The sequence below is a fragment of the Carcharodon carcharias genome, chromosome 5, assembly GCF_017639515.1.
Source record: "Carcharodon carcharias isolate sCarCar2 chromosome 5, sCarCar2.pri, whole genome shotgun sequence".
Classification (NCBI taxonomy): Eukaryota; Metazoa; Chordata; class Chondrichthyes; order Lamniformes; family Lamnidae; genus Carcharodon; species Carcharodon carcharias.
Genome location: NC_054471.1, coordinates 110,365,675 through 110,509,853, shown reverse-complemented (window position 1 = coordinate 110,509,853; position 144,179 = coordinate 110,365,675). Strand labels below are relative to the sequence as shown.

The window sequence follows — 144,179 nt, the reverse complement described above, 5'->3', positions numbered from 1 at the left end:
ATTGGTGTATTTGGATTACTTTTTTAAGCACCTTCAGTTCCCTTATTATTTGTTGAGTGAGAGTTGTAAATATGCTTTCTCTGAAGTCTCTTCAACAGCATTATAGGCCTTGAAGATGGAATACATTGGGTTGAATTTTATGGGCCACCTATGGGCAAGAGATCAGGCAGGGTGGGAATTCAGGCCATTCAAGAGCCTTGCTGCCACAAATTTAATCAGGTTGGAGATGGCAGGCCACAGGGAGGGGATTAAATTCCACCCTTTGTCTTCACTCTCCTGTTTCCTTTGTCACAATTCATTCCACCTACTTCCTCTTTCTCTTGTGCAAATAGAAGGTCCCATCTCTTTCTAACTGTAAAATTATGCAGTATGCCCCTGGAAGTCTTGGAACACTTGCTGAACTGTACTGGAGTGCCACCCTGACCTACCCAGGTAATGGAAGCAAATTTTCAGGACACCCAGGGCCTATTCAATAATGATGCATGTAGCACAAAAGGTTTCATTAAACATGTTGTCAGTTTCAGTCGTTGAATGATTGATTGCTGTCTTCAGTCATAGTTGAAATGAACAATTCTTGTCTCCTAATGGCTATCATGGACCACTTTTTTCTGGCTGACCTAATGCAGGAATGTTGTCAGAGTACAAAAGAATCGCGGCAGTTTCCAAAATAACATTCATTCACATGCTGAATGAAATGGCTGGTATCACTCACATGGTGCACTTCTATAGAATATCTTATAGGTGTAATTCAGAGAGCTCACATGGCACCCTGGACTTCGGAGAATAGCATCTTAAATAAAATTTGAATGCTCACAGTCTCTGCTCTAATAGGCCACAGGGGAAGTATATAATATCTAATGGTCATCTAAACAGGGCATTCATCACCATTTTAATGCACTGAAAGACTGCTGATTGACTTATGTCATCTGATACTGTCCAGAACATCCAGTGACATTAAAATTTGTGACCTTTACATAAGTAAACATAGGGCTGAATCTTCCGGTCGGCTTGTGGGGATGGGCCCGGCACGCTGACACATAACATGATGTGCGATGACGTTGGGTGTGTGCCCCGATGTCATCGCATGTCATCTCTATATTTAATTCAGCGGGCGCGCGCTGAAATTTCAAAGGCCTATCAAGGCCATTAAGAAAGTAATTAATCCAGTTGCGAACGCTGCCCGTCCAACCTTAAAATAAAATAATAACTAATTTTTCCAAACTTCACAAACATGTCCCAACTCATGTGACACTGTCACATGAGGGACATGTTTAAATAAATTTTTACATCATTTATTAAAATGTTTTCTCCTCTATTCCATCTCCCTGAGGCAGGCCTGTGCCTCAGGGCTATTGCTGCACTCTTCTGCATGCTTGCGCGAAGGAGCACAGGCCCCGACTCTCCCTTCCCCCCCACCCGCACAGGACTGGCCACTTAATTGGCCTGGCCACGTAAAATGGCAACATACCTATTCCCGTCCAGCCTGCCCACCATAGGAAACAAATCTCCCCTAAATATCCATAAATAGGCCTGTATCCCGGTAGTAAAAGACTTTGGCTAGGATTTTCCGTGTCTGCCAGCGTCGGGCGTGTTCGGTGGCATGAGCGGACAGTACGGCACGATTGGTTTCACGGTGACGTGAAACCGGTTTGCGATCACCTGCTCAACCCGCCGATGGCGGGCCACCTCAGCGGGAAAACACGCCGACGTGTTTCACAACAGCATATATAAGGCATGCACTTGGCGGGCTGCACTTCGCTCGGGACTTCAAGGCTTGTTTGCCGACCTTGCTTCGGTCAGCTCCCTGAGGCAGTACTTGCCATCAGGGAGATGAGTGCGCTCTATCGCGTGCATGTGAGAAACAGCACACTCTCAGCTGAGTGAATCCCTCTCGTCTGTGCAGGGAGCGCATGGCCTTAATTGGCCCGCCCACATAAAATGGCTGCATGCCCCCAATTGGGGGCACCGATCGGAGGTGCGCCTGCCCACACCAGCTCCTGCACTTCGCCACCTGACAGGGGGAAATCTTTTCCCCAAGTGTCTCTGTTATCATGTGCCCAGGCACCAACTGATCTGTCCATACCTGTGCAATCATCCACAGGTCAAGGATATCAAAAATTGACATTTCCCAAAGGGTATAAGAAGATTTCAGTTTCCTCCAGCTGGAGTAAATGAGATACAACTGCTGACACCAGACTTAAAGGGTGGAATCGTTATTTTACCCTCTGGCCATGATGGCAGGTTTTCATGCTGTATCATCTCAAATCTGGCGTGTTGCTTATGCATTCCCAGGAAACATGCTGTTCCCATGGTGGGTGGGCTCTCATTTGCCCGCCACACCATCACCTCACTGCTTCATCACACCTGGCACCATATTTAAAGTCCAGCTGCGTGCACACCGCTCAGTCTTCCAGCCCACAACTGCTGCAGGGAAGATGTCTATGAAAGGCAAAAAGACTGCAGCCCTCAGCTGTATTGACAAGTCATTGGAACGTCATTTGGATGCTATAGAAGCTTACCGTGATGCTCTGTACCCCCACTCTAGCCCCAGGATGGGCAGCGGCATCACCTATCCAGCATGGCAGGCAGTGGCTGCAGTTGTCGGTGCCAATGCTGCACAAAAGTGGTTGGCCATCCAATGCAGGTCGAGGATGAATGATTTAATCTGTACAGCCAGGGTAAGGTAACCATCTCATCACTCTAAACCCACACACTCAAGTCCATCAAACATTCATTACCATCTCACTCCCTGTCAGTTCAAGGGACATCACCACCCATTTTTTCACACATACTCTCAAATGTCCATCTAGCCCCATCTCCTCTGGAGACTTCCTCCTCAGCCTTCACCATCTTGAGGCCACTTTCACAGATCAACATGTGCCCCCACTCACACCCTGGGATACCCTCCTTCCCCAGTCCAGCCCCCGTCCTGCAGCCTCTTTCCTTGCCTGAGACCACTTCTCCTCCTTCCTCAAGCATTCCCTTGCCCTGCAGCTATTGAAAATGCACCGACATAGAGTCCTACCCATGAGCTCCCCTGAAAGTGATGTGGTGCTGTCTGTGAAGCTTGGTGCTGATGACTGCCTGCCAAACTTAAGGTTGGATGGGCAGGTCCATTGATGACGTCAATGATTTTTTCAATGGCCTCATTAGGCCATCGACAGGTCAGCTGGTGTGCAGCTCATTCGGCTGCCCCCCCGCCAACTTGAAAATTGAAATCACGGATGACGTCGGGAATTCCACCCGACATCATCCCGTATCGTTTTACGCTTCAGCGAGTGGGCCCCGCCCCCGCTTGCCGACCAGAAGACCCTGCCCTTGGTTTCACTGTCCTCCTCCTCCCTGCCCTCATTATTACTTTTCTCAAAGCAGAGGAACAATGACATTCCGAGAGGAGAAATGAATTCCCTGAAATAAGCTTAAGTTTGTAGAAACTGCAAAGTGCAGCAACTACTTTTAATGCATTTCTTTTTAAAATGCTCATAATCCTGCTGCCAGGATTTAATATCTTCTGGGATCTCTTATTAATTCACCAATGTCCTGAACTTTGGGACACTGTACTGGTCCCAACACTATCTCCTCCATTCTGGCAATATTTCCTTATAATAGGAACTGGGGTGTGAATTTAGTACAATCTCAGAGAGATAAGGACCATACCCCCACATTCATTCATATGAGGCACATACTGAGAAAGAACACTTATAATCAGGGCAGACAGAAATTGTGCAATTTTTTTGGGGGTAGGCTTTCAGCAGCGAGTTTCCCCACCCTATTTCCTTTGCCTTACCACCTCTGTACAATTTGCATTTTGTTTGTAAAATTCAGACCCCTTGGAACTGCTTGATTTCCTTAGGCTTTCTTATTTTCTGAAGATCATTTATTTCACATCGGTGAACACCAACAAGGAATCCTCTGCAGAAAATCTATTTCAAATTGATAAAGATTTAGTAATGATGGCATTTAGTGTGTATCTAAAGAGGCAGGAGAACCAGGAGGAAATAATTTTGTTCCTTTCGGTCAGTGAATAAATTAAAATTTCTCTTGTTCTCCTGACAAATAATTTAGGTTGACAATTGGAAGTTATAGTGCGTGTAAATATTTTGAATGAATTATGCACATTTTTAAAATTACTGCTCTTCATTGTCATATATATAGTGTAACTGTGATTAGCAAGTTACAGTAAATGTGTTACATCCATAATGTTAACATAGGGCAGAATCTTTGGCTTGGCGAGCGGGGCCGGGGCGCACTCCCTGAGGCGTAAAATAATGCAGGGTGAGGTCGGGCGGGTGTCCCGACATCATCCCGTGTCATTTATATTTTCAGTTCGGTGGGCATGCAGCTGACTCGGTTCCGCGCCCGCCGAAGTGTCAAAGGCCTATTAAGGCCATTTAAAAAGCCACTTAAGCAATTACCTGAGCTGCCCATCCAACCTTAAGATTGGTGGGCAGGTGAAGAGACAACCTTCACATTTTTCTTGGAACCTCATCCATGGGTGGGATGAGGTTTCATGAATGATTTTAAATTTTCACAAAAATTTTTATTAAAATTAATGCACATGTTCCAGCTCATGTGACAATTTCACATGAATGGACATGTCATAAATATTTTTTCACCACTTTATTAAACTATTTAACCTTAAAACTTATCTCCCTGAGGCCCCTCTGTGCCTCAGGGAGATTTCTGCACTCTTGTGCGAAAGAGTGCACTCCCAACTCAGGCAACACATACTCCCCTCGTGCCCGTACAGGGAGTGCACAGCGCTTCCAGGCATGCGTCACGCTGGGCGTGCCTTAATTGGCCTGCACCCACCCGTGCCCAATCCCGCACCGCCCGCCCGCCCGCCCGGCAGAAAATTCTGCCCATATAAATAATTTAATGTGACCTCTCTTTAAGTTTGAGATGATTTGAAAGTTTAGTCTAGGATAGCAGATTGACCTAACCCTTGCTTTACTGCACCATACCTATCTTAAATTACGAGTATCACGCATGAGGGAGGCAAGGGAGGAGATCGCAGGGGTTCTGACCCAAATTTTGAATTCCTCTCTGGCCACGGGAGAGGTGCCAGAGGACTGGAGAACAGCTAATGTAGTTCCGCTATTTAAGGAAGGTCGTAAAGATACAGGCCAGTGAGTCTCACGTCAGTGATAGGGAAACTATTGGAGAAAATTCTGAAGGACAGAATCTATCTCCAATGGAGAGGCAAGGTTTAATCAGGGATAGTCAGCATGGCTTTGTCAGAGGGAGATCATGCCAAACAAATTTGACTGAATTTTTTGGGGTGGTGACCAGGTGTGTAGATGTGGGTAGTGCAGTCGATGTAATTTATATGGATTTCAGCAAAGCCTTTGACAAGGTCCCACATGGGAGACTTATAAAGAAGGCAAATGCACATGGGATACAGGGTAATTTGACAAGGTGGCTTCAAAGTTGGCTTAGTTGTAGGAGACAGAGGGTGATGACAGAAGGATGCTTTAGTGACTGGAAGGCAGTGTCCAGTGGGGTACCACAGGGATCTGTGCTCGGTCCCCTATTATTTGTCATTTATATAAACAATATAGATGACTATGTGAGGGGTAGAATTAGTAAGTTTGTGGATGACACTAAGATTGGCCGGGTGGTTAACAGTGAGGTTGAGTGCCTTGGGCTTCAGGAAGATATAGACAGGATAGTCAAATGGGCAGATAAGTGGCAGATGGAATTTAACCCTGAAAAGTGTGAGGTGATGCACTTTGGAGGGGGTAATTTGACAAGGAAGTATTCAATGAATGGCATGACACTAGGAAGTTCTGAAGAACAAAGGGACCTTGGTGTGTGTGCCCATAGATCTCTGAAGGCGGAGAGACATGTTAGTGGGGCGGTGAAAAAGGCATATGGGACACTTGCCTTTACCAATCGAGACATAGATTACAAAAGTAGGGAGGTCATGTTGGAGTTGTATAGAACGTTGGTGAGGCCACAGCTGGAGTACTGTGCGCAATTCTGGTTGCCACATTATAGGAAGGATGTGATTGCATTGGAGGGGGTGCAGAGGAGATTCATCAGGATGTTGCCTGGGATGAAACATTTAGTTATGAAGCAAGGTTGGATAGACTTGGGTTGTTTTCATTGGAGCAGAGAAGACTGACGGGCGATCTAATCGAGGTGTTCAAGATTATGAGGGCCTGGGCAGGGTGGATAGGGAGCAGCTATTCCCCTTAGTTGAAGGGTCAGTCATGAGGGGACACAAGTTCAAGGTGAGGGGCAGGAGGTTTAGGGGGAATGTGAGGAAAAATGTTTTTACCCAGAGGGTGGTGACCGTCTGGAATGCGCTGCCTGGGAGGGTAGTGGAGGTGGGTTGCCTCACATTCTTTAAAAAGTACCTGGATGAGCATTTGGCATATCATAACATTCAAGGCTGTGGGCCAAGTGCTGGTAAATGGGATTATGTAGGTAGGTCAGGTATTTCTCACATGTCGGTGCAGACTCGATGGGCCGAAGGGCCTCTTCTGCACTGTGATTCTGTGATTCTTTGAAGAGGGCAGATTTGTGGAGATGGAGAAAAATTCTGGAGTTTTACTGGACTACATTTGGCAATGAGGGAATATTTACAGTGAACTTTCAGTGGATAGGGTCATGTCCATGAGAGGGCTGGTTGCATGGGATCTATGGAAACAATGGATTTGATGGGCTGTCCTGAAGATATAATAATTTTTATAAAGTCATTAGGATTTATTGTAAAGTAGGAATAATGGGGTCTGGATAGTGTCTGTGTGTATGTGTGCGTGTGTGTATGTGGGACTTAAATGGATTAAAGACAGCTGGTCTGACGGCTTTGATGTATCAGAAGAGAAGCTAGGTTTGAAATATTAAATAAGTAAACATGGCTAAAGTTTTAGATTGTGAGGTGTCAAAGGAAAATTTGCATTTTTAGATAAATCAGAGTGATTGTGTGTTTCAAAGAGAGGGTGAAATGTTACACTTAGCCAGAAGAAACCAAACAGTAGGTTTACTTTTCCCAAAGCTTACTGATAAATTTGGTACCACATAAGATTTTTATTATTAGAAAGGTAAAGTCCAAAGACATATTGAAACAATGGGATTTACATTAAAAAAGGAGAAACATGTATAAAGGAGATGAGGTTGTATGTAAGGAGAGCAGGAATTCTAAGATCTAACTAGTGTGAAAAACCTCCAGCCTCTGTGTACCAAGCTACTGCTTGTAGGAACTGAAGCTGAGAGAATTCACTGTGAATATCCCCATCCAGGGTATTGTGTGCTTTGCCTGGGTCTGTTAAAGTTGATTTTGTTTTTACTGTTGCCTTAATGGAGGGGTAACAGGGAGTTAGATTAATTTGGGGGGCTAAGAGTTATCATAGTAGTAATTTGTAGACCTGCACATGTGCTTAAAATTATTTCTTTCATTAATAAATGTTTAAGTTAGTTTTATAAAAACCTCTAAATCTCAGTAGACTCATCGGGCAGAATTTTCTGAGCCCGCTGGTGGCGGACGTGATAGGTCGTGTACGTGGAAAATATGGTGCGACCTGCTTCATGACAGTGTGAAGGCAGGTTGCGATTGTCCACTCAGCATGTCAACAGCGGGCCACGTTTCCCGCCATCGGTTGGCAGGGAGCTAATTGTAATACATCAGCATATAATTAAAAGGCCATCCCGCCAGGCTCTTGGAACCCCGCCATATTGTCCATCCATGTCCGCGTGCTTTCCCGCCAACGTGTTTCACAGCAGCACGCAGGCAATGTGCACTTGGCGGCCTTCACTTTTGGGGAACTGAGGTGAGTGAGCAGCAGCGTTCTCCATAGCTCGCCCATTGTTTACAGTCCTCAGGGGCATCGGAGGATGGGGCAACTAATGCCCAGCCCCACAGGCGACTGCTGAGGGGTGGGGGTGTCTGGAGGCAATTGCTGGCCAGCCTTGGAGGCAACTGCTGAGGTAGGGGGTCAAGTGTTGCCCTGACGCTGCATCCCACATACAGGCAATCGAGGTGGGGGGCAGGGTATGTGAGGGAAGTGGCCACGCATTAGGGACACCTATATAAACTGACCATCCCTCAGCAACTAAGACAGTTCAGGCACAGCAACAGTGGTACGATTGGGGTCAGGCTCCTAGCCTGCCTGCCCCTGCAAGCAACACAGAGGCACCAACGGGCCACCAAGTGCTCCATACCTTAACCCCCCGGCACAGACTTCGAGTCTGCCATCACTTTATTGGATCACGGAGCAGTTGGACTTTGTACAATCTCCACTCCAATGCTGGCCATGTAGCAATCACTGCTGGTGACACTCACAGCCCTTTGCAATCTCAGCAGCTTGGTTTGGACCAGTGATCCCCATGTCGCAGGCTGACAGGGCAGCCATGCAGCGCACTCATCTCTGGCCATCTGAGGGGTGACCAGCACTCTCCGGGAAGCATTAAGGGACAGTCACACAGGGTCAGGAAAGGTGCTAAGTACAGCCATGATAACCACATCTCTCCCTCTTTCATGCTGCAGGAGGACCACGCCAGGATCACCGATCCTGGTGACCTAGATGTATGCCTGATGGCCTACAGAGACCGTAGAAGATGGAGGAAAGAGCAACTGAGGCACCTGGTCACGCAAAAGCATGAGCAGCAAACTCATGAACAAGAGGCAGCAGGGGCTCCTGCACACGCTGCCCAGGAGCGACAGTGAGCCATGGTTAGTGGGCACCTAGCGACACCCAGGGTCTATAGACGCTGCCTGCCATTCCTGCTGTTGACTGAGAAACCAGTGTCGCTGACAACTGCACATGTCTGGGGACCTGGTCGCTCACATCTGCCACTTACTGCAGGATTTGGTGCCAAGGGGACATGGATGGCATCTACTGCCAGTAGCTGTGAAAGTAATCGCGGCACTCAATTTCTATGATAGTGGCACTTCTCAAGGCTCCACAGGTGGCCTCTGTGGGAAGTTCACAATCTGCCATCCACAGATGTATCCATGAGGTCACAGTTGCCATCCTCAAGGGCACACAACTTTGAGCATTTTGCCTGGGACCAGGACAGCCTGGATGCAAGGGCCATTGGGTTCACCCAGATCTCAGGATTCCCACAGGTGCAGGGTGCAACTGACTGCACTCATGTGATGCTCAGGTCTCCATTGCTACACTCAATGGACTACATCAACCACAAGGACTCCCATTCACTGAACATGCAGCAGGTATGAGACCACCAGAAATGCATCCTGCAGGTATGCACACAGTTTCCAGGGAGTGTGCACAACACCTATATCCTCAGTCGCTCGCAGATCCCTGGCATCTTCCAGGGCCCACAGAGTCTGCAGGGCTGGCTGGTTGGGGACAAGGGCTACCCACACAATCCATAGCTGATGACACCTGTGCAGCAGCCTCAGACTGCAACATAACGAGGCTCATACTGCAACTCACAAGTTGGTGGAGCAAACCATTGGGATGCTGAAGTTGCGGTTCATGTGCCTGGACCAGCATGGTGGAGCCTGCGACACAGTCAACAGAGGGTTTCACGCATCGTCATTGTCTGCTGTGCCCTTTACCAACTGGCACTGCAACGGGGAGTGGAGCTGGCTGAGGAGGAGATGGAGGCCTCCTCTGATGAGGAGGATGCTGATGGTGATAAGGGTGAGGGGGCCCTGAGTGGCGACGACGATGAGGATGAGGTTCTTGCATTGGCTAGATGAGGCAGGTGTATTCAGGAGGCCCTCATAGCTGCCAGCTTTGTGGAGGATGATGACGACATGCAGTGAGATGTCCCCATAGATCCTCACATCACAGCTGTGAATGTTTGACTCCAGACTGGATTATGGCAGAGCCAATACCCTCTGTGAGAATACCTCTGTCATGGAGATGCAGTGGAGGCCCTAATAGTCGCTCGATTGCAGTAGGATGATGACAACATGTAGTTTTGACACTCCATGGATCGTCACATAACCTCTGAGAATGTCTGACTCCTGTCTGGCCAAGGGCAGCTCTCTTGTGCTCCATGATCAGGGCCATCTCAGAGACTGAGCCATGAAACCTCAGATGCATCTGATGCTGTGACCACCTTCAGCACCTCAGAGCTTCAGGAGCTGGTGCACAGCATCACTGGCCGCAGATGCTGGTGTGATGGGGGCCCCACCTTAAAGGTGCTGAGAGCACACGGAGAGTATGAGGGAACCCTGTGGCGCCTTCCCACCTCATTCTGGCAGCAATAACCAGCACCACTGAGGTGCAGGCATCAGCAATGTTTCCAGGGAGTGTGGGACCAGACTATCACTGTAGTCTGAAGGCTGCACAAAGCACAGGAAAGAGGCCCTGGACTGGGACACCTGCCTTTACCTTGTGCAGAAAGGTTTCACAACTGAGTGACAAGAACATTGCTCACCAGAACAAGGAGCCATAGGCAGGGTGACCTGCTTAGGAGTTTATTGACAATAGTGAACACTACGTACAAGTGATTAACAGCCAGGGCCAAGCTGTGCGACTACTTTTACCTAGCTTTCCTAGCCCTGCCACTACGTCTTGGTGCTCCCTGGACATCTACAGCTGTGGTGGTGGCAGCCTACTGACTAACGCCTTGTCTGTGATGACTTTGGCTTGTGTCCTCTGGAGGGCCGAGACTTGGAGGGCCACCGCCTGCTTTCATTGTCCTGCTGTGTGGCAGTGGCACCTTGCTCGGCCTGTGAAGCTGGATCTGCAGAGGTCACAGGAAGATAGGGTTCAGATGGGCTAGTCACTCCCCCAGAGTCACCTGGGTGGATGGCCCCGGAGGGTGCACTTGCTGATCCTCCTCCCTATGGGTGCCTGACGGCCACTGGCTGACTCCATAAGTGGAAGAGGTAGCTGGAATGATATTGAGCTGCCCAGCAACCCTCTTCCGTACACACTGTTTGAGGCCAACTATGGCATCAGCAATGGAGTTAAGCCTGTGCAGCAGCGCAGGAGTGACGTCCTGTACCAAGGTCTCCAAGGCAGCCACCACCCTGCCAGTGTTGCCTTCAGTGTGTTGCAATGCTGGCGCTATCACCTCAGCCTGAAGACGGACTGACTCCTCCATCATGCTTTGCAACCTGAGGAGGGCAGCGATCATCCCTTCCTGATGTTCCCGAGCTTGCCTTTGCAGCTCCAGCAACTGTGACATGAGCAAGTCCAGAGACTCCTCATCTGACTCGGACTCAGCAATATTCTGGCCTCCAGCAATCCCTCCAAGTGTCGGGGACCTGGGAAGTCCCTGCATCCACCTTCTGTGGGTCAGACAGTGCGATGTGCTCACCAGATTGTGATCTGGGGCTACACTAAAGCTAGGTCCCTCTGAGGTGTGTGTCTCTGCACTGGTGGAGGGTGTGAGCGAGAGCTGTGATGGGACTCCAGGGAGGATGCCTTCAGATTCCTCTTCAGAGGTTTTTTCAGATCTTGAATGGAGGCCCTGGCTCATGGACTGTCGGCTGTTTGGCAAATGTGCCTATGAAAGCAAGGGGAGATAATCAGTACATGGCAGTGGCCTGTGAAAGAGGACACATCACTCACAGCATGGTTGTCTGATGGATGTTGCACTGCTGGATCTTCACTTGGTAGAGCACCACCGACCTCACTGTCAGCACAGGACTGGTCCCGGTCATTGCCCTTAAGCTGGATGGCTCTGTTTTCAAATTCGGTCAGGACTTTGATTTCCAGCATCCCTCCATCTGTCTGCAACCTTTCCCTCCTGTTGTGAGCCAGTTTGTCCTGCTGGATAGAGATGAGGAGATTGTATCAGGACGCCTGCTGGGCCAGATGCTAAATATACCTGGCTTGTGTGGGTGGTGAGTGGTTCCATGGACAGGATGAGGACAGTGATGGTGTGTGTGAATGAGTGAATGGTGATGTCCCTTGCACTGGCAGTGAGTGAGGGCCCTGTGGGTGTGTGATAGGTTTGTGAGTGTGTGAGTTGGGAGTGATGAAAAGAGTGACTTACCCTGGCGGAATGGAGGAGATCATTCATCCTTTTGCAGCTCTGGATGGCTGTCCTCCTCTGCAGGGTGTTTTTTTTTTCAAAAATATACTTTATTCTTAAATCTTCAAAAACATTTCGAACCATTTCAAAATCACCATTACAAAAATACAATCAGGTTCAACTTTTACAACATGAATCACAAGGTGTAGCAGTACAAACAATGAATATTACAATCATTGGCAGACATTCATTTTAAGCTGTACAACCTGAGGGGCTCTTTACAGTTCCCAGCCCCTCGGTGCACTGTGGCAGAAAGATCTTAGGCAGCGACCCTTCCCCATTGGGCCTTTGTGGCAGCTGCCCCAAGCTTAACTGTGTCCCTCAGCACGTAGTCCTGGACCTTGGAATGTTCCAGTCTGCAACACTCGGTCGGGGACAATTCTTTGCGCTGGAAAACCAACAAGTTTCGGGCAGACCAAAGAGCGTCTTTCACCGAGTTGACGATCTTCCAGCTGCAGTTGATGTTTGTCTCGGTGTGTGTCCCTGGGAACAGCCCGTAGAGCACAGAGTCCTGTGTCACAGCACTGCTCGGGATGAACCTCGACAGAAACCACTGCATCTCTCTCCAGACCTTCTTCGCAAAGACACAATCTACAAGGATTGTCCTCCTCTATAGGGTGTTCATGCTGACCTCCACTATCACTACCTCCCAAGCTGGGTTGGTGACTTTGTTGCCCATCCTGCAGCCAGAGTAGGGGTAGACACATCCTGGTGAGCCTCCACGGCATCCAGCAGTCACTCGAGGGACCCATCATTGAAGCGGGGGACTGCAGTCTTTTTGCCTTTGCTGGCCATGTCTCCCGGGCAGCGATGGTGAGCTGGTGGTGATGAGCGATTTGCTGGCAGCTGCCAGCATTTGAATAATTAAATAACAAACCTCCCCTTTGGAAAGGAGGGAATGGCAATGTAAGTGTGTTGCTGAGGTGTGTATCATTTCTATGAGCTTGGTGTTTTCCTAGATATGGTGAAAACCTTTTACCATCCCCATGTCTGGGTAAAATGAGCCTGCACTCTACTATTCGTTTTGTCCCTTGTTGCATTAAGTGGAATGAAATACGATGCTTTCTTTCCAAAAAATTCTGATATTAAACCGTAATTTTTTTTAAATGACTATCAATTATGTACTATTAAAAACATTTAACAACATTTTTTGTTTGCAATAAATATGGTGGCCGGCACGATGCAACAAGGTGGTGATGGCGATCAGGTGAATGAGAGCCTGCCCGCCATGGAAACGTCGTGTTTTGCGGGAGTGAATATATAATGAGGCGGGCTCAGGATGATATGGCGTGAAAACCCATCAGTTTCATCAGCCGTTAGGACTCCATTTTACCAGCCCACTACCGCACTTTGTGCAATTCTGGGAAAATTCCGCCCCTTACTATTGAATTCAAGGCATGCATTTCGAAATCAAAATACAAATTGCCAGACAGTTGCAGCGTTGTTTCAAGTTTCCCTCTGAGATTTGAGCAGCTCTGCACTTACCATCCATTGTGCCATAACAGGGCTGAATGTTACTTTTTTGCTCCACAAATTCTTAAGTTTTATTTTGAACAATTAAATAACAGACCTCCCCTTTGGAAAGGAGGGAATGGCAAAGTAAGTGTGTTGCTGAAGTGTGTATCATTTCTACGAGCTTGGTATTTCCTCAGATATGGTGAAAACCTTTTACCATCGCTATATCTGGGTAAAATGAGCCTGCACTCTACTATTCATTTTGTCCCCTGTTCCATTAAATGGAATGAAATACGATGATTTCTTTCTGAAAAATTCTGATATTAAATAGTACAATTTTTGAAAATGACTACCAATTATGTGCTATTAAAAACATTTTCAAATTTTTATTTGCAATTTGAGTACAGGCTAGATAATTTTAATTTAATCTCATTCTTCCATCATTAAACTCACCCTCAGTATGAAGGCAGAACACAACTGTCCCCTGTTGCTTAATTAGACATGAAGTCTTATTGTATGGCACAGAACAGCATCATTAGTGCTATTTAAGCTAAGATCGCTCTAGGCTAAGATTGCCTACAAGGTGATGAGCCCATTGTGCTTATCAGGCACTGCATAATGCTTTTTGTCCAACCCTCTTCATTTCCATTTTCTTCCTAATTGAATCCATCAGTTGCATGTTACAGTTTATTATTAAAAGAATGGAAATCATAAATAATTGAAATAATTATTATTTTTGGAACTGCTTTCAGCTTTTCCCAGCTGTGATTCAGAAAACTCAAATAACAGAAACATTATACTGAAGCATAAAAAGAGCCATTTTAAAAGTATGAAGTATGTAAATTATAATTTTATTTTTGAAATGTGCTATTTTGGGTTATGTTTTCAAAAAGGGATTGCTTTAAACTATTGAAGTTTATAATGTAGAAGGAGGCCATTCAGCCCTGAAATCAGGCCTAAATTTATTTTCCACCAGTTTAAACCCTAGAACTGAATATGACATGGGGGTGATGCCTCCACCCCTAGTGTAAAAGTCAGGGGCAAGCCTGCCTGCATTTGGCTGGCTCACCTTGCAACCGTTTAATGGCTGTCGGGCTTTTCATTGGCTCAGGATCAGCCTTCCACCCCCACCTGAATCAATCAAATGGCCAGCAGCTCTTTTGTCCCAACAGTGGCACCAGGAGTGGTAGTCACTGCTGAGACTTCACTAGGCCCCGATGAAGACCAAGGTAAGACTGGGGTCTTGCCTGGACCAGGCTGACATGCCCAGTGAAGTGTGTGGAGGGCCAGGATCAACTGGGCAGGGGAGGAAGGGGAATACCTTGGTGGGGTCTCAGATGAGCACAGGGTGCCTGACCAAGTGGCATAATCCCCAGCCTGGCCAGGGTGCCACCAGGTCTTACCTGGTGGCCTGGACACTTGGTGCTGGCCTCCCCGACTGTTGATAAAATCCCAGCAGCAGTGGGAGGAGGCCCTTATGTGGCCTTAATATGCCCACATTTGAGCAGCCCCAATGCATCCCCTGCTTTGGGTAACATACCAGTGGGGCAGGCAGGTGATGGGCATGGCATGCTGCCATGGCACCCAATTTTACATGCTCCCCCTCCTGCCAACCTCCCCCCTGGGGGAGTGTAAAATTCTGGCCTAAGTCTATTTATTCACCTCTAACAAATTAATTTAAAGAAATATTCTTCAGCTACATTTTCCATTCCTTTAACTATCATATATCCCTCTATAAAATCATTTCTCTCATGTTTCTCTTTAAGACTGAAAAAGTAATTTTAAACAAGAGCAAAATACTTCATGGGAAAAATGTTCCCCCTGTCTGGGGGGGATGTGCGGGAGCGCCTCCGACTGGCGCCCCCATTTTACAGACCAATTAAGACCCGCCCAGCGTGACATCCACCAGGAAGCGCTATGTGCTCCCTGTGCGGGCAGGAGTGGTTCCCTCAGCCGGGAGAGTGCTCCTTCACGCATGCGCACGAAAGAGCGCACAGGTCTCCCTGAGGCTAAGTACTGCCTCAGGGGGATCGGCTCCAATTCAAAACTTTTAATAAACATGTTAAAAAACTTTCCCTGCCATGTCTCCTCATGTGACACTGTCACATGAGTTGGGACATGTCCATAAGTTTTATTGAAAACTTTCTTAAAAATTTAAATACCCTCATGAAACCTCATCCCGGCAGTGGATGAGGTTTCATGCTTTTTCCAAATCCCGCCAGGGTTCCCAGCCTGCCCGCCATCCTTAATTAATGACCTTAATTAGTTTTTCAATGGCCTCAATTGGCCGTTGACAGGTCGGCAGGCGCACAGCTGACTTGGCTGCGTCCCCCCAACCTGAAAATGGAAATGACGCCGGGTGACGTCGGGAGTTCCACCCAACGTAATTCTGCGTCATTTTATGCGTCAGCAGGCAGGCCCCGCCCCAGCTCGCCGACTGGAAGATCCTGCCCCAGATACTGGAAGCATGAATTAAAAGCAGAAAATGCTGGAAGAACTCAGCAAGTCAGGCAGTATCTGTGGAAAATTTCTCTTGAGTATTTTCAGCATTTTTGTTTTTATTAGGGTGATTTTGAAGTAGCTTCGATATTGGCGGCATGGGTGCTCTGCCAGCCCATTCATGCTGATGTGAAGTCTAGCGTGCAAGATGAAATGGACATCTCATTATTGCTCATTCATTCTGCTAGCTAAGTCAGGAAATCAGCCAGCTCCCAGAGAGCAGGAGGGGGGAATTGGGAGGCGATGATCTGGTGGGGTTGAGGGGGCAGAGGTGGGCAATGCCTCAATTGTGTGAACAGTAGGCGGAGTTTTATAAGGAGGTTGAGAGGAACGTTCCTGTCTATTTTCCTTCAGATAAATTTGTGCAGTCAAATCCCAGCCTGACAGGTGCCATCTAAGCAGCCAAGAGTTCCTAGCTCATATTACTGCAGTAACTACATAACCCCTTCTCCTCCTAGCTTCAATATGACCACAGGCAAAAATCTATACCTGTGACAGCTTATACACTGAAGTGAATGAAGTTGAAGCTGAAAGACATTTCTGTAGAAAATCTTCAGCAAGTATATTCCTTCAGTTCGTAATTAGTCAACAGGTTTCCAACAACATATCTTGTATGGCTATTTTTGCTATTTATACCTCACTATCCTAGCCACAGGAGGAAATGGCAGCAAGGCAATAAGAATGCATTGCACATTCCTTTTACAAAGACTATAAGATGTCATTTGCAATTTGAGCACTGCACCTTTTTCATCAAGGGGTTTAAGTAATAATTTCTAGTGAAGAAATAGTTGAATATTTCCAAAAGAAAATGTTAAAATTTCATAAGAGAACAGTTGAATAGTACGTAAATGTATGTCTCTTCAGATAGCTGACAGACACAATGGGTTGTGCTGCATAGTTCTATAAATGAACAGAGCTTTTTCATTTAAGAACATCTTAAAATATGCTTTATATTTGTTCAATTGGCTTTGATATCAGTGAAGTGATTTCAAATTCACCTGCTCCTTGGAGGCTCAGTGGGCTTGTGCCTGGCTTTGTATGATACTTGAGCAACAAAAGTCTCAGCATTGCTCCCAATGGTGAACCTAATTGGTTTGTTTCAGCCACAGAAGGGAAAGGAAAAACATTTGTTTGCATTCATTTGATTCTCCATTTTTACTTTTAGGACATATTTTCTTATTTTTTGATTAAAAATTTTTTGATTGAAATTTAGGGCAGAAATTCAACATTTAAAGGGATGGAAGTTTCTTTGCACCTATCTTTGGGCCTGAAATGGTGCGGGGGGGGACTACTGTGGCATCAGGGGAGAAGTATTATTGTTCCTTCTGGCTCCATAGCAATTATTTTGCAAAGTTTTTTGAAGAACCTATCTGCTGCTGAAGAATCCTGCACAGAGTAAGCCCCAGCAACTGCTCCATTGCTCTTATCCAGTTTCAGCATGAGGGCCTAAACCAGGCATTAGGTTCCTTTCTTACAAATAGAAGGAGGCATAATGACAGTTGCAGGAGGTAGCCAGGTGACCTTGAAAAGTGGCTTGACCCAATATTGGATCAGACATGCCCGTACTTTGGATTGTTCTCTGATATTGGGTTTATTTTGTACAAAAAAAAGTGGCCCAATTTCTGCACCAACAGGCTCATTCTAAAAAAAATATCAAATGAGGAAGCATTTTTTTGTTTTATTAATGGTTTCCACACTCTCTTACATTCCACTTCCCAGGCCCTTGATGCAGAGAAGAAGTTCTTTCTTGCCCAACATGCACTGGAATTCTATTGTCAGATGAGTGCTCTTCATGCACAAGCAGTAAATTTTCCTTTTTCAACAACTGGCTGTTTATTGGCTTCTCTGATGGAAGCTCTAATACTTCTCTGTTTGTCACTGGATCCTAGGAATTTACTTTACTTCACCCACATGCATCATACACTATTCCCTTACTAAAGCAGGCACTGATGTGGTGGTGGTTGGTGGTGGGTGTGGTACAGGGGACAGAGGCAGTGATCTTGCTCACAAGCCTTTGCCAATTAGGTAGTCTCAGAGCAGTGACCAGGAAATAGACAGGGATGACTTCACCACAAACATTCTCTCTTTTTCCTCAACTTTTTCTTGACATCTCTGCCTGGTGGGAGGTTGAATTTGAGAATCATACATGCACTCTAATGACCTCACACTTTGCAGCACAGTACATTGGAAATATAATGCATTCTGGCACCACAGCAGTATTATTTAAAATACTTCCTGTGCCCAGATGACATTTACTTTTGTTTTCAATAATTATTTACGCAGGTTTCAGTATAAGCAAGATAACTATTAACTTTAGAAAGCTCCATTTGTGTAACACAGAGCTTCATAACACTATAATTGTATCCCTTTGAAATGAAAAAAATCATAAACACCAATTATCTGGAAGAATTTATGTTATAAAAATATTCAAAAGCCTTTGTGTTAGTCTTTGTTCCTACTCTGATTAATTTCCAGCCTAACATTGCAACACACAGTGATGGACCATGAGCCAGTCAGGCATGGCCTCCTCAAGATATTTGAAAAGTAAGGTCATATGCAACAGACTCACCAGGTGTAATTGACAGAATGATTGAATGCTATGGGACTATGGTACTGCAAGTTATTGTACTTTAGCGCAGAATTGCAGTCTACCGTTTAACCTAAAAGACTTAGGGCACTGCCCGACAGATTGTTGCACCGAGTGATGGAAGGTATTATTTTTTCTTTTTTACCACCTAACCTGCCAGACGTTTCTCAGAACAAACCTCTATGAAGTTATAGTAACCTCAATAGTCAGAAAGGTATCTTCATTATCTTCACATCATTTTTCTCCAGCTTTGTCTCTTTTATTTTCTCTGCTGAAGGTACTGCCTCATGTTAAGTTATAATTCCAGCATGTCAGACCCCGCTTGATACCCCACCTTACCCACGGCTGGGCCACATTCTTTGATCAGGGTCGAGGCGGTTTGAGCAAAATCTAGGCTGACACTCCAGTGCAGGGCTGAGAGAGTGCTGCACAATTTCGTGCTATCTTTCCATTGAGATGTTAAACCAAGGTCCTCTCAGATGGGTGTAAAGCATCCAATGGCACTCACTTTAAAGAAGAGTAGGGGAGTTATCCCCAGGATTATTCCTCGATTTCCATCAGGAAAACGGATTATGCCTTCATTATCATTTTGCTGTTTACTGGATCTTGCTGTGCACAATTGTTTGCTGCACCTCCTCCAGTACTGCAGTGACTACACTTCAAAAGTACTTCACTGGCTGTTAAACATTTTGGGGTGGCCTAAGGTCATGAAAGGTGCAATGTAAATTAAAGTCAGTCTTTTTCTTTCACTGTTTCTCCTTTTCTTTTGCACTTGTTTCCAGCAGACTATGCCAGCCCATATGAACAAAACCCTCAGGTCTGATCAGATGCTGAACTGCTGCCAACAACCTTTTCTTTAAACGATAGTAAATGACAGGATTCTTTTCCCCCAAACATATCAACACTGACGTAGGTTTTTGTACTCGGAGAAAAATAGAAAGACAGGTGGAACTCAAGTGATCCCAAAGGTTAATGAAGGATTCTGTCATCTGGCCTGGTGAAAGGCAATCACTTTTACTGCAGCAAATGTCTAGCTATTACCTGGACTGACAAGCCATGATTGATGAAGGTCATTGTCCAGGGGATTGTTGGGAGATGTTGGCTTTTACAGAGATAGATAATCAGAGGCCAGTATAGTAGGATTAGCATAAACTGATGGACGGTGACGAGGAAGATGTGACAGAGATGAAAGAATCAGGAGTAGAACTCTAAGGATAAATCAAATCCATTGGTCACTTCCTCCCTATCATGGATCCCAAAATATTCCCAATTTAAAGGAGCTCCAATAGGTAATGTAACAAATTAAAATTATGAATGAAAAATCCTGGGAATTCCTAATGTCTGCTTCGAATGGACAAAGTTCCAGACTGACAGCGTAATTCACTAAATTTGTTTTCAGCTAATACTACGTCAGCTAATACTACATCACAAACTCATTTTTTTTCCACTTCTTTCCAAGTGTGGTGGCATCCTGAACTGTGATCCTTGGCCTTGTCTGAGGCTTCAAAAAAATACTATCTGAAGCCATTTCAAATCTCACATTTTTAGGCACATATAGGTCTAAAGCCTACATCTCATGGAATAAGTGCTCAAAATATATGCAAAGCTCATTAAGAACTCAGAAAATATTTGAATTTGTGGTCTTCCTCATAATGCAGCCTGCCAAATGCTAAGCTCTTGTTTGGACTGGATGCTTCAGGGTGGGAGGTGCTGGTAGTGGTGTTTTGAAGTGGGGAAAGTAATTGCTTTAGGATGGCCCTTTCCTCTTGTATATGGCCACCCTTCCCTTCACTATTGTTTCTCTCACCTCCCTGGCCTATTCTGCAATGAAGACCTTGCATCCCACCAGTTAAGAAGAAATAGCCACTTACAGGCAGTCAGCAACTCTTCACTGGATGTTGGTGCTCTCAGTTTTCAATCCCTAACCCCTGGGACCTTCTCAGTGCACCCTGCACTATGTGCTGTGGCTGCCACTAAAATATTTAAAAAGCTGGACTTGCCTTCTTGTGTCATTTCATTTCCTCACTGGCGTCTGGGGAGCAGTAATCCCAGCAGCATGGTACCGGGACTTCACAACCAATTACAGCGATTGCTCTGCTTGTGGGAGGTGGGGAGGATGGGTATATATTTTTGCCTGGAGACAAATGAGCCCAACTTAATTCATTGGTAATCAAATCATTCATCAGATTTCAATCAGGATAAAGGAAAATTTAGATAGAATTTTCTCTCAGGAGATTAGATGTATGAGGTGATTTGATAGGACAAATTGGACTGTGAAAGAAAGGGATTGAGGAACCAAGTTTTCTTGTGATGTTATGTTGCTTCCTTTAATGACAGAATTTTCAGCATAACTCTGAAGAGGATTTTGACTTTTCTACTTGGTTAAAATGGAATGGTTCCATTTCCTGCTTTGTTTCCACCAATATCCAATTTTAATTTTGTTGGTTTTGGCTGCTGAACACCTCATGCATCAATAATAATGGCAGTCCCATGATGTTCCAGTTCCATTTCAACTGGCACCAAAGCAAGGAGGGTTTTATGACTGAAGCTGGTCCATAGTTGGTGAGAAGGATGAAAAGGCTCTTCAGGTAATTGAAAACACTCTCTTTATGGGGCCAGAATGAGGAGGAATGTTTCTCCCGGCCCCACAAGAAAGTTGCTATCTCCCTCTGTTCCAGATTTCTTCTGCCAGATCGTCTCAAAGCTGGTGAGTGGCAAAGGGCTACCAGAACTTTGTATTCTGTCTTCCCATTCTGCCTTCATCTGTCAGAGTGCTTTACACTCTCTTCCTATTTCTTCACCTGCCAGCAGAGTGCTGTATGTTCTCTTCCCACCCAATCTTCCATTTAAAAGTGGCCTAGGAGTTAAAATACACTGGGCTTGAAAATTAGGCCAGTGAGTGGATTTTACACTCTCTCTACCCCCAATCCCACCCTAAAACTGCTCCAAGTTAAATTCAGCACTCTCTGAATCTTTGATTGTGAAGGTGTAACAGAATAATTCTCAAAGCATAGCCAGGCTGGAAATGTTTGTGATTGAGATAAATAAAGCAAGGACTGCTTGAGAATTATTTACTATGCACATTCATGATATCTATATGTTTGACCACTGTAAAATTCCTATGCCAAACTTTTGAAACCTTATTCAAACTGAATGTGCATGAAAACCATTCACTGATTCTCCTAGGAAAGACGTATGGCCAGAGAGAAGAATATAGGCTTGCTTGGGGAAAAGAACAGCTTACCTTAGAATCATAGACCACAAAATCTGATTCCATAGCACCTGTCGTTTTGATGTTTCATGTGCCATTTTGTTACCAAATGGGGTTTGTGTGCATGCCAGACATTTTTGTGTGGTCATTAGCTTAGGTGCTAGTAGCATGCACCGGAAGTGTGCAGAGTAGGCAGGTTTTGACATCAGTCTGCATGTATCACTGAAATGACGCCATTTTCAACCATGGCACTCCTTAAACACAGACAGTTGAATATGTATAAAGGAAGGACCCCCATATCTGTAGCATCTCCTGGTTCGTCATCCGTCCCTGCATAAGGGAGGTAACTGGCACTCATTTTGCCGGGAAAGGAGAGTATATTGTGTTCTACCTAGCCAGAGACAAAGAGGCAGAGCATGCACGTGGCTTTACCAGGATATCAGGCTTCTGCATTGTCGTGCTCTCTTACAGTCTGCTGCTACCATATGCCATTATGTTGAGGGTCTCAATGTAGACCTCAGGGGATCTGTCTCTATGCTATCTACACTAAGCAAGGTATTGAGACTGATGAGGGTTCTGGTCAAACACAATTACATGAAATTCATTACCAGCAACAACTATATACCACTCTGCACAGGCCTTGATCTAGTCTGGGTCCTAACAGCTACATAGGCTGATTACTTGACTAGCTGCCTTACTCATAAGGTATACATAAAGACTTACTGATACAGAGGGCAGAATCATCCGTGCTCACTGGCATAGGGCATATTTGGTGGCATGAGCAGACAATATGGCGAGACAGCCAAAAATCTGTTTCACGACGTCATGAAACCAGTTTGTGATCATCTGCTCAACCTGTCTATGGCAGGCTGTGTTTCCCTCCTTCGGACGTCAGGAACCTCATTGTAATAGACCTGCATATCATTATAAGGCCAGACCGCTGGACTCATCTCCCTGCCCCGGCTGGATCGTCCACCCACGTCAGTGGGAAAACATGCCTGTGCAGAAGATGCCTTGACGAGTGTGACATGCAGAAATCAGGACCTCCCGCCAGGGCCTTGCTCACATCGCAGACATCCGAGGAGCAGAAGATGCTGGAGCGTGACATCAACAGCACACTGGAGGAATGTCCATGGCACTGCTGGATGGACTCTCATGGTCATGGCTCCGCTGTGAAGCAGCCCACGGGAGTTGGAAAGTCACCATTGATGCTCACAATGGATAATGGTCAAGGAGTTGGGAGAGGAAGGTTTGGGATCTACAGGGAGAGGAAGAGGTGTCGAGGGTGTGAGGTTAGGAGGGGGCAATGGAGGTGCCGGGGGGTGAAGTTGTGAGGGGGGAATGAAGGTGTTAGGGGGTGAGGTTGGTGGGGGAAAGAAGGTATCGGCGGGTGTTATTGGGGGGGATGTGTACAGGGGAGTAGGGGGTAATGGGGGAGAAGATGGCAACTGGGGAGGTAGGTGTAAGGGGTGGAGGAAGGTGTAATGGGAGGTGTTCAGAAGGGAGGAAAGTGCAGAGAGGGGAGGAAGTCCAGGGGGAGGAAGGACTGCAGAGAGGGGACGGAGTAAAGGTGGCTGAAGAAGTAAGAGTATCTGAGGGAGTCAGGAAGGGGGATGGACTAAGTGGGGGGTGGGGGGAGGACTATGTGGGTGGGGGAAGGGGTTCCAGTGAGGAAAGGGGTCCAGGGAGGAAGGGGTTCCAGGAGTGGAAGAGGTCTGGAGGGGGGAAGGGGTCCAGAAGGGGGGGATGTCCAGGTGAATATACAATGGAGGTATCTGATGGGTCCATGACTGTCTCCTGGGGAGTGAACTGAGAGTGAGCATGGTAGGAGGGAATGGTGAGAATCACTGAGGGCAGAGTGGGGCAGGAGGGTGGGAGGGTGAGCGTTCGACAGTAGTGGTAGTAGGGATGGCAAGGGTAGTTGGTGGGGACTCAGAGGCAGACACGGACCCTGGGGTTGGGAAGGAGGAGTTTGGGGAGATGAATGTGGATGGTGATGGGTTTTTTGGGAAGGAAGGGAACATACACGTTCACCTCAACATCCCCAAAGGAAAAGGGTAGTGGCTGGTAGGTCATGGAGGGGAGGTGGAAGGTGATGCCAGAGGGGTCAAATGTGATGGGGAAAAAGAAATGGGTGACTGGGGGAGGGTAAAGGGTGGAGGAGCAAAAGTAAAACTGAATCAACACCATGCGGTCCAAATTGAAAGTGAAATGAGAGTGGTGGTGGGTGAGATCAGGTGCTGCATGGGAGTGTAATCAGTGGGTGGGCAGAGATGCAGGTCAGCTCAGATGGACAACTGAAAGCAAACCCCAGCAGGCAGCATTGAAAATGCTCAGGACATTGAGGAGAGTGTGATATGTGAAGGATCCGCATGCGAGGGATATTTCCTGTGCGAGGCTCCAAAAGACTCTGGCACACACTCAGACATACTTCTCCCTCCAGAATCACTTGTGGGCTGGCTGCTCCTTCTAGCAGAGGGCGAGGTTGAGGAGCTCACAGGCAAAGGGGACTCGGAGGGAGAGAATAGCCTCTGAGATTCCTGAGTGGATGACCCAGAGTTGTCCAGCTGCTGCTCCTCCTTCCTTTACAACCACCATCTGACTCCCTGAGAGGAATGAGCATGTGGAGGGATGTCGAGGTGCCCCTTTTCCCTATCGCATTGCCACTGCAGGAACTTACCCATGGCTCCCGTGATGGAATGCAGGTCTGCACACATCTCCACATTCTGCTAGACCAGGGTCTCCTTGGCACCCACCATATTTCCCATGGAGACCTCCATACGTGTACATGTGGGCACCACTTCGTCAGAGAGCAGGCGGACACACTCCTCCAACTTGCGTGCCGCTCTGCTGATGGCTTCCAATAGTTCTGAATGATGTTCCCGCTCCTTCTGCTGACTCTCCAGGATGAGTTGGAAGGCCAAATCCAGAGGCTCGTCACCTGACTCAGACCTGACAGATGCCTCTTCCCCAGCAGTCCTCTGAGTGTGGGGGAGCTCACAGGAACTTGCCTTCTCCTGCTGCCGTTATGTGTCTGTGCGGTGACCACCAGATTATGAACCTGAGTGTGCTCCAAATCTAGGTCCAACTGCGTTGTGTGTCTCTGCGCTGGTGCAGGGTATGCGTATGCGCTGTGTTGGATCTCCCAAGCTACTTATTTTGAACTATTCAATGGAGGAATTGTCCTCTTGGCTGGAGGTGAAGATGTGGATGGAGTTGACGGATTGGCTGGCTGAGGGTGTCGGTTGCTTGGCAGAGCTCCCTGTGAACCAAAATAGAAATAATGAGTGCATGGCAGCAGAGTCAGAAGCAGGAGGGAGAGCACTCACATTTGCATTGAGAGAGTGATGATGTGGTGCGGGATCCTCACGAGGATGTTCGCCGCCAAACTCACCACTACTGCAGACATGGCCCATTACCTCCTCATCAGTCAGCGCGATGGCACACTCCTCAAAGTGGGTGAGGGGCCTAATGCCGGCCACTCCACCCACCAACCCCCCCCTCCTCCGGTCTGAGGCTTCTCCCTGCTGTTGTGAGCCAACTTCTCCTGCGTGGCAACAGATGGAGAAAGTGTGAGCGGGTCACATGGCCCTGCGTGGAATGTTTGTGTGGTGAGCGGAGCCATGGACAGGATGAAGTTGTGAACTCGAGAGGACAAGAGCCTGATGGAGATGTGAGGGTGGGTGTCAGACTTAGTGGTGTTTTACCTAGAGGTGTAAGATCCCTGTGGATGTGTGATGGGTTTGTGAGTGTGTGAGTTGAGAGTGATGAGAAAAGTGAGTTACCCTGATGGAACAGATGAGATCATTCAACCTGTAGCAGCACTGGGTGGCTGTGCTCTTTTGCAGGGCATTGGAGCCGACCACCGCTGCCACCGCCTCCCGAGCCAGATTGGTGATGCTGCTGCCCCTCCTGCGGTCAGAGCAGGGGTAGAGGACATCACTGTGCCTCCAGAGCATCCAAAAGGCTCTCAAGGGACACGTCACTAAACCTGAGGACTGCAGTCTTTTTGCCTTTTGGGGCCATCCTGTCTTCCATGCAGCAGTCGTGGGCTGGAAGCACTGAGAGGTATGCGCACAGCTGGACTTTAATTATGGCGCCCGGTGTGAGGAAGTAGCGAGGTGATGGTGGGCAGGCGAATGAGAGCCCACGCACCATGGAAATGGCGTGTTTCCTGGGAATGCATAATTAATGCGGCGGGTTTGGGACAATACAGCATGAAAAGCTACCATTGCAGTCAGCTGGTAAAACCACCACTGTGGTTAGTGCAAATCTGGGACAATTATGCGCGGAGTCACTGATAGTAGCAAACACCTCCAGTAGAAATCACAAGCAATAGTGAACAACTAACATGGAGGCTGTACCTATTATCCTCCAGCCTTACACTCTGTGATGTCATAGTGATGTCATTATGCAGCTTCTTAAAGACACATGTCATTGTCTGCATTGGCATGCATACAATATCACAACACGCATGGTGCAGGGTTATATTGACCACAAACATGTGGCTTTGTGGTCACCACATCTAAATCCTGAGATGTACCTCAACTACAAAGGGTTCCACTCCCTGAATGTGCAGTAGATGTGCAACCATGCTCAACACATCATGCAAGTCAATGCTCGCTATCCTGGCAGTACTCATGATGCCTTTATTCTGCACCAATTCACTATTCCTTCAGTATTTGCTACTGAGCAACAAGAACTATCCACGACCACCTGGCTCATGTCTCTGGTGCAAAACCTAACACAAATGGCCATCATAAAATCCATGCTGGCTGTCACTTATTAACCCATATTTTTCAAAATGCAAATGGATCTTGTCTCAATTATTGTTTTTAAAAGTTTCCCCACCACTGGCATTAAGCTGACTGCTCTGTAGTTACCAGGTTTATCCATCCCTCTTCCCCCTTTTGAACAGGAGCTTAACATTTGCAATCCTCCAGTCCTCCGGCACCACTCCTTTATTTAAAGATGATTGGAAGATTCTGGCCAGGGCTTCCAGAATTTCCATCCCTAGTCCCCTCGGTAACTGAGTATGCATTCCATCTGGGCTGGGTTATCTTTCTGCTTTTAATGCTGCTAATCTTTTTAAGTACCTTCTTTTTATCTATTTTCATCCCACCGCCTCTTCCTTTACTGTGACATTGGCAGCCTCTTCTTTCATGAAGACGGATGCAATGTATCTCAGTAATGCCCTTTGCCTCTACTGAAAGACCTAAATGGGCCCACTCTTCCTTTGACTACCTTCTTACTATTTATGTGTTTATAGATGACTATCATTGTATTATAACTACTCTGCACCCTATCCAGGACTTTGATGTCCCAGGATTGAACACAATATTCTAGCAATTTGTATCAGTGTTCCTGTGCCCTCTTTAAAATTGTACCATTTATTTTATGTTGCCTCACCTCATTCTTGCTCCTATAATGCATCAATTCACACCTCTCCACATTGAATTTAATATCTTCATACTAACAGTTGCATTATATATTTTTTTTACTCCTGTCATAGTAATTGTTATTGTAAACTAAGAAATAAAATGTTATAAATGCAATTAGCACTATAAACATGGCAAAACTTGTCAATTATCAAGCAGTCATGTCACTATATCAACGGACTCTAGTTGGAAAATTCAAAGTGACCAACACCTTAGTACTTTTTATAATGAATTTATGAATTGGTAAAGATTGAAAGAACAGGCCTAATCTAATCTTATCCATCTCTCTTAATTATTCATTAACAGGTCACTAATTTAACATTTTCCTGCTAATTACTTTTAATATTGAGATAGACAAGAGATCATGTGCATAAATTAAGCTAGGTTACACCAAGTGTGGCTTTTATAAACAATTGTAAACAGCACATTGAAACTGGCAGTTAAAAGGCTTAAATATTTGATTTCTCTTTCATTAAATCACCACCTCAGCTGGGTAGATTTAAAGCAAATCAATTAAAACTAGAATCAAGATTTTCTTTGCATAGTGTATCAAATATGACTATATTTCCATCTTCACTAATTTTAGTAGAAATGTAGACATGAGAACAAAGCTTTAAATGTCATGATGAACTGCTTACAAATCATTTGAACATGTATTACTGCAATAGGATGAAAATTATTAGATTTTGCCTTTTAATTAAGGTCATGAATTATTAACTCATGCAACATTCCACAGCTGCACAGTGAAATTGAAAACTTAGTATTTTATTCTCAGGCAGAATTTGGAATTATCATGTGCACTACTCCTTAACCTTCAATACTGTAGCTACAAGAGCAGGTCAGAGGCTGGAAATTCTGAGACGAGTAACTCACCTCCTGACTCCCCAAACTCTGTCCACCATCTACAAGGCACAAGTCAGGAGTGTGATGGATTATTCTGCAATTTCCTGGATGAGTGCAGCTCCCACAATGCTAAAGAAGCTCGACAGCATCCAGAAGAAAGCAGCCCATTTGATTGGCACCCCATCCACTAAACTAAATATCCACTCACTCCATCATCGATGCACAGGGACAGCAGTATGTACCATCTACACGATAACCTCCAACAACTCACCCAGCCTCCTTCGACAGCACCTATCAAACATGCAATCTCAACCACTTAGAAGGGCCAGGGCAGATGCATTGGAATACCGTCACCTGCAAGTTCCTCTTCAAGCCACACACCATCCTGACTTGGAACTATATTGCCGTTCCTTCATTGTCACTGGGTCAAAACCCTGGAACTCCCCCCTACACCACTGTGGCTGTACATGTGGACTGCAACAGTTAAATAAGGCAGCTCACCACTTCCTTCTCAAGACACACTAGGGATCAGGAATAAATGCTGGCCTTGCCTGCGACATCCACATCCCAAGAAAGAATAAAATAAAATCATGATGAAGCCACTTAAGAAAAGTGGGCACCCTTATAATTTTAAAAGACCCCCATTTAAAAAGGCATGCGGGTTGGGGTGGTTGTGGAGTGGGGTGAATCAAAGGAGCACCAATTTATTCTCTGAAGAAGTCATACAGACTTGAAATGTAAACTCTGTTTCTCCCTCCACAGATGCTGTTAGACCTGCTGAGTTTTCCCAGCATTTTCTGTTTTTGTTTCAGATTTCCAGTATCCTCAGTATTTTGCTGTTAACCAATTTATTCTTTCTAAGATGGCCCAGCCCTTCCAATCCAGGCCAGCCACTTATGCCGAACTTTCCTGATGCCTGATACAGTGCAATAAACTTCTTACGAAATATACAAAAGCTTTTACTTTACAAGAATAATTTGCATAAAAGACAGTAACATCTCTAAATTAAAGGCCTACAAGTCCCAAGCTCACACATTGACCCGCTGTCCAGGCCTGCTCACTGATCTGCTGACCAGACCTCCCACTGACCCAATGTCCAGGTCCTCTCACTGGCCCGCTCTCCAGGCCTGACCACTGCCCAGGCCTCGATGGCCCACCATTCAGCCTTACTCATTGACCAACTTTCCAGCCTCCCTCTGACCAGCCATCCAGTCCTATTCACTGGTCCACTGTCCAGGCTCACTCATTGATCCACTATCCAGGGCTCGCACTGACCCACTCTCCAGGATCACTCATTGATCTGCTGTCCAGGGCTCCCACTGTTCAGGCCCAATCACTGACCTGCTGTCCAGGTCCACTCACTTACCCACTGTTCAGGTCTTTAACTAACTCACTGCCTAGGCCTCTCAGTGGCACACTGTCCTGGCCCACATAATGACCGACTGTCCAAGCCTCTTATTGCACCCACAAGTCTCTCACTGACCCAATGTTCTGGTCCAGTCATTGACCCACTGGCCAAGCCTCTCACTGACCTGCTGTCTATTCTCCTTACTGACCCACTGTCCAGGCCCAGTCACTGACCCACTGTCCAGGCATCTCACTGACCCACTGTCCACTGTCGAGGCCCACTCACTGACCCACTGTTGAGGCCCACTCACTGACCCACAGTCCAGGGCTCCCACTGACACAGTGTTCAGCCCTCGCACTGAACCAATGTTCTAGCCTCTCACTGACCCACTGCCCAGGCCCAGTCACGATCCATTGCCTGGGCTTCTCACTGACCCACTGCTTGGCCAGGCAACTCACTGACCCATTGTCCAGTCCCATTCACTGACCCACTGTTCAGGCCACTGACCAAGATCCAGGCCTCTGATTGACTCATTGTCACACGAACACAAGAAATAGGAGCAGGGGGAGACCACATGGCTCATTGAGTCTGCTCCACCATTCGCTACAATCATAGCTGATCTTGGGCTTCAACTCCATCTTCCTGCCCACTCCCCATATCCCTTAATTCCTCGAGAGACTAAAAATCTGTCTAGCCCAGCCTTAAATGTATTTAACGACGGAGCATCCCCAACCCTCTGGGGTAGGGAATTCCAAAGATTCACAACCTTTTGAGTGAAGTAAACTCTCCTCATCTCAGTCCTAAATGATTGTCCCTTATATTGAAACTATGCCCCCATGTTTTAGACTCCCCAACCGGTGGAAACAATGGGCGGAATTTTCCATTCTTGAAGCTAAGTACAGTGGCGGGGGGTTCTGCAGCGTCTTTCCTGCTGGCCAGAATGTGGGGAAATCACGTCTGATTCCACGCTCTGAAGTTCATTAATTATGCACAGGAAAGTATCTCCCCAAATCACCTGATTTGGAGAGAGCTGATTTGTCCACCCCGGCATTACCCAAAGCTGCCACCCAAGCACACAGCTTTCACTCTTTCCAGACCATCTGTCTCCAGGAGACCTTTGGAGATGTCTGCGCAGCAGAAGAAGAAGACTGCACCTTGCTTCTGCCACAATGCCTTCCAGGCCTTGATCAAAGGAGTGGTGCAGCATAAGGATGTCCTATACCGCAGGGATGGCACCAAGAAGCACACCAACCTCACCTCTCTCAGGTCACCAGAGGACATCCGCCAAGGTCATCTCAGGCATCAGAGTGTAGCAGTCAGCAAGCTGCCTCCACATCTGCTGCAGATGTCAGGGCTGCACCCAGGCAAAGTTGCGGGGTTAGGAAAGTTAAAAAATATTGAATTCGCCTTTGGGTCATGAGTGGTGCAGTCACTATTTTGCACTTATTGCACTTTGTTAATACATTGATTTTGATGTGAAATGCTTGGTCAACTAAAGGCATTGTGATAACTTACATACTTATTGTGAGGTTTAGCCATCCTCCCACTCAGTGATAGTTTCCCTTTGTGAAATTCACATTCATGTGATGTCAACCTCACTGAAGATAGTTTCTGCACCCTTGTGTGATGTCAGGGAGGTGTGTTAAAATCTTTACTGGAAGTGTGCATTATAAGTGTTTGTAACTCCTTGTGCTCATGATACGCCATTGTATGAGGGCAGCTCACCAGTCTTGAAGCATTAGTGGCAGTTTTGTCTCCTCAGTGGTAGTGCCAAAGGACAAGAGCTGGACAGAAGGATGATATCCCCAACCATGTCCTCATCTCACTGGCTGCTGTAGTTTCCCATTAATGTAGCGACAACTGCATCAAGTTAGTGGACACAGCGTTCTTGCTGTGGTGTCGACTTTCACTTCCCAGAGCGAACACATACAGGATGCACCACTGTCCTTCTTAGAGATCATGGCCTGGTGAATCATGAGGCTAGAAGGTGTAAGGAAATCAAATTGTCAGCCGCTCTTGAGGTTGAGTTTTACTAATCTACTTATTGATCAATTCTCAGTAAATAGAGTTATGGACATCAAACTACTCTTTGAGCTGTGTGGGAAGACATCTATTCTCTATGAAGCTCCACGCTGCCATAAATAATTCATAGTAGACTGAATGAGAGTTGATGTAGCAGAGTAAAAAACACTTGTCGTTAGTCTATTGAATTGTTTGCAGAGAGTATTTATTTTCAGTTTAATCTGTAGAGCAGTGGCTGGCAGGAGTGGGAACTTTGAGGTTCCATGTGAAAGTTAGGAACCTAACTATGAAGGCAGATTACTGGAGGGATGAGAAGATGTAGGCAGAATTGCCAGACAGGCGGAATGGCAACATAGAAAGAGTCTTGGGCCAGAACATTTTGCTCATTGGGTGGGCATGTGCCCGACCCAAACAAACGTAAAATGACACGCGATGTTGTGGGGTGAGTGTCCCAATGTCAGCGCACACTCGCGCAAAATTTCGGTCGGTGGGCACATTCGGCAGCACGCCTGCCAACAATTAACAGGCCAATCAAGGCCATTAAAGTCCCAATTTAATTAAATTTTACACTGCCCTTCCAACCATATGGCCAGCGGGCAGGTGAAAAGGCCAAGCAGCCTTTGGATTTTTTAGGAAACCTCATCCACAAGCGGGATGAGGTTTCCAACAGCTATTAAAAATTAAATAAAACTTTAACATTTCAATAACATGTCCCTGCAGACTCAAATGAGGGGACATGTTTTTCAACAATTTAAAATTCTTTATTTTTAATTCTTAAAATCTTCATCTCCCGGAGCAGCTCTGTGCCTCAGGGAGCTTTCCTGCGCGCACCGCATGCATGCACAAGGTTCTCTGCTCACTCTCCTCCCCCCAGCCCCCCACACAGGCAGTGCTAAGCACTGCAGCATGCGTTTCACGCTGGGCAGACCTTAATTAGCCCACCAGCGTGAAATCACGGTCGGGCCCCTATCGCGGGCGGTGGTCAGCTTCCTGGCCACTCCTGCTCGCTCCCACCTGGTCTGCTTGGTGAGAGCAAACCCTGGCCTTGGAGTCAGCAGTGGCAAGGTGGAGTTGAATGCCATCAGCATACATATGGAAGCTGACTCTGCCTTCAATGACGTGACAGCTTATGGATGAGTAAGAGGAGGGTGCCAAGGATTCTCAAGGGACTTCAGTGATGAATGAAGACTAAAGAGATTCAATTGTGGACTTTTGGGTAGGACATGGAGATGGGAGGCAATAACAGTCCGGATTTGAACAGCAAAGACATACACTCACTGTTAACCTTGAAGAAAGCTGCCCACAATAACAATCTCTGTCGCGTGGATATCCCCTTTCTTGATGACAGTTTAGATCTGGCACCAAGCCAAAAGGATGTCTTAGCAGCAGTGAGGTCAACAAGCAGGAATATCAAAGTATTCACGGACTGAAAACCAGAAAGTTAAAAGCATTTAAAATCTTCCACTTTTAATTTTAAATTTCAGATTGTGAAAAGAATATGTGATTGGATTAGGATAGAATGTAAAATAGATGAACTTCAAAAAAAGAAAAAATGTTTTTGAAGAAAAAGTATGTAGAATTTTTAATCAATGTGGAGAAATTTGACATTCCATAAATATAAAATTAGCTTTCTCAGGGCCAAATTGTGTTTAGCAGTAAGTATGAAATTAGTACACCATTAAAAACCCAGTTAGATTTCATTCAAGAAGGTGTAACTGTTTCAAGGGTTTTCACAGTGAGACTAACAGTGTAAGAGTGGAAGTTCTCATCAGTATTTCGATTACTCATTGACTGCAGTCTGGGGCTGCCTCAAAAGTGCATCCTCTGGAGGAGCATAGCATCACTGAAAACAACTTTTGGATTTCCGCTAAATCTGTCGCATGTGCGGTGCCTGCTGTCAATCTTGATGGAGTAATGACAGCAAATGCTGCGCTTTCACTGTCACTACCATAGCAATATCCAGGTCATTATGTTTGCAGAAACACTGAAGGTAACAATTTTGCTGGTAAAAGAGTATATGCGGTGTTCAGTTTTTGTGGCTGTGATGACAGAGGGTTCATTGTTTCCTGATGTGATGCCTGCATCACATGGTCCAGGGTGATGAAGTGCCCCAAACAAACACTAAGATCACTGTCATTCAACTGCTCACCTGCTAGATATTGCCCAACACTGCTGAAGCCCATTTTCACATGATACACATTGTTCTATCCACTGAAGAGTGAGTTTCTATAAAGTCTTTGAATCCCTCGTTAATGCTTGTCTGTGTGAATTGTCCAAGTGGATCAAAGCAGCTTTGACTGTTTCTAGAATTTGAGAAGTAAAGTATCCATAGCAACAGTGTCAGCATTCATGAGAAGTACCTCTTTGCTGCGACTATGGTCTGACGTATTGCAGTTGTCACTGTTGTTGCTACTAATGCTGCTCAATGATCAAGGTCAGACTGCAGTGCAGCTAACAGAAAGTCAACACAGCCTCTCGTCTGCAGGTATGTTTGAGTCAGTGCCATAGGTGAGTTCAGTCCTGCAATTGTCAGTTTCAGGAAATGAGGGAGATGGTATCTCATATTCTTCATTCCATCCTTTATTGAAGATATTAATGTTGGAAGCCATTGTCAGAAACATATGGAGCTGAATGTTCGTCTGGGTGCAGAGCTGAATTTTGGTGCATGAGTGGCCACATTTGGGGCAGAATTTTGCCCTTGTCAGGCGGGCTCAGCAGGGGCGAGCAGGAGCAGTCAGGGAGCTGGTGGGCCACATGAAACGCACGCTGCAACGCTCATCGCTGCCTGTGTGGTGGGGAGAGGAGGGTGAGCACGCAGGTTCACGCATGTGTGCAGGTATGCACAGGGACAGCTCCCTGGCAGAGAGCTGCCTCAGGGAGCTGAAGATTTTAAAAATTAAAAATAAAGCATTTTGAAATGTTAAAAATATGCCCCCTCATATGCCCACTGTCACATGAGCAGGGACATGTTATGAATGAAATTTAAACATTTTTATTTAATTTTTATTTACTGTTGGAAACCTCATCTCACCCGTGGATGAGGTTTCCTAAAAAATCCAAAGGCCGCTTGGCCTTTTCATCTACCCACCGACCGTGAGGTTGGACGGGCAGCGAAAAATTAAATTTAATTATTACTTTAATGGCCTTAATCGGACTTTTAATTGTCAGCGGACATGCTGCTGACTCCCGCCCGCACCCACCGACCAAAATATCATGCAAGTGCGTGATGATGTCGGGATGCTCACTCAATGTCATCGTGTGCCATTTTATGCTCACTTAGGTCGGGTGTGCGCCTGCCCGACAAGCGAAAAATCCTGGCCTTAGATTCTTTTGGAGGGAATCGGATTTTCCTCTGCATTCTTGAACCCACGCCATTTTCTTCTGGCTTTTTGTGTCTCAGTAATCCCTAGTATGTAAAACGCAGACTTGCCCCAATGAGGTTGGGTTCCTTATTTAAAATGGGGTCAAAATTTGGATTTTCCCCCACACACCATTTTCATCTCAAGGTGCAGGGTTTTGGAAGCCCATTTGGAAACACCAGGTTTGAGAGTTTGTGAAGGAAGTGGAAAGCCTGCTGAGAAGTCTGGAACATTCTCGAAGGTAAGTGTGAAGTGTTTTCACACCTTCACCTTGCTGAGCCAGCCAAACCGGGGATTGACTCCTCAGTGGCAAAGGCTCATGATTTCCCCCCTCCCTCCGCCACCCACCACACGTATCTAGCACTGCTACAATGAGAGTCAAGCAGCAACAAGGAATGTCGTGGAATAGACTAACGGCATTCTAAAACAATGGGCCAGATTTTCAAAGCGGGGTCGGGAACCAGACAACTGGATAAATTCCTGGTCCCAGCCCCTTGCCTCAACTGTGTTACTAGTCCAACGCCTGTCCCCCACCAATATCTGCTCTCATTTACCATCTTGTCCTGCAAGGGAGAGGGAAGAGCGTCACTGAGTATTTTGCAATGTGTCTGCGTGATGTACCTGAAATGACAGATCGACTGAAAGTATGTGAAAGCTGAGAGACGTAGATGTGAGACTTGAAGCAGTGATGAGTATGTGAGGGCAAGGTAGAGCATATGGGGCAGAATTCTGAGTTCGGCGGGCCGGCGCAGTTGCCAGGCCCAGGAGCGGCCGGGAAATGGACCGCCACCCGCAATCGGTCCCCAACCACGGTTTCACACTGGTGAGCCAATTAAGGCTTGCCCAGCATCAAACATGGCTCCTCACTGGTCAGGAAGGGCCAAGCAGGCATGGGGGCCTGACGGCCTCCGAGTCCAATGGTGACCCAGCGGCTGGTTTAAACAGGGCCCATGCAGCCCCTGGAAGGCTGCCAGCGAAGAAGACATCTTCGGTGTTTGTCAACTGGAAATCATGCATCCAGTGCGGTTGCAGGCACCAGGTGGGAGGCCAGGTCGGGTGGGCACTTGCCACCTCTGGTTTTCTGATGAGTGCCTCGCGGTCCTCCAGGAGGAGGTGACTGCCAGGAGGGACACCCTTGTCTCCAGGGATGGGAGGAGGAGGCCACCGCACTCTACAAAAACAGCTTGGGAGAAGGTGGCATTGCTGGTCAACAGCCATAATGTTGTGCAGTGCACCTGGATCCAGTGCCGCAAGAGATTTAATGACCTACTGTGCTCAGAAATGGTGAGTACCTTGTTGGCATGAATCAGTGTGTTGAAGTGTTAAGGTGTGGCTGCCCACCCCCATCGTGGTCAGGGGTCTTAGAGTCTGAGTGCCAACTGTCAATAACACTGGAGCTGGCCAAGTGGTGAGCCCTGGCTGCTTGGATTGGGTGCCCTGCAGCTTGAGGGCCACGACTCGTGTGTGCCCTGCAAGGTGCTCCTCAGCTGGGGTTGGCCAGGCTGAAGTGGCGCTGCAGGTAGAGAGTGGACTAATTAACGCTTCTCTGTCCTTTCAAGAGAAGACATCCCAGAACAACATTGAAAGGTCGCAGACCACCAGAGGCTGCCAAATCTCCTAATCCTCACAAGGTACAAGCAGGATGCCTTGGAGATGGAGAGCCGGCATGCACCTCAGTCACCTGGCCATGGAGAGGCTGGGATGTCAGACGAAGGTAAGAATGCAGTGCACAGAGGTGAGATTTTCGGATGGTGCAAACATTCTTGTGTAGTTTCATTATTGATGGGAGCCTCAAAACTGGATTCTCTGTGGACAGTTGAAACACAGTGACAGTGTGATGATTTAAACTAATGACATGTCGCTGTTCTCCCTTAAGGTTTGCCACCACACATCCAACCGCAGGACCCCCAATCACAGGACCCTGGAGAGCCACTCCTGATGCCAGAGGACCACCAGGGTCCAGGTGCACCTGCGTCATCTCTGAACCAGGCACCAGATCAGATACCAACATCTTGGTGGGTGTCAAATTGTCAGCTAGAATGTAGGTGCTTAGCAGTGAGGGCACTTCACAATTGCTTGAGGTACAGACGGAGGCAGAGAGTGCCCAGGTCGCTGGCAGTTGGAGGACTGCTGGCGACCAGTACAATGTTGAGTCGAAGGCAGATGATGAGCCTCTGGAGTCGTCCATTAGGCAGCAGAAGCTGGATGTCCAGAGAGATTTGCGGGAGGATCTGGCAGAGATCCATGAGATTGTGCGCGCCATGGTCTCCATTATGGAGGAGTCCATGCAGAGCATCAGTGCTGCGTTGACCCTCATGGCCAAACGCACTGCCTCCTCCAGTTGAGAGAGAGGCAACCGTCATGGAGAAGCAGCAGAATCAGGGGTTCATGGGGCTGCACTTGGACCTGCAAGCCCTCACACAGGCACTGACTGCAGCTGCTCAGTGTCATTTTGGGAAAAGGATGAGGCACCCAGTATCCCAGCTAGGTGCCCATCCATCAATGGCAAGCAAGGAGATTCAGAGTGACCTCATGTTGGCATACGAGCTGCCTGTTGGTCTCTACTGGCTCCTCTCAGGGCACTCTGGATGACAGCAGCAGCTCTCCTGCTCCTCTGCCAGTGACTGTGGAATCTGATGAGGCTGTGGCGACTGAGGGGATGCCAGCCTTGGCACTGGCCACTCCCTCCCAGACAGGGCAAATACACGCTCCACTGGCCAGAGGACGACCGCCAAGACTATCAAGGCCAACAGGACAGTAGAGTCAGCAGGCTGTCTCCAATGCCAGTGCCAGTGAGGGTGGGGTGGGGGGCACCAAGATGTAGTGCTCGGAAAAGTAATTTTAAGGCACCAGGAGCACAAGAAGGACTGGTTACTGATCGTCTGTTGTGCAATGTTTTATTTTTGCTTACTGGTCTGGGATTGAAGGCCAGAATCAGGTTCTGTTAATTTATTTGGATTGTCAAAATGAGATGAACTTTCGTTTCTGCGGTAGATGCAGGAAGGATGTTCCCGATGGTGGGGGTGTCCAGAACCAGGCGTCACAGTCTGAGGATAGGGGTAGACCATTTAGGACTGAGATGAAGAGAAATTTCTTCACCCAGAGAGTGGTGAGCCTGTGGAATTTGTTACTACAGAAAGTAGTTGAGGCCAAAACATTGTATGTTTTCAAGAAGGAGTTAGATATAGCCCTTGGGGCGAAAGGGATTAAAGGATATGGGGAAAAAGCGGAAGCAGGCTATTGAGTTGGATGATCAGCCATGATCATAATGAATGGCGGAGCAAGCTTGAAGGGCTGCTCCAGCTCCTATTTTCTATGTTTCTATATTTTGTCCTAAAGGCCTGAGTATGATTCACCTTTTTTATTTAATGTGATATGGGGTATGTCAGTATGTAATGCTACACATCGGTGGCTATGAACTTTAGTGCACAGGCACTAAGTGGACTTTGAGATCAAAGGAAAGGGTCGTTTCAGACATACAGGATGGAGGCGGCAGCCCTGGCATGAGTTGGTGACACTTATTTGGCAGAGTAACTGAAGGAGCATTGGATCAAGGCATCCCTGGCGTCCCTGCCTCCCTGGAGATTACAGAGATCTGGATCCAGGCCTTCAGCGTTCTCTTCACAATGCTCCTCTTCAGACTCACTATTGGATTCATCATCTGTGTCCTGTGGCACTGCAAAAATATCCCCTTCCTTCACTGGGATCCCCTTGCCAGCTCCAGATTGTGGAGAGTGCAGCATGCAACCACTATCACTGACACCCACTCTGGGGAGTATTGTAGTACTCCCCCTGAACAGTCCAGGCATTGGAAGCGAATCTTCAGAAGACCGATGGTTCTCTCTATCACCGCCCTTGTGGAGGCATGACTTGTACTGTAACGCTGCTCTGCCTCTGTTCTTTGGTGTCAGAGAGACGTCATAAGCCACCTTTTCAGTGGATAACCCTTGTCACCCAGCAGCCATCCACCCAGCTGGGCTGGAGCCTCAGCACCTGGGAGTGTCTCAGGATATACGCGTCATGGGAGGAACCTGGGTACCTTTCACAGACTTGCACAATATGAATCCTATGGTTAAACACTATCTGCACATTCACAGAGTGGAATCCCTTCCAGTTAAGGAAGGCACCCGGCTGACCCGCTGCCATCTTGATGGCCACATGGGTACTAATGATGGCACCCTGGATGCGGGGAAACCTAGCAAATGCTGCAAACCCTCTGGCTCACTCAGCCTGGCTGACCTTGTCCATACAGAAATGAATGAATGTCCAACCCGCCTGAACAGGGCTTCTGTCACCAGCTTGATGCAACTGTGGACAGCTGATTGGGAGACTCCACATAGATCCCCCACTGACCGCTGGAAAGAGCTGGAGGCATAGTAGTTGAGGGCCACTGTGACCTTCAGAGCCACTGACATGGGGAGTCCACCTACACAGTCAGAAAAGATCTCAGGCCCAACCATCTGACAAATTGAGGTCACTGTCTCCCTTGAGAGTCGGAGCCTTTGTCGGCATTGTACCTCAGGCATATTGAGGTAGCTACTTCACTGCGTGTAAATCCTGGCAGCAGGATAGTGCTGTCTTCTCTGACTGCTAACACCTTAGACTACATGTTGGTCCTGTGCTCTTTGTGCCTGCGCCTCTCCTTCCACAGGTTGCTCCCCTGGTAGCTGCATTGGGACACCTGGCCTCCTCTCCCTTCTGTCCGTCTCTTCCTCCTCAGAGGAGGTGCCTCCAATAGAGAGCACAATCCCCATTACCAGGGTAAGGGAATGCTGTATTATACCTGGAAGGATCCACATGGTCTGAATCCTCTGGGGGCCTGGCAGACAGCAATGAGTCCTGAAATGAAGCCTGGAAATGCTAAGAATGAAGCCCCGAACAGAGATGAAGCTGCCGAGTACCAATAAACAACCAGCAGCAAACTATGTACCTCACTGCTGACACTGGCAATGCTGCTGAACCTTTTTATCCAGCCCTTGGATGAGGTTTTGCAAATTGTCGGCTAGCTGCCTGCCTGTTTTGCCCATGCACTGAGCGCAAAATTGCACAAACAACATAAAATTGGTGTTAATTGCCTTTTTAATGGCCTTGACTGGCCTCTCAATTAATGGCGGGCACGGCTCCAACTCCCACTCGCACCCGCCAACCAAAATTTCACGCGCGTGCATGATGAGATCGGGACGCTCACCTGGTGTCTTCACACGCTATTTTACCCTGGAGCAGGTCGGGCGTGCACCCACCTGCTCAGCGAAAAATTCTGCCCATAGATTTTAGACTTGAGTGCTGATGGGTGACTGATAGGAATGAGGTACATTGAGCAATGTGTGAGGTTTGTGATGCGATTGGTAGGAGCTGGCATTTGAAGATGCATTCACTGACCTTGACCACTTGTGGATATTGTTGAATTTGTCCGGCATTAAACCCAGGCTCTCAGGTCCAGTGTCCTGACGTTGATCTGCCTACCTGCTCCCACTGCCTTCACTGAGTATGTCTGGTGGGCCCCCTGGCTCCCTGCAGAAAGATGATCTCTCTCCTCATTTCCACCCTTTGGACTAAGGCCAGCATTGCTTCTGAGAAGCAGTTCTCTCTCTGATCTGCTGATCCATTGTTCTGATTTCTTCCTGCTCACAAAGACTCTCCCATTCACTTTCAGCACCTGCTACAGCTTCTCCTTCAAGAGGTGCAGGCTAGCTTTTAAAATTGTAGACTAGCTTTAATTGGTGCTAGGCTCACGTCAACCTGAACCCCATACTGGGTGCGAGGCCACACAGCAACAGGCTGCCCTGCACATCACAAATACAGAGATGAGAACGGAGCTTGATGTTTACGTGCTGCTTGCATCATTTCTATGGGGCACAGGGTAATTGTTTAATATGATCCCCATGCCCAGTATACTGGACAGGCCTAATTCAGTTTTTAGCACAATGTGTCCTCAATCAGCACAGTTATGTTTTCAGCATTTTCCAGTTGTTATTAATTAAGTTGATACATGGGACTGGATATTCAATTGTAGATAGAGATTTCAACCCAGTAATGATACTGTCAATACTTCTGGATCCATCTTAATTTGTGAATATGAGATATTCCATCCTGACATTGGGAGCCTGCTACTGGGGTATGGGTGGAAATTGAAGCTGCATTTGATTGATTTCCCTTCTGTTTCCCACAACTTTACTGCTGGAGACACCAAATATCTATCATTGGGCCCCTTCTATTTCTGATCTGCATGCTGCGTAGTGATATCATCCATCAGGTTCCATATATGTGCTGGTAACACCCAATTCTCCCTCAGCATCACCTCTCTCGACCAATCTACTGCCTCTGGTTTGTCAAGCTGCTTGTCTGATATCCAGTATTGGAAGAGAAAAAAATCCTCCAATTATAATTGGGAAGATCGAAGCCATGATCTTTGGTTCCTGGCTCATAAGACAAAAGACCAATCACTTCCATCTCGATAACAGCGCCCATCTTCACCACCTACTTCAGCTCATCCATGAGACTCAACTATTCCAGTGGTCCCTGACCATTCTTTTACCTTGTAAACTTGAACTATTCTAAAACTTTGCTGTCTGTATCCTAACTCACACCAAGTCCCATTCAATTGTCATCCTGTGTTCGCTGATCAACATTGGCTACAGGTCTGTCAAATACTTGACAAATGATTTGACAAAAGAAAAGCATCTGTTTGTGCATGAGAAGAGATTTTAATATACAAATTAAATAGTTGGAAATTTTGGAAGGATCTGTTACAGATATGTAATCCTGCACATACCATTTCCTTCTATGCATTCTCCCCAAATAATGTTTTACACACACATGCCAAAAGGGAAAATCCAGTCACTAATTTCAATTTGGACTTTTCTATTTGGGTGGATCATCCCTCTGACAACCATTGATTCTTCAAGAAACCGCAGGGTGTGTCATGATGCACGCCTGACTTATTTGCACTCCTGAACTATAAACCACTGGAACTCAGGTAAAGAATTATAAGAACGTACAACATAATGCAGAATCGGCAAGTCTAAAGTAAGGTTAACATTAGGAAATACTTCTATCTCCCCAGAGATGGACGTTCAAGCACTAAAACATCATAACCTTGAGTGATTTGGGAGGAAGACTGTTTTTCTGGGTGGAAACAGGCACTGCATTCACAGTGCCCGACTAATGTGTTCATCCAGAGGCCCAAACCAGTCTTAGGTTTAAGCCTCGTTAACATTCTTCCAACAAGTTGCTTCATTGTAGCTCGCTGTTGTCCTGCATTAAGTGGGGCAGCTGTAGTTTGTAACTGATCAGCAGGAAGTCTTTTTGGGGTGAACAGGTGTTATGGGTTGGATGGTGGGGAAAGACTAGGGTGGGCTGGCTTTTATCTTAGTGTTTAATTGACTGCCACCTCTCTTCAAAGAATGTCTACCTTGAAGAAGTACTGCTCTTCTCTTCCACAGGATTTCTGCTGGTCTCTTTTGCCTTGTTCACCTTCATTGCTTCCCATTTCCCTCCTGGTGTTTGACAGGGTGTTTACTAAAACTCGCTTTCACAGCCATATTTCTTTCCTCAGTGACTGTCTTCATCTCCGACTTACCCCATGTGGATTCCAACTGAAGTTCCACCCCTCATGTTTCGAATCCACCCAGGATTACAGGTAGTCCCAGGACATACAATGCTCCTCGAACTGCTGTTCTCATCGCATCTAGAGATCCACTCTCAGTGCCATGCGCCACCATATGAACACACTCGACCTCTCCCTCCAGCAGCACCGATGCACTCGATTTCTAAGCTGTCCTTGCCCCCAGTTTCATTTTATTCTTCGTCTCATCCGACGCCTCAAAAAGAAACTTTGTCTCTTTCTTTCAGGTGCAAAGGAATGCAAGCTCCAACAACCCATTGACACCAACACCCATCCAGGACCCTGCACCCCTGCCCGTCCCTCTGTCCCCATCCCATCTTCCAATCTCAGCCCCTGCCGTGTATTCACCATACCTTCTGACCTTCCCCTATCTGTTGCTGAACATTCAGTGCTCAGCAAAGGACTCAGTTTCATACCCTTACGCCCTCACCTCAGTGAATTCCGGGCTCGGCACAATGCTGAACTCTTCTTCCGCAGCCATCGTCTCCGTGCTCACTTCTTTGGGCAGGAGTCCTCTCCCCCTTCAATGGATCCTTTGATCCGTCTCCAATATTCTCCCTCCACCTGGACCCCTCCCTCTGGATTTTACCTGCTCTTGATCTTTTCACTGAGAACTATCAGCATGACATCAGTCGTCTTGATTTCTCTGCTCCTCTCACCCACTCTAACCTGTCTCTTTCTGAACTTGCTGCACTCCGTTCTCTCAGGTCCATCCCTGACATTGTCATCAAACCCGCAGGTGCTGTTGTTGTCTGGCGCACTGACCTCTACCTCGCAGAGGCTGAGCATCAACTCGCAGAAACTTCCTCCTACCTCCCCCTGGACCATGACCCCACCACTGAACATCAAGCCATTGTTTCCAAGACTGTCACTGACCTCATCTCCTCTGGAGATCTTCCCTCCATAGCTTCTAACATCATAGTCCCCCAACCTCATTAGCCCTCTTCTACCTCCTACCCAAAATCCACAAACAGGACTGTGCCGGCAGACCGATCGTGTCAGCCTGCTCCTGCCCCACGGAACTCATTTCTTGCTATCTTGACTCCATTCTCTCTCCCCTTGTCCAGTCCCTTCCCACCTACATCCATGATTCCGCTCACGCCTTACATCATAACAACAATTTCCAGTTCTCTGGCCCCAACCGCCTCCTCTTCACCATGGACGTCTAATCTCTCTACACCTCCATCCCCCACTGGGATGGTCTGAGGGCTCTCTGCTTCTTCCTCGAACAGAGGCCTGCACAATCCCTGTCCACCACTACTCTCCTTTGTCTGGCTGAACTTGTTCTCTCACTAAACAATTTCTCCTTAAACTCGTCTCACTTCCTCCAAATAAAAGGTGTGGCTATGGGTACCCACATGGGCCCCAGCTATACCTGTGTCTTTATGGGGTATGCGGAATATTCCTTGTTCCAGTCTTACTCCAGGCCCCCACCCACAACTCTTTCTCAGGTACATCGATGACTGCTTCGGTGCCGCTTCATGCTCGCTTCTGGATCTGGTAAAATTTATTAATTTTGCTTCCAATTTCCACCCCTTCATCATTTTCATGTGGTCCATCACTGACACTTCCCTTCCCTTCCATTCCTTGACCTCTCAGCCTCAATTTCTGGTGATAGTTTGTCCACCAATATTCATTACAAGTCTACCGACTCCCACAGCTACCTCGACTACAGCTCCTCATACCCTGCTTCCTGTAAGGACTCCATCCCATTCTCTCAGTTCCTTCGCCTCCATCGCATCTGTTCTGATGATGCCACTTTCAAAAACAGTTCCTCTGACATGTCTTCCTGCTTCCTTAACCGAGGTTTTCCACCCACGGTGGTTGACAGGGTCCTCAACCGTGTCCGGCCCATCTCCCACGCATCCGCCCTCACGCCTTCCTCTCCCTCCCAGAACCATGATAGGGTCCCCCTTGTCCTCACTTATCACCCCACCATCTTCCGCATTCAAATGATCATCCTCTCCCATTTCCGCCAACTCCAGCATCTTGCCACCACCAAACACATCATCCTTTCATCCCCGCACCCCCCCAACACCACCCCCCCACCCCAGAATTCCGCAGGAATCGTTCCCTCCCCTTTACTTGCACCGTCCTAACTGTCCAAGGGTCCAAAAACTCCTTTCAGGTGAAGCAGCACTGCACTTGCACTTCCCTCAATTCAGTCTACTGCATTCGCTGCTCCCATTGCGGTCTCCTCTACATTGGAGAGACCAAACGCAGACTGGGTGACCACTTTGCAGAACACCTTTGGTCTGTCCGCAAGCATGACCCAAACCTCCCTGTCGCTTGCCATTTCAACACACCACCATGCTCTTATGCCCACATGTCCGTCCTTGGCCTGCTGCAATGTTCCAGTGAAGCTCAACGCAAACTGGAGGAACAGCATCTCATCTTCTGACTAGGCACTTTACAGTTCTTCCAGACTTAATATTGAGTTCAACAATTTCAGATCATGAACTCTCTCCTCCATCCCCACCCCCTTTCTGATCCCCCTTTGTCCAATAATTTATATGTTTTTTACAAATATATTTTTCTTTTCCCACCTATTTTTAAATTTATTTCGTTCTATTGTTTCATCTCCAACTTTTAGCCCATTTTTATCCCTTCCCACCACCCCACCCCCATTAGGGCCATCTGCCACTAGCTTGTCCTGCTTGCTACCCTTAATGTCCCCATTAGCACATCCTTTAGGTAATATCACCACCGTCAACACCCCCTTGTCCTTGTGTCTATGACATCTTTGGCAGTCTCTTCTTGGCCTCCACCTATCACTGGCCCCCTATCGAGCTCTACCTGTCCCACCCCCCTCTACCAGCTTATATTTCATCTCATTTCTATATTTTTTTGTTCTGATGAAGGGTAATACGGACTCAAAACGTAAGTGATATATTGTTTGTTGCCTCACCTGGCACGCTCAGTTTAGTTTACGTTTTGTTGAGCCATCAAGCTTAGCAAAGTGGAACAGCGTTTAGCCCACTCAATCCCAGCTGAAAACTGGAATAGTTTCACAACTAGCGGCAACTTAAGTCAAAAATATCATCAAATTTTTTTGGAATTTTTCCAGTAGCTTTTGGACTTTTATTTGGCAAAATCAACACCATTCGGCAAGCATTTTCTGGGCAGTTTCACAGTTTCCCACCTCTTTCAGAGGAAAATATAAATTTGGAAAAAATACAAAAGATAAAATTTATGATTCGGTGAATTATTCAAAGAGTCATAGTGGACTCGAAACGTTAACTCTTTTTTTGCACACATCTGTCACACCTGCTGAGTTTTTCCAGCACTTTCTGTTTTCACTGAATTGCCCCAAACCCAACTGCAGTCCCAGTATTCCACGACACATTGAGTTGTTGTATAATTTTTTTGATTAATTATTAAGCCGGAGTTTGACCCCATTTGGAAAATAAATCACAATGCGATAGTTGGATAATTAAGTTTGGAATAAACATAGCCCAAGCCAGTCTTCAACCAGATATATATATATTGGTCATTCTTGGCAGATCTGTTTGATCTCTCGTAAAATGATGAAAAGCACCAAAAGATCCAAATATGATATCGAAACTCCACACCCAAGAAAATGGGAGGTAAGCCATTCCATTACTAATAGCACCTCCTCTGACTTCTGGTCACATTTACATTAACAGAGTTAATAACTAGAATCTAATGATAGGGGAAAAATCTTCACTTACTTAAAAAGTGTAATTCATGACATGACTTTGTATAATCTAATTTTGCCTGATGTATTTCAAGTGATTCCATTTATTAAAGAACTCTATTTTCAAGGCCCAGATCTTGCAAAGAAGGACAGTGCACAACCTGAGCACATCAGTGATTTCCTTTAAACCAATGTTCATGATGACCACAAAGTGAAAATATTTTTCACAGCTTATCATAAACTGGTTACTAATAAAAAGGGGGTCAGTTAGCTCAGCTGGCTGGTTTGTGATGCAGAGTGATATCAACAGCATGGGTTCAATTCCTGTGCTAGCTGAGGTCATCCATGAAGGCCCTGCTTTCTCAACCTCACCCCTCAACTGAGGCATGGTGACCCTCAGGTTAAACTCAACACCATTCATCTCTCTTTAATGAGGAAGCTGCCAAAGGTCCTCTGGGACTACAGCAACTAGTAAAAAGGAGCAAAATTATTTGGGGTGTGGCAGTAGAATTACCCACCTCCTTAAACTGGAGGTCAGCTATTGACCTAAAATCATGCAGTAGAGTTTTAATAATGAAACTGGTTAACACAGTAGGCAGAGAGGTTCCATGCTAACATTAGTAGTGTGTTCACTACTAATATCATACAGCATAACTTAACCCCTTATACATGTTGGGGGAAGGGAATTTTATCATGTTGTGATAAGCGTCCAACTTAGCTGCTACAATATCCGTTTAAGCATGTATCTGAGTTTTAAGTTTAAAATTAATAACCCTAAATAAATCTCTCTATTCAAAAGTTCAAACACCCAAATTTTAATTAAGATATGGCAGTAGCATTATGATACCAAAGTTGGAGAGCCACCTTTTTCATATGTACTGCTATAAAGGATGATGTGATACACTGAATATAATGTGGAGTTGAAAATGCCTTGATCACACGTATCATGTTAGATCATTTTATTTGTATAACTTACTGGAATTCAAGGAATATCTGTCATGACATGTCCAGTGTGCCAGAGTCACATTATTGGTAACAGACATTTAGCTGCCTACTTCAGCACTTTATTGGTATCAGGGGAAAAGGACCAGCCACTTGTGAGGAGGTACAAAGCAATGGATCACTGGTACCAGAGCATCATGGATGCCAAGGAGATAAAGGACAGAGAAAGACTTTTTTAAAGTTGGTTATCCTCCTCTAAATTATTGATACACTGCTTGGAAGCTGCAGTTGCATTACAGAGCAGGCACCTGATTTAAACAAATTTCATGAGTATAATGAGTCTACTTCACAACTTGCTCTCAGTCCCCTTCATGCTGGTTAACTACATTGGAGTGCACTGAATCCCTCTAGTGCAGAGGGCACCACTGGTCTCAACATTCACTTTTCTGTGCAGAGGGACTCAATGCATTTTAGCATACTGGGTGCCACTGTCATAATATTGACCTTGATGTAAATACAATGGCTGTAATTAAATATATATCATCAGTGAGACTGTATGGGAAGGGTAAGGTGAACATAAAACTAATTACATGACTTTAACATTAAAGCAGTAGGTTGGTAATAAAGGGGCCCACTACTTGGTAAACTTTTGTTACAGTGGTATGATTGGTTTGAATTTATTTTAAAATAACATTTTCTTTTAACCTAATAATAATTAGATTAATAATAATTTCTTCTGGAACCTTTTTAATTAGAACTCAGTCCCAACTGGAAGGTAGCTTCATTGGTCACTGAAGTCTCTAACTCTCATTGTGATTGAAGATTACAGTAGTCCTTGGTTGCAGGTGAGCCACAAACCCTACAATTGTCAAACAAAACTTATTACCACATAGGCTAATTTAAGTAACATTTCTATTGAAAGTACATGCTCAAGAATTATTAAAAAAAATACGATGGCTGGGTGCCATTGTGGGTGATTTCCAAAAAAGGTTGTTATCCTCTGATATTCTAACATCCAACATTCTTTCAAAATGTGCTTATAGTTAAAAATGTAGCTGCTTGAAGCCAAAAGAAAGACAAATCAAGTGGGCTGTGAAAGGGCCCATCAGTTGCTTACCAGGCAGTTTAGGTTAGAAGTTTCGGAATAGCTATCACAGAGAAAAGCAAAGAATTTCTAAAAACCCAGCAAGACCCATTTAGTCCAACAAGCCTGTCTTTTTGTAATTTCAAAAGGAAAGAAAATCACAGAATCACAGAGTACCGAAGAGGTCCTTCGGCCCATCAAGTCTGCACAGACATGTGAGAAACACCTGACCTACCTACCTAATCCCATTTACCAGCACTTGGCCCGTAGCCTTCAATGTTATGATGTGCCAAAGGATGTGAGGCAACCCACCTCCACCACCCTTCCAGGCAGCATATTCCAGACCGTCACCACCCTCTGGGTAAAAAAGTTTTTCCTCACATCCCCCCTTAACCTCCTGCCCCTCACCTTGAACTTATGCCCCCTTGTGATTGACCCTTCAACTAAGGGGAACAGCTGCTCCCTATCCACCCTGTCCATGCCCCTCAAATCTTGTACACCTCGATCAGGTCGCCCCTTCAGTCTTCTCTGCTGTAACGAAAACAAACAAAGTCTATCCAGCCTCTCTTCATAACTTAAATGTTTCATCCCATGCAACATCCTGGTGAATCTCCCTGCACCCCCTCCAGTGCAAACACATCCTTCGTATAATGTAGCGATCAGAACTGCACACAGTATTCCAGCTGTGGCCTCACCAAGGTTCTATACAACTCCAACATGACCTCCCTACTTTTGTAACCTATGCCTCGATTGATAAAGGCAAATGTCCCATATGCCTTTTACACCCCCCCACTAACACGCCCCTCTGTCTTAATCATCCATCTTAACCATTAGAACAGTCAGCTAGGAGCTCTGCTTAATGTTTTATCCAATGGAAGGCACCTTGAATGGTGCAGCACTCCCTCAGTAGTCAGTACTATAGTGGGTGTGTCAGTCAAGTTTATGAGTCAAACCTTCTGACTCAGAAACAAGAGTGGTCGAATTGAATCAACTGTTTGCAAGTTGCAGTGCACTCCCATCCTCAACTTCATACATTAAATCTACGAGATTCCAGTATGCTGTGTGTTCTTCATCTCATAATGATAACCAGGCAACAGGATTTGAGGGTCGTAATGAGAATAGAGTAATTTAAAATCTCATGGCCACTTTGGGTGGATCCAATTGCCGGTAGCATTTTCTAGCTTTCACTGGGAGAATGAGAGTAGGAACCAGGCAGCCTTATTAAGAACAAAAGGAAACCCATCCAGAAGCATCTTGTGTTGTGAATGTTGTGTTTTTGATTGTTGGAGAAAATGATATTGAAAACTTCCTGGTTTTAAACTTGATCAACTCGAAGCCTGTTTGCTGCTTTTGCATTGATCATAACTTATTATATATTTTCTTTCTCATGAAGAAATTGTTATATTATGCGATTTGCTCAATGCCTTTTTATTGCAGATTGCAGGATATGAGGCCACACTCCCCATCACAGAGAAATCCAACCCCGTAACACACGATATAGACAAATCAGATTCTGTTCAGATTGTACAACTTGTAAAAGAATGCGATGCAGAAATATTTCGGAAGGAGGATAACTTGGTTACCAGTTATAAGGTACAGTAAGCTTCCATACCAGTAAATTGTTTTAATTACATTTAAATACACTAGGTAAGTCAATTGGAAATTCAAGATGGATATGTAATTAGCTGCTTAACATACAGACTGGGCTAAATGTACTTGTGACCTAAGCTGAAAACAAATGACATTCAGACTGTGCAGGCTTTCCTGCTCAACATGTGAGATTTGGCTGAGCCAATGTTCCTAAGGAGAGAGGTCACTTAGATCAAAAATAAAAACAGGGTTGTCATGGGTGGTGGGCTCTTTCTGTGATTCCACAATAGTCCTAACAGCCAAAGCCAGACCTTCCGCTGTCTCTCAACTTCCCACTCAACATGCTGCAAATCGGCCTGCCTTTAATTTTTAAATCTGAATTGCCAATTCATTTTGATATTTGAGCTACAAGATTCCACCCACCCCCAACCCTCCCCCCAACACCCAACCCGCTGACCAGGCAAATGGTTCAGGTCTTTAACGAGCTCCATCTCTTGGGCCTGCTCCACCCGTTAGTTCCCAATGGCTGACCCTACGTTAAGATCATCTCCATTGTGTTCAAAAACCTGCTCCTAATAGCACTGTGGGTACAACAGTTGGACTGCAGCAGTTCAAGAAGCCAGCTTCCCACCACGTGCACAATAGGAGACGGGCAAAAAAATACTAACCTTGCCAGCATTCCATGAACGAAAAATATATATTTATATATATATATGATAGGAACATTTTGGAATTGTTTTGTATTGTGATGTTTATATTAGCAACGCACATTAATAGAAACTGTTGAAGGTAACTTCATTTTCTACAAAAGTCTAATTTAAACATGGGGCTGAATTTTACAAAGAGGCAAAAACAAAAATACCTGGAAAAATTCAGCAGGTCTGACAGCATCTGCAGTTAATGTTTCAAGTCCGTATGACTCTTCACCAGAACAAGGAAGCATATTGTTTGTCTGCCTACACATTAGAAAAATTGGCCACAAACCGATGGATATTAGGTTGCAAGTGGCCTTAACAAGCAGAGAGTGGGACTTCTGCCCTCAGTAGAAGGAAGTCTGGCCCTCAAGGGCTGCTGGCTAATCTGATCAGCCAGCAGCTCTTGCAGTCCCAGCAACGCCAGAATTCATTGGTGGGCACTGCTGGGCCTGCTAGCAGTCAATCCCAGAAGACAGATAGGTTCAGGCCTTATTGGGTGGGGTGGGGTGGTTGCTATGCACCCAAGGGAGAGGTGATGAAGTTGGGGCCAGATTGTGGAGGCCAGGTGGGGAGGCACAAGTGGGGGGGTTGCCCCTAATGCACACAGGTCACCCCCCAAAGTATAAACCTCCCCCTATCTTCCCAACTTTGGTGAAAAAACAACTTTCCCACTCTCGCCTGCCTCCTGCTGCCCAGAGTATTATGGTAGTGAAGGAGGATTGAGTTCCTTAAGTGGCCTCAATAGGCCTAAGGGTGGGTGAGCTAGTGGGCGTCTTACTCACCCGTTCTATTATGGGGACTGGGTCAGGGGCGAGCGGGAAAGTGGTGGGCTAACCACCCATCATATTTTATGTGCCCCCACCCCTATTGAAAACATTCCCAGCAGGAGGAAGTGTAAAATCCAGCCCATGAGCTGAATCTTCAAATATTATGGATCAGTACCTGACAATAAAGGGCAGCATCTTACCTATGTCGGGCAGACTGGGCGGGAGCGGGCACGGAGCTGCCTCAGGGAGATTAAGTTCATAATAAAACATTTGAATAAATGAACAGAAGACTTATTTAAACATGTCCCCTCATGTGACAGTGTCAGTTGAACTAGCACATGTTTCTACATTAAACAAAATGTATTTAATTATTTTATTAAACCTTTAGGAAACCTCATCCCGCCCGTGGTTGAGGTTTCCTGAAAAATGTGAAGGCCGCTTGGGCTCTTCGCCTGCTTGCCAACCTTAAACTTGGATGGGCAGCATTGCAAACAACTTTAATTGTTTTTTTAATGGCCTTAATAGGCCATTGACAGTTCGGTAGGTGCGCACCTGCCTCTGGCACGTGCCCGCCAAACAAAATATCTAAATGACGCACGATGACATTGGGACACACGCCGGACATCATCACACATCATTTTGCGCGTTGGTGTGTCAGGCCTGCCCCTACATGCCGACGGCAATATCCTGGGCAAAGTTGCTGTCAGTAACAAAAATGGAGCAAATCCAATGATTTTAGTGCACATTAGTTTTCCTTAAATTAATTTTTATAACACGCAGCAACTGATCAATATGTCTTTTGTTTTATTGCCAGACACTATACAGTGAATCTATTTTAAGAGCAATGGTTGACACTGCCAAACAAGTTCAAGAACTGTTGAAGGTATGGGTCCTTTAGCAGGCAAGTTACAATTTTGACAATGCTAAAAGGTATTCCTGATATTGGTGAAAATATCATAAATGTTGCTTAAGTAACTGAACACTTTGAGGTAAATTTTACAATTTAACACGCCTAATGCTGAGCTTCGCACAAAGGGAGCACATTGTGGGAATCCATTTCAGATATTATTTCACCCAACTCACAGCCTGCATGTTTTTCTGTCCAATAATTTTTAATGGATGATCAATAATGTGGACTGCCTCTGTATTCAAATTCCCAACATGTGCTTCTGTTATGCTCTAAATCATGAAATAGACCCAGTTTCTACCCTTTATAAAATGCAGCTATATGGTTAAGTCCCTATGTCAGTTATTTCCCTAGGGGAGGTAACAAGTGCAAACTAGCTGCTTCCTGACAAAGAGGGAAGAAAAAATATATCAATTGAACAGCCATTTGCATTCTTGCAGACAGCAATCAGGTGGTCATTCATGTTGCCAGCAAACTGTGCATGATCAGTGTAGAAGCATAATAAAAAAATATAAACACTTCAGCAAAATGTTAAATAAATAAATGTGCAAACACAAAACTTAACCGGCAGGATTTTACTGTTGGCGAGCAGGGGTGCGGCCTGCTCCCTGACACGTAAAATGATGCGGGATGACATCAGGTGGAACACCCAACGTCACCCCGCTCCATTTAAATTTTCAGGAAGGCGGGGGCACAGCAAAATCAGCTGCTTGCTCACTGACCTGTGAATGGCCAATTGAGGCCATTGACAGATCAATTAAAGTAATTAGTGGACCTACCGTCCAACCTTAAGGCTGGCGGGAAGGCCAGGAGCCCCAGCAGGAAGTAGAAAAAACATGAAACCTCATCCACATCCACACCTTGATTTTAGGCACTTTAAGCCTCAATGCAGATGGTGAATGCTACAATTATTAATACTTATTCTAATTTTACTCAAGTGGTCTGGGTTGAAGATCTAAACAGTTTTATGATTTGAGACAAAAACAGAATTACCTGGAAAAACTCAGCAGGTCTGGCAGCATCGGCGGAGAAGAAAAGAGTTGACGTTTCGAGTCCTCATGACCCTTCGAGACGTTTGCCAACACTAAAGGTGTGATTGAGTTATTTTTAGTACAGATGGTATGGCTATTTCCAGGATCCTGAGGGAAACCTCATTGTGCTAAGCGGATGTGGGACTTCAGGAAGATTAGCATTTCTGCTTTCAGTACATACGTTTTATCTTTTTTAACCACTCCAGTTAACTTTGTTCCTAGTCATTTATATAAATCCAGTTTGCCCTCTAGTGGATTAGCTATCAACTAATACATTGCATGAGACAGTTTCAACTGATAAGTTAAATTTTAGCAGAATTGATCCAATGTATCTACAGGAACATAAGAATGAGTAGAACATAAAAAATGACCTATACAGCATACTGGTCATTCATTTTTAGTGTAATTTTATTTTAATAATTTAGATGCTGCAACTGAAAGGTTTTTGTTCCATTGTAAGTTTAATTAACACTCTGTTATCCACTCTGTGGTCCATCCTTGTTTTCCCATTTAGCTTCTTTTAGATGTGTGATGAGCTGGAATGGCAATTTCTCAGCTAGCAGAGCAAATTACTGACAAACCCTGATGTTGTCATTAATATTGATTTATTAATAAAGTGAAAAATAACAAAGAAGGAAAATATAGAAGAAGAATGCAGCAGGTGAAGTGGTAGTGAATTGCAACATGGGGCCAATACAACAGAAAACAATTCGGCCTACTGCTTTTATTCCTATTATACAGAGTCTGACTGAGCTGATACTCTAATAAGAATATGGGCTTGGATTTGTCATTGTAACTATGGGTAGAGCAGCTTAGCAACTAAATTAGGTTAAAGTAAATTGTGGTATTCAGTCTTTACTGTTGGCTGAGATGTTTTGACCAGTCAGAAATATCATTCTTTAATACCCAAAACCTGTAACTATGGAAACGTGAAGCTGTTATGAATATACTCAGTTTTCAAGGTTGAAGTCCTCCTTCAGTATCTGGCTATATCCCTTATATTTTCCTTCTACTGTTTCATTTTGTCACCTCATTTTTCCAGTTCTATTATATTTGAGCAGGCCATTGTGATGAGTTTTGATCCAGAAGCAATAAAGTAAGGAAAAGTTGTAATTTCTTTAAAGTGTCTGTGGAGTTCGTAATGGTTTTCAATTATGTTAGAAAATGATTTTTAAAAGTTTGCATCAATTGTAAAAGGATCAGTTGTAATTTTCTTGATTAATAAGAATTACTGGTCCATGTGACCTGGTGACACTTGACCTGGAAGCAGTACCAACAGGAAGGATGTTAAGATACAGAAGTCATGTGCTTAGATACAAAGATGAGTTTCAAGACAAAGGAGACTTGTAGCCAGAAGGCAATCAGCATACAGATGTAAACACAAAGGGACAGAGACAAAAAGAGGAACACAGAGTTAATGTAAGAAGAAGCCAACAAAACTCTGTGAAAAGGTTAGTTTTCTGTTTGACAGTAAGCAGAAAAATAGAATTTCAGAAGCTTTTAGGGAAACAATGTATGAATGAACTAAAAGGGGTTAAATCTTTAAAAATAGTGCAAATAGGTCAGGCATGCAAAAGAGCTGAGAGTTTATATCAGAGGACCTGGTTGGTTGGTCAGTTGAAAAAGAACTCTGGAAAGCTACGCCAGCAAGACTGATGTGATCCAAGTGATTGAGGGTTAATAGAAGTGTGTCTTGTCAGTGTTAACCATATCTGGGGACTTCTGATTGAATACGCAGCCAGTGAATGTGACCCGATGGCCAAATCAATTGAATTGGAAAGATTGTGAAATTGCATGTGGTGCCACATTTGAGCAGGGAATGATGTGAGTGCTTGTGGTGCTGTAGGATAGGTCTTTGTTGTTTTGACAGTTAAAGTGAAATTTACCTGTTTTTTTGAAGTATCGTCTGCCTGTTAATTTATGTTGGTCCTGACTCGTGTTAAAGTTATGAAAAGTAAAATCCTCTTGGTAATTTCTTCATTTTGGGTCATTCAATAAATGTCATTGTTTTGGTTTATAGTTCCCCCCTCAAGGAACGTAGCACCAGGCGCAAACTTCCAGTCCCGCCAGCTGCAGGAGGCTTGGCAGGTGGAGGAACTTAATTTAGCATGAGGCTAAAAATAAGTTTTCCGATGACGGGATGAACTTTAGGAATTAAGTTCTTGGTACCAGAACAATGTTGGGAACAGCTTTTAAGTACATTAGCATGTATGCTCATTAAAAGGCCACCTCACCAGAATTAAGATTCCCCCTCCAAATTAAGTTCCCCTCCAGCGAGAAATCAGAACATTCACTTTTATGAACCCCGGATAAGTGGCATCCACCTGGCAAGGTAGACTCCTTCCACAATTAAGGGTGAGTTGCTGCTGCATTGTCCTCTTTGAGGAGCACCTGGAAATGTCAGCCTATGCTTAAGACTGGGTGATGGCAGTGCAAGTTGCATGGAGGATGACAAAGGAAGGGCGGAAGGGCAGAGCAGTGGCCGGCAAAGGTAGAAGGAATAGTGCAGGCTGTCTGGGTTCTCTTTAAATAAGCCACCTTCGATCCCATGAGGTAATGGCAGGGACGTTGAGCTCCTGGCTGCCCCCACTCCGATAATCAGCGAGCTTCTCGCAGATACATATTTAATGAACTGAACATCACAAGATCGTGTATGGTCAGCCGTCCCACCCCTCTAACAGAAATCACTCCCACTTCCTCGCCCACCACTGAATGTAGGCTCCAGAATGGAAGATTCTAGCCACCACCTTTGTAACTCCCCTTCCTTTTCCCTGTGTCTTATTTCCTTGTTTTTTAAAAAAATTCACGCTCTTCTTCATTCCCTTTTATTTACAGTATTTTATTAATTTCCACTTGCTTTGTTAATTTTTTATCTTCTTTATTCTTTGATTTTCCTTTTATATTTCTACAAATTTTCTTCCCCTTTTGAGCTCCATGCATGTTTCGAGCTAGAAGACCTCTATCCCCAACCAATGGCCCCTATAATTCATGATAAGATGATTGATGAGCATCCACAGAAACACAAACACTAAGATTTAAACTTTCACCACCAGGTGAAAAATTGGAAGTAGCAGATCAGCTGTCCATTATATTAATGCCAAAAGGAAGTAAAATTGGCCAGGGTATATAAAGGAAGCCAAGTACATCACCACAAGCTTTCTACCAAGCAGTGAAAGTCCAAATTTTCCCGAAAGCTTCAGACTATTACAATGTCAGGGGAATAAGTCATAATAAAGCATGGAAAGAAAGGCCAATTCCTTCTACTAAAGATGTACATCCTGATACGTAACACAAGCATGATGTTAGCAGCTTCTGACTGAGTGCAGATCGAAACAGAATGTGAGCTTGGGAAGTTAATAAAGGAGAGAGTTTGGTGAAGTGAGGGAGGCAGAGCTGTTCAGACCTTCTACAAAAATGGGGGTGGTCCAAGAGAGGGTACCAGAGACCAGAGGCAGAAATGAGGGCTGAAGCCCAGAAGCGTTAATTAGGTGAGCAGATAGATGAGTGGTTGGTGAGTTTTAAGCTTTTTTTCTCGATATAAGCAAGGGTAGTAGTTTAAACTGTTACTGGGGAGATATAAGTATTGCATTCAATTTATGGCTTAACAAGTTATACCACTTGATATAACTACAAATAACCATTCAGTGATATTTCTAAACTTTAAGTAAAACATGGTAAATATGGCAGGGCTGATGATGTGTAGCAGCTGTAGCATGTGGGAGCTGGTGGACAACTGTGTGTTCCACGGTAACCACATCCACAGTAAGTGCTTATAGATTAAGGAACTTCAGCTCAGAGTTGATGAGCTGGAGTCTGAGCTTCAGACACTGTGATACCTTGGGATGGATTGGGTGGATGTTATCTGGACACATTAGCTGAGATTTTCCAGTCCTGCCCGCAGCAGGAAGCAGTGCAGGAGTGACCAGAAAATTTGGAGAGCAGCCAAAAGTCCATTGACATTGGGCAGGAAGAAGCATCAGCCCTTGCAATTGTCCAACAGGTTTAAGGTTCCTGCAACTTGTTTGGACAACAGCAGGGATTGCAGGAAAGATGAGCAAACTGACCACGGCACCATGGTGAAGCAGGCTTAGGGGACAGAATAGTTAGGGGAATAGATACAGTTCTATGCAGGCGAAAGCATGAGTCCCAAAGGCTGTATTGCTTGTCCTGTGCCAGGGTAAGGACATCTCCTCTGGGTGGAAGAGGAACTTGGAGTGGGAGGGGAAGGATCAAGTTGTTGTGGTCCACGTGGGTACAAACAACATAGATATGACTAAGAAAGAGATTCTGTTAAGGGAGTATGAGCAGTTAGGGTCTAAATTAAAAAGCAGAACCTCAAACATAATAATCTTTGGATGACTACCTGAGTCACAAGCAAGTTGGCATTTGGTAAATAAGATCAGAGGGTTGAAATGTGGCTCAAGGATTGATGTTGGAGAAAGTGGATTCAATTGGTGGGGCACTGGCACCAATACTAGAGAAAGAGGGAGCTACATCATTGGGATGGCCACCTTCTGAACCACGCCAGGACCAGAATGCTGGCAAATCTTATAACTAGGGCTGTAGAGAGGGCTTTAAACTAAATAGTTGGGGAGAGGGTTCATGTAAGGTGAGATTTGGAACAGTAAAGAGAACAGATAAGACAATAGTGCAGGGTAATGAAAGGGGTAATGATAACTGGAGTGTGACAAGAAGGGACAGAGGTTACAAACATAAAAAGTGTACCAGCAAATAAGGTCAGAGTAGGTAAAAATGGTTAAATGACAGAATTAGAGGCTCTTTACCTGAATTCTCACATTTGTATTAAGATGAATGAATTCATAGCATAAATAGAAATAAATGAATATGATATAATAGCCCTTACAGAGATGTGGTTGCGAGGTGACCAGGCTTGGTACTTGAGTATGAAAGTGCCTTTTACATTTTGGAAGGAGGGGAGAAAAGGAAAATGAGATGTTAATAAAGAATGAGATCAGTATAGCAGCGAGAAATTACCTTGGATCAGAAGATCAATTTGTAGAATCAGTTTGGGTGGAGATAAGAAATAGCGAAGGAAAGAAATTATTGGTGGGAGTAGTTTATAGACCCACTAACAGTAGCTACACAGAAGCACAGAGTATAAATCAAGAAATAATGGATGCTTGTAAAAAAGGTACCTCAATAATCATAGGTGTCATTAATCTTCACATTGAATGGATAAATCAAATTGGCAAAGGTAGCCTGGAAGATAAGTTCATGGAGAGCATTTCAGACAGTTTCTTAGAACAGTACATTCTGGAACCTACCAGGGACCAAGCTACTTTGAAATTGGCAACATGTAATGAGACAGGATTAATTAAAGACCCCATTGTAAAGTGTTATCTAGGTAAGAGTGATTATAACAAGATAGAATTTCATATTGAGTTTGAGAATGGGAAATATGGGTCCATAACTAGTGTCTTAAGCTTAAATAAAGGCAATTACAAGAGTATGAAGATAAACTTGGCTAAAATGGACTCAGAAAATTGGTTATAAGTTAAGACACTAGAGAAGTAGTTTCAAACATTTAAGAATATATTTCAAACTCTCAACAAAGATATATTACATTGAGAAAGAAAGACTCTACTGGAAGGATGCACCATCTGTGGCTAACTAAGGGAGTTAAGAATGTTGTTAAATTGAAAGAAAAGGAATACAATGTTGCAAAGATTTGTGGTAGTCCAGAGACTGGGGACCTCCGATTTAAGATGTAGAAGAAGAGGAATTTCTTCTTTCAGAGGGTCATAAGTGCTTGGAATTCTCTTCCCCAGCAAGCAGTGGAGGCTGGGTCATTGAATATATTCAAGTCAGAGTTAGACAGATTTTTGATTGACAAGGGGCAGGCAGGAAAGTTGAGTTAAGGCCACAAGCAGATCAGCCATCATCTTATTGAATGGTGGAGCAGGCTTGAGGGGCCAAATGACCTTCTTATTTCTTATGCTGTTATATTCTTATGCTCTTACCTAAACAAGTTAATACCCTAAGGAAAGGCTTTTTTTTTTCTCTTCCAAAAGAAATTCAAGCCTCCAAAAACTCTATTTAACGTTAGATCCCGATTTACACAACGAGTTTCTAACCATGTTATAATATCGCCAGTGTGGATTTTACATGGAATGATTTTCCACCCCACCCAACCTAAAAGTTGGTTAGCACCTCGCCAACCAGAAATCCAGCTGCCTCACATTGACTATATGCTGATGGCAGCCTTAATTAGTTGTGTTGGGACGTCAGCCCCATCAGGGAGGACGTCCTGCCCTAGAGAGCTGGCTAGCCGGTAGCTCCGCCGTCCTAGCTGCACCAGAAGATATTAATGTCCACTTCTGGGACTACAGCCTGTCCACCCAAAGAAGGGAAGATGGATACCGGACTTCAGGTAAACCCAGGGATTTTGAGTAGCCACTGTAAGATCCCAGTGAGGAGGGAAGGACAGTGGCAGAAGTTGTGTTAGAAAGGCCCGAGGGGAAGGCATAAATGGGGGGTATCCTGATGGGCACAGGAGACCCCCAAATGAGATACATGCCCTCCGTGCCCGATAGCAGCCTGTGCAGTCATAGGCTTCCCTGTAGGCTGAAAAATTGCCGCAGATGTGGTATGAGGTCCTTAAGAGGCAATTAATTGTCTACTTAAGGGCCTCAATAGGCTTAAGGGCAGGACCTTACACACTACCCATAATATGAGGGGACAGGACAGGACAGGGGTGGGTGGGAAGGTAGTGGGCTGGCTACCCGCTTTGTTGCACATCTTCAAATACTCCCCAGGGAGGGGGAGAGGGCTGTAAAATCCATCCCCATGTTTTACATAGCATTTGGTGATCTCAGTTTCTGTTTATTCTTATGACCCTTTGTCCACTTCCTAAATAAACATTCACTCAATCTAATACAACAACAAATCTTTAATTATTTCAGCTGGGTGTCCATTCCACGCACCCATGACTCTGAGGAAAATCTCAAGTCTTGCCTGAGATTTGTTGATTTTATATTCATGCCTATTAATACTGTGTATGCAATCAAAATTAAATCATCTTCTTGTCTCTACATTATTAATTCCTGTAAGTACTTTAAAAGCCTGGATTATAGTTCCTTTCATACAAGGATACAAAATGGATGGATAAAGACCAGCAAGTTTATTGAGCCCAGCCCATGCTGATCTGGTGAAATTTCTGCACATCCCCATCCTACTTCCACCACCACCACTACCTCAATATAACTATGCAATCTCCTGAATGAAGTAAAAACAGAAAAAAATACCATAGGTTAATTTAGGAGCAAAAACTCTGGGGAATTGCTCTCCAAACCCTGAAGGTGATCTAAAAATTTCTAGGATTCAATGATAACTCAGCTATAGAACCCTGACCTCCTATATGTTAGCCATCTCAGGCGCTTGTAAAATCTTTCTTTTGAAAGTTTGTAATGACTCTCCGCTGAACCCATTTATTGTCAACTTATTCCACAGATCATTCATGCACAAAAATAAGTACCTCATACACACAGTTTTTTGCTTTCATAATTCATATGTACATCCCCTTGTCTTCCCGAACCTAATTAGCTTGAATAGCTTATCCACTTGAAATCTGTCTAATCCTTTCATTATTTTAATTACCTCAATCAACTCTTCTCAAAAGTTGTGATTTTTCTCAAGTAAAAAGCCTCAGCTCTCTTAGCCTATCCTGAAAACTGGTACCTAGTTCAAAGACCTTCAATGTAATGACTTTCCTCCGAACCTCTATACCGTTTCTATATTTCCCACTCTATGACCAATTTGTCAAACTTCTTTCCTCTCACAGACTCTCGAAGAATTGAAATTATTTTCATAAAGTCCTAGACCCTGAAACTATCTGTATCAGCCGCCTTTCAACAAATCAATACCCTTTTGACAAACTAAAGAATATTAAAAGAGGCTTGCTTAAGGATACAGACAGTTCCCCTTCAAATGCAGCCTAAAATATAATTGGTCTTTCTAATAACCACCACACGTCGGCAGGTTGTATTTCTGTTAATAGTTAACAATTTTTCGCAAATGCATTTCTTTGTCCACCTTTGTGAGGCACATATCTTCATCATTTTCATATTTTCAGCGTATGAGACTTGCATTTTTATCTGTTAAAATTATCCTGCTATTCTTTATACACGATTATTATGCTTAGGACGATGATGGACTAGTCATGGATATCTATGATATGTTAAGTTTGTTATGTACCTTGCACACTCCTTATTTGAGTATCACCATTCTATGACACATAGGGCAGAATCTTTTGTTTGTTGGGCGGGCCGGTCGGAGGTGGGTGCGGAGCCGATCGCCGCCCGCGATTAGCTGTGCACCGCCAATTTACATGGGTGGGCCAGTTAAACCCAGTGCTACCTGTGCGGGCAGGGGGAAGGAAGGAGAGTTGTGGCCTGTGCTCTTTCACTCATGCATGCAAAGAGTGCAGAAATGTCTCTGAGGTACGGAGCTGCCTCACGGAGATTAAGTTGAATTTGAAACTTCAAAATAAAAAAAGTTAAAAATCATTTACACATGTCCCGTCATGTAACAGCATCACATGAGGTGGGACATGTTTATGAAATGTTTTAAAAATATTTATTAATTTAATTAACCTTCATGAACCCTCATCCCACCAGTGAATGAGGTTTCATGAAAAATGTAAAGACCGCCTGGGCTCTTCACCTGCCCATCAATCTTAAGGTTGTATGGGCAGCCCTGTCAATTTTGTTCATTTGTTTATTAATGGCCTTAACAGGCCTTTGACAGTTCAATGGGCGCGCAGCCAACTCCGGTGTGCACCTGCTGAACAAAAGATCGGAATGACGCACAGTAACGTCGAGACGCACGCCCGCAACACCACACATCATTTTATGTGTCGGCATGTGGGGGCAAGAGTAAATTCTGCCCATAAATACACCAGTGACTGTACATTTCTGCCATTAGTTTCTTAAGCTCATAGTCTCATAAATTGATGAACACTATTCTAATACCTACAGCATAATTAGTGTGGTGTACTTCAGGGGAAATTTGCTTAGCTCTGACTTTCTTTTGACAAAACCAATGGAGATACACTTGTGGGAATAAATGTGTTGCCATGTTTTGTTGGCTTGGGTAGGTGACTGACTCACTGTGGAGAAATGGGGAAAGTGACTGCCAGCCATCTGTTTCTCATATGCTCTTCTGAAAGACAGGCAACTAGCAGTTGAAGGTTAGGTGGACCAACTTGGCACATGCAATGGATGTCTAAGGCCTTTCTAATGCAATCTTCAGGTGGGCTTGTCTTTCTGAAACAGGTGGAAGACTGTTTAAGTATGCAAATAAGAGTCCTGCATTGACTTCCATGTGGAAGCCCATAACAAAAAAGTGTAAGACAAATAATTTGGGGAAGCTCATTGATCAGATCTTATATTGCCTTGACCCAACCAGGCTATGATGATTGGAAGATTCTTTAGCTCATTGGTTTAAATGGTCCAGTTCCCTTTGAGTTCTACCAATAATCTCTCTTATACCTATTATCTGCATAACACCTCAAAACAGTCATTTCATTATTTGGCCTATATATTATTTTCAGCATTTATTCTGAAAGCCAATTAAAGTTGAGTGTTCAATATCAATGCCAATCTTCTACCACTTAACTGGCCAATAGTTTAATGGCAGAGAACTAAAAGCTGGTTGGTGCCCCTTTGCCCTTTCTGGCTTAGGATATGTGGCTCAGTGAAAGAAAAACAGGAAAATTAAAGGGTAACACACATTTGAAAAACACTAATAATTTAGCTGCTATATCATGCTTAAAGTATTGGTTAGGAACACTGTGTTGCTGGCCAAATTAAAGTGATTAACCTGTCTTTATTGGTTTCAGTCATCCTTCAACAATTTGTTCAAAACAACAAGCTATGGTTACATTATTGCCGGGGGAGACAAGTAAGTGTGAACTATGAAATATGGGATTTGTATTTATAAAAAGTATTTCCTCAAAAATAACTTATTTTGTTTTGTGTTCTGCAGAGCATTAATAACCTCTCAGGAGCTACCTGAGGATAATCCAGAGGCAGGAATTAAAATGTTAAATAAAGTAAGTTTAATTACTGTTTGACTGTAATAATGTATTTTTTCACCTAGCTATGTTATAATTGCATCATTTAATGATCATATGAGTTTATTGCTCTACAATTTAATTCAGATCTAAGGTGAAATTCCAGAGTAAATTATGTCATGTGCTGCAGTTAAGGAATCCATTCATAGTTCCTTTGTCTGGGTTTTCATAACATTTTGAGAATTATCTTTGACCATTTACCAAAGACTGGGCAGAATTTTTCAAATAAACTAAGATAACAAATAAAAAAACTACCTCCATTGTTTATATTTTCACATAGAAAAGTACTGTCACCTCTTCTTCTTTTGAGGCAGCAAGGTAGATCTTTACTTTGTGGGATAGTGTAAAACTCTTGCGAGACTGATAGCAAATCAGTAGCTCATCTTATTTCTTTCCATTTTTATTTCCATGAATTCTCAAAAGAAGCTGCTTTTTTCACAGCAAGAGTGCAACAAAATAGATATGTTTTGAAAATTAGTTCCTAAGTGTTATATTGTTAGCAGCTTATTTTTTAAACTAACAGCAAGAAGGCACAATACAGTTAACAATGAGAAACTTATTACTTACTTTCATTAAATGTAATGTTTATTTGTAGATTTCAGAAAGGAAAGAGAAAGTAATGTTCATTGGAATTTCATGTGGATTGTCAGTAAGTGTAATCAAATTCATACATCATTTCAAACTGAATGTTTACTGTTACTGTTCTTTTACTATGGCATATGTTCTGTACCAGTTCCAAGCTTACTATAAATACTTTTAAAAATGCAATAAGGTAAATTTTCATCATAGAAATCAATTGGATTACCATAGAGCATGATCTATAATGAATGGGTTATCAACTTCATGAGGTTGTTGCCTAGGCAGTGAAGATCAAACCTGTTCTCCAGATCTCTATGTTCACATTTCAACTTTCATTTGTAATTTTTCTCACATAGGGGAGCCCACCCACACTCTTCTGATTTGTGAAAGTGATTAATCACCCTCACAAATAACTTATTATCCGATGCTTCAATCTATGACTAAGTTGCTGAGAGACATGGATGATGTTGTGGTTGAGGCAAAATATTAAAATGCTTATTTCATTCTGTCACCCCAGTAGTTATAGCATCATTAGGTCTTTTGACAGTAAATTCTGTCCCCCTTCCCATTGCCAAATGATTTGAGTTGCAGTGTAAATTAATTAGCACTTATGGCAATCAATTACTTGTATGGTATAATGAAAAACATGAATGTTATTATGATTGAACTTGATAAAGCATGGAAATATATAGTTATCTTCAAACTAATATTAAATAAAGTTTATAATTGCACTATTAATTAACATGTTTACACATTCATGCAAAATTCCATTACTTTCTATTTTAAGGCAGTAACCCATTTACAAAAGATAACAAATCTATGCCTTCATTAAGGCAGTAAGCAAGGAACCTTAATATAAAAAGCTAACTTGTTCACACCACAATTCCAGTCCATAAAAAATTATGAGGTCATGAGGAATCCTCCAGTGTTTCTCCAACTTTGGAACACACTTTGAGCCCACTGGTATTTTCTAATGAGCCTTAAGTCTCCTTCAGAAAGGCATTCCCATGATCATATAAAAGGTCAAAGGAGAAGTCCCAGGAAGCATGGATTGTAGATAGAGCTACAATGTGGTCAACACAATTCCGGCTTACGCTTACTCTGAGCAGATTCATGGAATCACTTCCAGACTTAAGGTATTAGAAGAAGAAAGTGTGTTTGCCATCACATTGTGAAACACATCATAGTTCTTATTGCTGAACTGAGGCATGAGGCTGAAAAAGTCTTATGCTTAAAATAATACAGTAAAGTAATAGGAATCAGGAGTTTAAGTATCTGGTATCTCAGGTTTACCACGGTGTTGAACTACTTTTACTTTAAGGTCACATGAAATACTTCTGCTCACAGGCTCCAATTGTTACTGGTCAGCTGGATGTCTGCATGAACAACCTTGACAAGTTTATCCCTGTTCTAGTGGGGTTCAATCCAATTAATATGGCATGGTAAGAAATATCTATAAGGTAATATAAGTTATTTCTAAGCTATTGTAATATACTCAGGACCTGATTCATCTGTATCTTCAGTGAAAACTGCATGCTCTCATGTAAGATCATAAATCCTTCTATCATGTCAGACAGCAGTTGTGCAGCTGTACCTAAAAGTATCTCTTTCAATTTATGTATTTCTGTCATTACAAGCTGTCTTCTATGCTCCTAACAACTTACATCCATTAAGCTTGCTTAAATTAAGGCTATCTGCCAAGGCACTTCAATGTGTTATAGGAGGGGAATAGACACCAGGCAGGAGATTGAGGGAGTGATGGGGTTGGGACAGGCACAGAGTTAGGAGAGATGTCAAAGTATTAGTTGAATCCAGGATTTTCAAAAATGGGGCGAAATGCAGCTGCTGGTTTGGGAAGAGAATTCAAGAGTGCAAGGGTATGATTGTTGAAGATATCTGGCATCAAAGATGTAGTGAAGTGGGAATGCAGTAAGCCAAAGCTGGAAGAGTGGAAAGCAACCCATTCTAATGCAATAGTGTCCATCTTACACAATAGCAGCAATGAAATAATAATGCATGTTCACTCAGTTATGTACGGGAAGGATTAGACCTCTGCTGGGTTCACCATTGATCTCAGTCTCTGAGAAGGAAGGGTGGGCTTTTACAGAGCCAGGAAGAGCAGGAAATGTGGTAGGCAGGGTGACTTAATTAGGCAGGAGCTGATATTTCACTTTCCCTATGGCAGGTTCAAATTTTGAGATTAACTCAGGGGCGTGATTGTGGCAGGTTGGGCCTCACATCATCTCATGACAGGTTCCTATTTGCATGCCATGAATATTCATTATATTAAAACATTTTGTAATGACATCCTACCTTCATGATAAAGTCAGTGGCGCATGAGACTCTTGTTCACATCCCTTCAAAGGTGACGTGCAACAGCTGACTTTGTGCAGTTGTTTCTGAGGTCAGCAGCTTTCCTTGTTAAATTCTGCAGTGCAAAAGAGGAAGGCAGGAGAACGGCAGCTTGCATGGAAGGCGAGTCAGTGGTGTGGGGGAATCAGGTGGTTGGTGGCAGGGAGGAGTGGAAGAAGGATCCAAGGGTGGACAGAGGATGGGGTCTGGGGCATGGAGAAGTGAAGCGGGAAGGTCTCTGACTAGCTCTGTGACTAAACTAGTCTCAACAAATAGCAATGATGCACACATGAATAAAGTGAAAGCAATGTAATCTGAAATGCTTACAAGTGAAATTTAAATTTGAAAAACATCAATGCCACCATGTTAATGGCAATGGGGTTGGGTGTGAAAGTTGTGGTCATGGTGAAGAGCTTCCATTTGTCCAGGGTGCTCTGTATATCCTGCCCATAGCGACAGTATTGTCAGCTGACTGAAGGTTTCACCGCTGCAAATCTTACCATCCGCATGATCACACTTGTCTCCAATGCTCTCTGCTGATGCTTAATTGGAATTGTCTGAACCAGCAAAAAGCATGAGAGAGGAGGTGGAGCCTGCTTCCTGTTCTGCCATTGAGAACAGTGCACCACAGGTAAAATTCTGCCCTATTGTTTTATCATCCTTGAACCAGTTCCCAAATTTATTCCTGATTATCATTTTCTACCAAATAGAAACTCTAAAATAACATGTTCAATGATTAAGTTCATTCTTAATAACTGTGATCATTCAAATTTTACTATTAGTATAATTAACAGGAGTGAATTAACCTAATTCTGGTCACCATAAATATTGAACTCTGAGATAAGATCAGTTTTGTAAGATAATAACTAGACAAGGGTGTGATCCCAAAAAAAGAAAAAAAATCATTGAAAGCGTGAACTAATTAAATAAGAACAAATTCCACAATATTGTGCCACATCAGAGTTTTCCAGCTTCTTTCACACTGAGAATTATGCTAGGACAAGGGTCATCAAATATCAGAACAACCCTCCTCGACCGTCTCTCCACCATTGTCCTGCTGGATGGAACTGCCCTCTCCAGTCACAGGAAGTGAACCACCTGCAATGACTTCTCCTCCCACTCCCTCGCTGTTAGCTCTGGTGTCCCTCAAGGATTGGCCTTCTCCTGTTTCTCAAATACATCCTGCCTCTTGACAACAACATCTGAAAAGAGGAGATCAATTCCACAAGTACACTGATGCTACCCAGCTCTACTTCACCACCAGCCCTTTTGACCCCTCCACTTTCTCTAATGTGTCATGCTGTTTGTCTGACATCCAGTGCTGAATAATCTCCTCCAACTAAATACTGGGCTGACCAAAGCCACTGTGTTTGATCCTCACCACAAATTCTGTGCCCTAAAAACCGACTCCCCTTTTCTTGGCTGCTGCCTGAGGCTGAACCAACCTTATTGCTGTATTTGACCCTGAGATGAGCTTCCAACTATATATCAGCACTATCACGAGGGGTGGAATCTTCCATTCTTGGCACTGATTGAAAAAGCAGTGAGACACCCACACTGACCCTAAGGAGGAAACCCCGCCATATCTTCTGCCTATCAGGCAGTTAAGTGGACAGAGGCAATCCTTCCACCCAACTGAGGATCCTTTGAAACAAGGTACCGCCCTCTAAGAGCTACCAGCCAATCAGAAACTGGCAGTTCTTGCGCTTGACAGCGTCATGAAGGAGGCCATGGCTGCTGCCAGAACACCCATCCCCGGAGTCTCAGGATCACAGAGCGCTCCAGGATAAGGGTAAGTGATGTTAGGTGAGGATGGGGCTGGAGGGAGGGTGTTTATTGTGGAGGTGGGTGGGGGGGGCGTGGAATGCAGTTGCAGGAAGGGTAAGGGAATGGGTGTCAGTGGCCATCCACCTGCCCCATCTCCACGCCCTCGATCATGCACAGATTAGTGCAGATTGAGGGAACCCCTCCCTTCAGCTGACATGCAACTCACACAGTTTTACCAGTCATGCAGGCTGCATGTCGGCAGGCCTGCCTGGAGTTTGAAAGATTGCAGCAAAGGCAGGAAGATGCCATTATGTGGTCATTAATTGGCCACTTAAGAGATCCAAGTGGAGACGGGACTGGAAGGTCAACCATGGGCCTTTCTGTCTAGAACTTGCTTCCTGTGAAGGCAGGATGGCACTGGATATCAATCCTGATGCCAACCCACCAAATCTTTAGGCCCCACGCTTCCCTCCTTGTCTCCTACTGGGGTAGGGGGGCAGAAGATTCTGGAGTAAGGTTGCTTACCGCCTTAACATCGTACAATTGCATATCATTCCATCACAAGACTGCCTGCTTCCACCTCAAGAACATTATCTGCTTACCCCTGCCCTCAGGTCATCTGCTGCTGAAACTCTCAATCATACCTTTGTTACTTCCAAACTGAGTTATTCCATTGCTCTCCTGGCCAGTCTCCCATCTTCCACCTTCAATAAACTTGACTTCATCCAAAACCGTGCGGTCCATGTCTTAAGTCCCATATTGTATAATTGACTCATCGCCTCAGTGTTCGTTGAGCTACATTGGCTCCTAGTCCAGCAATGCCTCAAATTTAAAGTTTTCATCCTTGTTTCAAATCCTCCATAGCCTTTCCCTTCCTAAATCTGTAACTTCCTCCAATCCTACAACCTTCTGAGATCTCTGTGTTCTTCTAATTGTGACCTCCTCCATACCCTCAATTTTAATCACTCCACCACTGGTGGCCGATCCTTCAGCTGCTATAGCCTAAGTTATTAAATTTCATCCTTAATTCTCAGCCTCACTACCTCTCCCTCCTCCTTTAAGACTCTCCTTAAAACCAGCGCTTTGACCAAATATCCCCTTAAGTGGCGCAATGTTAAATTTTTAAGATAGCATGTTATACTACATTAAAAACACTACGTAAATGCAAGATGTTGTTGTTGATTTGCCCTACCTCATACTTTACTTTTCAATGTTATAGTTTAGTCCATTCCAAGCAACGCATGGGCATCAATTTTCCTGATCATGAAGCATGATTATTTAAATATTGTTTATCAGATTTGTTTCAAATTTGAGTGATGTCAAAAGAATAATGGTGAATGGGTCACATGAAATATTTGCTAGACTTTCAATGAATGTATTTATTAAGAAAGCTGTTTAAATGTTACCTTTTGAAGACCTGACCAGATAGAGGGATGGCACTCAACATTTCTTCGAGTGGCAGAAAGAATTCAGAAGTTGCAAAAGTTACGCCAGGTATATGTCATTAACCCTGCTGTTGGGGTAAGTATGGTCTTCCAACTATTTTTCTCTTGACAGATACATAGAAGCTATTCTTCAGAGAAATTTAGTTTCTGGCATTTCAAAAACAAAGAAGCAATAAAAGCTACCTTCAATCCATTAGAGACTGGAACTAGGCAGTTCAAATAACATAAACTCTTAAGAGCAAAGTTAGTTAATCTGTTCTTCTAAAACTAAAGGCATTGTGGGAATAGTTGTTATTTATAATTTGGTATTATAATGCCAAATTAGTTTTCTTATTATTGTGTCGCTTCTCATGTTGTGAAGAAAATGTGTAGAACTAGAGTTTACTGTCTGTTCACTGGTTTGTATGTTACTAATGGATTGGATGGTGAAAAAACCTCTGTTACAGATCAGTGAAACCAAATGTTATGACGATTAGTAACAAAGTCAAATCAAATTCTCCTAATATTTAAATATAGAAATGTAACTATCAATGATGAGATAATGTTGCAAATGCAATCTAATTTTCATATGAATAGAACTTGAAAAATTAGATGATTTTCTTTTTTCTAAGTACTAATATAGAGGTACAGTTCTTTAGAATTATGAGATTAAATTTTCCTCCTGAGGCATGTTTGTCATGGGAACTACGATGGGACATAACCTCTGCCCTCTCACCCCCATCCGACTGTGTTAGCATCAGCAGTCAAGGTATCTGGGTTAATTGGAATAATATTGTCAGCATCTTTTGATTGGGAGCATGCCTATTTAGGGATAGAAAATGTGATTCTGCTTTAGGATTTAAATACCTAGAGCAATTTAAAGGCAAGGTTTTGACTGAAAGCAAGAGTGAACACTTTGGTTAATAACACTCGAAGCTGCCAGTGGAAGTGCTGCTGACCTAATTAAAGCAGAGGAGAGAGGCTTCGCTTGGGATCGAGCAGCAAAGTTCCTCTAAAGGAAGTGCTCATGCCCAATGGAAGGAGATGGTCAAGTCAGCTGCTGTCAGCTCATATATGGCAGCAAAGTGCCCCTGTTTGGTCAAGCATAGTAAGGGGAGACAGTACATTGTCCAAGATTGCACTGTTCCAAGTCCAGCTGCTACTTACTATCACCTTCCGCCCACTATATTGGAACAGTTAGCTAGTAATGCCCAAGGCCTCTTTTCACTCCCAGCCTTCACAGAATCACAGAGTGCAGAAGAGGGCCTTTGTCCCATCGAGTCTGCACCGACACGTGAGAAACACCTGACCTACCTACCTAATCCCATTTACCAGCACTTGGCCCATAGCCTTGAATGTTATGACGTACCAAGTGCTCATCCAGGTACTTTTTAAATGGTGTGAGGCAACCCGCCTCCACCACCCTCCCAGCGCTTTCCAGACTGTCACCACCCTCTGGGTAAAAAAGTTTTTCCTCACATCCCCCTGAAATCTCCTGCCCCTCACCTTGAATTTTTACCCCTCGTGACTGACCCTTTAAATAAGGGGAACAGCTGCTCCCTATCCACCCTGTCCATGCCCCTCATAATCTTGTACACCTCGATCAGGTAGCCCCTCAGTTTTCTCTGCTCCAACGAAAACAACCCAAGTCTATTCAGCCTCCCTTCATAACTTAAATGTTTCATCCCATGCAACATCCTGGTGAATCTCCTCTGCACCCCCTCCAGTGCAATCACATCCTTCCTATAATGTGGCGACCAGAACTGCACACAGTACTCCAGCTGTGACCTCAGCAAGGTTCTGTACAACTTCAACATGTCCTCCCTAATTTTGTAATCTATGCCTCGATTGATAAAGTAAATGTCCCATATGCCTTTTTCACCATCCCACTAACATGCCCTTTCACCCGCAAGAGTTTCTTTGCTCATTGCATAGATCCAGTCTACAGGAAACCTCACATGGTACGTAAGTACTGAGTGGCCCCCAATACGGTCTGCACACTTACATTTGGATTTGATCAGAGGGTACTCTCACTTTTTGTACTCTTAAAGAAAGCTACCAATAATGTAGGAGATTTTGCAATCAGTGAGTACATACTTCCCCAAAACTCTCTAAACCCATACATGGAGGAAAAGTTAGAGCTCCGAGAGAAACAATCAAAGAAGGAAGTCAGAGTCAGAGAAGTTCAGAACGTTGGTACCAGCAGGCAGTTCTTCCGCTTTTCCTTCTCAAGCTATTATACCTGAACTACTTGTCAGCAAACTGCAGCATGAAATTTTAATGTCACTCATTCTGAAAATCACATTCTACACATGCTCTCTGTTCAATAACCCATTGTATGGAATTACCTGGAAAAACTCAGCAGGTCTGGCAGCATCGGTGGAGAAGAAAAGAGTTGACGTTTCGAGTCCTCATGACCCTTCGACAGAACTGGGTGAATCCGAGGAGAGGGGTGAAATATAAGCTGGTTTAAGGTGGTTGGGTGGGGGGAGAGAAGTGGAGGGGGGTGGTGTGGTGTAGGGACAAGCAAGCAGTGATAGGAGCTGATAATCAAAAGATGTCACAGAAAAAAGAACACATAGGTGTTGATGTTGGTGATATTATCTAAACGAATGTGCTAATTAAGAATGGATGGTAGGGCACTCAAGGTATAGCTCTAGTGGGGGTGGGGGGGGCATAAAAGATTTAAAAATAATGGAAATAGGTGGGAAAAGAAAAATCTATATAAATTATTGGAAAAAACAAAAGGAAGGGGGAAGAAACAGAAAGGGGGTGGGGATGGAGGAGGGAGTTCAAGATCTAAAGTTGTTGAATTCTCTCTCCCCACCCCCCCAGCTCCCCCCGCCCACCCCCCCCCCCCCCCCCCGCCCCCACCCCCCCCACCCCCACCCCCACCACCTTAAACCAGCTTATATTTCACCCCTCTCCTCAGATTCACCCAGTTCTGCTAAAGGGTCATGAGGACTTGAAACGTCAACTCTTTTCTTCTCTGCCAATGCTGCCAGACCTGCTGAGTTTTTCCAGGTAATTCTGTTTTTGTTTTGGATTTCCAGCATCCGCAGTTTTTTGTTTTTAACCCATTGTATGGTCTCTTCTTCTCTCCGCTGAATATAACACAAGGCAAAGGTACGCAATTTACTAACATACGAACATACAAATTAGGAGCAGGAGTAGACCATGCAACCCCTCATGCCTACTCTGCCATTCAATAAGATCACAGCTGATCTGATTGTGGCCACAATCCCACATTCCACCTACCCCCGATAACCTTTGAGTCGCTTGTTTGTCAAGAGATGCGATATAGTATGATGATATATTATGCCCCCTCTGCTTGCAGCTCTGCGAGCTTTTGTTGTAGGCATAATCAATTATCATGTTCCTGCCAACTACCAGCTTTCAATAATCCACCTGATCACTAGAAAAAGAAAAGATAGACTCACATTCATGTAAAATCTTTCACATCCTCAGGATATCCCAAAGTACTTTGTAGCTGATGAAATACTTTGGAAGTGCAGTTGCTGTTATAATGTAGGAAGCACAGTAGCTAATTTTCTCACAAAAAGCAATATGATAATAACTAGATAAACTGGGTTGCCAGTGATGTTCATTGATGGATAAATATTGGCCAAGATATTTCCTTCAGCTTTTCTTTGAAATAATACCATCATTTAGATCAACCTGCAAGAGTACACAGCTAGCTTCCATTTAATGCTGCATTTGATAGACAGCAACACCGACAGAGCAGTACCCACTCAGTACTGCACTAGAGAATCACCTTGGACTTTATGCCTAATAATCTGAAGTTGGACTTGAACACGCAACCTTTGGATTCAGAGGCAAGGGCTTTATCAACTGAACCATGGCTGATGCTAGAGATTGAGCCAGAGAGAAGTGCACAGGTCGAGGCACATAGCACAAGTTGGCACGAAGCAGAACACATTCCTCTTGAGAAGATCAGGAAATGTCGCTTCTTGTTTCAAAAGCTTTGGGATCCACATGTCATGGGTCTTGCTTTTAAAAGCAAAATACTTGAACAGCATGAAAAGTATGTACAGACATTGGGGATAATCCCCAACACTGCAGCAGTTGGTGGGCCTGTTTGGGGAGTTTACTGTTTATGTCTGTAGCCTCTGCAAGATAATTTCACAGCAGTGCAGTCCCTCTTGGATCAGGTGACAAATCCAGGTGACTTGCAGCCATCTGAACAACAGTATGTGGGTGGAATCACCCCAGATTTGCAATAAGTGCAGTAGCAAATGGGAAAAAGGATGTTTTACCTGTCAGCTGCAATGGCGGCTTTTCGTGCTATATCATTCCTTTCTCGGCCCATCCCACCTCATTAATTATACATTCATGACGAACATGCCAGCTCGCTGGCGGACAGAGTCAGATTTTCCTGCCACGCTTTCTTGCTCTGGGCGCTATATTTAACGTGCACCAGAATGCAGCCTACTTAACGTCTCCAGGCCAGGGCTGATCCAGGCAGCAGATGGCCCTAAAAATAAAGAAGGCGACAGCCGCCAAATTTGGTGATGCCCCTCTGGGGCGCCTGCTGGATGCAGTGGAAGGCCACCATGATGTCCCTTATCCCCGCTCTTCATATGAGGTCCACCAGAGTCACCAATCCAGCCTGGGAGGTGGTGGCAGTGGCAGTCAGCGCCACCAGAGCACAGAGGGGGTCAGCCATCCAGTGCAGGAAGAGGATGAATGCTCTCATCCGTTCCACCAGGGTAAGTCAACCACCTCATCACTCTCAACTCACACACTCACAAACACATCACACATCCACAAGGATCTCACAACTCAAGGGACAACACCACTAACTCTCACATCTCCATCAGGCTCATATCTTCTGGAGCTCGCATCCTCATCCTGTCCATGACTCCGCTCACCACACAAACATTCCACGCAGTCCCATGCCTCCTGCTCACAATCTCTCCATCTATATTTTGCAGGAGAAGCTGGCTCACAGCAGCAGGGAAAGGTCCCAGCCGGGGGTGGAGTGGCCCATGTTAGACCCCTCACTCACTTTGAGAAGCATGCCATGCCACTGACTGTTGAGGACGTGAGCTGTGCCTGCAAGGATGGTGAGGTCGGCGGAGAACGCCCTTGTGATCCTACACTATATCATCCCTCTCTCAACACAAGCATGAGAGCTCTCTCTCCGGCTTTTGACTCTGCAGCCATGTGCTAATTATCTCTAATTTGGTTCACTGGGAACCCTGCCAAGTGACACCCTAAGCCAGCCAATCCCTCAGCTCCATCCATGTCCTCACCTCCAGCCAAGAGGACACCTCCTCCATTGAAGATCTGGTATTAAGCAGCTGGAAAATCTGTCACAACACTCACCCACACTCTCCTACTAGTGCAGAGACACACAGCCCGGTGGGACCTAGATCTAGAGCAGGTTTGGGTTCACAATCTGGTGATCACCACATGGACATGTGTCTGCAGCAGGGGGAGGCCGGTTTCAGCAAAGCTCCCTGACACTTGAGCTACTGGGGAAGAGGCATCTGTCAGGCCTGAGTCAGATGTCGGGCCTCTGGATTTGACCTTCACACTCATCTTGGAGAGTCAACAGAAGGTGGAGGAGCATCACACAGAGCTGTTCAACAGAGTGGATACAAGTCAGAGGAGTCGTCCGCCTGCTCTCTGATGAAGTGGTGCCTACATGTGCACGTATGGTAGCCTGCATTGGAAGGAAAGCGGACGTCATGGAGACCCTGGTCCAGCAGACCATGGCGATGCGTGCAGACCTGCACTCCATTACAGGAGCCATTGATGAGTTCCTGCAGTGGCAACGCGAGAGGGAAATGGGGCACCTCGACATCCCTCTAGATGCTTCTTCCCCTCAAGGACTCAGGCTGGTGTTTTCGAACACCTGAAGGGAGGATAAAGCGCAGTTGGACACCCCAGGGTCATTCACTTGGGAATCTCCAAGTTCCATTTACCTATGACCTCCTCAACATCATCCTCTATCACTGCAGGGGTAGCAGCTGCCCACAGGAGGACAGCCAAAGCAAGCCAGGGCCCTCAAGGCCTTGGCTCTCCAGAGGACCCACACCAAAGTTATCAGAGGAAACAGGACCAAACATTACACAGGTTGTCTCCACCCTTGCTGCTGATGTCAGAAAAAGTGGTAGGCCAAGAAAAATTAAGAATTCCTGATCACAAGTGGTCGCATGGGTGAACACATTTTGCCATTTTATAATCTGAAAATACATTCATTTTCACTGAATAATGTGTAATGGTGTCATTCAGCTTCATTTGCAGGCTTTGCAAGTCTTCCCCCTGCATTCCCCACCACCTCCCAGCTCCCCAATCCCGCCAACTAGCAGTTCAGCTGCACACAGCTGACCCGCGAGTGATTCTGGAGGAAGTGTGTGTGTGGCAAGGCCTTTCGGAGCCTCGTGCGATCACTCTCCCACACACACGGATCCATCCTCCATCACACTCATCTCAATATCCTGAGCATTTTCACTGCTGCCTGCTGGGGTTCGCTTTCAGTTGTCCATCTGAACTGACCTGCATCTCCGCCCACCCACTGATCACACTCCCATGCAGCATCTGTGCCCATCTAACACGAGGCTCCGCTCACTTTCGATTTGAGAAAAATGGTAGCCATCACGTTTCTGCTCAGCTCCCACATCCTTTCCCCTCCCCCAGTCACCCATGCCCTCTCCCCCATCATTGCGTATCCCTCCAGCATCACTTTCCACCTCCCCACCATCAACTGCCAACCCGAATCCTTGTCAGTCTAACACATTCCCTATCCTCCTCAGAATTCCACCCCCATCCACTTTTACCTCCCCGAACTCCTCCCAGGGTCTGTGTCTGCCTCTTAGTCCTGACCAACTATCTTCACCCTCCCTTCTACCACTTCCATCACACCCTCAGACTTCCACCTGGCTCACTCTGCCCACTCTCATACTCACCATTCCCTCCTACCATGCCTACCCTCAGTTCGCTCCCCAGGAGGTAGTCATTGACTCCACGATCACCCCCCCCCCACCTTGCACATTCACATGGACATCCCCCCCCCGCCTTACTCCCTCCTCCACCCTTGCTCTTTCCTCACCCTGGACTCCTCCCACCTCCTAGACTCCTCCCCCCCTCCAAACTTCTTCGCCCCTCCGAACTCCTTTCCTTAGACCTTCCTCTCCCTTTACACCTATCTCCCCAGATGCCTCATTCTCCCCCATTTCACGCTGCTCCTCCCGCACTTCCCTCAACCAATCTCACCCCCTCGACACCTTTGATCCCCTCCTGCCAACATCATCCCACCGTCCGAACCTCACCCCACCTCTCTCCCTCCACGATACACTTTCCTCTCCAAGTCAAACCTAGGCTTTCCTCTCCACTCCCTCCAATCACCGGTAGCGGCCCTTGGCCAATATACGGATACCCCAAAGCAGACCTGAGACATCAACAGAGACCTCACACCTTCTGTGAGCTGCTTTGCAGCAGAGCCATGTCCATCAGAATCCACCCAGCCTGCGATGCATGTATTCCCCCAGGGTCCGGTAGCTGTAGGGCTCCAGCATCTTCTGCTCCTTGGATGTCCACGATCTGAGCAAAGCCTGATGGTAAAACCCGACTTCTGTACGTCACACTTGTCCACGTGTTTTGGGCTGGTGTGTTTTCCCACTGACCTGGGCAGTAAATATGGTGTGGGGGACAATTCCAGCAAGCAGGCAAGTTGATCAGATGCAAATGCATTGATATTTGGTTCCCGACGTTGGATGGTGGGAAAGGTGGCCTACCATTGTCATGCGGAGCAAGCGATCACAAACTGGTTTCACGATGGCGTAAAACCAATTTTTGGCCTTCTCACCATATTGTCTGCTCACACCCACCGTAATGCCCGACGCCAGCGTGGGCAGAAAATTCTGACCTGTGTTTCTATTTTTCATGTTTAAGCTGCTACCAAAGAGGGTTTGGATGCCAGACAATAGAAGGCCATCTCTTATGGCCTCCATGATATTGGGATGAGTGGGGGTAAAAAAGATACGAAAGGGAGAAGTGTTTGTAAATGGTAAGACGTTGTGGGACAATATTAGGCTGATTAATGTAAGGTTTACTCCTGTAAATGGGATGGCAATGGCACAAAAATTGAAAGGAGAAGGAAAACACCTTACCATATTCCTAGGCAAACCTTGATTTAGATGACCAGCTTGCCCACCAGCAACAGACTGGGCTCAATGAATGTATTTAAATAGGCATCAGGTTACGCAGTTGAGACCTTAAAGTGATTTAATATCAATGAGCACTGCCACTGTTCTTTCAAAACTCACCCACCATTCATGAACTGTACAGGTCAGAAGGCAGTCATTTCCAATGCTACTTAAAGGGACCTGCTGTAACATAAAACATGGCAAAGGCTCTGGAGATGTTTTACTGCTTGTTTAGAGTGACAAGTTACTATATTTGAAATGATTGTATTCAAAGGTTGAATTACCTTCTGAAATCTTAAGGGGTACTGGGGTAATGCACTTTTTACCAAAATGGGCATCCTTCCAACAATACAATTTTGGCTAAAGGAGAAAGATGAGCAGCAACTGAAGGTAAGGGCACCGAGAACTACAGCAGCAGGAATACCAGCTAGCAGGAATCCTTACTGTCCAAACTGAACCTTCAACCCAGGTTAATATACTGTACCTTTGTCTTATTGAGGACTGGTGCATTAGGACACTAGGCTTCTCTAGGGAGGCTGTCACAGAGTTGTGTTACTCTCTGCAGCAGGACCTGCAACCCACTTGCATAGTTGACACTGCATTGCCTAATGCTTTCCTGGGTGAGTGCAGGCGCTCTTAAGATGAAAGCATCATGCAAGCCATCAGGAAAGCAAGCATGAACTTGAGTGATGTAATGCATCTGGTCACTAGTAAACTTGAGATTCAGAAAGTGCAACCCTTTCAAGTTGACGTAGGTGATTAAATTTAAGAAAACATGTATAGTCATGCAGGCAATAAGTGACTCCTTACTTTGAGGTGCCTTGCAATTCCATAAATTTATAGGCCCCAGCCATGCTGCTTCTGGGGAAGTCATGAACTAGTTGTGCAACTGCGATTTGCTTCATGCATCTGCACAAAACTGATTGGCTAACATTACTGATATCTAAAGTGGCGGCAAGAATGGCATGAAAGTGGAGGACAGTTGTGGCCGCTGACAATGATGTCTTGTGGAGGTGGGCTGTCGAGTGCATTGCAGAATGTGGCATAATTAAGTGGCTTCCATTGGTGAAGTGCAGCATCTGGAATTATTGCTCCTGGGTCAGCGAGAAGAAGGAGCATTCTGGGCCTGTACATTCAGGAGTTATGCACATCAGCAGGTGCCATGAGTCTCCTGTGCTTCTGGGCCAACCATTCCTAACTCCATTGTATCTTCCTTTCTTCCCTTAAAAAAACAACACAGGGTATTCTCGATGAGAAACACATTCTGGCATCTATTGTGCGGTAGGATGGAAAGGGGCAACTGGAAGGAGACCCAACCTAGTAGGCAGAAAGATACATAGTGAAGCAGTTGTCAGCAATGAATATGTGCCTCAGTGCTGGGATCTGGGGAAGAAGTCTGCATCCTCCCCAAAAAGCATTTTTTTCTTATTTTAAATTTGATTGTCCCCTTTAAATGGGTCTGAGGGGTACCTTGTTGGGGTCACTGTTTTCTCAGTGTCAGACAGGCTTCGAACCCCTGACTGCATGGGCAGGATATTTCCCCCGTCGGGGGTGAAGTTGAAATGCGGGCGCGTACAGGCGTGCCTCCAATTGGCACCCCCAATTGGAGGTGCGGCGCCATTTTATGTGACATCCGCATGGAAGCGCTATGCGCTCCCTGTGTGGGCGGGGAGGAATCCCTAAATCTGAGAGTGCGCTGTTTTGCGCATGCGCATGAAAGGGCGCAGTCATCTCCCTGATGTTAAGTGCTACCTCAGGGAGATCGTCTCTACAGTAAAAAATATTAAAAATAGAAAATAAAATTCCCTGACATGTCCCCTCATGTGACACTGTCACATGAGTTGGGACATGTCCATAACTTTGCAAAAAACTTTAATTAAATTTTTAAAAACCTACATGAAACCTCATCCCGTCTGTGGATGAGGTTTCATGCTTATTCTAATGCCTGCCAGAGCTCCTGGCCTGCCCGCCAACCTTAAGTTTGGACGGCAGGTCCACTAATTTGTTTAATTACTCTGTCATTGGCCTCACTTGGCCATTGACAGGTTGGCGGGCACTCAGCTGATTTTGCTGAGTCCCCGCCTACCTGAAAATTTAAATGGGGTGGGATGACGTTAGAAGTTCCGCTTGACATCACTGCGCGTCATTTAACGTGTCAGCGAACGGGACCCGCCCGCCCGCCCGCTTGCCGACAGGAAAATCCTGCCCAATGAGACGAGTAGATGCTGAGGATGTGCCCAGTGTGCCTGTGCCTGTCTGCCCCATGCTAAATACGTCCCAGCCCTTGCACAGAACACACTGATCATGGTAAAGTCAGCATCAGAGGGCAGTCGTGTGCATAATCCAGGTGTAATCCTGCCAGGTTCTAAGAAGAAAATTGCAGCCCACAGTTTTAAACAATTGCTCTGCCAGATTTTTAGCATGTTAAAAAGTGGAGTAATTTTGAGTTTCTGGAGTGTTTTTTTAAACCAATTAAACCAAAAATCACATATTTACCTTCAAAGCTATGTAGAAAAATCATTGGGATATTCAGACTGCAATGAATTTAATTGCATTATAGAACACGAACAAAAGTATTCTAAGTGGAACTATGCAAACAATCTTGTTGGGCTGGAAATATTTTGAAAGTAAATTCATGTATGCACAGAATTGTAAAACTACATTATTGTTGTAAAACTACATGGAATTAAAATCTTTCAGCCTGAAGGAATTGCCAGATCATCCCGTATGAAAGGTGGAAGTGTCACCAAAATCCTCCTGGAAACCATTTTCCTGGCTGCACACAAGGCTATGGCAAACAACAGTGACATCACAGATGGGTATGTCCTATAAATTCATGAATCATTTCCTATTTGAAACTAATTCATCCAATTGTTTCCCCTCTACTTGTAAAATGCCAGCAATTGAAAATGAAGCAGAAAATGCACAGCAGGCTGATCAATTTGAAAGAGAATAGAATAAAATGTTGCATGTCTGCTTTTATAAGCTTTCAGTGCATTTTCAGCATTTTTTTGTATATATGTACGTGGAAGATTCCCCACCAGGCAGTTCCTATATGGTGAGTTCATAATTCAGCTGGCAATCAGAGAGACTGAGCGGATGAACTTTTTCAAGTTGGCATGCAGTGAATAATGAAATGCTGCAAGGTTCAGAGCTGGGGCCTCATCTATTTACAATCTATACTCATGACTTAGATGAAGAGACAGAGATTAATGCATCAAAGTTGGCTGATGATACCAAGCTACGTGGAAGGGTAAACTATGGAGAGGATGCAGAAAGGCTACAAAATGTTATAGACAGGTTAATGAGTGGACAACAAGATGGCAGATGAAGTATAATGTGCTGAACCGTGGAGTTGTTCACTTTGGTTGTAGGGACAGAAAAGCAGAATATTTTTTAAAAGATGTGAAACTTGTAAGTGTTGATGTTCAGAGACTGATGTGCTCATACAAGGAATGCAAAGAGTTAGCGTGCAGGTGCTGCAAGCAATTAGGAAGGCAAATGGCATGCTGGCCTTTATTGTAGGGGAATTGGGGTACAAGAATAACAAAGTCTTATTGCAGTTGTACAGGGTTTTGGTGAGGCAACATCTGGAATACTGTGTGCAATTTTGGTTTCCACATTTAAGAAATTATATTGGAGCTGGCACATGAAGGATCATTAAATTGGTTCCTGGGATGAGAGGGGTTGCCCTCGGATGAGAGGGGTTGCCCTCTGATGAGAGGCTAAATAAATTGCACTTACATCCTCTGGAGTTTAGAAGAATGAGAGCCAATCTTATTGAAACCTACAAAATTCTGAGGGGGCTAGATAGGGTTGATGTTGAGAGAGTGTAACCACTGGTTGGGTTGTCTAAAACACAGGGACGCAGTCTCCAGATAAGGAGCCAATCATTAAGGACTGAGATGAGGAGAATTTACTTCATTCAAAGGGTAATGAATCTTTGGGATTTTCTACCCCAGAGGATTGGGGATGCTCCATAGTTAAATACATTTAAGGCTGGGCTAGACAGATTTTTAATCTCTCAGGGAATTAAGGGATATGGGGAGCACTCAGGAAAACTGAGTTGAAGCTCAGGATTAGACATGATCGTATTTAAAGGCAGTGTAGGCTCAATGAGCCATGTGGTCTACTCCTGCTCCTATTTCTTGTGTTCTCGTAAGAGAGCCCATTTCCTTTCAAAAAAATCAGAACAAGGATCTACTTCTGCACCCTCCTAGCAGCCAGTATCAGAGTGCTGTTGACAGAAGTCTGACAACTGTTTGGTGCAATGCCACACAGGTTGGAAAATGGTGGTGCAGACTGAGAAAAGATGGTGGGATTAAATAACTTGAATGGAGGTGGGTGAAGCACTGGGAGCAGGGAGCAAGATAAGCAAGGCGTAAGGTTAAAGTTTTGTAAGAAAGCTTTTACTTTCTTTCATTGGTTGGAAATAAAACATCAAGTCAACAAAAGCACCAACTGCATCAGTACATACTGTAAGGTAGCTGCAGTATACAAAATGCAGAAATGTTTGATAAAATAGTATATTTTGGATGAGTATTTGTTGCCCAATTGGTTGCCTTAAATTGCTCAAGTTCAACATGGTTCATTCTGACCCACATCTCTGTGATTATCTAATAAACAACTATATTCTAGAATGATTATAGGACACAATTATTGATTAAGCACTGAATGGTGTTTTGAAAATAGTACCCTAAAAACGCTGTATGGTATTTATTTTAGTTTTTAATATATATAAATTATATGAGAGCAACAGATGTTTGATATTTGATATTTTATTAATATTTAAAAAGATTTTTTAAACCAAATTTAATTAAAGCAGAATGCAAATTAATTTATAATAGGAATTTGAAGAAAGGGGCATTCTGTTCCTAACCAGCCTTTTAATATCTCTAAAACAAAAGCAAAATAGTAAAGATGTTGGAAATATGAAATGAGAACAGAAAATGCTAGAAAAACTCAAAAGGTCAGGCAACATCTGTAGGGAGAGAAAAAGAGTTCATATATCAGATCTTCCACCACATGCTGCCTGACCTGCAGAGTATTTCCAGCATTTATAGTTTTTGTTTTTAATATTTTTATGTCATTGGTCAAGTGGGTCTTCTGGGGTGTCATAAAAATCCATTGAACATTAAAATTAAAAAAAGAATTTAAAAAATTGCCCCATCAACAGATGCTTATGTATTATAAACTCTGGCACCCCCTCCTGAGAAATTTTCCAAAAATTGCCCCCAAGCCAATTGAGAATCCATTCTCGGATCTCCATAATTCAAGCCTGGTCAGAGCAACAGAACAACAGAAGAAGTCATGTAGAGTTTTCAATTATCTTAGTATGAACCTAAACATCCTCTGGGTAATTTTACCAGCTTGTGTTCCCACTGTCGAGCCTCACCTGCTGAAAGTACATAATGGGAAACTCGAGCATTTGACAATTATAGCATTGATGGAAAATCACGATGGATGAACACCTGAATTTCCACACTGTACCCCTGATGTTGAAGATTTCCCACCAGGAACTCTCATTTGTAAAGCTCCCCTATAGTTCAATATGATTCACACTATCATATTGATTGTATGTTACAGTTCTTATTATGAAAGTAAGGAATTTCTACAATGTTTTTAAAAATTGCTATATAAACTGAAGCCAAAAATAATTATATATTTATTTTTCTGTTATTTATCTATTCATATTTGCAGTAGTAAGAGACTGCATATGTTCTATTTTTTCAAACTTTGGTTACAAAATACCATTTAATTGCACCTGATAATATGATCTGGTTATTTAATATTAAATCAGCAGGGTAGTACAAAGTATAATAGCAGTGGAAGTGTAGTTGGCTACTTAAATCTTCAAAGTGTATAACATTACTATTTTACCTGCACAAGTCCCAGAATTGGCTTAGATATGAAACTGATGCATATTTATTTTATATTGGAAAGATAAAAATCCAAAACAACCCAACCCTTTTCAAATAAAGAAGAACAAGTTTTGTTGTTTGGAAATTCACAGGTATCTGCTGGATTGGCTGAGAAGTTATGAAAAAGCCCATTCAATCACATATTCTCGCAATGAAACGACTGCTGCTTTAGTGAAACAAGCTGGTGCAAGTTAAGGCCACCAGAAAAAGTTCTTCACAGTAAATAATTCCCGGTCACGTGTTAACATTTATAGAACACCTACAATCTCCCCAAACAATTAGGTTGCAGTAGATTCAGAGGACGAACGTTGTGATCAGCTGCATCAGACATGTTTCTAAGGCAGATATCAGTGCAGATTTGAATAAGCACCAAGGATGGTACTGAACAAATTATGCCTCTGGTTTAATCCAGGCAACATTTTTTGTTATTAAGCGTTCAGTGTTTCAATCTGCAAGGAAGGCATGCAAGTTAGCACTGGGAGCTGCATCACCAAACCAAATGTTATGTTGACCAAGTTAGGTTAACAATGGGGTACTGCTGATCTGGTTAATGGATGATCCTTACCACTAATAAGGATGCTTTATCACACAAATGAATGAACTCTTGCTGAAAAGTATTTCCTGCCACCCAGAGAGTGTTGTGAGATGATATATTCTTTATCTTAACTTTTCAGGTAGAACAGAGCCTACACTGCCAATATCCTAACTGCTTTGAGTGGTACATGTGTCATAACCTCATGCTGTGCTTTTCTTTCATTTACCAATACTTAAGTGTGACAGTTTTTGCTTAATCTAAAATGGTAACTTTATTTTCTCATGTCAGGTAAAAAACTTACTGTTGCTGCTATTGATTCCTGCAACACTTTATGGTGTCTTTTATCGCAGTAGGGAATTGAATGATACCAAAATTGTAACGATCCTGAAATTACCTTGACATTCAACAACTGGCTTGCTACATTATTTCCCTCCTGTCAGCTATCACTGAAGGTATATCTATCCAACACTGTTTTATCATGGCTGACTGTAAATCCTACCAGAAACTAGTTGAAAATTAGGCTACCCAAGGTCTTAGAAACTACTGGAAATTTTCAGCAGGTTTGGCATCTGTGGAGAGAGAAACAAGGTTAATGCTTTAGATCCACAATATTCTGTCTGTGTTGGAAAAGGTTAGAGATGCAACAGGGTTTATGCAAGTATAGAGGCATAGTGAGCAGGGGAGAAATAACAAAAGGAAAGGTCTGAGATAGAGTGGAAGGCAGAAAACATTAATGGACAAATGGGATGATGGTGCAAGTCAAAAAAGGGGTAGTAATGGGACAAGCAAAGATACAAAAATGGGTGCAGGTGAACTGTAAATGGAAACAGCACAATCACCTGCTGTGCAAAGAATAGGAGTAGTGGTTATGATCTGAAATTCTTGAACTCAGTGTTGAGTCCAGAAGGCTTTGAAATACTGAAAATAAATATGAGGTGACATAGAAACATAGGCCTGAATTTCATGCTTGGCGTGCGCACCAAGTTGGTGGGAGCGGAAGTGGATGTTGCAAACGTGATTTCACGCTCGATGGCCAATTGAAGTCCACCCAGCATGAAACGTGTCTTCTCAATGGTCGGGAAGGGCCAGGCAGGGGTGGGGACCTGTCAGGTGATGGGTCCAATGGCGACCCGGTGAGTGCTTAAAACCGGCAGAGGCAGCTCCCTGAAGGTGGCCGGGGAGAATCTTTGGAGTATATCCAGGAAACTATTTCATACAAACAATGGCCTCACTGGCAGCTGGAGACATTAGGCAAGAGGGCATGTCAGGCGGGCACTTGGCCCCCCCATTTCTCGGATGAGTGCCTTGTGGAGGAGGTTGGTGTCAGGCGGGACACTCTAGTACCCAGGGATAGCAGGAGGAGGCCGATACACCTGACCAAAAAAGCCTAGAAGGAGGTGTAAGCCAAGGTCAGCAGCCACAACTTTGTGCGGCGCACATGGGTCCAGTGCCGCAAAAGGTTCATTGATCTGCTGGACTTGGCAGGGTGAGTACCGAGTTGGTATGGATCAGTGTGGAGAAGACTTAAGGGCTGGCTATCTCCCCGCCAAACTCAGGGGTGTTAGAGTCTGAGTGTCAACTGTCATTGACACTGGGGCTGGCCAAGGTGGTGAGCCCTGGCTGCCTGGCCTGAGCGCCTTGCAGGTCGAGGGCTACGACTCGACTGTGCCCTTTAAGATGTCGGGCGGGGGGCAGGAACAGTGGTAGTTTGCCAGGCTGCAATGGCGGTGCAGATAGAGAGTGGACAAATCAATGTTCCTCTGTCATTTCAGGTGAAGAGAAGCCATAACACCAATGAAAGAACTAAGACAGGTGGAGGTTCCCCAAACTTCCTCATCCTGATGAGTACGAGATGAATGACTTGGAGCTGGAGTGCCACCACCCGCCTCGCTCAGCCTGTCATGGAGAGGCAGAAGTCTCTGACGAAGGTAAGGGTGCAGTGCACAGAGGTGAGAATGCCACATGGTGCAAACATTCTTGTGTAGTATCATCATTAATGGGACCCTCAAATCTGAAGTCCACATTGATCATTGAAAGATGATGGCACCATGATGCAGATCTCCATTGTCTCACCAGGGCACCTGGCATGCATGGTGACAGTGTGATGAGTTAAACTAATGACGTTATTGTTCTCCCCTAGAATCGCCAGCTCACCCACAAATGCAGGACCCCGAAAAGCCACCCTTGATGCCAGAGGATCACTGGGCTTTAGATGCACTTGCATCACGCCCCCTCTCTGAACCAAGTACCAGTGCAGATACCGCAGATACATGGGCATTAGATCTTCAGCTAGAATGTCAGTGCATAGCGGTGAGGGCACTTCACATTCGTTTGAGGAGCAAGTGGAGGCAGAGAGTTTCCAGGGCGCTGGCAGTCGGAGGACTGCTGGAGACCAGGATCATGCTGATTGGAAGGCAGTTGATGAGTCTCTGGAGTTGTCCATTAGGAAGCAGATGCTGAATGTCCAGCGGGATGTGCGTGAGGATCTGGCAGAGATCCATGAGGGTGTGTGTGCTATGTTCTGTGTTGTGGAGGAGTCGATGCAGAGCCTGAGCACTGCATTTCAGGTGAAGAGAAGCCATAACACCAATGAAAGAACTAAGACAGGTGGAGGTCCCCCAAACTTCCTCATCCTGATGAGGTACGAGATGAATGACTTGGTGCTGGAGTGCCACCGCCTGAGCACTGCGGAGCCTGAGCACTGCTTTGACCCTCATGGCTGAGAGCACTGCCTCCTCCATTGAGAGAGTGGCAACCCTCATGGAGAGGCAGCTCCAGGAACAGAATCAAGGGTTCCTGGGGTTGCACTCAGGCCTGCAAACCCTCACACAGGCAATGCCCTCAACTGGTCAGTGCCAGTGTGGGAGATGGATGAGGCACCCAGTATCCCAGCTAGGTGCTTGTCCATCAATTGTAAGCAGGGAGGTCCAGAGTGACCTTGCATTGGCGCATGAGCTGCTTGTTGTCTCTGCGGGCTCCTCTCAGGGTGCTCTGAATGACGGCAGCAGCTCCTCCACTCCTCTGCCAGTGGCCGAGGCATCTGATGAGGCTACGATGACTGGGGAGATGCCAGCCGTGGCATTGGTCACTCCCTCCCAGGTGGGGCCTGCACAGGCTCCCCTGGCCAGAGGACGACAGCCAAATTAATCAAGGCCAACAAGACAGCAGATCAGCAGGCTGTCTCCAATGCCCCTGCCAGCGAGGAGGGCACAACAAGACACAGCACTCATAAACATAAGTTTAAGGCACTAGGAGCACAAGAGGGACTGTTCATGGGTGATCTTCTGTTCTGCTATGTTTTGTTAATATGTTTACTGGTGTAGGCATTAACACCAAATATAGGTATGTTCATTTGATGTGAGTGCCAACATGATATACATTTTGCTTTTGTCTTAGTGGCCTGAGAATTTTTCACTTGTTTTGTGGGTGCAGGGCACACCAATATCTCAAGTTGGACGTGAGTGGCTCTAAACTTTATTGCACGGGCATTGAGTAGAATTTGGGTTCAAAGGAAAGGGTCATTTCAGACATCCGGGATGGAGGCAGCAGCCCTGTGATGAGGTGGCAGCAGATTTTTGGCAGCCTAGCTGATGCAGTAGTGGATCAATCCGTCACGTCCTCACCATGCTCCTCACCGTGCTCCTCTTCTGACTCACCACGAGATTCATCATTTATGGCCTGTGAAGCTGCGTCAAGATCCTCTTCCTCCTGTGGGTCTCCCCTTGCCAGAGCCAGATAGAGGAGAGTGCAGCATGTAACCACAATCAGTGACACCTGCTCTGGGGGTGTATTATAGTGCTCCCCCTGAACGGTCCAGGCATCAGAAGTGCATCTTCAGAAGACCAATGGTCCCCTCTGCTACCACCCTTGTGGAGGCATGATGCCTATTATAACGCTGCTCTGCCTCTGTCCCTGGGTGATGGAGAGATGTCATTTGCCACCTTTTCAACAGGTAGCCCTTGTCACCCAGCAGCCATCCATCCAGTTGGGCTGGAGCACTGAAGACCCTTGGCACCTGTGACTGTCTGAGGATGTACATGTCATGGGAGCTGCCAGGGTGTCTTGCACAGATTTGCAGAATCTTGCGTCTTGTGTTTACAAACTATCTGGATGCACATCAAGTGGAAACCCTTCCTGTTGACAAAGGCACCTGACTAAACCGCTGGCGCCTTGATGGCCACATGTGTGCAGTCGATGGCACCCTGCACGCGATCCCTGCAATCACTGCAAAGCCTCTGGCTCACTCAGCCTGGCTGGCCTCGAGCATACAGGAATTAATAAATGTCATTACCCACCTGAACACAGCATCAGTCACCAGCTTGACGCAACTGTGGACAGCTGATTGTGAGTCTCCACAAAGATCCCACACTGATCCCTGGAAAGAGCCGGAGGCATAGAACTTGAGGGCCACTGTGACATTCAGAGCCACTGGGGTGGGGTGTCCACCCACACAGTTGGAGATAACCTCAGACCCAATCATCTGACAAATGGAGGTCACAGTGTCCCTGGAGAGGCGATGCACCTTGGACATGTTGAGGTAGCTGCAATGCTGACTGTAAATCCTGGCAGCAGAATAGTGGCGTCTTCTGCAGCCCCTTCCACCCTGGAATACTTGTTGGCCCTGCGCCCCTTGTGCCTGCGCCTCTCCTCCCACAGGTCGCTCCCCTGGAAGCTGCATTTGGACACCTGGCCTCCACTCCCTTTTGCCCCTCTCTTCCTCCTCAGAGGGGGTGCCACTAGCGGAGGATACAACCCCCATTACCAGGGTAACACAAGGCTGTCTGGTGCCTGGAAGGGTCCACATGGTCAAAATCCTTCTTGAGCCTTGGAGACTCTCCTGAGTCCTGAAATTGAAGCCTAGAAGTGCTAAGACTGAAGCTTAGAACAGAGATGAAGCTGTCAACTTCAAATAAGCAACTAGCAGCAAACTATCTCCTAAACTCCTCACTACTCACAATGGCAGTGAGGCTGAACCTTTTTAACCCGCCCTTGGATCAGGTTTTGTTAAAAGTGGGCTGCCCGTCTGCCCATTTTGTCCGTGCAATGAGCACAAAATCACATAGGCAAAGTAAAATCAGGATCAATTGCCTTTTTAAAGGCCTTAAGTGGCCTTCTAATTGTTGGCGTGAGCGGCTCCAACATACCCATTGAGCTTCATTGGAAAGTATGTTTTGCTGTTTGTGAGACTTTGAAGTGTACAATATTAATTGTTGCATTTGTCTGTATAACAGTGACTGCATCTCAAAAACAATTGACTTGTTGTAAAACATTTTGGGGGATCCTATAGTATGTGAAAGTGCTTCATATACATTAGTACATGCATTCTCATTCTTTAAGCTCAAGGATTGATCTAACGCCTCTTGACTCTTATGTACTCCTCCAAGCATATCAGATTTCTGTCTATATGTCAGATCTCTGAATATTTCTGTATCTGCTGGCTGAATATTAACCCATTGTCAGACACTAATAACAAATATCTTCTTCACTGACTGCATTTGTTTTCCTTTGGGTAGCTGGCTCTGACTTCTGCAGGTTAGGACAGGAAATCTCTCAGATTAGGTCAATGTTTGAAAACCACTGTTCTAGAGTAGACTCAACTCACTAATTAATTACAGCATACTGGTTTCATGTGTTAGAAGCAATACATGTTATCTCTTTGGTCATTTCTTTAGCTTAAAAGAGAATGACCACATATACTACATTGGATGGAAGTCACTTGGAATTATAGGAATCATTGACGCAACTGAATGTGTGCCAACGTTTGGAGCAGGTAAATGGAGTTCTACTGTTCAATTTTACATGACCATCACTTAGAAAAAAAACAAGAGTGTTGGAAAATATAGCAGCATACTTTAAATTATCTCCTTTCTCTAACAGATTAACTTTGGGGGCCATAGAAAAAGCATGTCATAGCAAAAGGTTGATTTTATATGGTTTGTCTCCATTTCAGTTGGAGTTTTAATACATCAAAGTTGTTGTGGAAGGCTAATATATCAAATTCAGTATAAGTTCTCTTAGTTCATTAAACAGCAAGTCAATAAAGTAGCAGCTTTGTCATGTCAGGAAGTCTTAAATTAGGCTAGCTTAACCTGAATCTGAGTTACAATAGTGTCGTACTGGCATAATTTACAATGTAATCCAAAGCAATCTCTATTATTGCTGAAAGAGAGACATGTTGCCATAAAACATAGGAGCAGAAGTAGGCCGTTCATCTGCTCCGCCATTTAATGAGATCCTAGCTGATCTGACAACACTCAACTCCACTTTCCTGCCTTTTCCCCATAACCCTTGATCCCCTTACTGATTAAAAATATGTCTATCTCAGCCTTGAATATGCTTAACAAGCCAGCCTCTACAGCCCTCTGAGGTAAATAATTACACAGATTCACTACCCTTTGAGAGAAGAAATTCCTCCTCATCTCTGACTTAAATGGGTGCCCCTTTACTTGAGATTATGCCCTCTGGTCCTAGACTCTCCCACAAGGGGAAACAACCTCTCAGCACCTGCCCGGTCAAGCTTCCTAAGAACCTTAGATAAAGGCAAAATGCAGCAGATGTTGGAAATCTGAAACAAAAACAAAATATGCTCGGAAAAACTCAACACCTCTGACAGCATCTGTGGAGAGAAAGATAGAGTTAACGTTTCGAGTCTGTATGACTACTTCCTCTGAAGAATAATATTTTAGTCGGCGGGCACACGCGAGAGTTGGTGGTGGACCCGTGACAATTAAGAGGCCAATTAAGGCCATTAATTTATCAATCAAGAGAGATACGTTGCTGCCCATCCAATGTTACGGTTGGTGGGTCGGCGAATTGGCCAGACGGCCTTTGCATTTTTGAGGAAACCTCATTCACGAGCAGGATGAAGTTTCCGATAGTCATTTAAAAAATTAAAATGTTTTGATAGAATTTTTATACTCTATGGCCAGACCTTTACGGTTGGTGTGCAGGCTCAGCAGGAGCGGGCAGGGATGCTTGGGAAGCCAACCACTGCCCGCAATCGGCTCCGCACCGCGATTTTATGCAGGCGGGCTGATTAAGGCCTGGCCAGTGTAAGCGGCAACAGCGGGAAGGGGCGGGCGGGGGCAGGAGCCTAATGTCCACCAGGTCCAATGGCGATCCAGTGGCCGATTCAGAAGTAGCCAGGGCAGCCATGCGAAGGCTGCCAGTGAAGCACGCGCACCTCATCATTGCGCTTGTTACTGGTGAACACGGCAGGCGGGAGGGCAGGTCGGCGGGGCAGTTGGCCCCGTGTTTTTCTGATGGATGTCTCACTGCACTCCTGGTGCAGGTGGCAGCATGCAGAGATATCCTTGTCCCCAGGGATGGGAGTAGCCCCCCACCCACCCACCCCCCCCCACCCCCACCCCTACCCCCACCCCTCCTCCCGACCTCACCAAAAATGACTGGCAGGAGGTGGAATCCAGGGTGAGCTCCTATGATGTGGTGGGGCACACATGGGTGCAGTGCCGTAAGTGGTTCAATGATCCCCTGTGATCGGGAGGGGTGAGTACTGTGTTGGCATGGGCCACTTAGCACAACACTTAGGAGCTGCCCGCCACCACCATCACCCCCCCCCACCCCCCCAACCCTGGACCTCAGAGGTCTTAGAGTGTGAGTGGCAAATGTCAATGAGGCAGCATCTGGGAAAGTGAGTGAGCCCTGGCTGCTTGGACTGTGTGTCTTACAGCTCCAGGGTCACAAATCGGCTGGGCTCTGCGAGGTATTCCTCAGGTGGGGGTGGCAGGGCTGCAGTGGCAATGCATGTACAGGGTGGACTAATCAATGTTCCTCTGTCCCTTCAGGAGAAGACACCCCATAACAATGCCGAGTGGTTGCAGACTGGCGGAGGACCACCCCACCTATTCATCCTAACTTGATATGAGCAGGAGCCCCTGGACCTGGAGAGGAGCCATGCACCTAGGTCAACTAGCCACTGTAAGATTGCGGTGCCACAGAGGGGTAAGAATGCAGTGCACTGAGGTCAGAATGTCTATAATAGCAACCATTCTACTGTAGTCTCTATTTTGACATGAGCCTCGAGCACGGAATCCCCACTGATAATGGAAAGACAAAGGCACCCTGATTTGGGTGCCAAGCATGCACAGCAACAGTGTAATGACTTCAACTAATGACATGACCTTGTTCTTCCTTTCAGGCTCACCAGCATCCCATCAGGATGAGAAGCCTGAAGGCCCACCACTGAGCCCAGAGGACAGCGACCATCGAAACACACCTGCGTCACACCCTCTTAGCCAAACAGGCACCAGCGCAGATATCACCATCTCAGTGGGCATTACATCAGCTGCTAGTATCTCGGTGCACATCGGTGAGGGCACTTCAAACCTGCTTGAGGTGCAGGCAGAGGCAGAGAATGCCCAGAAGGCCGGAGGACTGCTGGAGACCAGAAACATGCTCAGTTGGTGGCTGATGATGTGCCTCTAGAGTCATCCCTGAGGCAGCAGCTGCTGGAAGACCAGCAGGGTGTGCAGGAGGATCTGGCGGAGATACATAAGGGAATGTGTGCCATGGTCTCCATTGTGGAGGAGTCCATGCGGAGCATGAGCAATGCAATGACCCTTATGGCCGAGCGCACTGCCTCCTCCATGGAGAGAGCGGTGACTCTCATGGAGAGGCTACTCCAGGGACAGAATCAGAGGTTCTGGGGATGCACTCGGGCCTGCAAGCTCACACACCAACAATGACCTCAGGGGGTCAGTTTCTGTGTGGCAGATGGATTGGCCACCCAGTATCCCAGCTAGGTGCCCATCCATCAGTAGTGAGCAGGGAGGTCTGAAGCGACCTCATGTTGACACACAAGCTGCTTGTTGTCTCTGCGGGCTCCTCTCAGGGCACTCCGGATGATGGCAACAGCTCTTCCCCCCCTCTGCCAGTGACTGCAGCATCCGATGAGGCTGTGGCGAATGGGGAGATGCCAGCCATGGCACTGGCCTCTCCCTCCCAGGTGGGGCCAGCACAGGCTTCATGGGCCAAAGGACAACTGCCAAGGCCAACAGGACAGCAGAGTGAGCAGGCTGTTTCCATGCCAGCGAGGGGGGAGCACCTAGACATAGCATCCGCAAGCAAAAACTTAAAGCACAACACGGGTTTATCACTGATGATATTTTTTTGCCCCACTTTTATATTAAATGTTATTTGGTGTGATGGGTAACACTGATTAATTTCATTTGTACTATGTATGCCAGGCACCACGCCAGTAAATGTGTTTCTGTTCAACAAGACTCTGGGTGCTTCATTAGTTCTGCAGGTGCAGGGTAACCCATGATGTTATGAGTGACTTGGTTGTCATTGAACTTTATTGAAATGACACATAGTGCATGTTGTTCACCAAGCAAATGTTCCTGTCAGGTATCAAGTATGGAGCCTGCACCCCTGGCATGTGGTGGTGTCTCTTATTTGGTAGGATAGCTGAAGGAGCATTGGATCAAAGCGTCCTGGGTGTCCCTGCCTCCCTGCAGGTCACCCAGGTCAGCGTCTATCCCCTCAGTGTTCTCCTGACCGTGCTCGTCCTCGGACTCCCTACTGGATTCATCGTCTGTTGCCAGAGCAGCTGCGGCAACATCTTCTTCCTCCACTGCATCCCTCCTTTCCAGCGCCAGATTGTGGAGATCGCAGCATGCAACCAGTATCAGTGGCACACAATCTGGGGTATATTGCAGTGCGCCCCCTAAGCGGTCCAGGCATCAGAAGCGCATCTTGAGAAGACCTATGGTTCCCTCTACCATAGCCCTTCTGGAGACGTGGCTCCTATTGTACAGCTGCTCGGCCTCTGTTCTTAGGTGGCGGAGAGGCGTCATGAGCCACATTTTGAGGGGATAGCCCTTGTCACCCAGCAGCCACCCATCCAGCTGGGCTGGAGCACTGAAGAGCCTCAGCACCTGGGTGTGTCTCAGGATGTATGTATCATGGGGGCTTCCTGGGTACCTTGCACAGACTTGCAGAATCAGCATCCTGTGATCACACACTATCGGCACATTCATGGAGTGGAAGCCCTTCCTGTTGACAAAGGCACTGGGCTCACCCGCTGGTGCCTTGATGGTCACATGTGTGCAGTCGATTGCACCCTGGATTCAAGGGAACCCAGCAATTGCTGCAAAGTCTCTGGCTCGCTCTGCCTGGCTGGCCTCGTCCGTGCGGTAGTGAATGAAAGTCAATGCACGCCTGAACAGAGCATCTGTCACCAGCTTGACACAACTGTGGACAGCTGATTGGGAGACTCCGCAAAGATCATCCGCCGAGCCCTGGAAAGAGCCGGAGGCATAGAAACTGAGGGCCACTGTGATCTTCAGCGCCACTGGCATGGGTGTTCTCCCACACAGTTGAAGTTGATCTCAGGGCCAATCATCTGACAGATGGAGGTCACTGTCTCCTTTGAGAGGCAGAGCCTCCTTCGGCATTGCACCACAGGCATATTGAGGTAGCTGCATCGCTGCCTGTAAACCCTGGCAGCAGAATAATGGTATCTTCTGTGGCCCCTTCCGCCTTGGACTTCCTGCTGGCCCTGCCCCCACCATGTGCCTGTCCTCCCACAGGTCACTCCCCTGAAGGCTGAAAAGAGACGCCTGGCCTCCTCCCCCATCTGGCTCTCTCTTCCTCGGAGGAGGAGGTGCCTCCAGCAGAGACCACAATCCCCACTCCCAGGGTAAGGGAAGGCTGTCTGATACCTGGAAGGCCCCAAGTGTTATGATTCCTCCATAGTCCTGAACTGAAGCCTCTTATTTCAAAGCAGCTCTGAGGCGAAATGAAGTTTTCCTGTTCACACAAGCAAGTAGCAGCAACTTATAAGCTAAACTACAAACAACTCGCATTAGTGAGTCCACTCACCCTCTTATCCCGCCCATGGATGAGGTTTTTGAAAATGTGGCTTACCTGCCTGCCCATTGCGCTCATGTGATGCCCTGAAAATCGCACGGGCTATGTAAACTCCAAGACAATTGGCATCTCAAGGGCCTTAACTGGCCCATTAATTAATGGCGGGCGCACCTCTGTTTTCATTGCACGTCTGCCTAGCACAGTATCGCGAGGGTGCACGGTTACGTCGGGTTGCACGTCCGATGTCATCGCACGTCATATTACACTCGGGCGTATTGGGCACACGCCTGCACGCCCAGCGTAAAATTCTGGCCTATATGTTCATGTCAGGGAGTCTGATGTGGGGACATTATTTTTTTTTTCAGAATTTCAAACTCTTTATTTTTGTATTTCAAATTCTTCAAATCCCTGAGACAGCTCTCTGCCTTCAAGGAGTTTCATTATGTGCTCCCCCAAGCCTGTACAGACTTCAGCGCTTGCCCTCCTCCCACCCCCACCCCGGCAGCGTTGAGCCTTTCAGCGCACATTTCACGCTGGCTGGCCATTAATTGTCCAGCCAGCCTAGCAACACTTCCCTATTTTTATACTCCATCCTTTTGAAATAAAGGCCAACATTCCATTTGCCTTCCCTGTTACCTTGCCGTAGCTTTTCATCTTGCACTCATCAGGACCAAGGCAAGAATGTCAAATTTCAAATGATCAGAACAATTTATACTGCAGGAGAAAAGGTTGTTGATTTGTTGGTAAATCAGCTGATTGGATAAGGCATTACAATTGAGAAAGCAATGGGGAACTATAGGCTCCTCATACTTAAAGTCATATAAAGAAGGCTGTCATGAAGATGTTAATGTATATATTGTCACTGGAAATTATTTTTAAATTGGACTTGTAGTAGGGTCTGTGTCTGTGGGTGTGTGTGTGTGTTTCTTAGCTGGATTAAAGCCAGCCAGCCTGGGTGCTTTGATGTATAGTAGTTTGAAATAAACTTAAGACTAGAAGGTAAAGAGTACTTTTGCAATTTGCTAAATAAACCATTCAAAAGCAGGGAGTGAAATCCTACACCTAGCTAGGAGACACCAAGCAATATATTACTCATAAAATTGATGCTATGAAAGAGGTTATATTGTTAGAAGAGATGGAGTTCAAAGACCTAGTGATACAATAAGAATTTACATTCAAAAGGAAAGCTGAGAGGAGTTTGTGTATGCAGGTCAGAGGCATGGAAATCTATAAAGCCTGTAAGCCTTACAACTGTCTGCAAAGGAACCAACTGAAAGGAACCTCATTTTGAATTTGTAAGATAAAATGTGCTTTGCCTGGTATTTGTTTAAAGTCTATGGGTTATTGTTGCCTTAGTGAAGATTAACCAGGGAGTGATTAATTTGGGGATTTGTTTAAAAGTTATTATGGTAGTAATTTGTAGACGTGTATGTGTTTAACATCTTGTTAACCTAATAAAAGTTTAATTTAGTTTATATAAAAAACCTCTTGAGGCTTAATGGTTTCATTTCTGAATTCAGAGCCGCATCTCAAACATACCAATTGAAAATATAGGTTATGAAAGCTATTTAAAGTTTCTCTCTGGGATTTTAAATAGCTCAGCCTTTACAAACTGCTGTGTCATAACAAGGGCACAACGCTTGAACTATTCCTTCTGTTTGCAGAGAACAGGTCCCTATACACAAATGTATATCGCTTCTAGCAATCTCTTTATTGTCTATTCTATGACTCCTCTCTGTGGTAATATTAACCCTATATGAAAAGTACAAACATACGAAATAGAAGCAGAAGTAGGCCATTCAGCCCCGCGAGCTTGCTCTGCCATTCAATAAGATCATGGTTGATCAGTTTGTGTTTCAAGTTTCACATTCCCACCTACTCCCGATAACCTCTGATTCCCTGGCCTAACAAGAATCTATCTGCCGCTGCCTTAAAAATACCCAATGACCCCGCCTCCACCACCTTCTGAGGCAGAGAGTTCCAAAGCCGCAGAACCCTCTGAGAGAAAAAATTTCTCATCTCTGCACTATAAGGGCAACTGCTAACTTTAAAACAGTTCCCCCTAGTTCTGGACTCATCCACAACAGGAAATATCCTTTTCATGTCCACCTTGTCAAAGCCATTCAGGATCTTGTATACTTCAATCAAGTCACCCCTCACTCTTCTAAACTCCAGTGGAAACAAGCCCAGCCTGTCCAACCTTTCTTCATAAGACAATCCATTCATTCCAGGTATCTATCTAGTAAACCTCCTTTGAACCACCTCCAATGCATTTACATCCTTCCTTAAATAAGGAAACCAAAACTACACATGGTATTTGAAACATGGTCTCACCAATGCCCTGTATAACTGACACATAACATCCTTACTTTTATAAAGGCAAAATACTGCTGGAAACCTGAAACAAAAACAAAAAATGCTGGAAAAACTCAGCAGGTCTGACAACATCTGTGGAGAGAAAGACAGAGTTAACGTTTCAAGTCCATATGAATAAGGCCCTGAAGTCGATCATACGGACTCAAAACATTAACTCTGTCTTTCTCTCCACAGATGCTGTCAGACCTGTTGAGTTTTTCCAGCATTTTTTGCTTTTGAGCCTCATTTTTATGTTCAATGCCTCTCATAATAAAGGAAAGCATTCCATTAGCCTTCTTGATTCCATGCTGTACCTGCATATTAACTTTTTGTGAACTCATGCACACGAACACCTAGATCCCTCTGTTCCTCAGAATTCTGTAGATGTCTTCCGCTTAAGTAATACTCTCCTTTTTTATTCTTCCTGCCAAAGCGAAGAACTTCACATTTTTGAACGTTATGCTCCATCTGCCAGATTTTTGCCCACTCACTCAATTTATCCATATCTATCTGCAAAACCCTTATGTCTTCTTCACAGCATACTTTCCTACCTATCTTTGTGTCATCTCCAAAGTTAGCTACCATGCCTTCGCTCCCCTCATCTAAGTCATTGATATAAATTGTTAAAAACTGAAGCCCCAGCACAGACCCCTGCGGGATTCCACTCGTCACATCTTGCCAATCAGACAAAGACCCATTTATGCATACTCTCTGTTTTTTGCCAGCCACCCAATCTTCTATCCAGTCTAATATGTTACTCACTACACTGAGCTTTTATTTTCTGCAATAACCTTTGATGTGGCACCTTATCATTTTTGATTGTTCATTTATAAGTATAAACTTTAATTAATGACATCTATAGGCCAAAAAGCTATGCGTGCTAAAATGCTTGTACTGAACAGAATCTTCATTAAAGTTAAAGTTTTTAAACATGATTGGTGAAAGGATTATAGTGAAACATCACTTCTAACAAGAGATTAAGCTACACTGAGCCTGAGCTGCTTACCAACAGTCTACCCAGACATATATGGATGAGGTTAGGGTCATGGCATTAGTCATCCTCAAAACTTTCCCAACTGTCAATCTAATTACAGCATGCATAAACAATAAAGGTGGCAGTGGTGGGTCCAGTATCGTGACCCAGAGACAGTAAATAATCCAGGAAGATCAAACAAGGTAGGAATCCTGCTTCGCTGTTTTGGATGGAAATGACTTCCAAAATATAAAAGCTGAAAAGAAAACATAAGAGAGCTCTTTTGAGTGAAATTATGAATTTGCTTCTTGGAATTCCTGTGCTTTGAGGACAAAGATGATGAAGACGTACCGGAAGTGAGGATGGAAGTCCTGAGATTGCAATGTCATGCATGCAGGCATTCAGGTATCCATTCAACAAGCCAAGGAGAATTCTCTGGATTTCACTTACAGGCAGCATCTGTGAAGACTATGGATACAGTAACTAAGATTCGCCAGTTGCCTGAACCCGACTTGCAGCCTCTTTCCTTTGGGGTCAACTGTCAGTGCCTGTGAAAGTGACAGTACTAAATTTTCATGTATTTGGATGTTTGAAGCAACATCTTGTGAGGTTACTCCCAACGAGCAAGAGCAGTACATCAGTGCATTATGTAGGTGATAGATGGCCTATTCAGTCAAGTCTTCGAAGGGAGACTATCAAATGTTTAGTAGCAGGATTCGCCCAAGTGCAGACTGCAATTGATCTCACCCATATCTGAAAGCATTGTCACATTTATCAACAGAAATGGACTTCATTTGCTTAATGTACAGATAGCGATTGATGCCAGCCTTTTCATTCTGTATGTCAATTCATGCCATTGAAAAGCAGCCATGATTCTTTTATTCTCAGGCAATATAGGATACTTGCACTGCTCAGCAAGAACGCAGTGTTACAATGGCTCAAGGGAGACCACTGGTACCTGTTTTATGACTGATGAATCTTTTCTGTCATACAAGGACAGAGGATGAAAAAAGGTGCAATGAAGCAAAATACTACACAAATAATAGTTGAACAAACCATTGATATTCACATTTCTCAATTTTGTTGAATGGATAGATTAGGAAGTGGCCCACAGTGCAGTCCAGCATATGGGACAGAATTTTTCCACACGCATGTCCTCTAGGCCTTAAACCTCCCCACCACCAATTTATTCCTCTAATATCCTTCTTTTAACAACCTCCCCCTCCCCCCACACAGACCCTCATTGCCAAACACTTCCTCCTGTTGCCTGCCACCTGCAGCTTGATGATCCAAGTCCATGGCGAGGTTACTGGAAGCGGGTCCTAAGCCTTGATAAAGGCCCTGGCATGTCCTCCAACTGGCATGAAGGACTATTGGGCATAGGGATGGTGATTCCTGTCAGGCCTTCATCTGCATCCCATTAGTGGGATGTAAATCAGTTTCACGCCGGCTTCTGGCAGGAATCATGACTCGCCATGGCAGGCAGTAGTGGAAGACCCTGCCATCATTTCATGATGGTACGAAACTGATTTTTGGACCTCGATCCGAATTCCCCTACCCCTGCCCGCCATTGAACCTGCTGACGGGAGCATGGAAGAATTCCACTCATGGTTTCAAGAAGCTTCCTACATTCTCCACACTTTGGCCATTACAACAGAAAGAGGCCTTCCATTTACATAGGGGAAGTGGAAGAATTAGGGTTTATTGCTTCCCCAATCATGAGGAAGCCCAGGCGAAAGGCGGTGCCATGAAATAAACAAGTGCCAGCAGCACATAACATCATGCAGAAAATCTAAATCTACTCGTTTCAGTAAAATGGCTGTACCCATCTTCAGAACAGAAAAGTAATGGGCCAGGATTTTCCAGCCCTGCCCACCACTGGGACCTTCAGTGGAGTTTTGGGTAACTCACTGCATCCCCCGTGGTAGGACCAGAAAATCCCAGCCATTGACTAATCTTTGCCTTGTTCTCAGATAATCATATACCGCTAATATCCTTTCAAGGAGAGGACACTTGCAAACGTGAACCACTAAGTAAGAAAGATATCAAAAGATTTTCATTGAAGTAATATGCAAACACCCCTAAACTGCAAAAGATTTACATGTCATCTCTCATATTGTGTTTTCATTAAACTTTACTACTAACCACCACTACTGTTGTTGATTCTTAACACTGACTATTTCTTACCATGCCGAATACAATTTTTTTATGTGACTCTAAGCTTTTGCTTCCATGTAGTGCTACCGAAGTGTCAAGATGTTCACAGGTTTATGACTGGTACCATGCCAATGGATCCCTTTAAGATTTAGAAGACACTCATCTCAGTGTTGTTGATGCCCTTACAGAATATACTTTCATTATGATATTGCTCATGCATCATGTGTGAATACCAGACATGGTGCAGAAGCTTCCTCCTTTGCTGGTTTTGGGGGACATTGCACTAATGCAGCCACATTCTCAGTATCATATAAATAGTGACTTCTGTGACCATCTTTTACAGTCCACTAGTGCTGGACCTGGGCTTTTTTGGTCCATGAGAAAACAGGCCAAATAGTCCAAATTAAGTCCCAAACACTGAGCTTAGATCTCCAGGGCTTCCATGGGAGTTGATGCTGCCATTCCAAAAGCAGCAAATGACCGTAAGCACCTTCTCTTGATGTCTTGATGCTGCAGACATCTCCTAGATTGCCACATTGACCAAAGTGCTTTTCATGTCCTGCCATACCTCCTTCATGGTACTGCTGATGTTGATCTTGGATTCCTCTCATTTATCCATGCTCTCCAGGCAAGAGGAGACTGTCTCCATTTCTTTCTTAAGAGATTTATGGCCCAGAATGGTAGATAAAGACTGGACCCCTGAAATATTGGCCCTTGAGTCAAAAGCAGTCACTTTTGCGCCCTCTGGGATAGACAGCTGATTTGATATCATTCTCTAAAATAATCTGAATCACATTTATCTGCCTTTTTCCCATATCCCTTTATCTCCTTTCCTTCATCCATCTATCCAGTCTAATCTCGAATAATTATACTTTTTCTGTGTTTAAACTCTAAACTGCCACAGAGCCACATGATAAAGGAAGATGGGGAGAAACTGTTTCCACTAGCAAGAGGGTCAGTAACCCGAGCTCATAGATATAAGGTAATTGGCAAATAATCCAGGGATGGGGGATTTAGGAGGTTTTTTTAATATAGTATATTGTTATGATCTGGAAAGCACTACTTGAAAAGTGGTGGAGGCAGATTCAATTTTAACTTCCAAAAGGCTTATGGGGAAAGAGCAAGGGTGGGGGACTAATTGGAAATCTCTTTCAAAGGGCTCCTTCAGCATAGACAAGATGGTCTGAATGGTCTCTTTCTCCGTTGTGTGATTCTATACTTTAGAAAAAAAAACACCATTTTTCACAGATAAATGACTGAAAAACCTTTCTCATCGCAGAAGTATTGCAATCACATTCAATTTTATTGCAGTGTTCAGTCATGCTCGTGGTTTCATAAACAATGGCTTTAAAGAAATGGCAAACAATGATGGAGATATCTCAACACTGGTAGGTGGCTTAAGTTTATAGATCATATTCCAATTGAAGAGCCAAAAGGGCTTATTTTCACTTGGTCAAATCAGCTTTATGAGTTGGGAACAACCTCAAAATGGATCAATAGACTTCCTGCCCCTTTCTCATCGGCATTCCATCCACCAGCATTTTTAAAGGAATCAGGTAATAGATTATTTTAATCTGCAATTTCCAATCCTATGATGTACTTACGATCCACTGCCATTTTAGGATACAACTGTAATCGTGTGTGGGCTGTGAATCTTCCAAAACAAAAACAGAATTACCTGGAAAAACTCAGCAGGTCTGGCAGCATCGGCGGAGAAGAAGAGCTGACGTTTCGAGTCCTCATGACCCTTCAACAGAACTGAGTGAATATTAGGAGAGGGGTGAAATATAAACTGGTTTAAGGTGGAGGGGGGGGGCTGGTGGGGGCAGAGAAGTGGCGGGGTGTGGTTGTAGGGACAAGCAAGCAGTGATAGGAGCAGATAATCAAAAGATGTCACAGACAAAGGAACAAAGAGGTGTTGAAGGTGGTGATATTATCTAAATGAATGTGCTAATTAGGAATGGATGGCAGGGCACTCAAGGTACAGCTCTAGTGGGGGTGGGGTGGAAAGACTAGCAGGGCATACAAGATTTAAAAATAATGGAAATAGGTGGGAAAAGAAAAACCACATAAATTATTGGAAAAAACAAAAGGAAGGGGGAAGAAATGGAAAAGGGGTGGGGATGGAGGAGGCAGTTCGAGATCTAAAGTTGTTGAATTCAATATTCAGTCCAGAAGGCTGTAAAGTGCCTAGTCAGAAGATGAGGTGCTGTTCCTCCAGTTTGCGTTGGGCTTCACTGGAACAATGCAGCAAGCCAAGGACAGACATGTGGGCAAGAGAGCATGGTGGAGTGTTAAATGGCAAACAACAGGGAGGTTTGGGTCTTTCTTGCGGACAGACCGCAGGTGTTCTGCAAAGCGGTCGCCCAGTTTACGTTTGGTCTCTCCAATGTAGAGGAGACCGCATTGGGAGCAATGAATGCAGTAAACTAAGTTGGAGGAAATGCAAGTGAAATGCTGCTTCACTTGAAAGGAGTGTTTGGGCCCTTGGACGGTGAGGAGAGAGGAAGTGAAGGGGCAGGTGTTACATCTTTTGCGTGGGCATGGGGAGGTGCCATAGGTAGGGATTGAGGAGTAGAGGGTGATGGAGGAGTGGACAAGAGTTCCCGGAGGGAATGATCACTATGGAATGCCGCTGGGGGGGAGCGGGTGAAGGGAAGATGTGTTTGGTGGTGGCATCATGTTGGAGTTGGCAGAAATGGCGGAGGATGATCCTTCAAATGCGGAGGCTGGAGGGGTGATAAGTGAGGACAAGGGGGACCCTATCATGTTTCTGGGAGGGAGGAGAAGGCATGAGGGTGGATGCGCGGGAGATGGGCCGGACACGGTTGAGGGCCCAGTCAACGACCGTGAGTGGAAAGCCTCGGTTAAGGAAGAAGGAGGACATGTCAGAGGAACTGTTTTTGAAGGTAGCATCATCAGAACAGCGGCGAAGGAACTGAGAAAGACCTGCTGAATTTTTCCAGGTAATTCTGTTTTTGTTTAGGATTTCCAGCATCCGCAGTTTTTTGTTTTTATCTCTGTGTTTAATTGACTGCCATTCCGCTTCAAGAAATGCCTACCTTGAAGAAGTTTTGCTCCTCTCTGCGACAAGATTTCTGTATCTCTCTTTTGCCTTGTTCACCTTCATTGCTTTCTATTTCTCTCCTGGTGTTTGACAAGGTGTTTACTAAAACTCGCTTTCACAGCCATATCTCCTTTCTCAGTGACTGTCTCCATCTCCGACTTACCCCATGTGGATTTAAACTGAAATTCCATCCCTTTTGTTTCGAACCCACCCAGGAGTACAGGTATCTCCGGGACATAAAATGTTTCTCGGACTGCTGTTCCCGTCACATTCTGAAATCCACACTCAGTGCCATGCGCCGCCATATGAACAAACTTGTCCTCTCCCTCCAGCAGCACCGCTGTACCCTTTTTCAAAGCTGCGCGTCCCCCCAGTTTCATTTTATTCTTCGTCTCATCCGACGCCACAACAAAAAACTTTTTCTCTTTCTCTCAAGTGCTAAGGAACGCAAGCTCCAACAACTCATCGACACCAACACCCATCTAGGACCCTCCACCCCTGCCTGTCCCTCCGTCCCCACCCCATCTTCCAAGCCCAGCCCCGGCTGTGTATTCACTAGACCCCCTGACCTTACACTCTCCGACGCTGAATGTTCGGTGCTCAGCAAAGGACTTAATTTCATACCCTTAAGCCCTGATCTCAATGAATTTCGGGCTCGGCATGATGCTGAACTCTTCTTCCGCCGTCTTCGTCTCTGTGCTCACTTCTTTGGGCAGGAGTCCTCTCCCCTTTCAACAGATCCTTTTACCCACCTCCAATATTCTCCCTCCAGCTGGACCCCTCCCTCCAGATTCTTACCTTCTCTTGATCTTTTCATTGAGAACTGTCGGCGTGATATTAGTCTTCTCAATTTCTCTGCTCCTCTCACCCATTCTAATCTGTCTCTCTCTGAACTTACTGCACTCTGTTCTCTCAGGTCCAACCCCAACATTGTCATCAAACCCGCTGACAAGGGTAGTGCTGTTGTTGTCTTGGGCACTGACCTCTACCTCGCAGAGGCTGAGCGTTAACTCGCAGACACATCCTCCTACCTCTCCCTGGACCATGACCCCACCACTGAACATCAAGCCATTGATTCCAGGACTGTCACTGACCTCATCTCCTCTGGAGATCTTCCTCCCACAGCTTCCAACCTGATAGTCGCCCAACCTCGGATGGCCCTCTTCTACCTCCTACCCAAAATCCACAAACAGAACTGTCCCGGTAGACCGATCATGACAGCCTGTTCCTGCCCCACGGAACTCATTTCTCGTTATCTTGACTCCCTTCTCTCTCCCCTTGTCCAGTCCCTTCCCACCTACATCCGTGATTCCTCTGACACCTTACGTCACATCAACAATTTCCAGTTCCCTGGCCCCAACCGCTTCCTCTTCACCATGGACGTCCAATCCCTCTACACCTCCATCCCCCACCAGGATGGTCTGAGGGCCCTTAGCTTCTTCCTCGAACAGAGGCCTGAACAATCCCCATCCACCACTACTCTCCTCCGTCTAGCTGAACCTGTTCTCACACTGAACAATTTCTCCTTTAACTCCTCTCACTTCCTCCAAATAAAAGGTGTGGCTATGGGTACTCGCATGGGCCCCAGCTATGCCTGTCTCTTTATGGGGTATGTGGAACATTCCTTGTTCCAGTCCTACTCCAGCCCCCTCCCGCAACTCTTTCTCCAGTACATCGATGATTACTTCAGTGCTGCTTCATGCTCTCGTTGGTACTTGGAAAAATTTATTAATTTTGCTTCCAATTTCCACCCCTCCCTCAGTTTCACATGATCCATCTCTGACACTTCCCTTCCTTGACCTCTCTGTCTCAATTTCTGGTGATACACTGTCCACCGATATCCATTACAAACCTATCGACTCCCACAGCAACCTCGACTACAGCTCCTCACACCCCGATTCCTGTAAGGACTCCATCCAATTCTCTCAGTTCCTTCGCCTCTGTCACATCTGTTCTGATGATGCTACCTTCAAAAACAGTTCCTCTGACATGTCCACTGACAGGGCCCTCAACCTTGTCCAGCCCATCTCCCGCGCATCCGCCCTCACACCTTTTTCTCCCTCCCAGAAACATGATAGGGTCCCCCTTGTCCTCACTTATCACCCCACCAGTCTCCGCATTCAAAGGATCATCCTCCACCATTTCCGCCAACTCCAAAATGATGCCACCACCAAACGCATCTTCCCTTCACCCCCGCCCGGCGGCATTCCGTAGGGATCGTTCCCTCCGGGAACTCTGGTCCACTCCTCCATCACCCGCTACTCGTCAACGCCTACCTATGGCACCTCCCCATGCCCACACAAAAGATACAACACCTGCCTCTTTACTTCCTCTCTCCTCACCATCCAAGGACCCAAACACTCCTTTCAAGTGAAGCAGCATTTCACTTGCATTTCCCCCAACTACTCCAACTCCATTCTACTGCATTCATTGCTCCCAATGCGGTCTCCTCTACATTGGAGAGACCAAACGTAAACTGGGCGACCGCTTTGCAGAACACCTGCGGTCTGTCCGCAAGAAAGACCCAAATCTCCCTGTCGTTTGCCATTTTAACACTCCACCCTGCTCTCTTGCCCACATGTCTGTCCTTGGCTTGCTGCATTGTTCCAGTGAAGCCCAACGAAAACTGGAGGAACTGCACCTCATCTTCTGACTAGGGACTTTACAGCCTTCCGGATTGAATATTGAATTCAACAACTTTAGATCTTGAACTCCCTCATCCATCCCCACCCCCTTTCCATTTCTTCCCCCTTCCTTTTGTTTTTTCCAATAATTTATATAGATTTTTCTTTTCCCACCTGTTTCCATTATTTTTAAATCTTGTATGCCCTGCTAGTCTTTCCACCCCAACCCCATCAGAGCTGTACCTTGTGTGCCCTGGCATCCATTCTTAATTAGCACATTCATTTAGATAATATCACCTCCTTCAACACCCCTTTGCTCCTTTGTCTGTGACATCTTTTGATTAGCTCCTATCACTGCTTGCTTGTCCCTACAACCCCCCACTTTTCTGCCCCCACCCCGCCCCCCACCTTAAACCAGCTTATATTTCACCCCTCTCCTAATATTCACTCTGTTCTGTTGAAGGGTCATGAGGACTCGAAACGTTGACTCTTTTCTTCTCCGCCGATGCTGCCAGACCTGCTGAGTTTTTCCAGGTAATTCTGTTTTTGTTTTGGATTTCCAGCATCCGTAGTTTTTTGTTTTTATCTCTGTGAATTTTCCACCCGGATTTATCAGTGTAATGATAATGACCTAGAAATTTAAGATTTTAATTATTATTGCTGGAGCTGGATAAGCAGGAATGTTTGTTCATACCCCTCAAAAATGATCTGGTCTGCTGCCTCACCAAATCTACCCCTGCTCCTACCCTTGGTAATTGCAACACCCCACCTTCCCAAGACTTATTTTACTCAAGGAAAGTACTTAACTGTCACCCAGGCGCTGTCAGTCATTCAATATTGTATCAGTCTGAATCAGATGCCGTATCAGGATGTCTGTTTGGTGCATTCCACTAGTTGCTCACTGGAAAGTTAAAATCTATGACCATGATTTTAAAAGCTGCAATTAATATTTAGTTTATTAGAGAATTATTTACATAGTTGTTAATATTAAATTATTGTTGTATCATAATATAATGAATACAAATTACTTTAAGAATTTAAGCAACATTATTGAAATGTCTCAAGTACCAAGTAGATGTTAAAAAAAGGTATAACTTGCATTTATAAAGCATCTTATTATTGCCACGACTCAATGGGGATAGTGAACTGGTAATATCAAGCCCCACTGTTCCCCGAGCAGCAACAAATGTGAAAAGTTTGACCAAACCACCAGATTGCCCCATTCTACCTAACTGTTTAATTTGGATTAACAGAATATGGGCACTAGGTTGGTAAACTTAATAAGTAAATAACTGTTTATTGAACAAATTGTCTTTAACTGGTGGCAACAGGAAGAAATATTAAACTCTACCCATTCTTAAACCCCCTATACACAAGCACACACATAGGGCAGAATCTTCTGGTCGGCGTGCGGGGGCGGGCCCAACACACTGATATATAAAATGATGCACGATGACATTGGGTGTGCATCCCGACGTCATCGCGCGCCATTGCAATATTTAGTTTGGTGGGCACGCAGCCGACTCCGGCATGCACCTGCCGAAATACAAACGGCCTATTAAGGTCATTAAGTAATCAATTGAGCCACTTGAGAACACTGCGCATCCAACTTTAAGGTTGTCAGGCAGATGGAAAACCCAAGCGGCCTTTGCATTTTTCAGGAAACTCTTCCACAAGCAGGATCGCGGGCAGCAGTTGGCTCTGTGCCTGCTCCCGCCCAGCCTGCCCACCTTAGGAAAAATCCTGGCCATAAGACACACAAAACATGGATTTTAAGAGTGAGATAAAACAGTTCAATAGTACCAGTCCGGAGTACAAGATTAGACGGATTGATTTTAATTGATGTCTTCCAAACTCCTTGCACTTTGTTGTTGATGACATGAGGTTGCCTCCTAGCACTTTCAGCCTGTGGTTCACTGGTTGAAAAACTTGCTTTTCAATGTCTCTACTGGTGATTTTTCCCCTTTTCCTCTTGACAGGGGTTTTCAGAGAAAGCAGGTTTCAGAGATGTGAAGTGCAGCCAGCTAGTTATTTTGGCAGAATTGCTGTAATCTTACAAATGCAGCAGAGAAAGGATTCAGGTCTTCCCTCTTTGCAGACTAGGAGCTGTTCTGTCTGCACTGTTACCACACAGAGCCCTGGTCGCCTGGGCAGGAGCCAATTAAAATGCTGTCATTAGGCAGTTCCTCCTAGTCCAGAACTCCCTTCCAGAACTATCCTGTTCTCTTATGGTACACTATGTTCCAGGATAGCAACATGATCAGTATTCCTCATCCTACTCCAGTGAATATGTCTTTCAACTGCAGCCATGCTAGTTTTTAAAATCACAGTCCAATTTTAAAGCCACAGTCCAAGAAAAATAAAAATAGGTTCTTTCCATTATATTACTCAATATGTCTCAAATGAATAGTCAATGAATATAATGAATAATCATAAGTGCAGTTAGATCAAAGCAAAAAACGGCATCCATTTGGTACACAGCAATGTTTCACAAGTAGCAATGAGATAATTAACTAGTTAGTAGACATTTAACAGGGTTGCTGGAGGGGAATGTTGACTTGGAGAACTCCTTGCTTTTCTTTGAATATTGTTTCTGGATATTTATTATCTCATCCCAGGAAGAGCACCTTTGACAGAACAGCATATTTTACTGATGTGCCAACCTGCTTCTGTGGCTGGGCACAGGGTTCCCAACTTTTGCTTTCAGTGAGCATCTACTGGAATAGACAATGTCAACTGAGCATTGCTACTCATGACTTAGGAGCAACGCTCAAGCAAAATGGACTCATGGATTAAAGGCATATAAATTCAAAATTAAGACTTTACCTTAAAAAAAGAAAAATGGGCACTTTGTTTATAAAACAAAATGGAGTTGAGAGGTCAGGTGACCTTTCTTTCTTTCCTGTCAATATACATGGAACTACACATCCCTGGACCTAGCCTTCAAGTCTGGGCAATACATTAGAATGCAAACAAACTGTTGAGACATCTCATTGAGAAGTCATAAAAATGCAACCTATGAATTAATGACTGCCCCTATCCAAATAATTAAATAAATTAGTTCACAATACTTCTTGCAGGCTTATTGGCTTCAGAGTTGAATTCCAAAGAATGGATGTGAAAAAACCTTATTCTATCACAATGATATGTGAACAGGTGAAACTCACACCCCATTGTTTGACAATGGTCAAGTCGTCAAGGACTATTTATGAGGACAATGAAAAACAGGTACACTGGTCACATGATAAGAAACTAGGTGCTGAAGGAATCTGGATTGACTTCAAAGTATAGCTCTGTGAATTTAACTGTCAGCCTGCTGTTCACCTGTGAGACACCTGTCCCAATTTTGGCACAAGTCCCTAGATGTTAGACTGGGATGGCTATGCCTTTACTGTATCTGAATACAAAGCCTTGATCACATCTAGCATGGCCTGTCTATTTTATTCTTATCAAATTTAGTTGCAGTTTTGACATAACTCATGGCTTGCTAGGCCATTTCAGAAGCAGTTGTAAGAGTTGATCGCATTGCTGAAGTCACATGTCAGCCAGACCAGCTAAGGAGAGCCTATTTCTAGGACATCAGTGAAAAAGATGACATCCCAGTTTCATAGTCACCTTTGCTGAAAGTAGCTATTTATTTCAGATTTATCCAATTAATTAACTGAATTTAAATTCCCTAGCTGCTGTGGTGGCATTTATACACATTGCCCTGAATCATTAGTCCATGTCCCTGGATTCTTGGTCATAACATAACCACTATGTTACTCTACCTGTAACAGCCCATGAAATGGCCAATTTCCTTCCAACACCCCATAAATTTCCAAGGTGAAACTTATATGGATTTTGATTGGATTTTTATATTTTACCTGAATTACGCACAATTTCTAATCACATGTTTTAAATACTTTAAAAAAAATAGGGACCAGAATTTGCCATCTCATATGAAGATTTTCTGAAGAATGTGCTTCCCACAATCTGCAAGAATGACACTGTTGTTTTCATCTTTACTTTGAATGGTATGTAATAAAATTATTCACAATAAAATCTTGATATTGTTGTATGTCTCATACACTCTAAGAACCTTTCTTTTGTTCTTTTGAAGAAAGTGAAGTTTCAGTGATTGAGAAAATTGCACATCAGGTCAAGGTGTCAACAGTCAATTTGTTTGCAATCTCGCATGGAACAACATGGCAATACATACCAGTAAGTAGCCATGTGTTACTAATCTAGTGTTTTGTCTAAGAAGTGAATATTTAAAGAATATCCCACTACTTTAACAGAATTATGTGGTCCCAGATATTTGTAATTTTGTAAACTATTGTTCACACCTGACTGAAAACCTAGCAAAGTTAAATATTTGTTTTCTGACTAAGGACTTATAATTAGGGGAGGTAAGCCTCAAATATTTAATTTTGTTTCCCTTCAAAACAAACAAAAATTAAATTCAGAGCAGCCAAGTAATGTTACTCACCAAAATTAAACCCCTGGTACATTTGCTTTAATTTCAAAAACATTTACAGAAGTCATGTTGTACCATTTGCTGAATTGCATATTGTTATTGTAACCTTGAGGCTGATATTGATGCCACAAGAGGAAATAGTAATTCGATTCCAAAATGTAACTCCATCAAATTGCATCACATCAAGGAGGAGAAACATCACTAAGTATCTGTGACTAACATCAAATATCAGACATAATCCATGTTTGGTGCCTCATGGAAATATAGAAGGGCACCTTGGTAACTTGGGCAAAAGGACACCATTAGGTAATTATACAGTAAGGTAAAACCCTCCATTTCGTACAATTTAGTCTGGTGATTATTATTCCATAAGTAGAAGGACCAGGGGAAAAAAATCACACATCATACATAATGGGAGCAGATAATGTGATAAGAAAAAATATTTTAATTGGCTAACCTCTCCTTTGGGGTGGGGAAGGGGTTGAAGGTGGCTCATGACTTAGGCCCAACCTTCATGGGCCCCTATTTCTGCTGGAGTACTGGCCAGTACTTCCAATTCTTACTAGGTTTACCAGCCACTACTCTTTTACCAGACCTCTGACAGGTCAAGGCCACAGGAAGCCCTAATGGAGGCAACTCCCACCCCAAGTCCCAACCCCTCTGCATCCCTGGCCTTTAAAGAATAGGCAGAAACTGTAGCTAAGACTCAGCATTTATGCAAACACCAGTATAGTTTTCAGCCCTCTGTTCGCACTCCCACTGAAGCTGTAACAGGACTGCAGTAGAATTTCATCCTCAAATATATTACATTATTTTCTGAAGGGAAATTACCAAGTGTTTTAAAATTAGAATAATTTTTCATAGTTCAACTCAAGTGGATTCTACAGTTCTCCTGAACTTTAACTTCACTACACTGATTTGAAAATATAGTTATGCTGAATCAACTGACAAACAGGAAAAACTTATAGCTAAGTATGCATATCCTGTATCTTCCTGTAAACTGCTATTATCAGACTTCACAACTATAATGTAGGAATTCAACTACCACATTTTAGAGAGCAGGCAAATAGATTAAAATTGATAAAATTGAACAGAGGTTTGATTAGGCAAAAAGGTTAGTGGAAGTGAATAAAAGTTTATGTTGTGTATTGCATCAAGCCACTGTAAGTTGCCATTATTGAACTAACTTAATTTACACCTCCCCAACAGAAACAGAGGACTGTAGAAAGCCAGCTGTAATATGCTACACTCACTCTCCACTTAAAAAACAACTTATACATTGATATGTAAATAGTACATGAACATAATTCCCAGAATAAAATATGACTAAACCAACATAAGCAATACCTGAAATTTAACAGATTAGGTTGCAAATTTGTCGTTGCTGTAATCAAGAGTAATTTGCACGTAAAAATGATTTTCTTTAACATCAATATGTCTTTAAAAAAACTGTCATCATTTGACAATAAGTGACAATGAAAAGAACAATTTCCTTCTTCTTCCTTTCTACATACTTTCAATTAATCTACCTGTCTTCTTTCTCTTTCTGTCTGTGTTCTTCATCCATTTCCATTAGCTTGACTTTGGTCCCTCAACATTGTTGACTGTATCAACCTGAACTTTGACTACCACTTAATGTTAGGGGCAGCGATAATGGTTGGTTTGACCAGACCCTGGCTCACTTGGTAGACCCAAGACCTATCACTTCATAGACCCTGATCTATCGGTAGACTCTATGATACCGGCAAACTTTCAGTTTCTTTGTGACTTTCACTTTCTTTCTGCCTTTGATTTTGGACTGCAGGGGGAATTTGGACTACAGGAGGTTTATCATGCTCTCCTTTTGTCTGATTTCCTCTTTCAAGCAAATGATCTAGATGACACTGGTGGAGTTTCTCTCCAACCTTCACTAGATGTGTGAATACACCTAGCTTCTTTGCAACAACTCCAACCACATGCTCCTCCTTATTATCTCGGTGTCTTTTCTGATCATCTGAACTCTCTAAGTTCATGTCTGGTATATCAGAACACACCTTCACTTTGCCTTCCATCTCTGTTATTTTGCTACTGATGTCAGATTTAAGCAAACTAAGGCCTGAATTTTTGCACAAATGGAGAGGCTCTCTGCGCAAAATGTCAGCAGAGGCCCGAATCTGGAAGTCACAGCCTGAGTCTGGACTCTACCATTTTCGCAGTGGAGGAATGGAGGCAGATTATAAATCACACATCTGTGGTTCATGAAGGCAGCTTCCCATATAAATCAGCAGCTGACTGCACTCATGTGATTTTGGTAAGGCAGGTGCCTGAAACCAAAGTGTGCAGATTAGACCTGGTAGAAGCAGGTCTGAACATAGGTACATAGGAGCAGGAGTAGGCCAGTTGGCTCATTGAGCTGTGAATTCCTTGTGAATTCATTGGATAGGAAGGTAACGCTTTTGCAGAAATAAAGTATCCCTTTGGTTATGGGGTGGAATCATCCCAGATTTGCACTAAGTGCGGTAGCGAACAGGTAAAACAATGTCTTACCCACCGGCCACATTGGTGGCTTTTCACGCCCTATCATCCCAAACACACCGCATTAATTATGCATTCCCAGGAAAGATGCTATTTCCATGGATGCAGGTTCTCATTTGCCCACTACACTATCACCTCCCCACTTCATCATGCCAGGCACCACATTTAAAGTGCAGCCACGCGCACAACTTCAGTACTCCCAGCCCAGGATTGCCACAAGGAAGACAGGATGGCCTCAAAAGGCAAAATGACTGCAGCCCCCACTTCAGTGACACGTCCCTTGAGCAGCTTTTCAATGCTGTGCAGGCCCACCATGATGTCCTCTACCCCCGCTCTGGCAGCGGGATGGGCAGCTGCAGCACCAATGCAGCCTGGGAGGCGTAGGCAGCAGTGGTCAGCGCCAATGTCCTGCACAAGAGGACAGCCAACCAGTCTACCTACAGGATGAATGGTCTCATTCGTTACGCCAAGATATCTCAATCTTTTCTTCACTCTCAACTCACACCCTCACATCTCCATCAGGCTCAATCCCTCCCAATCTCATGTCCTCATCCTGTCCGTGGATCCGCCCACCACACAATTATTCCATGCAGTGCCATGAGATGGTGTTCTCTTCTTTGAACCAAATATGATCATATGGGTTTGGTGGTCAGTAAAATGAACTTCCTACTGTTGAGGTATTAGTGGAACTTTGTAATAGCTTATATGATCGTTAATGCCTCATTCACAACTTGTGAGTAACTTTTCCCTGACTTCATAAAGTATATGAAGCATTTGCTATGGGCTTTTCCACACCATCTTCCATTATATGAGATGACACCACACATAACCCTTGTGGTGAGGCATCGTATGCTAAAACTAATTGTTTCTTGGGATCATATTGGATCAAAACAACATTATTAGTCAGTACTTTCTTCACTTCTTCAAATGCTTTCTGGCATTCAACAGACCAAGCTATTCCATCTTTGAGCAGTTGATATAGTGGAGCAAATGCATTAGCAAAGTCTAGGACACACTTAGAATAATACACAATAATTTCTATGAATGTGCCTCTTTGTTCTTCAGTCTCTTTGCTTTCAAAATTCCCTCAACCTTCTCTTGAATTGGGTGGACACCTTCACCATCTCTTTAATGACCCAGGTATGTTGCACTTGATACCATGAAGTAACACTTGTGCTTCCTGGCTTTGATGCCATACTCAATTAAAATGTTATCTAAGAAGCAACACACCCCAGGAAATAAATACAATAACTATCACTAGGGCAAAAGTGCTAGAGAACCTAATGGGGCTAAAGGCCGATAGGTCACCTGGACCTGATGGGTTGCATCCTAGGACATTAAAGGAAGTATCTGCAGAGATAGTGGATGCACTAGTAGTAATCTTCCAAGAGTCCTTAGATTCTGGAAAAGTCCCAGAGGATTGGAAAACTGCCAATGTAACACCCTTATTCAAAAAGGGAGGGAGTCAAAAAACAGGTAACTATAGGCCAGTTAGCTTAACAATATACATTAATGACTTGGCTGAGGGAAATGAATGTACTATCACCAAGTTTGCAGATGATACAAAAATAGGTGGAAAGGCAAGTGGTGAGGATGACACAAAGAGTCTACAGAGGGATATAGACAGGTTAAGTGAATGGGCCAAAATGTGGCAGATGGAATATAATGTGGAAAAGTGTGAGGTTTTGCACTTTGGCAGGAAGAATACAGGAGCTGAGTATTATTTAAATGGAGAAATACTGAAGAGAGCTGCAGCACAGAGAGATTTGAGGGTCCTCATGCATGAATCCCAAAAAGCTAGCATACAAGTTCCATGAGTTTTTCCTTTCTGCAATAACCTTTGTTATGGCACTTTATCAAATGCCTTCTGGAAATCTAAGTACAGTACATCCACCAGTTCCCCTTTATCCACAGCACATGCGACTCCTTCAAAGAGCTCCAATAAATTGGTTAAGCATGATTTCCCTTTTACAAAACCATGTTGACTCTGCCTGATTGCCTTGAATTTTTCTAAGTTCCCTGCTATAACATCTTTAATAATAGCTTCTAACATTTCCCTATAGCAGCTGTTAGGCTAACGAAATTGCCCAGATATGTCCTGTACACAAAAAGCAGAACAAATCCAACCCGGCCAATTACTGCCCCATCAGTCTACTCTTGATTATCAGTAAGTAATGGAAAGGGTCATCAACTGTGCTATCAAGCGGCACTTGCTTAGCAATAACCTGCTCACTGATGCCCAGTTTGGATCCCTCCAGGACCACTTAGCTCCTGACCTCATTACAGCCTTGGTTGAAACATAGACAAAAGAGCTGAACTCCAGAGGTGAGGTGAGAGTGAATGCCTTTGAGATCAAGGCCGCATTTGACCAAATGTGGCATCAAGGAGTCCTAGCAAAACTGGAGTCAATGGAAATCAGGGGGAAAACTCTCTGCTGGTTGGAGTCATACCTAGTGCAAAGGAAGGTGGTTGTGGATCAGTCAACACCGCTCCAGGACATCACTGCAGGAGTTCCTCAGGGTAGTGTCCTCAGCCCAGCCATCTTCAACTGCTTCATCAAAGATATTCCTTCCATCATAAGGTCAGAAATGGGGATGTGCGCTGATGATTGCACAATGTTCAGCACCATTCACAACTCCTCAGATACTGAAGCAGTCCATGTCCAAATGCAACAAGACTTGGACAATATCCAGGCTTGAGCTGACAAGTGGCAAATAACATTCGTGCCACACCAGTATCAGGCAATGACCATTTCCAACAAGAGAGAATCTAACCATTGCCCCTTGATGTTCAATGGCATTACCATCACTGAATCCCCCACTGTCAATATCCTGAGCGTTACCGTTGACCACAAATTGAACTAGAACTAACCACATAAATACTGTGGCTACAAGAGCAGGCCAGAGGCTAAGAATCATGTAACTCACCTCCTGACTCCCAAAAGCCTGTCCACCATCTACAAGGCACAAATCAGGAGTGTGATGGGATACTCCCCACTTGCCTAGATGAGTGCAGCTCCCACAACACTGAAGAGGCTGGACCCCATCTAAGACAAAGCATTTCACATGATTGGCACTACATCCACAAACATTCACTCCCTCCACCGCCGACGGACAGTAGCAGCGGTGTGTACCATCTACAAGATGCTCTGCATGAATTCACCAAGGCTCCTTAGACAGCACCTTCCAAACCCACAATGACTAACACATTGAAGGACAAGGGCAGCAGATAGATGGGAACACCACCACCTGGAAGTTCCCCTCCAAGTCTTTCACCACCCTGACTTGGAAATATATCACGGTTCCTTCACTGTCGCTGGGTCAAAATCATGGAACTCCTCTCCTAACAGCTTTGTGGGTGTACCTACACCACATGCACTTCTTAAGGGCAATTAGGGATGGGCAATAAATGCTGGCCTAACCAGCAAAGCTCACATCCCATGAATAAATGAGAAAAACACACTATTAGGGTGGCTCACGGGTAGGTCTCTACCTGCCAGATCAGTTGTATGTGGATAGCTTTTCAGTGGCTGCAGGACTTGGCCTTGTTTGGGGAACGGGGAGAAGTGGCCTCAGGCAAGGGAAGAGACTGCAGGATGAGGGCTATACTGGGGAAGTGGGGTATCCCAGGGTATGTGTGGGGACACATGTTGATCTGTGCAAGTGGCCTCAAGATGGTGAGGGCTGAGGAGGCAGTCTTTAGAGGAGATGAGGCTAGATGGATATGTGAGCGTATGTGTAAGAGAATGGGCTGTGATGTCTCTTGAGCTGGCAGTGAGTGAGACGGTATTGAGTCTGTGATGGGCTTGATTATGTGAATGAGATGGTTGCCATACCGTGGCTGCATGGATGAGATCACTTATTCACTATCTGCATTGGATGGCCAACCTCTTCTGTGCAGAATTGGCACAGACCACTGTTGCCATCACCTACAATGCCAGAGTGGTAATGTAGCTGCCCCTCCTGTGGCCAGGGTAGGGGTAGAGGACATCACAGCAGGCCTCAACGGTGTCCAAAATGCACTCAAAGGCTGCAGTCTTCTTGCCTTTTGGGGCCAAGTCTTCTTTGCTGTAGTCCTGGGCTAGAAGCACTGAGTGCGGCTGTACTTTATATGTGGTGTCTGGCGTGATGAAGTGACAAAGTGATGATGTCACAAGCGAATGAGAGCCCGCCCGCCACAGAAATGTCATGTTTCCCGGGATTGCATAGGTAATGGGTTTGGGATAATGTGGCAGGTTTGGGCTGATACGGCATGAAAACCCGCCATCCCGGCCAGCGGGGAAAACTAGCCTGACCCTACACCTAGTGCAAATCTGGGACGATTCCGCCCTATATCAAGAGCATCTGGTCCATCATGGTGAGGAAAAAATTTATTTTATCCGCATCTCGTATTTTAATCACTTTCTGCTAAATCTTTGTTCGTAATTACACAGGGCCTCTTTCTTACAGTTGAATCCCCTCATTGTCCCAGAACGTGCCTTCAGTGTCATTTCATTTTCATTCAGTCACAAACTATGCTGACTCATTGAGCTGCACATGTGCACACCGACAAACGTTTCAAACCTCTCAATCTTTCTCAAAATCAACTTTCGGGGGTACCAAAAAGTTTTTCATTGTTCTTCAGCACTCAATTTCTTTAAAAAAAAAATTCCATCCTAGCTTCATTGCCATCTTTTTGTTGTGCACTGCACTAGGAAAAGACCCACCATGTGGAGTCACTGTAAGCATTATTAAACTAACTCTATTTATAGCTCTAACAGAAACTGAGAGGGCAGCATAGGCAGTTGTAATAAATGACAGCTTGTTCACAACAATAGGAGTTGAGAAGATTTTCAATGGAAGAGGAAGAAGCAAAGAGATAGCAGAGTTTGGGAAGGTAGTCACTTTGCCTCCAGTCATGATTGAAAGAGGCAGCTTGGGGAAATTCTGAAAAGTACAAAGTTGGAAGATTTAATGGTATGGAAGAAGATGTAAGGTCAGAGGTTTCAAAGATAGAGTCAAATCAGAGGCCTTTTATAACAATCACAACAGTTTTGTGATTGATATTAATTCTGCCTAATTGCTGGAGAGAACAGTGCACCCATTTGCTGCCTGATAAACTAGTTTTTAGTTTTGGACTGATATAAAGGCTCCCCTTAATGGTTGTGGCTTGCACCTAGCCAGGATAACATAATTGTTTTACCTACAGGCCCCAAGGCAAAACAAATCGCAGTGGACACACCCCCATGTTAAAATCACAGGGCATTGATTTCAGTGAGATTCTTCCAAACACGTGTTGCAACTTTGGCAAGAAATCAGTGGAATCCCCCAGAGAAATACTATAACCTGGTTACTCTGTTGCTGGGACTAAGGACAGGAGAAGGAATGCAGGTGAAGATTGAACAGTAGATACTACAGGTGGATGGATGTTCTGGAGTTATAAAACAAAAGCAGAATTACCTGGAAAAACTCAGCAGGTCAGGCAGCATCGGAGGAGAAGAAAAGAGTTGACGTTTCGAGTCCTCATGACCCTTCGACAGAACTTGAGTGAGTCCAAGAAAGAGTTGAAATATAAGCTGGTTTAAGGTATGTGGGTGGGGAGAGAGAGAAGTGGAGGGGGTTGGTGAGGTTGTAGGGACAAACAAGCAGTGATAGAAGTAGATCATCAAAAGATGTCACAAACAACAGAACAAAAGAACACATAAGTGTTACAGTTGGTGATATTATCTAAACGAATGTGCTAATTAAGAATGGATGGTAGGGCACTCAAGGTATAGCTTTAGTGGGGGTGGGGGGAGCATAAAAGATTTAAAAATATTTAAAAATAATGGAAATAGGTGGGAAAAGAAAAATCTATATAAGTTATTGGAAAAAAAACAAAAGGAAGGGGGAAACAGAAAGGGGGTGGGGATGGAGGAGGGGGCTCAAGACCTAAAGTTGTTGAATTCAATATTCAGTCCGGAAGGCTGTAAAGTGCCTAGTCGGAAGATGAGGTGTTGTTCCTCCAGTTTGCATTGGGCTTCACTGGAACAATGCAGCAAGCCAAGGACAGACATGTGGGCAAGAGAGCAGGGTGGAGTGTTAAAATGGCAAGCGACAGGGAGGTTTGGGTCATTCTTGCGGACAGACCGCAGGTGTTCTGCAAAGCGGTCGCCCAGTTTACGTTTGGTCTCTCCAATGTAGAGGAGACCACATTGGGAGCAACGAATGCAGTAGACTAAGTTGGGGGAAATGCAAGTGAAATGCTGCTTCACTTGAAAGGAGTGTTTGGGCCCTTGGACGGTGAGGAGAGAGGAAGTGAAGGGGCAGGCGTCCAACTTTTGTTTGGGCATGGGGAGGTGCCATAGGAGGGGGTTGAGGAGTAGAGGGTGATGGAGGAGTGGACCAGGGTGTCCCGGAGGGAACGATCCCTACAGAATGCCGACAGGGGGGGTAAAGGGAAGTTGTGTTTGGTGGTGGCATCATGCTGGAGTTGGCGGAAATGGCGGAGGATGATCCTTTGAATGCAGAGGCTGGTGGGGTGATTAGTGAGGACGAGGGGGACCCTATCATGTTTCTGGGAGGGAGGAGAAGGTGTGAGGGCGGATGCGCGGGAAATGGGCCGGACACGGCTGAGGGCCCTGTCAATGACCGTGGGTGGAAAACCTCGGTTAAGGAAGAAGGAGGACATGTCAGAGGAACTGTTTTTGAAGGTAGCATCATCGGAACAGATGCGATGGAGGCGAAGGAACTGAAAGAATGGGATGGAGTCCTTACAGGAAGCAGGGTGTGAGGAGCTGTAGTCGAGGTAGCTGTGGGAGTCGGTGGGTTTGTAATGGATATTGGTGGACAGTCTATCACCAGAGATTGAGACAGAGAGGTCAAGGAAGGGAAGGGAAGTGTCAGAGATGGACCATGTGAAAATGATGGAGGGGTGGAGATTGGAAGCAAAATTAATAAATTTTTCCAGGTCCCGACGAGAGCATGAAGCAGCACCGAAGTAATCATCGATGTACCGGAGAAAGAATTGTGGAAGGGGGCCGGAGTAGGACTGCAACAAGGAATGTTCCACATACCCCATAAAGAGACAGGCATAGCTGGGGCCCATAGCCCCACCTATTATTTGGAGGAAGTGAGAGGAGTTGAAGGAGAAATTGTTCAGTGTGAGAACAAGTTCAGCCAGACGGAGGAGAGTAGTGGTGGATGGGGATTATTCGGGCCTCTGTTCGAGGAAGAAGCTAAGGGCCCTCAGACCATCCTGGTGGGGGATGGAGGTGTAGAGGGATTGGACATCCATGGTGAAGAGGAAGCGGTTGGGGCCAGGGAACTGGAAACTGTTGATGTGACGTAAGGTGTCAGAGGAATCACGGATGTAGGTGGGAAGGGACTGGACAAGGGGAGAGAGAAGGGAGTCAAGATAACGAGAAATGAGTTCCGTGGGGCATGTGCAAGCTGAGACGATCAGTCTACCGGGGCAGTTCTGTTTGTGGATTTTGGGTAGGAGATAGAAGCGGGCCGTCCGAGGTTGGGCGACTATCAGGTTGGAAGCTGTGGGAGGAAGATCCCCAGAGGAGATGAGGTCAGTGACAGTCCTGGAAACAATGGCTTGATGTTCAGTGGTGGTGTCATGGTCCAGGGAGAGGTAGGAGGAAGTGTCTGCGAGTTGACGCTCAGCCTCCGCAAGGTAGAGGTCAGTGCGCCAGACAACAACAGCACCACCCTTGTCAGCGGGTTTGATGACAATGTCAGGGTTGGACCTGAAAGAATGGAGTGCAGTAAGTTCAGAGAGAGAGAGATTAGAATGGGTGAGAGGAGCAGAGAAATTGAGACGACTAATGTCGCGCCGACAGTTCTCAATGAAAAGATCAAGAGAAGGTAAGAATCCAGAGGGAGGGGTCCAGGTGGAGGGAGAATATTGGAGGCGGGTGAAAGGAGTTCTGGAGTTATGTTTGATCACATCAGAGAATCAGAGAGAAGTTACATAGACTTTCCCATAGGAGTTTAAAAGGCTAAGATCAAGTCCATTGATGGTAGATTGTAACTCTTTCGAGTACAAACCCGTTTCCATCTGTTTCAGATGAAGTTACATTGTTTCATAGTTTGCCATTGTGAGATTTGAACTCTTGATCTTGGGGTTATAAGCCCAATACCATAACCACTTGGCTATTTAGGCCAAGCGATGGTAGGTTGTAACTCTTTCGAGTACAAACCCATTTTCATCTCTTTCAGATGAAGTTACATAGTTTGCCATTGTGAGATTTGAACTCTTGATCTTGGAGTTACAACCCAGTACCATAACCACTTGGCTATTTAGGCCAAGCAATTGTAGATTGTAACTCTTTTGAGTACAAACATGTTTCCATCTGTTCCTATTCAGATGAAGTTATATTGTTTCATGATTTTACCATTGTGAGATTTGAACTCTTGATCTTAGGGTTACAAACCCAGTACCATAACCACTTGGCTATTTAGGCCAAGCGATGGTAGATTGTAACTCTTTCGAGTACATACCCGTTTTCATCTGTTTCAGATGAAGTTACATAGTTTGCAATTGTGAGATTTGAACTCTTGATACTCTTATGAGTAAACCTGTTTCCATCTGTTTCAGATGAAGTTACATTGTTTCATAGTTTGCCATTGTGAGATTTGAACTCTTGATACTCTTTTGAGTAAACCTGTTTCCATCTGTTTCAGATGAAGTTACATTATTTCATAGTTTGCCATTGTGAGATTTGAACTCTTGATCTTAGGGTTACAAACCCAGTACCATAACCACTTGGCTATTTAGGCCAAGCGATAGTAGATTGTAGATGATCTGCTTATGGAGTGGGTTGAATGACCCTTTCTCAATTCATGTTTTCTTAAGGATGTTTTTCTTTTTCTATTAATTGCCAGAAGCAGCTGAAGCAATTGTTTTCTATTACAATCAATGTCACTTGGCCAATAACATCCAGCTATGAAGGACGCTATATTCAGGTAATACCCTTTTGTCACTGCCTAACCATTCTAGACCATCATGAATATTATTGATGTCTAAGGGTCTGTAATGATCATTAAAAATTACTTTGTTCTTCACAGATGTTTCAGCATGAACTGAGTACAAAATGGATGCTGAATGCAATTAGTACAGGTGCACGTTTTGAAAGGGAAAGTCCACTACAATTATCTGATTGGGCTTGGCCTAAATAGCCAAGTGGTTATGGTACTGGGTTTGTAACCCCAAGAGTTCAAATCTCACAATGGCAAACTATGAAACAATGTAACTTCATCTGAATAGGAACAGATGGAAACATGTTTGTACTCGAAAGAGTTACAATTATATGATTGACCTCAAAGTCAGTAACTCCAAATTATTTGGACGGGCTTTGAACATCCTCCAGATAGGGTGCAAATAAGTAAAGTTGTGCTTTCAAAATCATTGCGAACTTAATGTTAAATGTTCACAAATTTAAATGGTTATTGCTGTAAAATTATAGGCCAGAATTTTCCAGGCCCTCATGCCAGCGGAATCTTCCAGCCTGACTGATGTGAATGGAGATTTCAATGGCTCGCTAGCCCCGTCACCTGGGAGCCCACCACAGTGAGCGGCGGGGTGGGGGGGAGCGCTGGAAAATTCCGGCCTTAGTTTTAATTAAATTCCATGTCCAAAAATGATGTGGATAATGGAATTATATAGTCTCATGGGCTGGGTTTTCAACCCAGTGTGCGGGCATATGCTTGGCATGCACAAGCGTGAAATAGTGCACGATGATGTCAGGCGAGCATCCCAACGCCGTCGCGCACTCGTGTGATATTTTGGCACATGCGGGAGTCAGCAGCGTGACCAATTAATTAATTAATTAAAATGACGTTTTCTCTGCCTGTCCAACCTTACGGTTGGGAGGCCGGCAAAAAGGCCAAGAGGCTTTTGGATTTTTGAGGAAACTTCATCCACGGGCGTGATGAGGTTTCCGGTGGCAATTAAAAATAAAATAAAACTTTTTAAATCTAATTTTTAACATGTCCCTGCTCATGTGACAGGGGGTTATGGAGGGGCGGGCATGGGCGGGCGCGCAGCCAATCAACGCTCCTGATCGGCTGTCATTTTATGTGGGTGAGCCAATTAAGGCCCACCTAGCGTGACGCATGCCCAGAAGCACTGAGCACTCCCTGTGCGAGTGGAGGATGGTTGCCTGAGTCGGGGAGTGCTCTCTTTCATGCATGCCTCAGGGCGATTACTTCTACTTACAAAACATTGAAGAAAGGTTAAAAAAAAAATTAACGGCATGTCCCCTCATGTGAAACTGTTACATGAGCTGGGACATGTCCATTAATTTTATTTAAAATTTTTCAAATACTTTAAAAACGCTCATGAAACCTCATCCCGCCTGTAGATGAGGTTCCATGAAAAATGCAAAGGCCGCCTGGGCTCTGCACCTGCCCATCAACCTTAAGGTTGGACGGGCAGCTCACCAAATTACTATATTGGCTTTTTAAACGGCTTTATTAGGCCTTTGACAGGCCGGCGGGCACACAGCTGAATTGGCAGCATGTCCGCTGAACTGAAAATGATGCACAGTGACAAGTCACCGAGCCGTAGCTTCTGCCCTATGTTGCATTTTGCAACTACTTGACAGGTGCCTGAGTTTTCCTGATTAAACTTTCTAACCTACCCCAGGAATATAGATCAATGCCAGATAATAATCATGACACAAAATTGGAAGACTGTTCACTTTACATACTCTGCACAGTTATTAATCCATTGCTGGCTGTGCTGCAGAAATGGTCAGCTCTAATTAGCCTAACTAATCCTTCTTGGTCAACATTACAAATCAGAAGTCCAAGGGCTCTTGTTCTGCGGTCTGGGCCAGCCTAGCCTATGTCATTCAGTTTTTAGAAATGGGCGTGAATGAAATTTCTATCATTAGATCAAATCCAAATATCAACATAGTCTTATGCTCCTTTCTCAAGAAATATTGAGAGGACAGACAGCTAAATTATTTTTTTAAAATCAAGAACCTAGTTGAAGGGCCTGGACCCAAACTGAAAAACATTGTCAAGATTGATAAAAGTAAGAAAGCTGAGAGGAGACATTTTACCATTTTTGTTTCCAGCAGGACCACCCCTGTAATTTTTAATGTTTAACCCAATTTGGAAAATAGTCCTTGGGTTACGTGAAGCCTTGACTTAAAAGCTTATAGACTGTAGCAAAAAGAGAAACCTCTGGGAAGTAACAAGCCCAGTTTTGAAATCCTGACAACAGAGTCAGAAAATAATACAATGAGTCTCGATTTCAGCAGGGATGTAGGTCAGTGTGTGGTAAAACACATCTGTGGTTTAAGATGAACAAGAGATTAACGTGAATGGGAACAATGACCACGATGATTATTCATTAAATAGAGATGTAAAGGTTACAATGAAGAGAGAAATGAATTTTTCCCATCAGATTTCTTGTATTCTATCCTGGGATAGAGTGCAAGGGAGTTCTGAAAGACCCTCTCCAGGTATAGGAGTACTACTCAAACGTTGGATAAATTTAGAGGCCAGAATTTTTCCGTCAGCAAGTTGGGGGCGGGGCCCGCTCGCCAATGCAAAAATAACGTGGGATGACATCGGGGGGAACCCCCGCCCCATTTAAATATTCAGGAAGGTGGGCAGACAGCGAAATCAGCTGTCTGCCCGCCGACCTGTCAATGGCCAATTGAGGCCATTGACAGAGTAGTTAACCCAATTAAAGGCCCTGCCCATCCAACCTTAAGGTTGGCGGGCAGGCCAGAAGCCCAGCGGGCTCCTGAAAAAACATAAAACCTCATCCACTGGCGAGATGAGGTTTCATGTCTGTTTTTAAAAAGTTTAATAATGTTTTAGTCAGATATATTAACATGTCCCATCTCGTGTGACCTTGTCACATGAGAGGGACATGTTAATTTTTTTTTATTTTTCTATTTTTGATGTTTATAAAGCTTTCACTAATCTGCCTGAGACAGCCCTTAGTCTCAGGGAGAAGTGCGCTCTTTCACGCGCATGTGTGAAATAGCGCACATTGACAGTTGGGGAATCCCTCCCCCCACCCCATCAGGCAGCCAGCTGGGTGGGCCTTAATTAGCCCACCCACTCAAAATGGCGGTGGGGCCCACTTCGGCAGTGGCAATCGGCTGCCCGCCCGCCCATCAAGGACAAAATTCTGCCCAGAGTTATGTGTTGTTGAGAAGAGGTTGGGATTTTCCAGTCCTGCCAGAGGTGGGCATCATTGCAGGCGGGATGGGAAGATTTGGAGAGCATCAAAAAAGTCAATTGACTTTTGGCCACTCTCCAAATTTTCCCACCCTGCCCTTGACAATGCCCATCGCTGGTGGGCTGGAAAATCCCATCCTTTATCGTTTAGCATAAAATAGGATGGCAACCTGCTGAGTTGCTAACTATTTAATAATTAATTTTAGAAATGCACTTCTTTGTAACTACCATAAAGATCACAAAAAAAATTCAACTAGGAATCAACAATTTAATCTTTTGACTTTGCAATTAATGGCCAGAGAATAAAATTGCTTAAGGTTTGGCACAAATTGACAATCTCACTTGAAGACCCATGTGAACTGCTGGTGAGCAAAGTGCAAAAGTATTCCGGGGTTAGAGTTGAAGAACCTTCTTGGCACAGAGCAGGGAAGCTTTGGGGGTAATTTTAACCACAAAAGCATGAGAGATGTAAGGATTTTTAATAATTTCAAACCTGACCCAGCTCACCTCCAATCTGCCCACTGGGTTTAATAGAGGCAGATCAGTGGGAAGGGAACCAAACTGCTCTCAGGAGAGATGCTAGCTATTTAGGAGCATCACATTTAACTTTCATTACAGAAACTCAGCAGCTCAAGGGAAGCATTGCAAACTTTGGGGAAGAGAGGTAAGTGCCTTTACAGCATTGCTTAAGGGCCAAGAAGAGCGGAATGTTTCCTCGAGCACCCTCCCCCCACCCCAGTTCCTCTTTTCCGCCCCCATCAATCAAATCACCCCTCCCCTCACTCCCCAAGTGGAGCCCCCCCTCCCCAACCCCATCATCTGATATCATCTCCCCTGGGATTGATTCTCCCAGCCAAGGGACCAGCCCCATCCCCAAAATTGGAAAATTCTGTCCCCCACTTGGACAAGCCATCTCTGTAAGGAGGGGGCCTTTACTTTCCCTCTAGACCCATGAAATATAATTTGATAGTAATTAATGCTGACATCCCCAGTGCTAATATCTTTCATTTTGATGAGTGTAAAAATCAAAAGCTTAAAAGATGGTAGCAATCCCAATAAGCATTGATTGAAATAAAAGTATGCGTTTGTATTTTTTTCTCCCATTAGAGGTTTACAGGCCAGACCCAATCCAAATGTTTTGAGAGATTGTTACAGGCTATTTATGAAACTGATGAATTGAGCGAAAAGGTAAAAAAATGTGTAAATTTCAAAACATATTCAGCATGCTGCAACAATGAACAAGGTAAGAAGAATAAACTTTAACATAACAAAGCTAGCTCACCAGAAGCTTTTCATCTGCAGAAACTAATCACTAAATTTGGGTGGAAGCACAGTTCAAATACAGTTGGGTCAGCTAGACTCGGCAATCCTGCTGTTTTCACATTACAGGCATGTTAGTAATTATTTAGAGATTATAAAAAGAAGTAACACAGATAAAAATTTCAATACTACACAATAAATGTTTACCAAATTAACAATATATTGGAGAGAGAAAACACAGATGCAGAAAGCAAGGGTGAAAATAAGAAAACCTGATAGCAACACTGAGACTTACATTTTCCCAACTTTTCCAATGCTGTTAGTCATTCCTTCTCTTGCTGTTATACCCTGGGGTTCATACTTTGAATAACAGTTTAAAAAAAAAGCTGCCTGCTTCCTTTGATTGCAGACAGTGCAGGGCAGAGTCTTAACTGCTAAGGTGAGGAGGGTTCGGGGGGCTAAAGACCCAGAAAGGGAACCTGACATGATCTTGTCTATTTACATTTACAGTTCTTTGTTGTTGTCTCTTCTCCTCTTCATTTGGCCAATCCTGTAAATAAGGTTACTTGTCTTTTGTAATTCTAACAAAGGATATTTTTTCTGAACTGCCAAACTGATTTTTCACCTCTGAATGCAGATGGTCCCACTGAATTTGTTCTAATATGGCAGGTGGTATTTGCCAGGCTGACCAAATCCCAAAGGGAAACTTGGCCATGCTATCACAACGATATTGCAATTTGTATTTATTAAGAGAAGGTTTGTGCACTGAAGTCAGAAGTATTGAGTCCACTACCACCTTTTGAGTTTTTAAAGGTTAAATTAAAACATTTATTAACAGAAGAGAAAACTTAAACATACAAGACTACAGTTACACAGTTACATTTAATTTTATAACAGTTTTCACAAGACTTCTACTTAACCAGACTTCCGACTGAACACCCCTTCCAGGCAACAGTCCAAATAGTTTCTTGATCTATATAACAGCCAGCAATATTACCACTAGTACCCACTCTTACTGTAGGGGGATATTTCACAGCTTCTCTCTCCCTCTTGCTCAACAACCCCAGAGGCTTTTAATACAACCTTAGTTACTGGGACAACAAATTTCTCCAGGATAGCTAGAGGCTTTTCCACTGGCCTGTTTCACACAGTGCACCTTCCAAGATCTCATACTGCCACTCCCCACACAGTTTTCCATCTTTCTTTAAATATATTTCTCCCTTTTGATCTGTAAATCCCATTATTTCACCCTTACTTTGCAAGTTACCGTTCCCAGAATATAAAAATTTTTCATGTTGTCATTATGGCAGCACTATCAGGAAAAATAAACTTAATAACTTTGCCTTTTTTACCTTGCCAGTTGTAAACATCTTGTCATGTCCCTTTGCAAATCAAATAACCTCTCAATCTCAACCTATCTAATAATGCAAATTCCATTCACACCGTATCTGCTGAGACTTCATCCTAGCTAACCCATCTCTATTTCAAATGCCTGTTTTACACCTAATCCCTTTGATTATTCTAATCTTGCAGTCTGACTGTCTATAGTTTAATTAAACTACACACACACACACACACACACACGTACACACACACTACAGCTCCAATAAGCCTGCTTTTAAGTAATATTAAGAAAACAATGATCTTTCGTTTACAATATTTCCTGAATTTTGTTTCTTTTTAAAGTCTCCAGAATTTAGACTTTTTTAACATCTCTAATGATAAAGGAAAATTAACCACAGTAACAGTGTGCAGTGCCACAAAAAGGAAGATTCAGGATCAAAATAACAACTAACCTTATTTGGGTTTATTGTCCTCAGAAGAAACGCTGTAACTCCAATTCTGCTTTCTCTTTTAATTATTTTCAAGATGTCGGCAATGCTGGCAAGACTGCATTTATTCTCCATCCTGTTTAACAATTACTTTGGGTTGCACCCCTACTCATAGAATGACAGGCACAGAGGGTGAAATCATCCCAGATTTGCACAGTGTGCGGTGGTGGGCAGGTAAAATGATGTTTTACCCACCGGCCACGACGGCCGGTTTTCACAACGTATCATCCCAAACCCGTCACATTATTTATGCATTCCCTGTAAACACGCCATTTCAATGGTAGGTGGGCTCTCATTCTCCTGCCTGCCATCACCTTGCTGCTTCATCATGCCAGGCGCCATATTTAAAGTCCAGCTGCGTGCACCAGATCTCAGTGCTTCTAGCCCACGATTGTTGCAGGAAAGATGTTCACGAAAGGAAAAAAGACTGCAGACCCCAGGTTTAGCAACGCATCGCTGGAATGCCTTTTGGATGCCGTGGAGGTCCACAGGGATGCCTTCTACCCCCATTCTGGCTGCCAGATGAGCAGCAGCGTGGCCAACTAGGCTTGAGAGGTGGTGGCAGTGATGGTCAGCGCCAATGCCCTTCAAAAGAGGACAGCAACCCAGTGCCACAAGAGGACGAATGATCTCCTCCATTCCACCAGGTAAGTCACTCTTCTGATCACTTACAACTCACACACTCACAAACTCATCACGCATCCATAGAGATCTCACTCACTGCCAGTTGAAGGGACATCACCATTGACTCTCACACTCACCATCATAGTCCTCATCCAATCCATGGGACCACTCACCAGCCAGACATGCCAGGCTTACTTATCATCTGGCCTGGCAGATGTCCTGCTTACACTCTCTCCATCTGTATTCGTGCAGGACAAGCTGGCACACAACAACAGGGAGAGGTCACACACTGATGGAAGAATGCCTGAAATCAAGGTCCTCATGGACTTTGAAAATAGAACCATCCAGCTGGCCAGCAATGATCTGGACCAGTCCTGTGCTAATGGTGAAGTTGGCAGTGGTCTACAATGTGAGGGTCCAGCAGTGCAACTTCCATCAGACAACCATGCTGTGAGTGATGTGTCCTGTTTCACAGGCCACTGACATGCACTAATTATCTCTCCTTGCTTCCACAGGCACATCTAGGGAACCGCTGAGGGAATCCATGACCCAGGTCCTTGACCCAAGCCTTGGATGAAACCTCAGAAGAGGAATCTGGAGGCACCCTCCTTGAAGTCCCTTTACAGCGTCACCCACACCCTCCACCAGTACAGAGACACATGCCTCGGTGGGACCTAGCCACAATCTGGTGAGCACATTGCACTGTCTGACCCACAGCAGGTGGCGGTAGGGACTTCCCAGGTGTCCAGCACTCAGGGGACTGCTGGAGATGAGAACTTTGCTGAGTCCGAATCAGATGATGTGCCTCTGGACTTGCTCATGCCACGGTTGCTGGAGCTGCAACGGCAAGCTCGGGAAGGGATGTCCGCTGCACTCCTCAGATTGCAAGGCACAATGGAGAAGTCCGCCAGCCTTCAGGCTGCGGTGATAGCACCAGCATGCCAACGCATCGAAGGCAACACTGGTAGAATGGTGGCCGCCATGGAAACATTGGTCCAGGATGTTGCTCCTGCCCTGCTATGCAGGCTCAAATCCACTGCTGAGGCCATAGTTGGCCTCCAACAGTGTGGACGCAAGAGGGGAGCCGGGCAGCTCAATCTCACTCTAGCTACCCCTTCTCCTCAAGGAGTCAGCCTGTGGCCCTCGGGCACCCAAAGGGAGGAGGATCAGCAGATGCACACTCTGGGGCATCCATCCAGGTGACTCCGGGGTGTGCAGCCCATCCAAATCCCCACTCTCTGTACGCCAGCAGCTCCAACTCCACTGGCTGAAAAGGGAACTGCCACACAGCAGGACCCTGAAAGGGGCCCTGGGCCCTGCAGGTTGTGGCCCTCCAGTGGACCAGCGCTAAGGTCATCAGAGACAGGGTGTTGCTGTCAGCAGACTGCCTCCACCTCTGCTGTAGCTGAAGGGGAGCCCCAAGATGTAGTGACAGGGCTAAGAAAGTTAAGAACAAATAGTTGCACAGTCTGGGCACAGATGTTAATCTCTTGTATATATTGTTCACTATTGTCAATAAACTCCCAAGTATGCCTCCCTGCCTATGGCTCCTTGTTCTGATGAGCAGTGTTCGTGTCACTCAGATGTGTAACCTTTCTGTACAAGATAAAAGGCAGGTGTCTCAGTCCAGGGCCTACTCCCTGTGTTCTGTGCAGTCTTCAGACCAAAGTGATGGTCCAGCCTCACACTCCCTGGAAACATTACTGACATCTGCACCTCGATGGTTCTTGTCATTGCTGCCAGAATGTTGTGGGCAGGCGCCACAGAGTTCTCCCATTTTTTCTGTGTGCTCTCAGCAACTTTAAGGTGGGGCTGGTCCCCATCTCTTCAACATCTGTGATCACCAATGCTGTGCTGCTGAAGGGTTCAGGTGCTGAAGGCGGACAAAGGATCAGATGTTTCTAAAGTTTCATGGCTGCATGTCTATGATATGACCCTGATCACAGAGTGCAAGTGAGCTGCCATAAGCCAGAGTGGAGGCAAATGTTCACAGGTGCAATGGGGTCTATGGGGTCTCCTCACTGCATGTCATCATCATTCTCCACAAATCTAGTAGCTATGAAGGCCTCCCGAGCGCACCTGCCTCATCTAGTCAGTGCCAGGGCCTCATCCCCATCACCACCGCTTTCGAGGACTTTCTCACCCTTATCCCTGTCAGTGTCTTCCTCATTGGTGGACACCTCTAGCTCCTCCATCTCCTCCTCACCCAGCTCCTCTCCCCGTTGCAGCACCAGGTTGTAAAGGGTTCAGCAAGCGATGACGATGCGTGACACCCACTTCGGACTGTATCGCAGGGCTCCACCAGACCGCTTCTGGCACAGGATGCTTTTCTGGTGGTCACACTTCAACTGCATATTCAGCAAATGGAATCCCTTGCGGTTTCTATAGTTCACCGTGTGTAACGACAGAGATCTGAGTGCCACGTGAGTACAGTCAATTGTACCCTGCACCTGTGGGAAACACGAGATCTGGGCGAATCCAATCGATTTTGCATCCTGGCTGTCCTGGTCCCAGGCGAAATGCACAAAGTTGTGACCCTATTGAGGCATTCATGGTTTGAAGCTTGTGACCTCCTACAGGGGTCACCTGTGGATCCCTGAAAAGAGCCACTGGCATGGAAATTGAGCACCGCGGTCACTTTCACAATCACTGGTAGTGGATGCCCTCCATATGGCGGTGGTGCCAAATCCTGCAGTAGCTGGCAAATGTGACCAAACAGTTCCCTAGACATGTACAGTCTTCGGACTCATTGGTTCTTCGTCATCTGCAGGACTGAAAGATGACGTTTATAGACTCTGGGTCAAAGCACTGACCAGCAATGGCTCACTGTGGGTCTTTGGCACCCTGTGCAGGAGGCCCAGCTGTCACTTCTTCCTGAGGGTGCTGCTCCTCCCTCTGCACAGCCAGGAAACTCAGTCGCTCTCTCTTCCATTGTCTTTGTTCTCTGTCGGCCATCAGGTGGGGGGGGGCGGTGTGGCAATGACATTGTGGTATTGTTGCTAGACTAGTCCAGAGACCCAGGGTATTGCTCTGGAGACTAGGGTTCGAATCCCAACACGACAGATGGTGGAATTTGAATTCAATTAAAAGTCTAATGATGACCATGAAACCATTCTCAATTGTTGTAAAAACCCATTTGGTTCACTAATGTCCTTTAGGGAAGGAAATCTGCTGTCCTTACTTGGTCTGGCCTACATGTGACTCCAGACCCACAGCAATGTGGTTGACTCTTAAATGGCTTCCAGCTAGTAAGCCACTCAGTAGTATCTAACCGCTACAAAGTTGCAAAAAAGGAATGAAAGCGGACGGACCACCAGACATCAACCTAGGCACCAAAATGACAATGGCAACCTCAGCCCTGTTGACCCTGCAAAGTCCTCCTTATGAACATGTGGGGGCTAGTGCCAAAATTGGGAGAGCTGTCTCACGGACTAGTCAAGCAACAGCCTGACATAAGACCATAAGACATAGGGGCTGAAATTAGGCTATTTGGCCCCTCGAGTCTGGTCCACCATTCAATCATGGCTGAGAAGTTTCTCAACACCATTCTCCCGCCTTCTCCCCATAACCTTTGGTCCCCTTACCAATCAAGAACCTATCTATCTCAGTCTTAAATACACTCAATGACCTGGCCTCCACAGTCTTCTGTGGCAATGAATTCCGTAGATTCACCACTCTCTGGTTAAAGAAGTTTCTCCTCATCTCTGTTCTAAAAGGTCTTCCCTTTACTCTGAGGCTGTGCCCTCGGGTCCTAGTCTCTCCTACTAATGGAAACACCTTCCCCACATCCACTCTATCCAGGCCTTTCAGTATTCCTTAAGTTTCAATCAGATCCCCCCTCATCCTTCTAAACTCCATCGAGTATAGACCCAGTGACCTCAAAGTTCTTCATATGTTAAGCTTTTCATTCCTGGGATCGTTCTAGTGAACCTCCTCTGGACCCTCTCCAGAGCCAGCACATCCTTCCTGAGATATTGGGCCCAAAACTGCTCACAATATTCTAAATGTGGTCTGACCAGAGCCTTATAAAGCCTCAGCAGCACATCCCTGCTTTTGTATTCTAATCCTCTCGAAATAAATGGCAACATTGCATTTGCCTTCCTAACTACCGACTCAGCCTGCAAGTTAACCTTAAGAGAATCCTGGACTAGGACTCCCAAGTCCCTTTGCACTCCAGATTTCTGAATTCTCTCCCCATTTAGAAAATAGTCTATGCCTCTATTCTTCCTACCAAAGTGCATGACCTCACACTTCCCCATGTTGTATTCCATCTGCCACTTCTTTGCTCATTCTCTTAACCTGTCCAAATCCTTCTGCAGCCTCCCCGCCTCCTCAATACTACCTGTCCCTCCACCCATCTTTGTAGTATCATCTGAAAACTTACCCAGGATGACCTCAATTCCTTCATCTAGATCATTAATGTATAAAGTGAAAAATTGTGGTCCCAACACTGACCCCTGCGGAACTCCCCTGCGGCCGCCATCCTGAGAAGGACACCCTTATCCCCATTCTCTGTCTCCTGCCAGACAGCTAATCTTCTATCCATGCTAGTACCTTGCCTCTAACACCATGGGCTCTTATCTTACTGAGCAGCCTCCTGTGCGGCATCTTGTCAAAGGCCTTCTGGAAGTCCAAGTAGATAACATCCATTGGCTTTCCTTTGTCTAACCCACTCGTTACCTCCTCAAAGAATTCTAACAGATTTGTCAGGCATGACCTCCCCTTGATGAAACCATGCTGACTTTGCCTTATTTTACCTTGTACTTCCAAGTATTCTGAAATCTCATCCTTAATAATTAACTCTAAAATCTTACCAATGACCGAGGTCAGGCTAATCAGCCTGCAATTTCCCGTCTTTTGCCTCACTCCCTTCTTAAACAGTGGGGTTACATTAGTGATTTTCCAGTCCTCTGGGACCCTCCCTGACTCCAGTGATTCCTGAAAGATCACCACTAACGCCTCCACTATCTCTTCAGCTATCTCCTTCAGAACTCTGCAGTGTAATCCATCTGGTCCAGGTGATTTATCCACCTTCAGACCTTTCAGTTTTCCTAGCACCTTCTCCTTGGTAATGGCCACGATACTCACCTCTGTCCCCTGACTCTCTTAAACTTTGGGGATGTCACTCGTGTCTTCCACCGTGAAGACTGACACAGAGTACCCATTCAGTTCCTCCACCATTTCTTTGTTCCCCACTACTACTTCTCCAGCATCATTTTTCAGCTGCCCAATGTCCACTTTTGCCTCTCTCTTACCCTTTATATATCTAAAAAAACTCTTGCAATCTTCTTTTATATTACTGGCTAGTTTACCCTCATATTTAATCTTCTCCCTCCTTAGTTCTTTTTTAGTTGTCCTCTGTTGGTCTTTGTATGCTTCCCAGTCCCCTGGTTTCCCACTGCTCTTCGCCGCATTGTACGCTTTCTCTTTAGCCTTTATGCTGTCCCTGACTTCCCTTGTCAGCCAGGTTGCCTCGTCCTCCCTTTGGTATGCTTCTTCTTCCTCGGGATGAATTTTTGCTGTATGTCCCAAATTACTCCCAGAAACTCCTGACATTGCTGTTCCACTGTCTGTCTTGCTAGGCTCATCTCCCAGTCAATTCTGGCCAGCTCCTCCCTCATGCCTCTGTAGTTGCCTTTATTCAACTGTAATACTGTTACATCTGATTCCAGCTTTTTCCTCTCAAATTGCAGGGTAAATTCTCTCATATTATGGTCACTTCCTCCTAAGGGTTCCTTCACCTTAAGCTCCCTTATCAAATCTACCTCTTTACACATCACTAAATCTAGAATTGCCTGTTCCCTAGTGGGCTCCACCACAAGCTGCTCCAAAAAGCCATCTCGGAGACATTCCACAAATTCCTTTTCTTGGGATCCACTACCAAGCTGATTTTCCCAGTCTGCAAGCATATTGAAATCCCCCACGATCACCATAACCTTGCCTTTCTTACACGCCTTTTCTATCTCCTGGTGTATCTTGTTCCCCACATCCTGACTACTGTTCGGAGGCCTGTACATAACTCCCATTATGGTTTTTTTACCTTTGTGGTTCCTCAACTCTACCCACACAGATTCTACATCATCTGACCCTACGTCATTTCTCTCTATCGATTTAATTGCATTTCATACTAACAAAGCAAACGCACTCCCTCTGCCAACCTGCCTATCTTTTCGATAGGATGGATATCCTTGGATATTTAGCTCACAGTCCTGATCCCCTTGCAGCCATTTCTCCATGATGCCCACCACATCATACCTGCCAATTTCAATCTGCGCCACAAGATCATTTACCTTATTTAGTTTACTGCGTGCATTCAGATACAACACCTTCAGTCCTGTATTTCCCATCCCCTTTCTCATTGTCGTCCCTTTAGCTGATGTGCTTGAAGTTAGATTCCTAGCCTTTCCCAAACACTCTGTCCTATTTTGTGTTCTGGAGACTTTAATAGCCTCTCCTGGGCTCTCCTTTCTTTTCAGTTTTTTCATAATTTTCCATGAAGTTGAATGCACCCTCCCACAAGCTAACCTGCTGCTTTGTTTCCCATTAGTCATACTTCTTGGAGTTTTACCCTTCCCTCCCCCCATCCTTACTTTCTAGTTTAAAGTCCTGTTGACCACCCTATTTACCCTTTTCGCTAGAACATTGGTCCCAGATCGGTTCAGGTGGAGACCGTCCCAATGGTACAGATCCCTCCTGTTCCAATACTGATGCCTGTGCCCCATGAAATGGAATGTCTCTTTCCCACACCACCCCTTTAGCCATGTGTTTACTTCCCTTATTCTTGCTTCCCTATGCCAATTTGCACGTGGCTCGGGTAGTAATCCGGAGATTATAACCCTTGAGGACCTGTTCTTTAGTCATAGTCATTCTCATGGAATTATATCTTACAGATAGTGTCCCAGACATCACCATCTCTGCGTATGTCCTGTCCTACCGGCAGGACTGACCTAGCAGTGACAGGGCAGTGGTATACAATCAGGAGGGATTGCCCTGGGAGTCTTCAACATCGACTCCAGACTCCATGAAGTCTCATGGCATCAGGTTAAATATGGGGAAGGAAACCTTCTGCTGATTACCACATACCACCCTCCCTCAGCTGATGAATCAGTGCTCCTCCATGCAGAACACCACTTGGAGGAAGCACTGAGGGTAGCAAGAGTGCTGAATGTATTCTGGGTGGGGGACTTCAATGTCCCTCACCAAGAGTGGCTCAGTGGCACCACTACTGACCGAGCTGGCCAAGTCCTAAATTGACATAGCTGTTAGACCCGTCTGCGGTAGGTGGTGAGGGAACCACAAGAGAAAAACATACTTGACCTCACCCTCACCAACCTGCCTGCTGCAGATGCATCTGTCCATGGCCATATTGGTAGCAGTGACCACTGCACAATCATTGTGGAAACAAAGTCCTGCCTTCACGTTGAGGATACCCTCCATCATGTGTGGCACTACCACCATGCAAAATTGGATAGATTTCGAACAAATCTAGCAACACAAGACTGGGCATCCATGAGGCGTTGTGAGCCATCAGTAGCAGCAGAATTGTATTTGAACACAATCTGTAACCTCATAGCCTGGCATATCCCCCACTCTACCATTACCTTCAAGCCGGGGGATCAACCCTGGTTCAATGAAGAGTTCAAGAGGGCATGCCAGGAGGAGCACCAGGCATACCTAAAAATAAGGTGTCAACCTGGTGAAGCTACAACACAGGACTTGCATGCTAAGCTAAGCAATCCCACAACCAAAGGATTGGATCTAAGCTCTGCAGTCCTGTCACATCCAGAATGGTGGTAGACGATTAAACAACTCACTAGAGGAGGAGGCTCCTCAAATACTCCCTTCCTCAATGATGGAGGAGCCCAGCACATCAGTGCAAAAGATAAGGCTGAAGCATTTGCTACAGTTTTCACCCAGAAGTGCCAAGAGGATGATCCATCTCGGCCTCCTCCGGAGGTCCCCAGCATCACAGCTGCCAGTCTTCAGCCAATTCAATTCTTTCCACGTGATATCAAGAAACGGCTGAAGGCACTGGATACTGCAATGGCTATCGGCCCTGACAATATTCCGGCAATAGTACTGAAGACTTGAGCTCCAGAACTTGTCGCGCCCCTAAACAGTAACAGTTACAACACTGGCTCTAACTGGCAATGTGGACACAAAAAACAGGACAAATCCAATACAGTCAATTACCACCCCATTGGCCTACTCTCGATCATCAGTAAAGTAATGGAAGGGGTCATCAAGTGGCACTTGCTTAGCAATAACCTGCTCATTGACGCCCAGTATGGGTTCCACCAGGGCTACTCAGCTCCTGACCTCATTACAGCCTTGGTTCAATCGTGGACAAAAGAGCTGAACTGCTGAGGTGAGGTGAGAGTGACTGCCCTTGACATCAAGGCCGCATTTGACCATGTGTGGCATTAAGGAGCCCTAGCAAAACTGTAGTCAATGGGAATCGGGGGAAAAACTCTCCACTGGTTGGCATCATACCGAGCACAAAGGAAGATGGTTGTGGTTGTTGGAGGTCAGTCATTTCAGCTCCAGGATATCACTGCAGGAGTTCCTCAGGGTAGTGCCCTAGGTCCAACCATCTTCAGCTGCTTCATCAATGACCTTCTTTCCATCATAAGGTCAGAAGTGGGGATGTTCACTGATGATTGCACAATGTTCAGCACCATTCATGATTGCTCAGCTACTGAAGCATGTCCAAATGCAATAAGACCTGGAAATTATCCAGGCTTGGGCTGATAAGTGGCAAATAACACAAGTGTCAAGCAATGACCATTTCCAACAAGAGAGAATCCAACCATCGCCATTTGATGCTCAATGACATTACCATCACTGAGTCCCCCACTATCAACATCCTGGGGATTGCCATTAACCAGAAACTAAACTGGACTAGCCATATAAATACTGTGGCTACAAGAGCAAGTCAGAGGCTAGGAACCCTGTGACGAGTAACTCACCTCCTGACTCCCCAAAGCCTGTCTACCATCTAAGGCACAAGTTAAGAGTGTGATGGAATACTCCCCACTTACTTGCAGCTCCCATAACACTCTAGAAGCTTGACACTGTCCAGGACAAAACACCCCACTAGACTGGCACCACATCCACAAACATTCACTCTCTCCACCACCAATGCACAGTAGCAGCAGTGTGTAGTATCTACAAGAGGCACTGAGGAATTCACCAAGTGTCCTTAGACAGAGCCTTCCAAAGTCACAACCACTACCATCTAGAAGGACAAGGGCAACAGATAGATGGGAAAACCACGACCAGGAATTCCCTTCCAATTCACTCACCATCCTGACTTGAAAATATATTGCCATTCCTTCACTGTCGCTGGGTCAAAATTGTGGAACTCCCTTCCTAACAGCACCGTGGTGTACCTACACCACATGGACTGCAGTGGCTCAAGAAGGCAGCTCACCACCATCTTCTCAAGGCCAACTAGGCCCAGCCAGTGAAGCCCACATCTTGTGAATGAATTAAAAAATAGGCATACAGCTATTCACCAGGCTCCATGCTCCTGATGTACTCCTTTTGTAGGATGAAAGAGAGAGACATGTAGGTTAGCATTAGTGCACTAGGAACTTGTCCTGGTTAAATCTGAAGGCCCCTTAATGCTTCCCGGGGAGTGCTGGGCACACTTGCATGGCCAGAGATTAGTACGCTGCATAGCTGCCTGAGACTCCACCCACCTCCACCCTACTCCATGCAACCAACTGGCTGCAGCTTTACCCATTGGACTGCATGCTGTGCTCTCAGCTCAAGGCGCAGGCATTCTCCTAACCCACACTGCAAGGCTGCACTGTTAGCTTGAACCATCGGAGAGTCTAGACCATCTGGAATGCTGACATTGCAAGGCGCTGTGAGTGCCTCCACCAGTGATCCACTCTGGTCAACTTTAGCAAAGAAGCGGTTGTACAACGTGTGAAATCGTATAACTGTTCTGCAGTCCATTAAAACGTTCCTGACTTTGCAGTCTGTGCCGGCTGGGGAGTTGAAAATCTCTGGAATACTTGGTGGCGCTTTGATGCCTCTGCATTGCTTGAGTGGGCAGATAAACTAGAAGCCCAAATCCAATCATATCAATGTGGCTGCTTTTGAACTGTCTCTTTTATTTATTCATTCATGGGAAGTGCATTTTGCTGGCTAGGCCAGCATTTATTTCTCATCCCAATTTGCCGTTGAGAAGATGGTGGTGAGCTGCCTTCTTGAAACACTGCAGTTCATTTGAGTTTGGAAGGGAGTTCCAGGATTTTGACCCAGCAACAGTGAAGGAACGGCAATATATTTCTAAGTCATGATGGTGAGTGATTTGGAGGGGAACTTCCAGGTGGTGGTGTTCCCATCTATCTGCTGCCCTTGTCCTTTTAGATGGTAGTGGTCATGGGTTTGGAAGGAGCTGTCGAAGGAGCCTTGATGAATTCCTGCAGTACATCTTGCAGATGGTACACATTGCTGCTACTATGCGGTAGTGGTGGAGAGGGTGAATGTTTGTAGATGTGGTGCCAATCAAGTGGGCATGCATTGCACTGGGTGGCGCTGAGCTTCTTGAGTGTTGTTGGTGCTGCACTCCTCCAGGCAAGAGGGGAGTATTCCATCACACTCCTGACTTGTGCCTTATAGTTGGTGGACAGGCTTTGGGGAGTCAGGAGGTTAGTTACATATCACAGGATTCCTAGCCTCTGACCTGCTTTTGAAGCCACAGTATTTATATGGCTATTCCAGTTCAGTTTCTGGTCCATAAGATCATAAGACATAGGAGCAGAAATTAGGCCATTCGGCCCATCGAGTCTGCTCCATCATTCAATCATGGCTGAGAATTTTCTCAACCCCATTCTCCTGCCTTCTCCCCTTAAACTTTGATCCCCATGCCAATCAAGAACCTAGACAATGGTAACCCCCAGGATGTCAATAGTGTGGGATTCAGTGATGGTAATGCCATTGAATGTCAAGGGATGATGGTTAGATTCTCTCTTGTTGGAAATGGTCGTTACCTGACACTGTGCGGCGTGAATGTTACTTGCCACTTGTCAGCCCAAGCCTGGATATGGTCCAGGTCTTGCTGCATTTGGACATGGACTGCTTCAGTAGCTGAGGAGTTACGAATGGTGCTGAACATTGTGCAATCATCAGCGAATATCCCCACTTCTGACCTTATGATGGAAGGAAGGTCATTGATGAAGCACCTGAAGATGGTTAGGCCTAGGTCACTACCCTGAGGAACTCCTGCAGTGATGTCCTGGAGCTGAGATGACTGACCTCCAACAACCACAACCATCTTCCATTGTGCTAGGTATGAATCAGTTGCAGAGAAATGGTCACTTTACATAAGGTATCCTTTTAACGCATGGCAGCTTTCTTCGCCCACCCTACCCCCATCCCTAATGCTTATGCGCTATATTCAACCTCACAGCAGCTCTTGCCCCTGCCTCACAAGTTGTCTCAATCACAAGGCAGCCCTTGTCCACTCCCCAACAGGCCTCAAGCTTGAAGTCCAACAGGCAACCCTGGTAAGCACTGCACATTGTTACTGTGCACTCACCTCCAAGTTCCCCTCAAAGTGCAGCCTGCCAAGTGCATGCCTTTTATATACTGTTGTGAAACATATCGACGCGTTTTCCCGCAGACATGGACAGATGATCCATCATGGGGGATAATTCCGGCAGGGTGGCCTAATAATGATATACAGATGAATTACAATGAGGTTCCCGACGTCCAAAGATGGGAAACACGGCCCGACCAGGCAGGCTAAGCAGACAATCACAAACAGGTTTCACGCCATCATAAAACCAATTGCAGTGTATTGTCCGCTCACGCTACTGAACATGTCCAATGTTGGCGGGCACAGAAAATCCCGGCCGGAGAGTATTATTTCCATTTATACATGGTGGTGCCTTTATGAAGCCTTATTTTCAAGTTACGGAAAACAATCATTACCGGTTGCTTATTACCTGCGTGCTGGTGATTGCCCAGGTGCTCGACCTGCAGACGATGTTCCCTCGCACCTCTTCCAGTGACTGACCAGGTCACTACCTCTTCACTGCAGTGCAGATTGCCTCCCGCTCTAACTTTTAAATTCTTGGCTGCATTCCAATTACTGTGATGTCAGCATGTCTGTTGTCTTCGACTGCTAAAAGCTAATTTCAACTCACTTGATTGGTTTTCAATCATTTTATTGTCCATCACAGACTCTACTGACCACGCCTTCCTTTGTCTCAACATTGATTAAATCAGTCCAGGCTGTTGCAAGCTCCAACTTGTTACCACGCCTATAGCACTCCTAAGTTCTTCAGTCCGATGCCCTCTCCAATCTCGCTATTCCACAGTCCAGCCCTCCTGCCTGATAAATTCATGGTTACACTGCCATTGGTGTTCATCAATTTCAGCATTTGTAAATCATCTTACAATCCCTAATTGCCCTTGAGTAGGCGATGGTGAATCTTCTCCGTGTATTACTGCAGTACAAAGCAGAGGATAATAGTCAGCAAATAGATTTTTTGTAACCTGAAAAGACATCAAGCACTTACATTAAAGCATTTTTGAGCAACAACCTTTTCCTTTTGTTTTTCCCTCTGCTCATTTTTCTGGTCAGTGCAATAAGGGGTCACCTTCCCTTTCCAGTTCTGAGGACACTAATCTTTCTTCTGTTTTTCCAGGTGATGATGGATCTGCTGCATGGAGGAAAAAGCAGTTTAACTGAAACGGCTAAAGCAGTTGCCAGCTGGTATTTGAAACCAGTTGGCAACAGTTGATCCCAGTTACTGGGCTGGGCGATTGTCTTTTCCCAGGTAGAAATAGCTGACACTGGTTTGTGACCAGCTGCTACTGGTCAGAAACAGTCATCCCCAGTTGGCCTCAAGCTGTTTGCCCTCAAGCTGTTTTGTTTAAGTTTTTTCTTTTTGTTATTCGACTAACTTTATAAATCAAGTTAGGGGCCTGGAACAGTAGGTAACAGTGAATCTCTGAGACCTAAGGTTTCCATCCAGCTCAGATAGATATAATAGAAGTCACTGGCTGGGATTTTCCCGCTCCTTCATGGTGGGACCAGCCTTGGGAGATTCGACGGCCCAGCCAAAAGTCCATTGACTTTCAGCGGGACTGGATGATCCCAGCAGCAGGTGGATCGGAAAATCCCATCCACCGTCTTTCATCTCGCGATTAGAAACTTGAACCAAAAAAGTCTGCACAGCCTTAACTCAGTTCTTTTTTGGATATGACTCTACAGCAGAAAAATAGCCATAAGTTAACAGTAACTGACACTAACTTTGCGGTCTGACTGCGAAGATTATAAGCATGGTTGTGTAGCAATTGCAAATATGACACTGATGGAGAAGGAGATACTTGCTTGAGCTTGGAATTGGGGTACTTAGAACGACAGGAAATTTAAGCAGCAAATTTTTTATAGTGTTTTGAAACTTGGAACACTTATTGCAAGCATTAATGGAAATTTGTTTCATTCTTCAGAATAATGATTCATAGAGTGGTTTCAAAAATTAATTATGATCATGTTAATCCCTCGAGTTTATATTTTTCATAACATTATGTAGCAATTTTCTCAAATCAAAAATATGGAATCTTTCTGGAAGCATTTTCTTCAAACCTGTCTCTTAATCTGGCAGCGAATATGTTTAGGTCAGCAAGAGTGGATATGTCAACTTTGTAAGTCTGGAATGCTTTGTGATGCTTTCAGGTTGTTCCAGAAGCAATGGTGGCGTTAATGAGAAACTGCTCCATATCTGAAGTGACAGCTCGACTTGCATCTTGCCCAAACGTATGAGAGGCCATCGATGCATTTGACATCCAAAGACATAAATGAAGAGCAGACCACACAGAAGCAGCTGAAGAAGGCTAGATTTGACCGAGTGTGGCATTAAGAAGCCCTAGCAAACTGAAGTCAGTGGGAATCAGGGGAAAACTCTCCACTGGTTGGAGTCATAGCTAGCATAAAGGAAGATGGTTGTGGCTCACCTCAGTCCCAGGACATCGCTGCAGGAGTTCTTCAGGGTAGTGTCCTAGGCCTAACCATCTTCAGTTGCCTCATCTATGACTTTCCTTCCATCATAAGTTCAGAAGTGGGGATGTTCGCTGATGATTGCATGATGTTCAGCACCATTTGTGACTCCTCAGATACTCAAGCAGTCCATATCAAAATGCAGCAAGACCTGGACAATAGCCAGGCTTGGGGCTGATAAGTGGTAAGTAACATTTGTGCCACACAAGTACCAGGAAATGACCATCTCCAACAAGAGAGAATCCAACCGTCGCCCCTTGATGTTCAATGGCATTACCATCATTGAATCCCCTACTCTCAACATCCTGGAGGTTACCATTGACCAGAAACTGAACTGGACTAGTCATATAAATACAATGGCTATGTGAGCAGTTCAGAGGCTGGGAATTCTGTGGTGAGTAACTCACCTCCCACCAAAGATACAGCAAGACTTCAGGACAGCTACTGTGGAAATTCAGGGATTGTTTTCTTAACAATAATGTGACATAATGTCAGAGTGACAGATTGAATCAGATTAGTATTTAAGGAAAAAAAGGGAAGACTGATATCTGGAATGGTTTGTTGTCTGGCAAAAGGAAATTAAGACAAAGGGGGAATTTTCCAAATGTTAAAAATATGCCAATTCTCGAGGTTTCCTTGGATCTTTTGCCAAACTTACAGCAAATGAACAAGGAAGCCATCACAAAAACGAATGACACATATTGCTAATTGTATTGACTCAAAGAGATGCCTCCATTGCTTGAACTATGAAATGCTAAAAGGCCTGAAAAGATGCCTGTGGTCAGTCTTTTCCTGATTAATCCTTATAGTTTGAAGTGCACACTGGTACACCAGATTTAAGTCTAGTAGCAGCATTTGGTTTAATGGCAGTATGAATAAAGAATGGCAGTGATATTTTCAATATGGAGTGTAAGCATTTTGCAAATGAATAAAAGTGCCAGCCAGTTATTGGAGTAGTAGAGTACTTTAAGTCCTATTTTAATGGAATTCAGTCTGGAGTTGTTTCTGAACATCTGTTCAGAATTGGTTAGTTGCGTCATGTGATATGTCTGCCTCATCTACTTTTCACAAAGCTGGGAAAAACAGTTTAATAGAAATGCATTATCTAAAATTCCTCTGTGGAAACAAAGAGGAACTTGAAGTTTTACTTTGCAGTACGTCACAGGCAGCGATCGTAATCCTAATTGTTCCAATCTAGAGTGAGGGGAATAAAATGAAAGGAGGAGGATCCAGCAATTGAATCAGCAAGATGACCATTCTCAGCAGGTCTGCAAGTGAGAAGGGGAAGCACAGTTCTGGTGCATAAGGTGGATATTGGATACTAGCACAACGTGCAGAACAAGCCAAGTACAAATGCAAAGGCAGCTCTAAAGCTACATTTGCCGGAAAAGTTACAAGGTATCTGTCTGAAAGCTT

The 144,179-nt window shown here is 45.0% G+C and overlaps 1 protein-coding gene across 1 annotated transcript; it reads left to right on the top strand.

The window, feature by feature from the left end:
- The first annotated feature begins 45,880 nt into the window (after positions 1–45,880).
- gckr (glucokinase (hexokinase 4) regulator) lies at positions 45,881–141,504 on the top strand. The gene is given in 21 exon segments (XM_041187374.1): positions 45,881–45,940; positions 49,475–49,630; positions 51,904–51,972; positions 53,132–53,200; positions 62,887–62,948; positions 63,033–63,099; positions 63,716–63,769; positions 65,047–65,141; positions 69,234–69,339; positions 80,117–80,235; positions 83,430–83,527; positions 87,690–87,698; positions 89,553–89,642; positions 101,502–101,578; positions 109,801–109,897; positions 109,984–110,084; positions 112,763–112,849; positions 113,920–113,994; positions 121,707–121,787; positions 126,132–126,212; positions 141,409–141,504. Coding segments are annotated over 21 exon segments (1,749 nt in total).
- Positions 141,505–144,179: the final 2,675 nt, after the last annotated feature.